The 144,179-nt window shown below is 39.4% G+C and overlaps 1 protein-coding gene and 1 pseudogene across 7 annotated transcripts; both read right to left on the reverse strand.

Moving 5' to 3' along the window:
• Window positions 1-36,484: 36,484 nt before the first annotated feature.
• tbx5a (T-box transcription factor 5a) lies at window positions 36,485-84,558 on the reverse strand. Of its 7 annotated transcripts, none has more exons than XM_043715853.2 (9): window positions 84,428-84,558; window positions 54,329-54,574; window positions 53,916-54,010; window positions 52,460-52,579; window positions 51,760-51,907; window positions 49,232-49,384; window positions 45,456-45,547; window positions 43,891-44,114; window positions 36,485-39,300 (listed from the first exon to the last, which is right to left on the reverse strand). In XM_043715853.2, exons 2-9 carry the CDS (start codon window positions 54,476-54,478, stop codon window positions 38,717-38,719), a joined length of 1,566 nt encoding a protein of 521 aa, XP_043571788.1. In that variant the 5' UTR covers window positions 54,479-54,574; window positions 84,428-84,558; the 3' UTR covers window positions 36,485-38,716. The 7 variants fall into 7 exon arrangements, with proteins under 7 accessions (XP_043571788.1, XP_043571789.1, XP_043571787.1 ...); XM_043715854.2 differs by lacking the exon at window positions 84,428-84,558 and adding an exon at window positions 58,907-59,251; XM_043715852.2 differs by lacking the exon at window positions 84,428-84,558 and adding an exon at window positions 56,987-57,291.
• Window positions 84,559-125,129: 40,571 nt separating this feature from the next.
• On the reverse strand, window positions 125,130-125,771 carry LOC148145399 (uncharacterized; annotated as a pseudogene).
• Window positions 125,772-144,179: the final 18,408 nt, after the last annotated feature.

Below are 144,179 nucleotides of genomic sequence, written 5' to 3' on the forward strand. Positions count from 1 at the left end.
ACTGGGGCTTTCAATTTATATCTCATCAGAAAGGTAGCATCTCCTAAACTATTGCATTCTCTCAGTCCTGCAGGGAAGGTTAGTTCAGATGAAGTATATGCTAAATAAACTGGTGTATTTGGTAAATCACTCCACTTGCTGGGCTAATGTTTCCACTTTGAGGACAATCAACGATTCCGGCACAGATTGCATCCAAAGTTGTATATGTGTTCAAAGACTTCTTTTTAAAGTTAAAATTTATTTGCATTTCATTCATTTTTGGGGAGGTGATGGTCTTGTGGTATTATCATTGCTATTAGTAATCCAGACACCCCAGTAATAATCTGAGGACACGGGTTTGAATCCTGTCATGGCAGATAGAATTTTTTTAAAATTTGGAACTAAGAGTCTAATGATAATCTGTTGCCAAATGTCGGAAAAACCCAGCTAGTTCAATAATAACTTTTAGTAAAGGAAACTGCCTTTCTTACCTGGCCTGGCCTCAATATGACTCCAGACCCACAGCAATGGTTGACTCTTAACTGCTCTCTGGGGCATAATTGCCTCCTTAAGGATGGTAAAATATGAAGGACCTGTGATGCCCACATCCCCTATGAAAAAAATCAAACGAGAAGTTTGTCATGAATCAGCACAATTCGGAAGTGTTTCAATGCGCATGTATATCTGTAATTTTGTAACAATAGCAGATATTTGTGAATGCTAATTTGGTAAAATTTGATTAATACATCTAAAAATGGGTTTATCATAAAAATAAGCAATCAAAATCGCTATCACCAGTGACCAAAGGTATCCAGGGAAGAGGGTGTATTGAGCTAGGCTGCAGATTAGTCATGATCTCACTGAATGGAAAAACAGGGTCGAAGAACTAAATGACCTACTGTCATTCCTATGTTCTTAACCTGATTTTAATTTACTAGAATCGATAAAGTGTGGCACTGGAAAAAGCACAGCAGGTCTGTCAGCATCTGAGGAGCAAGAGAGACAATGATTCAGGCGTAACCCTTCATCAGGACTGGGGAGGAGGTGTTGGGCTGAGAAATAAATAGGAGTAGGGGGCTGTGCAGCTATGGGAAAGTTAGTTTAAATTACTAGAGTGACTTGTTAAAAAAACAGACAAAAAATGGGTGGAATCTTCCCCTTCCAAAAAGTGGCAGGGAATGCTGGTGGAAGTTAAAGAAAAATAATCAGGCAGGTTGACAGGAATCTGCCCCGGCAATAATGGAGACCCCCAAGTAATCAACTAACTACCACTGAAGGATCTCTTGAAGTGACAATCACGACAAATTCTTTTTTGACATGCAACACTACTGACAAACATCCTGACAAGTAACAGCCTATTTGTTGGATCAGCGCAAGAACCCCTCAATCTGCCTCGTTTTGAGGATGATCAGGAACAGGGTTAGGGGATGAGGGCTGACTGTTAAAAGTCAATCCCTGCTCTTGTTTCTGACACCCACTCTCCCATGACCGCTTCCCCCTCCCCAATCCAATGGTCCTGAGTTCCTGTGTCTCATGGTGGGGTTGGCTGCATCTGATCATGCAGAAATCCCACAGGATGATGACTTAACTGCCTAATAGGTGGAAGATTTGGTTATCTTTCCTGTTTGCAATATATGGCATATCCCATTTTTCATCTGCCATGACACTTAGCATGAAAAACAGAAGCTTCCATCCTGTTTTTAAGTTAGTTAGAAGTGCGTACCTTACTAAATTTTTTAACAATATTTCAGAATTGCTTAAGACCAACTTATGAGTTCCTTGATGTCACACCATTTGAGTTCAGTTTTTGAATCTCCAAAGTCTGTAAATGACTGCAATTACTGAAAGCTCCCATTGATGATTAAGTCATTTCCGGCCAAATTTGTGTTTAAGCTGGCGTCCAGCAGAATGTGAAATCTCAAGTCGTGCTGAACACGATTTGTTTTTCATAGTGTACTATTTTCTGCACTATTTATTTACATTGGGCTAGCTGCATTGAAAATAACATCAGAGGAATTAAAAATGTACCAGGTCACTACATCATATCATTGCATCAAAACTATTGTCACTAAGGATGCTTCAATATGAAAATGTCCTTCAAGGTAGTTAAATATCTAGATCGGGAAAAGCAATAGGCCCCTCAGAATAGGGAAAAAGCTGTTCCATTTGGATAGTTGAGATCAAAACAAAACACCTTTCCTGCCAGAGATCCCCTTTTTGAAATAGGGCCTCTGAGACAACTGGGCTACAACAGAGACAGTGCCTTCAAGGAGGTGGACATGTAAAGATGCCACAAAAATGCCCCTAATTAACTATTGAACTGGTCTCCGATCAGAAAGCAAGCAATCTATTTCTCAGGCTATATGTAGTAAATTATTCCTGGTCATTGGAATGTGTGGAGAGCCATCCCAGCGAAGCCTCCCCTATCTTCTTGGTTACCCCTGCTTTCAGTCCTGCCATGAAAGGGCTGGGAGAACTTAACCCAAAAATCAATCGATCAAACCAAAGAGATCTGTAACATTCAAAGCCGCTATTAATGTTTGACCAATTAGGCAGCCTCAGTAAAGAAAGGGTCACTGGAACTTGACGTTCATCCAGCTCATCTCCACAGAACCGTGCAAGCCAATACCTTAACAGATAAACTGGTTCTCCGCAATAAAATTGCAGATTGCTTATCTGCACTACTAAAGGTATGAAGTGTCCTTCTGCACACTTGAGTCCTTAAAGCAGAGTTTTCTCAAATTGTCCCTTGATTGTCTGTCTTAGGCAAATGGCTGCATCCTTATTGATTTGATTTGATTATTTTGACATGTACCCAGATTCAGTGAAAGGTATTTCTTTGAGTGCTATTCAGGAAAATCATACCATGCATGAGTATATAAGGGTAATAGAACAGAATGCAAAATATAGTGTACAGTTACAGAGAAGGTGCAGAGAAAGATCAACTTTAATATGTGAGAGGTTCATTCAAATGTTTGAGAGCAGCGGGAAAGAAGTTGTTGTTGAATCTGTTGGTACATGTATTCAAACTTTTGTGTCTTCTGCCTCTTGGAAGTGAGTATAACCAGGGTGGGAAAGCTCTTTGATAATGGTGTCTACTTTCCCATGTGTTAAGACGGACCCGCGGGGTCCCGTCTTTGCGTGTTCTTTCAGAAGGAGAGACTCACACTGGCAACTATGGTTAGACGCAGACAGCAGTTTATTCACAGAATCTTAACTGGTACAACGAATCTACAAGCATGCATTCGTTGGAGAAGGCGTTCTGTCTTCTCGTTCAAACTTGACACAATTATACTTCGCGCTGCCTGGAGTCCCCGGTCAGTTCGCCTTCCCCATTGGTCCATTCATCTGCGCACGCTGGGGATCCGTCCTCCTATTGGCCGCATCGAAGTGCCTGTCCAGCTCCTGCTGTGCTTGACAATGGCTCAGCCATCCCCGGGAGCGGTTCCGATCCCGTATTCAATAGTTCATTGTTTCAAGGAATTACTATGCGTCTGACAGGCTAGCCATTTTCAATAGTTTCAGTTTAACTAAATTGTCAATTACACTTATCAACTTTAGACTTAAATAGAGCCATTCACACTCAACAGTTACAGGTTCCGATAGAGCAATTCACACTTGTCTAACAGTTACAGATTCCGATCGGTTTCTTTATTAATCCCGAGCTTCGATGGGGCAATTGATACTGGCTGGTATTTACAGGCTCCAAGATTTAATTAACATTATGCATATCCCTTACAAGCTCCAGCTAGGTAGTCATGCAGTCGCCAGCAGCAGCTCGCTTGGCTGTTGTTAACCATTTCAGGGCTAAAAGTGTCTGTTGCAGAACTAGTGTCACCCTCCCTAGCCCTACATTAAACACCCCAGTGAAATCTCCCCAACACATGGCAGCAGGATGTATAGATGGAGCCAATGAATGGAAGGCAGGTTTGTAGAATGGATTGAGCTATATTCACAACTCTAATTATTAGGAGAGAATGTACATTCTGTAACAGGCAAAAAGGAATTCCACCTGTGATTTCTGCATAACTTGGTCAGAATATTGAGGTGTGGCTCCAGCATGTTTCAGTTACTTGTTAAAAATAAAGTAATGATACTTTTCCAGAAATGTCTGCACTCTCAAGTGTTTAATTTGGACTTGGTATTTTATCATATTTTGAATTGTCACTTTATTTCCTGAAATAAAAATCACCATTTCATTACTTTTAAATGATTCATCAAATTGTCATGACCTCATTCTTTTGTAAAGACAGAATCATGCCCATAAGTTATGCTGTGGCAATCAATATGCATTCCAGAAATGCAACATACAAGTTTGCAAAAGGGTGCTTTGTTAGTTATATAAAGTTATACAGAGAATGGCAACAGAATTGACCAAGCACATTAATTGAATAATTTGAGGTTGTTGATAGAATCCCAGAGGTCACATTACAGCACTAAAGGGTCAGTTGATTAATATTATCCTAAATATCATCTGAAAGTTGGGCCAAAACTACAGCAATGAACTTCATCTATGGTTATTTATTAATTTAGTAATTCACTAAATGTGGATAAAGAACTGGATAAAGGTCAGCATTTTTTTTGTCCATTCCTAGCTATCCAAAACATAATCAATCACATTGCTGTAGATCTGGCATCACAGGTAGCTCAGATCAACCGAGGGAAACAGATATTTTCCTTAAAGAACATTAGTGAACCAGATGGATTTTAACAATATTTGATAGTTTTATGATTGCCATTACTGAAACTAGCTTTATTGTCTATATTTCATCAAATGCATTTAAATTCCATCAACAGCTGTGGTTGAATTTAAACCCAATACCCCAGAAGATTAGTCTGGCCCTCTCATCTCTCAGGCCAATGTTATTACCACTACACCATAATTTTCTTTTTCAGGTGAGGAGTAGAAAGTAAGGAAATTGTGAGAGAAACTTATTTCAGTTAAAGAGATTTTTCAGGTCAATTTGAATAATGTCTGGTTAATACAAAAACAGAAATTGCTGGAGAAACTCAGTCTCGCAGCATCTGTGGGCAGAGTTAATATTTCTAGAAGTTCTGAAAAGTTCAAAAAAGTGGTAACAGGATTTAAAATATTAACTCCGCTTTCTCTCCATAGATGCTGCCAGACTTGCTGAGTGTCTCCAGTAATTGTGTTTTTGTTTTATACTTTCAACTTCTGTAGTTCTTTGTTTTAATATCTGGTTCATGGCAGAACATTCATAATTATCCATCAGAACAACTTATGAAAATGTTACACCTATCTTCACATTGTAAAATCATGAACTAATGATTAATTCCCCACTTATTCAGTGTCATAACTGAAATGTTTGCTGTACTGTGTTGCTAAGCACCTAGAAATACAATTCTACAACTTCATGCCATTCATAAAAGAAGTCAACAATCAAGTGGACAATTTGTCATACAGTTGGTTTGACCAAGATGTCCTTTATCTACATCCAACTTTGAACTCTTTGGTGGCAACTGATGTTAGAAAAATTGATAATTTCGTTATAGATTGTAGTTGATTACAAGGTTGACCTGAAGATCTTGTTCACTGGTTTCTGTGTACCGATTGAGGGTAAACAACATCAAACAAAGGTAAAAACTGGAAGTGCTGTTGATGTGACTCATTTTCATTCATAAATGTAGAAACACAGTTTACTTGAAGCTGGTTTGTATCTGACTCATTCCACGTTCATGACATTGATGAATCTATGGAAAACGGAGTTAATATTTCAAATCCTATTACTACTTTTTTGAACTTTTCAAAACTTCTTGAAGTATTAACTCTGCTTGCTGCCCACAGATGCTGGGTACAGGATAGAATATTTTAGTCTATATCACAGTGGTTCAGTGGTTGGCACTGCTGCCTCACAGTGCCAGGAATGCGGGTTCAATTCCTGCCTCGAGCAACTGTCTGTGTGGAGTTTGCACATTCTCCCCATGTCTGCGTGGGTTTCCTCCGGGTGCTCCAGTTTCCTCCCACAGTCCAAAGATGTGCAGGTTAGGTGAATTGGCCATGCTAAATTGCCTGTACTGTTTGGTGCATTCATCGGGGTAAATGTAGGGGAATGGGTCTGGGTGTGTTGCTCTTCGGAGGGTTGGTGTGGACTTGTTGGGCTGAAGGGCCTGTTTGCACACTGTAGAGAATCTAATCTAATTTGGAACTCTCTAGTTGCTGCTAATTGCCATGATTCTAATTTTACATTTGGGAAATTAATTGAAAATCTACCCAATATGTCTTTTCCTGAAGAGGCTTAAGGATGACACCTGCATTCCTTGGTAGTCAAATATCAAATCAAATAAGCATCCTTGCATATGTTTCAATTTAATATCTAAAAAAGGAGTAAACTTTCCACTTTGAGCATTAATTGAGAAGGATTTCTTTTATCTGGTGTATAGTAAAACCATAATTTTCAAACATGTTGTACAATTTAATTACACATAGTGCAAAGAGAAAATCTTCTCCATGCCATTTTGTTTTGCACAATCATGCATGTTTCTTACTGAACACTCCTTTTAATTTAGAAGTAATCTAGAACCTGAGTATTTAAGGCTAAATCACTTCTTTACTTTGAGTCAACTGAATAGACCTTTCTCTTTGTCTCACTGTTTGGTATCTAAAATGTATAGCTGACTATAATAATTCCAAATTTGTTGAAAAAATAAGCAGTCACAGCAATTCATAGTGTGCAAAAGATAATCTTCAATTTTTAACAGCAGTTACGATTGTTCATTTAATAGATTAGCATGCATTATAATGGAAAACATCCCTTAATATGCATTTAACGAGACATGCTCCACAGTAAATCATGCAGATAGTCAGACTAACGTATTCCATCCTTTCTAAAGTTACTTGGTGCATTGACAATATCATTCAACTCTTGAAGGAAAACTTAGGGTTATCTTATCTTATGTAGATTTTCCTAAAGCATTGCATCATTTATTGATGTGTTAAACAATCAAACAAAATAAGAATAACAATTAAAAGCAAAGGTACAGTGAGTCTTTAAAGGACAATGTAAAGTTTGAGTCAGAATCATTGGAAATTCCAACAGTAAGATCTTAATTGGACCTTTGCTCAATTTGTTGTGGTGGGTGAGTGAGGGGAATTCCACAGTGATGTATTATGAAATTCTCTCTTTGGCTGATTCAATTTCTTCAGATTAAGAGAATCAATAGCATCACAACATGGGAGTGTTACATTTGAAGAAGCAACTTTGATCTTTTCATTGTTTGGGTTTCCTTTATTCCTTGGTTCTGAAGCTGTGAGCTGAGATGCTTTGATAAAACACCAATTTTTCAGATCATTTATAATCAAAATAATTATTTCTTAAATCACTAAATCCACTCAAATGTTTACTACTTTGAAGACTCTAATGCAAACCTTTCATATTTGGACCGCAAATCATATATAATAGTTTATAGTTCACAGGACTTGTGCTGAGAACGTTGCACTGTGACATTTATTTATCCCATTATCACCCATGTAATTATCAGTTATTGAGAAAATATTCCCTGTCAAAGCATCTTACTGACTAACATCAACTTAAGTAATATTTCCCAATTTCTTACAAAAATAATGTAAAATTGATCGTTATGTATGTGACATATGAATAGGCTTTGACACGAGTGAAAATATACTTGACTGTTTTTCAGGACATCCAAAGTTTCCACATTTATCTTTTTCTAGCTTTTGTGTTATCTTGTGTAACATTCCAACAATAAAATGGATTGTAGAATTTTTTGAAAGTGAAGTGCATCATTCGTCAAAAAGAGAAATTCTTTGATGACCTTGTCAAACAACTCTTGATTCTTCAGAACACTTAACATTTATTTGTTGACCTTAGGACTGTTTATATGCACACATCACATGTATAGAACAAGAGAATATGTCCGTGTTATCATTAAGCTGGCTGTAGCCCAGAGACTGCTTCTTTCATTCTCTGTTTTCCATTCTATGTTGCTATACTGCTTGAGTAGGATATGTAGTTATTGATAGGGATATGGGAGAAATTCAGAGGGCTGCAAAGGTAAGGTTGATTAGACAACTGCAGCTTTGGATAGGGATGATGGATAAATATTCAGCAATTTTATGGAAAAGAAAATTTTCAATAGAAATTGTCGTGGAGGGAGATTGCGTACAGAATAGAGGAGGTGACAGATGGAATAAGTAATCTGACATAATTCTCATGTTTTCTTTGCATTCTTTTAATAAGAGCTTGATGACTGCTTTTAGAATAATTCTCATAATTACAAATAAATTCCTGAGTTTCGCATATACTAGCAGAATTTTATGCCTGTGCTTAAGGTCTCACTCATGGCTGGAGAACTGACAGGAGCCTCAGTTTACCTCCAGTGGTAAAGGCCCAGTTGTATGAAGTTCCCACTAGGCTGTTCCTGCCCTGAATCTAATCAGGCAGAAGGAAGCTCTATTCACAAACCACTTGTCTTTTATAGCTTTGGACTTTTCCATCTTTTTTGAAACAAATATCCAACCAACACCTTGTTTTTGGGCAACACGGATCTATCTACAGCACTGAAAAGTTGGAAATACCAAAAATAGGATGCACGTGGTCCTGTCAATAACAGAAACTGATATCATCTGAGCTTATTTACAGCAAACCAATAAATCTAGACGAGGTTGTCATTTTCTTGGGCGATTTGCATCAATTTTTTTAACTATCCCCATGTTTTGCACAGTGCCATAACAGTGGTCAAAGTAACTTGACATTAAATTAAAGCCAAATAAAATTTTATTTGAGCTGACTCAGAAATTCAGCTTAGAACTTCACTCAAATTGTGCACGTAGTGTGGTCCATCCAGTTTTGTACAAAGCTCTTGTGGAGCTTCACTCTTACTGAACACTTCTTCAAAATCATATTCTACTCCATCTTTAAATCCTCACAATTTTAAAATGAACTTGTTCTACAACAATAGCTTAAAAGGTATCACCATCCAATTTCACACTTACCATAACCATTCCCTGACATTTAATTTGTTCTTTCCTCTACTTCCTGAGGAAGTAGTGGGTGCAGGTAGAGTTGCAACATTTGAAAAACACTCAAATAAGTACAAAACTAGGATTGGAGGGATATGGATCAGAGCGGGCAGGTGGGACTAGCTTAGTTTGGGATTATATTCAGCATGGACTGGTTGCACCGAAGGCTCTGTTTCCATGCTGTATGACTCTATGACTTTATTATACCGTACATGTACGATGATGCATTTGCCAGCTTCTATCTATTTTTAATTCCAGCAGTGCCTGTGATTAGTAATGGATGCAGCAGATCTGCAAGGGTGTGATCAAATTGCATTAATGCCATTTAAACACAAGATTTAGGTACACAACATTTAAAAGCAATTGAGAAGAGTAATTAAGAATACTGCCATGCCCTGGCAAAATACATATTGGTGGCAAAACTAGTTGATATGTTATTTGTTAAGCTGCTCATTGATTGAATAAATAATTGGAGAAAAACATAGGGAAAGAATAGGTTGAAGAAAATTGTAGGCCTAATTGGATATATTTTGGAAAGGCCAGGCATAGACGCGATGGACTGAATAACCTCTTCTTGTGCAGCGCAATTCTATTCTTTTGGATTTCCAGATAGAAATAGCGATTTCCAACATTCACAGGTTTAGCTTTGTAAGCAGCCTTGCAATATAAGTACCATACAATTCAACACATGCTGTCTTCCTACCATTGCTTTGTCAGCATTGCTCATATTTTACAGTTTCTGCTCTGGAAAAAGCAATTAAGACAATGTCTTCTCTGAAGGTCCACTACTGCATTTTGATTTGATATAAAAGGAATTCTTCAAATAAACACTGTCCAAAGAGAAAATGTTATCAATATTGAGAAGATGTAGTCTAAAAGCAAAAATGTGCAAGCAATCTTCTGTAAATTGCACTGTATATTTATGTAGCAAAGCAGATTGGTAACTCTGTTTCAATCAATATGATTTATGAGCTTAGTGATTTGTTGAATGCTCTAATTGAACCAGAAGATATGCTGTCTGACAAAAAAATGCTTAATTTAATATCTTACTTGACTGTCCTTCTACATCTCATTTCATTCATGCGTAGCCAGCAGGCTGCTTTTAGTTAGGCTAATTGACATTACGGCTTTAATTGCCACGTGCTCAATTGGATTATCCAATGATATCTGTAATTATAATCAAAAAGTCAGTCAAAGCTATTTATCTTATCATAAATATTTGTATTTTGAACAAGCATTGAAACAAACAATTGCTGTAATTCTACTCAATTCTCTCTTGAGGAGTTAACAATTTATGATATTCATTCTCAATGTTAAAGAATGCAATATCCTGTGCCGAGATGATATGAAATATGTTAAAATAAGATTAGTTATATACATACAAGAAAAATTGTTATTATGAGAAACAAAGAGAGAAGGTGGAAAATAAAGACTTAATGGAAAAGCATATTGGTCCTGAAATTATATTGTATTTATTTGTCTGAAATTTATTTTGCCACTTTTATATTAGAAATATTAGCCTTTATATATCAAAACAGATTATTTCCCCTGCAGAAAAATACCTCAACAGCAACAATTTGTGTTAATGCATTATGTCTAAAAAAAATTAAAACTTTCTTCATATGGGCATTATCAAGTCAGATATAATGTGGTTGATGACTAAAATCTTGATATTTGAGGACAACAGAGATTTCAGAAGACTGTAGTATTCAAGGAGATTACAGAAATAGAGACAGTTCTGGCTATGGAAAGATTTGAAAATAAGAGGAGAATTTTAAAATCAACGTTTACCAAATTTTGAATTTTAGAAATGTGGTATCCCATTCTTTAAAATAGCAGAAATATAGTGGCCTATACAACTTAAATAAAAGATCCAGTGCTGAACACGATAAATAGAATAATGAGAATGATTTAGTGCTCTTTCTAATTAATCTTTTCTAGTGTGGACATAAGTGAGGTATATTCCTGAAGAAGGGCTTATGCCCAAAACGTCGATTCTCCTGCTCCTTGGATGCTGCCTGACCTGCTGCGCTTTTCCAGCAACACATTTTTCAAGTGAGGTATATTTCTAATTTTCTTCTTGGAATATTCATATTTGTGTGTTTATTGTATTGGAATATTTATATTTGGTTGGTGCAACAAAGGCACTCACTCAGTCAAAGATCATCCTACTGACTTCGACCTAACAAAGAGTGGGACAGGCTTTGAGGAATCAAGAGGTGAGATGCTTCTGCAGAATTTCCTATCTCTGCACAGTTAATACAGCCACTTAAAAACTTCAGTTATTCTCAGATAAATAGACCATGTTCTGAGCTGAAGTCATAATTAGCTTTTGAATCCAGCCAAGCATTCATAATGTTTACAACAGTTCTAGCAAATAAAATCAGCCACATGGCCTTCGACTGATGGAACCAAATGGTGTCCCATTTTCATTCCAAAGTTTACTCAATAAATGAAAGCAGGAACTGAGATTTTATTTCAGTTTTCAAAAGCACCATTTTATTTGACAGTTGGAACTGTCAGTCAACTTAAATCACAGAACAAAGTATGACAGCAGAGGCTGATAGGATATTCTTTTATACATTTTCCTGCATTGTGGCACTGTGACAATTAGAATATACTGCAACACCATGCTGGTCAGTGTAAGGCTCAGACTAAGTTTGAAGAACTGATCCGTGTTATGAATTATTCAATTAAAAACACATCTGCATTACAGTACAATATTTATTAGTAACAGTTAAAGGTGTGAAGGCATTTCGCACCTACTTTTAAGAATGTTCTAAACTCCTCTGTCAGCCTCCCCTCAAGGTCTTAGAGTCTCAAAAGAAGTGTATTTTTTAGGATTTACACACCAGAATGTCTAAATAGTGTGCTAAAAGATATACAATTTTTATGATTTTTTTCGCAACCTTGGCAGAGTTTGCATTTTGTGTTGAAAGTCTTTGTGACTAAGCCAAAGGCCACACAAAATTGTGTGGGGTTGGAAAACCGAAGGAAAATTGTTTCCCCAGCAAGAAAAATTATATTTGATGCTCACATTTTCACTCGGAGTTCAAAATCTGGCCCATGAAGTACATGTGTTTGTGTTAAGATGTTTTCTACCAGACTAGTTCATGCAGCTAAAACAGTGTTATTGTTGTTAAAACTTCAGCCAATCATTGACTGCTCAAAACAAAACTGCTGAAAAGAGAAGCTACCAATTGTAGTTATAGGGCTGGATTTACAGATTTTGACCAAGTGATAATGAGGATGTGGTGATATATTTCCAAGTCACGATGGTATCTTATTTGGAAGGAATCTTGTAGATGGTGGTACTTCTATGCCCCCACTATCTTCCAGGTTCTATGTTCTTCTAGGTAGTTTTAGCTTAAACATAATACTTAATTATTAATGTGAATAGTATACTCATTGGATGAACACATTGCTCAATACTTAAATCTATAGCAATTCAAAACTTACAAATTGAAATTCAATATTTAAGCCTTTCAACTGAGAATTAACATTTAATATTGGTCCAAATTTCCTCTGATCGCTTTTGAAAAACCCTATGTATGTATTCACCATATAATTGCATTAAAAATCTAAAAATTAAAGTTGGAATTATAATATTGTTGGATTCTGATAAAGAAAACACTATTAGCTCAATAGTATCCTTTTAGATGGTAAAACATAAAAATAATGAATTTTAGATTTGAGATATTTGACGACCAGATATAAGTCAATGATGGATGAACAGGTTGGTGCAGGAAGGGCACTAGACTTGGAATTAGTGAATAAAACAAAGAACTACAGATGCTGAAGATCTGAAACAAAAGCAGAAATTGCTCAAGTAACTCAGCAGGTCTGGCAACATCTGTGGCCATGATGAGTTTTTCCAGCAATTTCAGTTTTAGAATAAGTGAAGGTTTCTATGTAGGGTAGAGGAAAGTTAGTTGACTGAGCAAGCATGGCAATAGTGAATTCTGATGGTAATAATGACATGGATGAGAATTTCGGGATCAGATGAGCTGAGGCAAAAGCTGATTAAGTTTCGGTGGTAAGAAATTTAATGCTCATCTACAGTTAGCATCTGACAACAGACAGGCTATGTTTAGGTTTCAATTTAAGGATGATTTTTTTTCATAATTAATCTTTTATGAATCATGGTTCACTGAGGAAAATTGTAGGTGAGCTAGTTGGAGTCTTAGACAAGACTCCTGGTGGTCATCAGGAATGAACAGTTGGACACTTCTGATCTATATGACTTTGTTCCTCACATGAATTTAACTACTGATGACAAGGGGCAGTTTGCCAGATTTAGGTTTATTTAAATGATATTTTTATACATATAAATATTTATTGATCAGCATCATGGCAGGATTGTTATTTCACTGACAATATATGTAAAACTATTTCTGTTATCTGTTATCCATTATGATGTTACTATCCTCTAGAAACTGATGGTATTAAAAAAGAGATTTGAATTCTTAATGGTTAACTCAAAGTTTTAAGATTTTTGCCTTAACAAACTGATGAAAATCAACATAATTTGGCAGGAAACTAAAACTCCAAACTAGAGAATATATATCACCTTCTAACTTGCTTGCACAACTGAAAATCCAATGCCATGTTTAAATGTAATCTACACATTACAGAATTGAAGTCTTTACAGGAACCAGTCCAAAATTACTTCCAACTTCCAATGGGCTGGATGAGTGTAGCATCAAGTGATCATTGAAAGTTGTTTCCCTCACTCTTCTGAAAATCCATGAACTAACTTCCAGCATTCAAGGACACTTCAGCAATTTCTTCTTCCAGCCACAACAGGACAAATCCTCAAGTATCCTTAAATATCAGCTGGCCTCATCTTATCAAACAATGAATGAGATCCAACCAACATTCTGGCTGTTAGCTAACAGAAAATCTTTTTCTTTGCTGTTCCCTACAGCTTCTGCTTTTCCTGTCTCTTTCTCTTTCTCTTTCTGGAGCTCAGTCTCACATTCTATCCGGGGTCTCTGAGTCAGCAGATTTGCAAACAGTAAAATCTACTGTTCCTTTTTTTTTGTGTCCAGATGTAAAAACTGGCACTTGAGTTTCAATAAAATTTGACCTGAGCCCCCATAGCAAGTGAGTCATGTTGTCTTATCATCAGAAATTAGGATATTACTTGCCATATTCCACTCCTGCATTTTACCTTGAATTAAATGAGACAGTTTAAAGCATTTACCACATCATAAAACTGATGTTACAACAATGACTCATTGCTTTACAGATAATCATTCTCAGCAATACACACTACTTCAAGATCTTCCATAAAATTACTCCTTTTAATTAAGTATTTGGTCACATTGTTTAGTTTGATTCAATTTTTGTTTGATAAAGCTCCGGTGATGTGCCCTGACAGGTCAAATTATGTTAAAGATACTAGATATATTAGCATTGTTGTTGCTGATAGCAATATGCTCTGTTATGAATTATCTCACACATTTAAGGATCTAAACTGGCTATTTTCATACTGCAGAAGAACTTCAGGATATGTTTATGAGTTTACAGGCAAGCAATTTCTGTTATGTTGTGCAGCACTGCCAAGTGGCAGTGCTTGGAAGCTACATAGACTGAGATTATGGTCATTCTGTCAGTCCCTTTTCCTTCTGCTTTTCCAAGTACATTTGTAGGCCTCAGCTACTTTGACATGATTTTCTCATAGGTAAAAACAATTGCAGATGCTGGAAACCAGATTCTGGATTAGTGGTGCTGGAAGAGCACAGCAGTTCAGGCAGCATCCGAGGAGCAGTAAAATCGATGTTTCGGGCAAAAGCCCTTGCTCAACTTAAGAACAACTAACGGCACTCTTAACACAACTCAATTATGAGATACTTTTAAAGGTACATTCAATGCAATACAATTGATTAAAATTACCAATGTAATTAGCCAAGATAAGAATGTGAAACTCACTATCACAAAAATGAGCTAGGGCAAGTAGATGTATTTAAGGAGTTGCTAAATAAAGACATGAGTATGGACAGAATGAAAAAATATGCAGATAGAGTTAAATGAAGAGAGAAGCTTCTGTGGAGAGTGAATATTGGCATAATGGCCTGCTTCATGCTGTAAGCTTATGGTAATTTTGTGTAATTATCATTACAAGTCCTTCTAATATGTTAGTACTGTAATATTTGAACATTCTGCAATGAATGCATTTCAGCGAGTATTCAGTCTAACAATTGAGAATTTGCACTAATTAATTTGCAGTTTAGAATTGTTTGGTAAATTAAAGCAAATTGATACCTGCTCATAATTTCTAAGATTTTTTTTGTAAGGGTAAAAAGTGAAAACAATTCGTAGGAATTATGGTGTATTTTAGCAATTCAACTCTCATGTAGCTAGCATGGGGTGAATAGAAAGATCAAAGACACTACCAAAGCCACAGATATTTCTCTGGAAAGTCAGCCATCATCATTACAGACAGCTATTCTAGAAAGAAGACATGAGACAGCCAAAAACATTTGTTTAAGAAAAGGCCCCTGTGTGAGGGCCTCATGTCTATACCTTGATTAAAAACTTGACTAAAATATGTGACCTGGGCAGAAAAAAGTTTGAAGAGAATTACCATTTCACCTCTGACAGTCTGATGGATATGTACCAAAGAGTGCAGCCTAGTGCTTATGTTATTAATAAAATGTAATTTGGCCATTTGAGTTGGAATAATGTGTCTGTTTTTTGATGTTGTAATTATGGAATTGTAGTTTAGTTTAGAACTGCTGAAATATTTTGCATTGTGATTATTTTGTAAGTAACATTAGCTCCTAAGATACATCCAAATTTTGGTAAGTGAACAAAAGTTGAACAAGATGAGCAATGACTAAAGAACAAAACACTATAAAATGTATATTATATTTGCCAGTATTTTACATTCACGTTTGAATAGTTAAAATAAGTCTGTGTTTAATGCTTTTCTTTTGATCATTAAATCATTGATAAGACATTTCCTTTTGTTGGACGAATAGACTGGACTTAATGGTTATCTGAAACCATACCTGCACAACATCACTTTGACCAGACTTTCAACGTGTTTCAGTGTTAACACCATTATACGAAGATAGTGAAAATTAACATTTACTTCTAAATGGGATTTCAAACAAGCATTGCTAAAATTTGAGATTTCCATGTAACAGAAAACTGAAAGTTTATTGTTTTGAATTGTTCAGAGATAGACTATAACAGCTATATTTAATTATATTATTTTCTAAAATACATAAATAAAATGTTATGTTTTGGTATGCTGAGCCACATATTTAATTTGCAATTACACAGTTGGGAGTTTTCTCTTATAGTACTGGTAGATTTTTATTCTGTATTGTTTCTGATGGATTAAATCTTGAACCAGAGCTTTTCCACATTAAGTTAGTCATTGTTGTTATGATTACAGCATTGGCTGAGTTTGGAGCGTTAAAAAACTTGCATATCTGAATTACAATATTTCTATCCCAGACTGTTTCAAAGTTTGTGCTCTTCAGATTAACCATTTGTTAACTTTATTGTTTGTGAGTTCCTCAAGGTTTCTCTAAAGAGAAAACATTGCAGTTTTCTGGTATCTATCTTGACCACAAAGAGTCCGAGAAACTTCACGGCCACTGAAGTACCTTTGAAGGTTATATGCAGGAAATGCAGCCAACAATTTATACACAAAATTCCGCATACCACAATGTGACTTTAACAATAAACCTGTTATTCTTCAATATTAATTGAGGACTAATTATGGTCAGGACATCAGGAAAGTCCCATCTTCTCCCCTTCAGAATGGTACCATGAACTCTTTCATGTTCATCTTGGAGGGGAAAAGGAGCATCAATTTAACATCTTATCCAAAACATATCTCTTCTGATAGCATAGCACTCTTTGATTGTTGTACTCAACAGACAAGCTTGATTTTATGCTGAATTTATGAAGTGAGATTTACATTCACAATCTTCTGAATCATTGGAGAGAAAACTCCCAACTGATTCACAGCTGATATAAAAAGTGGTGCATCACTTAAATCACCTAAATAAGTTTTGAAAGAAATATATTATCTTGTAATCAAACTGTGCCTTTGTGGGGTCTTGATCCATCAGCTGGAAGTGTGCATTTAAAGGCTTCCTTACTAGCTAAGCCACTTGGGACATGATGGAGGAGAAAGTGGGGTCTGCAGATGCTGGAGATCAGAGCTGAAAATGTGTTGCTGGAAAAGCGCAGCAGGTCAGGCAGCATCCAGGGAACAGGAGAATCGACGTTTCGGGCATAAGCCCTTCTTCAGGAATGATGGCAGAATAAATGATATGCATTATTAAATGTAACAGCGTCAGAGGTCCAGATGAAGTTCATTTAATCAGAATTATGCTTATGCATTAGAAATGTTGATCTTAGTAGGCATTAATTAGATACAGTTTCTAACTTTGCATTCTGATCAAACATGGCCTCCAGAATTCAAATGGAATCCATTGTGACTTTTTGATCATTCCTTTAGTAGTCACATCGTAAAACCTATTCCCAACAGGAAGGCTAGCCACCAGTAGGGCAGTTGGAAAATTACTTCAGTGCTGTCTCTTCTTCTAGTGCATTTAAAGAAAGATTCAGCATTCTCCTTTTGCACCAGTGCTCAAGATTGCAATGTGTTGGATTTTCCATGCTGTGCCAATGGATTGCCGCTCCATTCCATTATTATGTTAAGACAGTTCTCCACATTTCTTTCAGGAGAAAGGTGCCTTCAGGAATGTGGAATTGTACTTTATATCTGATAGGTCCCTCTTAGTAAAGAATAGTCAGGAAAAAGGCACACCATGCACACAGTCATAAAATCCTACCATGTGGAAGCAGGCCATTCGGCCAATCGAGTCCACACCGAACCTCACAAGAATATCCCATTCAGACCCACCCCCCCCCCCTACCATATCCTACTCTATTCCATCAAGTTTCAATACAGAACTCTTATCTAGGCTGGTGCAATTATCTGACTATCAGAAAATCCAGACCTCTTTTTTTTAAGTCAGATGTCATAATGACTGAAATAAATATTTTTCGTTGAGCAAGGCAGTATCCACATCTGTACATTCTGCAGAGTAAACTAAGATAGATTCAAAGATAAAGGCTGATACAAATTTCTCAACTCCAATCCAAATGTAACTTCCTTGAATCTGTTGAACATTCTCTTATGCTGTGTTTATAATAGGATGAAAGTAAAAGACATATAAAAACAGAATCTGCCTCTCAACGTCTCTTATTAGTTCAAAATATTTACAATTCCAAAGATATGAGACTACTTATTAGAACATAAATTTTTGACTAAACATGGCTAGACCAAAAAAAATCATAAGGTTAAACTATCCAAACAAATAGATATTAATAATAAAAAATCAAAATACAATTGATGCTAAAAATAATGCTGGAAATACTCAGCAGTTCAGGCAATATTTGTGGAAATACGAAAATGGAGTTAATATTTCAGAGTTCTGATCAAAGGTCTGCAAATTTAATTGTTAACTTTATACTCTTCTCCACAGATGCAGCATGACCTGCAGTTGAAAATCTCCAGACTTTGGTAATAGCTTAATTAGTACCCCAAATTGGCTGCGCTGGATTGTCCAAACCCTTACATTTTCCTTGCTGAGTATTGTTCAACATTTGCAGCATTTTTTAAATTTACCTTTTCCATTAGTATTCACTACTTGCATGCAACAACTGTTCCGGACTGTGCATTTCATTAACTAGCTCATTTGAGGAACGTGGGATTGGACTTTTTCCTGAGAATGAACAATTCAAACACAGATCAGGAATTTATTGTGGATTCATAGTTGTTGGATAATTGGCAATCCAAAACCTGGCAAAATCCAAAATATGGAATGGCTTGGTGCCAAGCGTGCTGAATTTGGGTCAATATACCTGTAGAACTGCGTGAGTAATTGCCTTTGCATGTATAAATGATCAATGCCTTATTAACCACTGACAGCAGTGTTTATCATCCTCAGAAACAGCAGACTAAAGTAAGCATCTCCCATGAGCAATGTTGAGCAGTATCTAAGCCCGCTCCTGAAGAGCCAACTATAATGGATGGACCATTGTGTTTTGATGCCCAAACATTGCCTCCTTCAACAGGTTCTCTTCATCCAGTTCTGCTAGGTCAATGCTCAAAGGGCAGCCAAAGGAAAAGGCATGAGGATATTTTCAAGGTTGCCCTAAAGCATGGAAGCATTGATACCCCTCACTGGGAGGAGCACACTGCTGACCACTCAGCACGGCACCTCCTGATCTAACAAGATGTAAACCACATCAAGGCTCAGTGTCTTGACTTTGAGGTGGAATGGTGACAGCAGAAGAATCCGACACAGGTTTATGAATTCCATTTGCCGAAGCAACAATTTGCCCCACTGCAGAAAAGCTTATGAATCCAAAATTGGGCTTCTCACTCATCTGAGAATTGATCCACCAGATGAATGGTTTCCTCGGTTCTGCAGGACCAGACCTGTCAATTATCTGCAAGATGCACAGCAACAACTCACCACGTTTTCTTCAACAGCAACTTGAAAATCCACCACTTTTTACCACTTAGAAGCACAGGGATGCAAGGAAGACCACAACCTGCAAGATCCTCCCCAAGGAGAAAGTGAGGACTGCAGATGCTGGGGATCAGCACTTAAAAATGTGTTGCTGGAAAAGCGAGCAGGTCAGGCAGCATCAAAGGAGAAGGAGAATCGACCTTCTTCAGAAATGAGGAGGGTGTGCCAAGCAGGCTAAGATAAAAGGTAGGGAGGAGGGACTTGGGGGAGGGGTGTTGGGAATGCGATAGGTGGAAGGAGGTTAAGGTGAGGGTGATAGGCCTGAGAGGGGGTGGGGGCGGAGAGGTCGGGAAGAAGATTGCAGGTCAAGAAGGCGGTGCTGAGTCTGAGGGTTGGGACTGAGAAAAGGTGGGGGGAGGGGAAATGAGGAAGCTGGAGAAATCTGTATTCATCCCTTGTGGTTGGAGGGTTCCTAGGCGGAAGATGAATCGCTCTTCCTCCAGGCGTCATGTTGCCATGGTCTGGCGATGGAGGAGGCCAAGGACCTGCATGTCCTTGGTGGAGTGGGTGGGGGAATTAAAGTGTTCAGCCACGGGGCGGTTCCACCTATCGCATTCCCAACGCCCCTCCCTGAAGATCCTCCCCAAGCCACACACAATCCTGATCTGGAATCATATCACCATTCCGTCAATGTCACTGGCCAAAAACTCAGAACTCCCTTTCCCAACATCACTGTATCCACCACCCCTCACCAACCCCTTCCCCTACCCTGACCACTGCCACTATGGATAGCAGCAGCCCAAGACCTCCTCAAGGCACTTAGACATGGCAGTAGGTATTGGCTCAGCTAGTGCCACCTGCATTCTGTGAACAAATAAAAGAAAAATAAATGCATAATTACAATGAATGTTTCAGTAGCCAAAATACACTAATTATATATGAAAAAAATTAAAGTAATTTACTACAGTAAATCTGTAATTCAGCAATGTGCTATTAGTCTGATCTGAGCCTGTTGTTCTCAAAACATAAAGTTTAGAGAGTTACATGATTGCAAACATCAATTGTACTGTCTTTGTTATTTTAAATGGGTGGTATCATAATATTGAGAGCGGCTGCTTGAAACTTCAAGACAGGGTTAAATTAGAGAAAAGGTTAAACACAGTAGCTATCCCACTAATTTAACCTGGGATATTGGAAAAAAAAAGTCTTGCATTTATAGCTCACTCAGGAAAAGATATTTATTACTTGCCAAGTTTTCTTTATAATTCTGCAACTGCTTGTTCTTTATTTCAAATACTTTGACCTAATAGTATGCAGCAGAGCTTCATCCTTAGGAGTCTGGAATGCCTGCCTTTTCACTGCACTATGGCATAGCTATGTGTGCTATGCTTAGAACATTATACAGAAGTGCATGTAACAGGGTCGAATCACCCCCTGCCAGTGGGTGAGAGTTCGCGAAATGTGTTACTCCTGATGAATTGCATTTGTGTGTCATGAACAGCTCTAGTACGCTTCCAGGTATGACAAACAAATTGAGGATCAGTATGTTACTATATTACCTTACAATTGAAAGCACAGAGAGTACAGCTATCAGTGTCAGACTAGCACTATATCAAAAATTATGTAAACAAAAGGTGTTCACTGACTCCTCAGTGAAGTTTTGATTTTAAAATTCATGTCCTGTTTTCCAAACCTTCAGGTGGCCTCAATCACAACCCTCTATCATTCCGATGCTTCTCTAATTCTGGCCCCTTTAGCATCCCCAGTTTTAATTCCTCCCCACTAATGGTTGTTCCTTCAGTTGCCAAGGCCCCAAGCTCTGAAATTTTCTCTTTAAAGTCTACACTTCTTCACCGACATTTCTTCATTAAGACTTCTGAAATATTTTTTCTTTGTCCAAACTTTTGGCAGCTGTCCTTTGCTTCTGTGTAGTGCCTTAGGTATTTGTATCCCACTAAAGGTGTTACCTAAAGTTGCTATTGTAATCTGAAGATCTTTGAAAGAAGTATGGCACAACTCTCCTTGACCTGACTATGGAATGTCATTCAAACAGATGTGTAGAATGTTATTTCCTGGTTCCAAATCACTAGCAATTTTTTAGAACTGGATAGGATCACAAAACAGTCAACGCGTTGCAGCTAAAATTATGGGATTTCTTAAAATTGATTCTTGATTAATAAGATCAGTTGGAAATGCATAATGGTGCTATCTATATTGTCGCCAGGGAAGAAAATGCACAGGTAACTCAAGACATTCCCATTTCCACTAATGCCAGTGGCTTCTTGAAGGACTCCTGCAGTTGGCATAACAGAAGTCTCACTGTGGGGTGGATACTGTCTTGAATAATTTAAGTGAAAAGTCAACATTCATTTTAAACCCTATCACAAAATACAGAGAAAAAAATACAATTTAATAAGCTGCAAGCTGAGCCGAACACACAAATGTTAAAAAGCACATGCTTTATTTCAGGAAGTGTAGGCTGAAGGAGGTAAGAGATCCGATATTCTGATCTCTTGGAAACAGTGATCTCATTCACACTGTAAAATTATACTTCAAAAATAAATTCCTGTGTGAAAAGATTTGGCTCCAGCATTTTAGTGATGTGCTGTTCAACATTCCAGACATTTAGCTGAGTTACATGACAGGGTTAACTTAAGTTGATGTTCATTATTAACAAAGGTTACTAGTTATAAAAAGCTGCCACGTGCCCGAGAAGGCTGCCAACTGTGTTTTTTAAAAAGCCTTTTTATAAATATATCAATCTTATAAACCAGTAATCCCGTGGGATGAATATCTAATGTCACAGTTAGGCACATTCCTTCAGTTGCATAAGAAAAAATAAAAATAGAACTGTACAAAAGTTTGAAGTTATAAATGTTGACAGCACAATTTTGGTGTTGCAATTCTAAGGTGAGTCCAGGAGTGCATTTCCTTAAAAAAATAGGCTGGATTTTTGCATTTCAGTCTTTCAATATACAATCTGTCTAATATTGAGCACACTGTGTTCAACTAAATAGATCAGCTCCTACCATGCAGTTATCCCAAGAGCACTCTCCCATTCCAAGCCCTCACCCCAAAAAAACTCTTCAGGCTGGTTCTGTCAGCCACTCCTTTCCCTACATGTTCTTTTTCCATGACCCTCACTGATTTTATAAAGACAATATATCCTATTGAATTCCCCACATTTTAACAAAGACTCAGACTTGTATTCCCTTTATTGGTCATGTTCTGGTTGGACATGTGATAGACTGCTGTTTTGGTTGCTGGAAAGATCACTCAGTAATCTCATGCTTTTTTCATGGATTTGTAATCTATTAAAGAATCAGGATTGTCTACTATTGCTACATCTGTGCATCATTAAGCATTTGTAATTATAACAGGGGAAAATGAAATGTATTGTTGAGGACCCTTGTGGCTCTATGGTAGTGTCCATATCTCTGAGCTGTGGAGACCTGGGTTCAAGTCCCATCTAATCCAGGTGTATAATAACACCTCTGCATGGGCTGACTGGAAAATATCAGTGAAAAAGCTATTATATAAAAACATTGTTAAAATCTTACAACCTTCACTCCTTTTAGCAGCTTAAAAGATCAGGTCAATCATTTCACTAAACCTAGCTAAGAAGATAAGATTCCTCGATGGTCAATGCTATAGTGTATGATCTGAAGGCAGCAACCACAAAGGCAGAAGTCATCTGATGGGATTTGCATCTTACCTGGTTCCCAGCATCATTCATTTCCAACCACCACCTTGACTTCACTGTTGCTCTCAATTATATTATGGCATACTGCAGAGAACGTTAATAATTATCAGAGGTAACTGATTTTGGGTGCTTCTCTGTATTCTATATTTGTATGGCAGCATCTAAAACAATTTTTAGTATTTGCCTGTTTTTCTTTACCCTCACTGTTTGACGCTCAATGCTGTTCTACAGTTCAATTGCCTATACGGTCAGGTTCTCTTGCTATAACATTATGTTCTGAACAGAATTGAGGAAAAAGAGCTTTTATATATGTGAGAGCTAGGTGATAATTGTAAGTCAAGTAGTTTGTATGCAAATCAGTTACATTAGCAACTGGTCACATCCTGAGAACATTACAAAATGCTTCAAAGCCACTGATGACATTTACCATGCAATCACTGTTGGCAATACAAGCAAACACTGCAGTTAATTTGCTCACGAAAAAATTCCACAAACAATAAATGAATGAATTACTAGAGGAACTGTCTTTGGTAGTGTTGCCGAGTGAAAGAGTGACAACCAGAGTACCAAGAAGAATTGGGCAACCATTGTGCAAAGCCCCACATTCAGTCCATAAGCATGACTCTGGATTTTTAGTAGTCTGTCAGTTTAATTGTCCACCCAAGTCCTACACTGATCACTCAATTTTCTATGGAACATGACTTCATCTTCCATTTAGACATTTTACAGTCTTCCTGACTCAACACTGTGTGCAACAATTTCAGATAATAACATTGACCTTCAATTTTTGTACAGTCAGTGATATGATTCTACCATTCTCATTTATATCTCCGCCAGACTCATCTTGGATTTTTTATTTATTTGTCCCATCACCATCTCTTTTATTCTTGGGCCAACATGCCTTTTGTCATTTATTCCCTCCTGCCTTCCACCCCATACAGACTTCTCCTTTCGTCCATCTCCCAACTGGCATCTTTTTACATCTGTGGCCTTTTATGTCACTAAGTTTCTCCAGTGGTCATGGGAGTTCATCAATTTGAAATATTAGCCCTATTTTTCAGTCCAGAGAGGCAGCCTAACCTGCCAAGTACTTACAACATTTTGTGTTTTTAGTTTAACAAAGATTCCTTCCACTCTTTGAGTATAACTCATGCTGATCAGCTGCTAATTTGTGAGCAGACAGTTAATAGTGCTTAATATCTGCATGAAAGAGTGACTTTGTAATATCGTTCTCACAGTCACACAATTTCCAAACTTTTCAAACATGGTTAAAGTGATTACATTGCACAGGCTGTAATATTGTCAAGTGAGTAACTTCTAATGGCACTCAGGTCTCACTGTAATACTGTCAAGTGAGTAACTTCTAATGGCACTCAGGTCTCACTGTAATATCTCTTTAGATCATGTGTACATGTTGATTTGTTTATTGATATGATATGAAATGTGTTTGAAGGAAAATAATTGGTAATTTTGAGTCCGGAATTTAAACTTGAGTTTAACAGCACACTTTTCATATAGGACTAAGTCTCTCCTGTTGGTTCATGTTGCTGACTTCTACCTCAAACCCAAGAATGGCCACTGTGGTACGACACTCAATCATCCCAGAAGCAGCCAGTTAAGAAGCTGATCCCAGACAAAGCAGTGAAATGAGGATCTCACTGAGGGGAGGGCATCCCTTCCTTGGGAGACATCCAGCTGTCAACACCTAAATGGAGAGGTGACCCTGCTGAGACGGATGGGGACCATGAAGCTTCCTTGGATTGGTGGCACTCTCTCCAGGATTGTGAAAAGTTATAAATTCCTTATGGCCAGAGATGTACGGCCAATATTCTGGTGACAGCTCCTCTCTTGAAATAACAGCTGTGTTCATCACATTCTAATCTGACTGCACTGGAGCGATGGAGGGAAGGCATAAAATATCAGCACGCCAACCCCTGCATGCCAGCAAGTTACCTCCACTTACATGATAAACTCCGGCCTCACTGAATGGCCTGGCCATTGTCACAATGATCCTAGTAGTGTCAGCATCTCTTCCCCTCCCTCCTCCCCGCCCCCCCCCCCACCCCGCCCCCAACACTGCCCCAATAATACGTATAACTGGCTATCGTTTGCTGTCAGGTAAGTATCCTCTGCTTCCCTTCCACTTCTGTCAATGTTGCTCAGAGGCAGGAACATGAAGGGTCAGCTACCTGACACAATCTGCTCACAGTCCTTCCACTAAACTCTGTCATTCCATAATGCTACCTGGAATCATTGTCAATGTATGGTGTATTTTGTAGATAAACCTAGAAATTACTGTGCATTATATTGTTATATAGTTGCTTAACATATTGGCATTACATCTGCTTTGTAGTCAACAGCAGTGTTCACTGATATTAAGAATTTTGGATTTTGATCAAAGAAATTTTATAATGTAATTCCATTGCCTAATTTGCAGGCCTTGTGTGTTAGTCTAATTGGATTCAGGACAAAGAAACAAGGTTAATTCCAATCAAAAAGAACAACTTTGCACATAACTTGCACATGTAATGTTTCCTTCAATACAGCAGAAGCGCAAGAGGTACACTTAAGATGTTAACAATTAATGCAAATAATCTAATTTTGATTTAAATGCCTCATGACTGAGACACGTTGTCAGCCCACTGGTGGGAGAAACTACTCTGACAGTTTTTGTTTTTACTAGAAACTTCCACTATGAAAGTTCAATCTGCCAGACTTCTTAAAGGCTTCTGTTTGAGATCAAAGCAACACTCTTCTTGAGAAGACCCGTGAGAAACTGTCTGCATTTCAGGCAGGTACTCAACTTGAAGGAAGCTGATCATATACCGATAACACAAACAGAAAGCATCTGCAGCGGTTTTAGCCACCATCTAAATAAAGGCCTGCACTTCACTCACTAGCTTTATTGTTTATTGAACAGTCTGCACCATCCATATCACCGTGAACAATGTCTGCCAATCCGTCACGTGCAGAGTTGACCTATAGCCCACTGGGAATTAAATGTACAAAATAATACATAAGTGAAGTTCGGGAGCATACAAGTTACCAGGGCTGCCAAGTAAACTCATAGAAAGTAAGAGCACATGAAGCTGCCTTACGTAATGCTCACTCATTGTAATAGTGTACAATAATTACTGCATCAATGTTTTGTCAGTAAACACTCCCATTTGAACATTAGGGAAACCAGATTTAATGTGCCTCTTTAAGTCCATTCAGAATACACTGAACCATATGAGAGATTTATGATGTAGCAGAGATTTAGAATAAGTACCCACTTAACAAAACACTGTTCACAAGTAAAATGCGCTAATGAGTAACATTCTAAAATACGTAGACTCTGTGATGGAAGAATTATTTCCTTGTGTTTAAAACTCAAGCAAAGGATGTGATTCAAGGGTTCGCCAAGGAAACGCCTTGCACAATGGTAAATGAGCAAAGCTAATTCTTGAGAGACTTTAGATATAAGAGGTATATTTCACTTCTTTGTGATTATTTCCTAAGTTGCGTTGAGTCCATCAGCTTTAAAAATCTGATTAAATAAACAGTGCAGAAGCACACTGCTTTAGTCTACAGCTCTGAGTGAGTATATAAAGAGCTGCAATCATCAAGAGAGTTCAGCTATTAATATTGCCATGCTGCAATTATTTTTCCACCTATTTTCATTTAATTCACATGTTAAAATTCAAATGCAAAGTCTGCCCATTAACTAAACCATAGTTTTAATCCTCTGGGTTTTGGACAATGATGTAAAAGTGGCATTGTCAGTTCAGCCCATTGAAGCCAAACAAAATGAAAATCAGGGGAAATTATATAATGGACAGTTGATCCAATATTATCTACTTGTTGCTCACCCAAAAAGACAATTTTTTTCTGACTGAAGTTTAAACCTTATCAGTTTAGATTGTACTGGGTTGATATTCACATGAAGTTGAGGTTATTATTATGCAAGACTGATAAAAACCAGTTATGTTTAATACTATATGGAAATAATTGTATATTTGTGAAGCAGGGAAGTTGTCACACATTGCAGATCTCCCAGGTTGGGATAGGAGTTGCAGGAGCACACTGAGAAGGTCGGTTGGAGGAACTTATTGAGAAAAGCTGCATGTGTAATACTCATGAGGCACAGTGCTAGCAGAATAATTGCTCCTCAAATGTACTTTTTATTTTAATACATTTATGGTGCTGCAGAATGGCAACTTTGTACACTTTTCACTGTACTCCTGTATTCCTGCACTTGAGTACAAGTGACAATAAATTCTCATTCAAATTCTAAAAATGAAACCATGTGTATGTAAAATACAATGCAGGAAGCTTTTTTCATGAGTTTAACAACTGGAGACAAGTTCACTTGTTACTTTCTTAACAAAAATAGAATGTTTTAATCAGATATACTTACTGCTGGTAGATATCTTCCACCTTACGAACATGTTAATTCATGAAGATTTTTCTAAACGCCTTCCAAAAATATTAAGTACATTTGGAGAAAAATGAACAAATCTTGTGATATTCATTGATTTTGAAAGATGCAATTTTGTCCTCTATTATAGAAAGTACAACTTACAGATCAAATACTAACCATTCCTCAAATTGGTGTTTGGGCTAATGGTAGTAAACACTGAAGCTATGTTGTACAATGATGTAATACTATAATTGCTTTATAACTGATTCTTAAATGTTATATGGTAAACCCCAAGTGTCTGCATTAAAGTGTTTACACCTATGGGATCTTGTATCATAATTATGTATCAGCTCTGTGGAACTATGGAAGACAACAGAAATTACACCTCTCAAAGGAAGTTGATGCATAAGGTTCCAAAGAACCAAGCTGTGTTGGTTTGCTGCATCTGTTTTATTTGAAAATAAAATGTATCAGTCTTCTCCAATGTTTTATAAATGTGTTGTCTTCTTTCTCCCAGATGTTCAAAGTAGACATACTTCATGACTCAAAAAACTGGAGATTTATTGAGCACATTTCTGACAGCTCTCCATGTGGCTGATGGAGTGATACATTATTACTCAGCACCTGTCTACAATGCAGCAGCATATGGTACCTCGGATTTGCCAATTAGTTCCTATAAAACAAAATCATCTGGCTCATGAATGTTCTGGAGGGAATGAAATCTGCCAAACCTACCTGGTGTGGCATACACATGACTCCAGACCCACAGCAACGCAGCTAATTCTTAATTCTTAAAAGTATTCTGAAAATGGCCCAGCAAGCATTACATTGTATCAATACCATGAGAAAGTCTCAAAGGAGTGAAACCAAGTAGACAACTCAGCATCACCCTTGGCATTGGAAATGACAAAGGCAAATGCAGCTCAGTCAAGCCTGCAAAGTACTTTTCCCCAATATCTGTAACCTACTGCCAAAACTGAGGGAGCTGATTCATAGAGTAATCAACCAACAGCCTGACATAATCATACTCATGAAATCCTACCTTACAGATGATGTTCCAGGCAAACCATCACATCCTGGATATGTATTGTCCCACTAGCAGGACAGACTTAGCAGAGGTAGCAGCATTCCCAGGGAATTACTCTGGGAATCCTCAACATTGACTCAGGAAAATCTCATAGCATCAGTTAAACATAGAGAAAGAAATATTTAGATACAAAATGCAACTAATCTGCATGAATGTTTTATCCTTAGTCCTGTCAGATCTTCAAAGACTGGTGAAGAGTTTTATTGACATGAATGTCATTGTTAATTAGCAACTCATCATGCTACTGCAAATAATAAGTAAATAATATGCATCATCCTTTAAAATTAGATGTTCTAATTGCATGATTAATGGATATTTTCTGTTCAATGTTTTGATTAAAAAGACTTGAATATAACACATTTCATAACATAGGGCATTCTAAAATGGTTTATAGCCAATGAATTACTTTAAAATTGTAGTCACTGATGTAATGTAAAAAATATTGCACATAGCAAGTTTCTCCAAATAACAATTCATCAAGCAACCAAATCTGGACATTAATTGAGGGATGAATATTTGGTGCATTCTCCTCAGAGAGCAAACAATATAACACTTTAAACTACATGAGGCAGATATTCTTTATACCACCACCATAAAGTGGCAGCACGGTGGCACAGAGGGCGGCACGGTGGCACAGTGGTTAGCACTGCTGCCTCACAGCGCCAGAGACCCGGGTTCAATTCCTGCCTCAGGCGACTGACTGTGTGGAGTTTGCACGTTCACCCCGTGTCTGCGTGGGTTTCCTCCGGGTGCTCCGGTTTTCTCCCACAGTCCAAAGATGTGCAGGGTCAGGTGAATTGGCCAGACTAAATTGCCCGTAGTGTTAGGTAAGGGGTAAATGTAGGGGTATGGGTGGGTTTCGCTTCGGCGGGTCGGTGTGGACTTGTTGGGCCGAAGGGCCTGTTTCCACACTGTAATCTAATCTAATCTAAAAAAAAAAGTCCATAAACGTGAAGGGAAATTGATTTTAAACTAGGAAACACAGAATTATTGCATAGAATTAAATCTGTGGTTCGCATATTGTCTGGCTCTTCCACTCTCCACAATGCCTCTTTCTGACAAAGACACACTTTAATTCGGAAAGTGTCTGCTTGACTACTTCAGCTCCCCTGTTCAGTGCCAGTCTTCACCATTACCACCTGCTGCTGGAGGTCTCCTTACAGTATCATATATGCTTCCATCTCATTTGTGGTCACATATACATATTTTTCTTTTCTCATTGAAACCTGTGGTTGATGAATAGTTTTAACTTAATACTTGCTGAAGCTAACATGCTTCCTTTATTTAATGGCTTCATCACTCCTAACATGTCTGTTTGATTGGCTTCCAGAATCATAGAGGAATACAGCGCAGAAACAGACCCTTAGGTGCCACTTGTCTGTGCCAACTGGGTATCCTAAACTGATCATTCCATTTGCCAGCACTTGGCCCATATCCCTGTAAACCCTTCCTATTCATGTACCCGTCCGGATGCCTTTCAAATGTTGTAATTGTAGCTGCCCCCACCCTCTTCTGGTAGCACATTACATACACTTACCACTTTCTGCATGAAGAAGTTGTCCCTCAGATCCCTTGTAAATCTTTCTCCTTTCCACTTAAACATATGCCCTCGAGTTTTGGATTCTCTTACTTCAGGAAAAGGCTATTCACCTTATTCATACCCCTCATGATTTTATAAACCTCTATAAGGTCAGCCCTCAGCCCTCAATGCTTCAGGGAAAATGACCCGGTCCATTCAACCTTTCCTTTTAGCTCAAATTCTCCAATACATCCTTATCAATCTTTTCTGAGCCCTTTCAAGTTTAAAACAGCTTTCCTATAGTGACATGCAGCAGCATATCATAACCTCATTTCTTATCAAAATTTTCAATCTACATTTCATCTAATGTGCTTCTGTGGCTACATTTACACCATTAAAGCTTTTGAAGCCAATTTTTATTTATGTTGAAATATTCATGTGGGAAATTGAGTTATATACCATCAAGCTTTTCTTAATATTTCAAAAAATAAATATGGGATATTTGTGTTAAATGTGCTTAGATAAGAAAGACTTTATTTGATCACATAAAGGAACATAGGAACAGGAATAGGCCATTCAATGAAATTATGGTGATCTGTGGCCTAACTCCATATACTTGCCTTTGGCCCATACCCCTTAATACCTAATTTATCGATCTCAGATTTGAAATTAAAAACTGACCCAGCATCGCTGCTGTTTGTGGAAGAAAAGTTTCAAATCTCTGCCACCCTTTGTGTATAGAAGGCTTCCCAATATCTCTTCTAAATGATCTGGCCCTAATTCTCAGACTACTTCTGAGTTCTAGAATCCCTATCCAGTGGAAATAGTTTATCATTATCTACCCTGTCTTCTCCTGTTAGTACTTTTCACACCCTCAGGATATTTCATAGTTATTTGCAACAAATGAAGAGCATACAAATGTAGGAAATAGGAGCTGAGTAAGCAAATTGGCCCTTCAAACCTACTCTACCATCAATATGATTATGGATGATCTTCTATCTGAATTTACTTAACTAATATGGCTTTAAGAGATTTATGAATAAAGGTTGAAATAGAGGTGAAAGCAGTCTCCTCAAAGCCAATAAAGTAAACAGCTTGTGAGAACTTGGGTTATTCATGATTATTCATGAATCGTGTTCTCTTAAGAGGCTAAACTTGGGTTATTTATGATCTTGGGTTATTCAAAAATTGAAACAATAGCAGCAGCCTGAATGAGTGGGATCAAGCTCCCACAAAACCAGGATTTTTAGTTTAGGCTTTCTGCAGGTGCTGGGTTCTTGAAGCTGGATGTGGAAGCTCTTATTCCTTTCTCTATTACAGTTAAAAGCTGGGGTTGTCTTCCTGCTGCTAGAATTGCATGTGAGATAATCTATTTTCCTGGATTTACCTCTGCCAAGAGTGTGTTACTATATTTGAACAGTTAATTAGTAGTTAATATTTTATTGTTTTGCTAAGTATCTCAATAAAGTTACTTATAAGCCAATTCTTTTATTTTTATTTTGTCTGTATTTTGACTGTCATGTAAAAATATAGTTTGTTTTGCTTGAAGTTGAGTGGTTTGACCAATCAAATTGCATCTGGAATGCAACACCTTATACATACCTTTAAAATAAGAAAAAGTTAAGGTCAAGACTATCTTCTTTATATCTATAACACTGTTCTTTATCCATATCACTCGACTACATAAGACATGAAAAATCTGTAAATTTCTAGCATGAATACATTCAGCAATGAGGCTCACAACTCTCTGGGCAGTCAACTCCAAAGTTCCATTTCAGTCCTGAATGGGTGACACCTAATGCTAAGGTTGTGACAATCTGTTCTATATTCCCTGGCCTCAAGAATTAATAGATTCAACCTCATTTATCCTTTTCAGAACCTTATCCATTTCAATCGGCCATCTTTTGGTCTTCTAAATTCCCATAGACCAACTTGAAAATGTTCTTCTTTCCCCTAATCTGCTATCTATTCAGTTTCTACAAACTTTCACAACCTAGCAATTTGATCAAGATAAAAAATTATTCTGATGCTAGAGTAAAGCTATTCTCCTGGATGGAAAACCTTATCCTTCTGCGAGAATAAGTTTCCAACTTAATTCTTCTAAACTACTAGTATCCACCTGACTGCTTGTTTTTGTTCATGCTGTGAACTCAGCATTGTAAATACTTCATCAATTAAATCACATGTATCTGGCAAATTACTAACTTACTATGCTTTGTTGGAAATAATATATATAAAGACAACTTTTCCATTTTCTATTGAAATGATCCCCAGATTTCTTCTTTTGACCATTGTCCTAATGACATCTGACAGTAGTAAGCATTGAGTACAGATATGGGATCAAACTTGGCTGTGATGTTTCAACGATGAAATCAAAGTTGAGTAGAGTGCTGAACCCGTGCATTTCGTGACTAAATAAGTTAATTTTAAGCATTAGTCTCTTTCATAAAATCTAGTATCACTTGCTTGCAATTAATATTTAATTTAAATTGGCCATTTTAAGTCTCTCCCAGTTTTGGGCAGGGACAAACAAATTTCTGTCAATGAACACCATAGATTAATCATTTAACTATCTGGCCTAAACTGGTTCTCTAGCTGCCAGATAGTAAGCTCATTAGAAGTTCAGTGGCATAAATAAGAGAGGTTGAATACATTGACGCAGAGCACAGTGGAACAGAGTGTAAATCTGAGAGTGAATAAGTTGAATAAGGGAATTTGTTGAGGAAAGAAGGAAGATGCTCCTTTGTTTTCCATTTTCTACCTGTGTCAGCCTTGAAGAGAACACAATTTGAAAAGCTTTATGAACTGGAGTAAATGCTAGATTTGAGGTGAATCCACTTCATCCCTTTGTAGAAAGAATGCTTTAGTTTCTTAAAGCAGCATGTTCTGGAACAAAAAGTAACAGGTTATATTCAACTTGATATTATGTAATGATGCAGGTTAATTAATGACTTCAAAATAAAGGGGCATTTAGACAGAAGTGGACACAATATGATTGAATTTTACATTTAATTTGAAAGGAAGAATATTGACATATGACTATATTTTTAAATTTAAATAACTTTAAAACACATTTGAAATGCTGTAACATTCGAGGATATGGACCAAGTGCAGGAAAGTGGGATTAGTATAGATAGGTTGACAGTCTCAATTGGCCAAATGGCCTCTTCTGTACTGAGTGACTCCATGATTCAATGCACAACTATGTGGGCATGAAAGCTGAGTTAATTCAAGTGAACCTGGAAATTGACTAGAAGTAGTGGCAGATGTTTATGGAAGTATTTCAGAATACTCAGAACAGTTAATTTCCTATTGTAAAGAAACATTCCAAGGAGAGGACCCAACTGTGGTTAACTAAAGAAGTAAAAGCAAGTAGCAAAAGTAAAGAGGAAAATAATTATATATTTCTGCAGAGCTAAGTGGCATGTCAGATGATTGGTCAAAATATAAAGGATGATTAAGATTGACTAAAAGAGTAAGCAGGAGAAAAGACAATAGTGTATGAGAGGAAGGTAGCTGTAAAGGTTAAAGTGAATAGTAGATTTTCTCCAGGTATCTGAAAAGGAAATGAATAAATGAAGTAAGTTTTGGTCTTCTTGGAAGTGAGAATGGGCAGTTAAGAGTTGATAAAGGGGTCCATTGATATATTATACTTGGATTTCCAAAAAACATTCGACAAGGTGCCACATGAAAGGTTATTGTGATTGATAGAAGCTCGTGGTGTTGAGGTAACATACTAGCATGAATAGAAGATTGACAGGCTGGCATAAAACATAGTTTGCATAAATGGGTCATTTTCTGATTAATAGAATGTGACAAGTAGGATCTCACAAAGGTCTGTACTGTGGTCTCAATTTATTACAATTTGTATCAAAATCATAGTGATGGGAGCAGTCTATGGTAGTTAAATTTACAGATGACGCAGAAGAATATGAAGGTCTGTTATGAAAAGGACGTAATGAGGTTGCAATCAATATAGAAATGTTACATAAAGTGGGCAAAAATCTGGAGTTTGAGTATGATGTGCAAATTGTGAAGTCGATCACTTTGACAAGAGGAATTAAAAATCAGGTTATTACTTAAATGAAGAACTACTACAATGGGTTTATGTATTCCGATACATAAATCACAAAATGTTAGTTGTCGGTACAGCAAGCAGTTAAGAAAATTAATTGAATGCTGTGTTTTATTATGAGAACAATTGTGTATTAAAATAAAGATGTTAAACTTCAGCTATACAGAGTGTAGTGGAGATCACACCTTGAATACTGTGCGCAACTTTGGTCTCCTTCTTTAAGGGACTTTGTACACACATTGGAAATGGTTTACAGGAGGTTTATGAGGTTGATTCCTGAAATGAGTGAGTTGCTTTATAATGAAAGATTGCATTGGATCTGCTTGTTTTCACTGGAGTTTGGAAGAATGAATGGTAGCTTGCTTGAAGTGTATAAGATCTTGAAAAGTCTTTACTAGGGATATCTGGAAAGGATGTTTTCTATTGTGGGTGAGTCCAGAACCATGAGACACTGTTTCAAAATTAGGCATCACTCTTTTAGGACAGAGATGAGAAAAATCTTTTTTCTGACAATGTTCTGTGACTTTGGAACTCTTTGCCTTACAAGGTAGGTAAAGGCAGGGGTCATTAAATATTTTCAGTCAATGATAGATCGATTCTCTTGCCAAACAAGACTCTTCACGCAGTCTCAAATATGTCCACACATTCCCGATGTGAAGCTTGGAAATGCAACATTGTATGATCTGTGCATCCCACTGCTGGAAGAAGGAGATTTACATCTTCAGAGAATTTTTGAATCATTTTCGTGGGCCCCCCTTTTCTGTTTACCAATGGTCCTCTGCACAATTTTGGATAAATGACTTTCATCTTTCTGGACAATATGACCAACTCAATGCTGTTAGCTTTTCAGCAATAAAACACTAGTAGTTTTGAGGACTTCAGTGTTTGTGATGCAGTCCTCCCAGCAGATCATGAGGATGCTACAGAGGCACCATTGTTGGAACCCGAGGGCATACCAAACAGTGGTATATGATTCATGACTCCATGCCATACAGAAGGCCAATGAGAAGTGCAATTTTGTACATTTTGAGTTTGAGTCCAAGATTATGGTTGAATAACCTGCTACAAACTAAATAATTGTTACTTGGTAAGGAACTGGAGGCCATCCATGATTTTTGGCAGAGGGGGATAAATTGTAACATCATGACGTACACAACTGGGGATTAATTTAAGTAAATTTTCATGAGGAGTGTTTAGTCAAGTGTTATACTTTATCCAACATTTGGTTAAAAAGCCCTTTCATACATTTCTACCACTTGCTTGGAAAAATGCAGACTTTTCAGAAATGTAGATTTTCAATACAGGGGTTGCATCAATGTTTTGTTTGAAACACTATGCTCAAATATTTTGTGTGCAGCAGAGATTTCTTTGCTGCCACATAACAAGGAGTACACATTTTCTTCAATCATTTATTTTATAAAATATTGAATGAGTATCCAGTTCTTTATTAATGTCTTTCATGGCAAAACATACTGATGTTTATATTCTGTCACTTTAGGTATAGGGCCTTACAGGGGTCAGAAGGACACTGAGTGTGCTGGCTACATCTACCATTTTAAATCCAGATAAATGCATATTACAGAAAAAGTGCAATTTTTTTTTAAAAGTGTATTTTTGCTAATATTACATTTTTAAAATCAATTTTAGATCTCTAACTTATGTTTAGTGAATGATTAAATCTTAAAATGTTGATCTATGCAAGATCAAAACCTAAACACAGTGATTAAAAATATCTTGAATCTTTATCGCAGAGGACTGAGGATATTTTAATTATAAAGATTAAATTGTTACTTTTGTGCAGATCTGAAATGCTTTATGAAGATTGCATAGGCATGTCTACAACTTCAGTTGTGGATTTGAGCTCTGCCAGCAACTAGAAATGTAATTCACACCCAACATTATTTACATAATACCGGCAGTCAAAGTTAGTGGAATGGCTGACAACTAGTGCAATATCTATCATACAAAGTAACTAATCTATTTGGCACAACAGTTAATTACTAATTTCAATCAAGCACAGTAATGCTATTTCATATCATAATAAAGTAGCGCATGAAAATAGAATTTTGACTGTTAGCTATGCATTTAAGATAGCAGAATTTTATGTATTGTATTAATTGGATATCTGTTTAGAAGGACCACTTTTGTATTTATTTTAACCAAGGCTTATTTATTATCAGTGTGGTATTTCCCATTGGTGTGTTTTTCATAGCACAGTACAGTTCAAAACTGATTACAGCCTAAAAAAGATTATCTACATAATTGCCCTTCACTGAGAACAGTCACATTATATAAGTAGCCACAGAAGGCAATAGCACACAATGAACGTATTAATGTAAGTAGATCATTGCTGGGTCTCTGGTGTTCAATTTTGAAGCAGGTTTAGTGCATCATGATATAAAGTTTTAGTGATAAATGTGCTTATAAGATTTACTGAGAACCTTAAATACAGAGACATTTGCAAACAATGTAATTATTGTCCTTTTATCTTTAAAAGTCACTATTAATTAATGTAGCATGATTCAACCTGAACCCACAGGCACAAAGGCAAATATTTATATTTGCATGTTAACAACATTTAATGAAATGGAAGTGATTTCACTATATTTTCTATACATGTTTGAAATTATGAGATTTGATTTTTACAATATATTACAGGCACGAGTGTTTGACTTAGTTAACCCACTTGTGACAAATCCCTATTTTAATGGACAGATTTAGAACATGGCGTCTGAGAACAGTTAAGTCACTCAAAGACAGTGTGTGAAGTTATCTCTTGTCAGTATATACACTTGTGTTTTATTTACAATGAAACTTAATTGATTCATCTCTTTTATACACCAAAGGACTTTCAACCACACTTCTATAACAACTTTTCTCTAACAATAAATCATTCTTAATACTTCAAAAACAAGGACTTTTAGGTTGTCCAACAATAAATACTATTGACCAGAAAAACACTGATAATTAATACAAGCAATTTCTGCATTTTGTTTATGTTGAATAAACAATTACTTATTGCTTGATACATAATTTAAAATATTATCCTTTGCTTTATGATGTAAACACCTGTGTTGCTCAAATGTGGAACAAACGTTTGATGCCACACACCACATGATCAAAATATAACACATATAGCTAAAATTGAGTATCTGTATAAAACATTTACTGTATGTGAAACAAAGAATGTCTATGAGCGCTCCATTATATACATCCATTGATTTTGCATGTACCTATGTTGAGTTGTTACATTGTTTTATACATCTGGAAATAGGGTTATCAGTTAATGTAGTGCACTTTCTCCTATGCTCTCGAACCATTTCAATGAACAAAGCAAGTACCACAACCTTAAATTTCTTCTGAAATACAAGTTACATGCCTCTACACTGAAATATTAGGGTGTCCTCAACATCATTCAGTTTTTGGGACCAGAACAATATATTTTTGGATTCAGAAATTTATTCCAATTCTCAACCATTGGTTGATGAATGAGGAAGGGTGGGTGAGGTAAATGGCGGATCTTCCATATTACTGAAATTAAATGTTTTTTTTTTAGATAAGTTGCATTCCTGCTTTGGTGCTTGATATTACTTTATATAAAAAAAAATTTAATCAAATATTAGTCATACAATATTCCGACTTATGCTTTTAATCACTCAGTATTGCTAAGTGTTAATTCGATGATACAGGAGACATTGACTTACTTCCCTTCAACACTGTTGTTGTGTGCATAAGACCTCTTCAGGATTGTTTTGTCTGGCATCTATCTTGGAAATATTAAAGCTCTCAATGTAGCAAAAAGTTACTATACTTAACAAAGTGTAATGTTCTAATCAGTAGTCCCACAAACATTTTATTTGATGTACCTCACCATAAATCTTATTAGCAACACTTCAAAATAGTTATTAAAGAAATATCATGGTAACTACCCAGAAGAACTGAGGAAACCAATTTCTTTCATTCGGGGATAGCTGTAAGAATGCAGGTGTCAGCATGAAGAAATCCTTCAATGCTCATTACTCCACATTCATACCTCTTCACGTTTACAGTATGAATTTATGGTAAGAACAAAATGGAAAGAGAAAATTGGCACAACATGGGGAAATTTATGATGAACTGTATACATATTACTGATTATTCTGTTTGTCCAACAAAAAGCTTGCAACTTTCTGAAGAATATGGACCACATAACGCAGAGAAACATCCACCAGATGGAACTCTTCACATTTGTTTAACGCTAATAACCAATTTCAATTTCATTCAGATAAATAGTGGGTGGAGTGGGCAATGAAGAATAAATCAAATATATGTCATTATATAAAGTTTTATCATTAAAATGTACAGTCAGGTTTGGTATTTTTAAATATTGCTTGAAACAATGTCCAACTTCAACAAATACAAACATTCATGTATGTCAGATCAATGGAGAATTCTTTGAATTAGCTGTTTTCAGTCCATTCAGGCACTATGCCCACTCCAGGTACTGAATGGTATTGATGTGGTGAGAGGGTTCTTGACATACCATGTGGATACAAGTAGTCAGCAGGTTGAAGGTTGCTTGCAGACTGGATCCCAGCTTGAGGGGCACATGGCCGAACTATGGGCTGATGCGAGCTCTGATGTTGAAACATGTTGTGAGTGTCCCCTATCTGTGGAGACGTATGGTTGGCAACTCCAGAGATGCGAGGCATTAATGGACCTGAGGTGAAATGCGCTGAAAAGTGTTGGTATGGCAGTCTGTCCATGGGTTGCATTGTCGTAACTGTGCAGCTGCTGTATGAGGGAACAGTAGCCCAAGCATTACAATGAATGTCTTCAAGGCTGGAGCCGGGGTCTGTGTCTGCTGTTGAGCCAGCATACATGCATGCTTGTCGCTGTGCTGAGTCAGTCCTATAAGAGGGAGCAAGGCTTTGCTGTTGGGAATAACTTGAGGACCTGTAGAATGGGTCATCCTCTGGAGGAGAGGTTTCGATATATGACTTCTTGTATGGGTGTTCTGTCGAGTTGCAATCTTCATCCACTGCTTTCAAAAATAAGTCAGTACAGAATAAGATTTCAATTAATGAGCAATCATCGTATAAAACAGCATGAATATTATTTACTTATGAGAAACATTGCCTTTGTTCAATCAATGAATTTGTAAAAGTATATGAATTAGGAGCAGGAGTAGGCCACTTAGCCCCTTGAGCTGGCTCCACCATTCAGTAAAACTATGGATGATCTGATTCTCCACATTCAACCTCTTGCTTATCAAGAATCAATGGACTGTTCCCTTAAAAATATCTGAGGACTTCCATTGCCTTTTGAGGAAGAGAGATTCAAAGATTCACAACCTTCTGACAAAATAATTCTCCTTATCTCTGTCTTTAAAAAGGAGCCTTTATTTTTAGCAGTGACCCCTAGCTATAGATTCTTCCACAAGAGCAGACATCTCTCTCACAGCCACCCTGTCAAGATTCCACAGGATCTTATATGTTTCAATCAAGTCACCAGTTATTGTTGTAAACTGCAGTAGCCTAGCCTGTCCCACACTTTCGCCATAAAACCGTGCACCCATTCCAGACATTAGTTTAGTAAATCTTCTTTGAACTACTTTTAATGCATTGACATCCTTCCTTAACGAAAGAGACCAAAATATACATTGTACTTCAGAAATTGTCTCACAATGTATTTTATAACTAAAGCACAATTTCCTTGCTTTTGTATTAAATTTCCCTTGTGATTAATAATTACATTCTATTAAATCTTCCTCATTAATTACTATACCTGCATGTTAACCTTTAGTAGTCGATGCAAGTGTCCTTATAAACTGTTTAACAGTAATGTTATGGGTGGACATTGCAAGGTCACATAAGACTTAATGACCCATTTCCCTTTAGGCATTTCTGAGTTAGAAGATAATGGGTTCAAGTCCACTCCACAGATCTGATCATAAACTACAGTATCTTTGCAGGACAGGGTAAAACAATTTGAAGCAAATGGAGTCAACAGCAAACTAAATGACTTTCTTCTGCTCTATACACATATAAATGAATAGCCACAAAAAATTATTCTAGTCCTTCCTCCTTAAAGGATATGTTACATGTTTAAAATTCAATGCAATTTATTTTTCATTTATTCATAAATCTAATGTACACACTGGTTTGCTTTAGCTAAGAAGATAGCTAATTTCTTGACTCAAAAATTCAGAACTTGAGAAAGGACTTTAACTCATCTTGACCCAAAACTGAAAAACTTTCTTTCACCAGGACTGATTTTATCATTGATCTAAAACTGAATTTTCTCCTCTCTCAGGCATAACTGGTTGACTCTGAGTCGAATCAGAATTTGTTTCAGGTACAACTTGTTTAAGAGTTACTTATTCAAATACAAATGCAGCAAGACCAGAACAATATCCAGGCTTGAGCTGACAAGTGGCAAAGAATATTCATATCATACAAGTGCCTGACAAGAACCATCTCCACAAGAGATGATATAACCATCATTCTTATATTTAATGACATTATTGTCACTGTCAAAATCCTATGGGTTACTATTAACCTGAAATTAACTGGTCTAGCCATAAAAGTACTGTGTATAAAAGAACAGGTCAGAACCTTGGAATCTTGCAGGATGTAATTCACCTCCTGACCTATAAGGCACAACTCAGGAGTTTGAAGGAATCCTCCTAATTACCTGGATGAGTGCAGCTCCAACAACACCCAAGAAACTTGAAACCACCTTGGATAAAGCAACCTGCTGGATTAGCACCACGTCAGCACTATTTGTTCCATTCACCACGAACACTCAGTAGCAGCAGTGTGCACCATCTACAGATTACACCAAGAACCTTTAGACAGCACCTTCCAAACCCACAACCACTGCAATCTAGAGGAACAAAAGAAGCAGATATATTGGAACACCATGATCTGCCAGTTTCCCTGCAAGCCAATCACCAGCCTTTGATGCGTATTGCCATTCTTCAGTGTTACGAGGTCAAAATCCTTGAACACCCTCCCTATTGCCATTGTGAGTTTACCCTACATCAAACTGCAACAATTCAATGGCAGCTTATCATCACCTTCTCAAGGGCAACAAGAGATGGGAAATAAATGCTGACCCAGCCAGCTATGCCCAGTTTAAAAAGTAAGAATTGGTAGTCATGTTCTGACTATCCAATCCATCAGTCTCAATTTATTCTTCCCAGTTCCCTTCATCATGAATCTCTTTAGGTAAAACTTAATCTACATGTAGAAACTAAACCAAGAATTTTGGTCTTTTTTTAAAAACCAAGTATATACCAGAATAAAATAGTTCACTGTTCACTCTCATTGTGCTGCATATTGTTTTAGTCTGTCCTGTAAAGATATTATAAAAGTCTACACTGACAGTCCCGCATAATATGGAGTTTGTGCTGCACTCACATTTCCCACAATCTTTAAAAATGAGCTGTTAAACCATCAGGTGGATAGAATGGATACCACAGCACTTTTCAAAGAAAGGCTGGGAGGTTCATCCCAATGAAAACAGATAGGGCTAGATACACTCAACAGGTCTGGCAGTATCTGTGGAGAGAGAGTTGACACTTTGAATCTGACTCTTGAACAATGAAAGTTCTGAAGAAGAGTCATATCAGATTTGAAATATTAATTATTTCTTTCTTCACAAATGCCATCCGACCAGTTGAGTTTCCCAAGGATTTTCTGTTTTTGTTTCAGATTTCCATTTTTATTTGACTTCTCTCCAGTGCCTAAAAGAATGTTTACCCCTCAACACTAATATCATTGAAAAAATAAAATGAACATGAGAATAAGAGTAGGCCATTCAGCCGTCGAGCCTCTTCCACTATTCATTGAGATCATAGCTAATCTGTGGCCTAACTCCATATACCTGCTTTTGGCCCATATCCCTTAATAGTTCTGCTCATTAAAACTTTATCTGTCTCAGATTTAAAATTACCAACTGACCCAGCATCCACTGCTGTGACATGACTCCAGAATAGTCTGACCCAAATTCTCAGTCTATGCCCCTAGTTCTAGAATCCCCAACCAGTGGAAATAATATCTTTGTCTACCCTGTCTGGTGAATATTACCACTGCTTTATTAGTTCCTGCATTTTCTATCATCTAGCTGTGACTAAAGGTTTAAAATTTCTTCATCATTTGCAAGATATTTTGAAGCATCCTGAAGTTCTGAAGTGTGCCATCTAAAGACACATGTTCCTTTTACTGATGTAAATAGGATCATCTATGATCCTATTGAATGTCAGACCAGACTTGAGGGATCAAACAGCCTTCTCCTGTTCCTACTTCTTATGAGATGTAAATGTGTTGCTGGAAAAGCGCAGCAGGTCAGGCAGCATCTAGGGAACAGGAGAATCAACGTTTCGGGCATTAGCCCTTCTTCAGGAATCCTTCATTCCTGAAGAAGGGCTAATGCCCGAAACGTTGATTCTCCTGTTCCCTAGATGCTGCCTGACCTGCTGCGCTTTTCCAGCAACACATTTACATCTCTGATCTCCAGCATCTGCAGACCTCACTTTCTCCTACTTCTTATGGTCTAGCCTATTGCTTCCACCTCACCCTGCTCCCCTGACACCTATCTCTACCACATGTGCTGGTACTGATATTTCATCAGCTCCAGATTAGCAATCAATGTAGCTCTCCAATTTTTTTTACCATTTTGAATGTGCATTTGTTTTACCAACCTTGTACAGTTGGCAAATACACCACATGTGCAGAATGGCTTTGTATCTTTGTTAGGGAATTCTGGGTCTTTTCCTGAAACCTACTCCTACCACAGAATCCCTACAGTGTGGAACCTGGCCATTTAGCCTAGCACGTCCACACCGACGCTCCAAAGAGCATCCCACCCAACCCATCTCCCTACCCTTTCCCTGTAACCCTGCATTTCCCATGGCTAAAGCACCTAATCTACACATCCCTGAATACTATGGGATGCCCCGTAGGGCACTATGGGAACACAATTTAGCATGGCCAATCCACCTAACCTGCACATTTTTGGACTGTGGGAGGAAACCTGAGCACCCGAAGGAAGCCCATGTAGACACTGGGAGAATGTGTAAACAGTTGCCCGAGGATGGAATCGAACTGTGTCCCTGGAGCTGTGAGGCAGCAGTGCTAACCCTGTGCCGCCCCAGTAGACGTCACAGAAACTTCCAGCCTCCATGCAATGAATTATCACTAAAATGCACCTCAGAGGTAAAACGAAACATTGACAAGGCCAGCCTGTGTGAGGTGAAACTAGAGCTGGGAAGATCACATGCCTTTCTCACGTCACAGCATTCCAACTTGCCAGTGAACCCCCGAGAATTGTTTATTTGTTTGACACGCGAGAGGATCAGATAACTGGTTACTGAGAGAAACCACCCACAGAAGAGACGGTTTAGATCTCCCAGTGGGAAGTCTTGAGGCAGAAGACAACCTGTCAGTTTATTCTTTAAATCTGTTGTTTCCTCCTGTAATGAGATGTTGGTGCTTATTACGGTCACCAGAACCAGAAAGTCGTTTCTGATGCTCTTGATGATGCAACATTTGTGGGTGACACGGAGAGGAAATTGACATTGAAAGTAACAGAAAGTTTGAAGGAAGTTCCGCACAATACAGTATCTCACCTTTCCTCTTGGTGCAGTGGTAAAGAGGGCCCTGCTCCTGGCAGACTGAGTACGGGTTGGGAGGCAACAGCTCCTGTGTCGAACTGGAAACCCCGTTCTCGCATTGATATTGTGAGTTCAGGCTGTTGGACACAGGCAGCACACGCACTTCTCCACTGAAGTGATTCGCTGTCGAGCCCACGCGTTGTCTGACCGTGCTCCTGGGAACCACAGGGTATTCTTTACTGTAACCAGATTACAAAATATAAAGACGTTGAAAACCAAGTGGAAAGAAACATAATACGTCTGCTGGTACTTCCTAAGCATTGCATACGCTGCTTCGAAAGATTCTCTGAAAAATCACAATGAATCTTTGGGATTTTTTTTGTTTAAATAATTCTGCCTGTTCTAAATTAGAGAAAAAATAATTTTGAATATTTTATGTCACATGAAAATAAAATACTTTTTGTCGGAAAGCGAGTACATCCTCCGTACGTTCCCAAGTATTATAGGAAAAAAAGGAGAGGGTGTGGAATCAATTGGAAAACTCATTCACGGAACTAGAACTTGTATAATCGGCCGAATGGACTCCTCTGCGTTCCAGGATTCTTACAATTTCAAATAAAGATCCTGTCGTTTTCAGCGCATGCAATAAACTGCATCTAAACTCTATTTGGGCAAGGGCTCACATACAAAGACATCGGACGTCCGATCTGTATATTTGAATGACAGTAGACAGGACTTGGGTCGGGACTCGGCTTCCGAGAGCGTGGCCTCCATAGTGCAGACGGAAGGCCAAGTTTGGCTACCGTTAATTGTCTGCAATAGTATTTTCACGCATTGGAAAGAGCATTTGACCTTCCAAGATTTTGACTTGACTGTTAATTTCTAACAGGATACGATTAAAAGGTCGGTGAGCGGTTCAAAGGAAATCACATCTTAATCTTTACTTAAATCGCCACATTGCAATAGTGACCACTTTTCATTGTTTGAAGTTAAAAATCACACAACACCAGGTTATAGTCCAACAGGTTTAATTGGAAGCACACTAGCTTTCAGAGCGACGCTCCTTCATCGTTTGTAGTAAAGCGTTTCGGGATATTTAGAGCTCGTAAAAGGTGCTACATAAATGCAAGTCTCTATTTTTCATTCCTTGCAAGGTTAGCGCCTATCTAATCACATTTACACAGTCGCAATGTGACAATGAACCTTATCCTGCATCTAATTGATCCAACAATTGCACCTCCCCCCCCCCCCCCCCCCCGCCCCCATTTATCTTTCCACCCTGGAGGCTCCCTGCCTCCATTCCTGATGAAGGGCTTTTGCCTGAAACATCGATTTTCCTGCTCCTCGGATGCTGCCTGACCTGCTGTGCTTTTCCAGCACCACTCTAATCTAAATTGTGTCTGTGTCTGTATACAAAACGCCAATCCTCACAGCGCCTAATGCAGCAAGTGTGTGCAGCATTGTCATGAAAGTGATGGGATTAACGAAATTGATGCAAATTCGTTTATATCTCATCCCAGGCAAAATGGTTTCAGCTCGACTTCTCTCCATCGCTTCACTCGTGTTTATGTGTGTCTCACCTTTGCATGCGGGACATTCTGTGCAGCTCCATGTCATCACTTCCTCGAAATCCCTTTGCAAAAGGGTTATTCTCGATTTTGAGCTGCGTAATCTAAATTAGAGAAAAAATAATTTTGAATATTTTATGCCACATGAAAAGAAAATACTTTTTGTCGGAAAGCGAGTACATCCTCCGTACGTTCTTAATATTGAACCAGATGCCAGCTGAAACAGGATTTCAAAGTGCAGTCAGCCTCGTCTGATTCGGTTTAAAGAGGTGTAAAAACCGACAGAACTGCGAATGCTGGAAATCAGAAACACTAACAGAAATTGCTGAAAAAGCTCAACAGGTTTGGCAGCATCTGTGGAGAGAAATCAGAGTTAATGTTTCCGGTCCAGTGACCCTTTCTCAGAAAATGAAGAGCTGTGTAAGGCAAGAGTGGAATCCAAGCCTTGTAACCGTGTTTGTGCACGTAGGATGTGGTTTGCTGTGTGCTCCGATGGAGCTAGGAGAGCGTGGCTTCGCTAGGTCTGACTTCAGCAAGGCAGAGAAGCCAGATTACCAATAGGAAATTGGAGCTCGACTTTTGAGCAATATTGTTATCAGCTTAGCTCAAAGATCTATTACAAAGCTGGATAGAACGAATGATTTGGAGATGCCGGTGTTGGACTGGGGTGGACAAAGTTAAAAATCACACAACACCAGGTTATAGTCCAAGAGGTTTAATTGCAAGCACTAGCTTTCGGAGCACTGCTCCTTCATCAGGTGGTTGTGGATAGAACGAACACATACACACAAACCTATATATATTAAAATCAGTGTCGGAGAAGCTCGTCAGATCTGATAGCATCTGTGGAGAGGAAACCAGTTAACGTTTCCAGTCCGTTATGTTTTTTCTTGCTTGAACAAGTCCCATACTGGACTCGAAATGGTAACTATGTTCCTCTTTCCACTAAAACTGCCAAAGCTGCTGAGTTTCTGGAGCACTATCTGTTCTTATTTTCGATCTCCAACTTCCGCAGTATTTGCTTTTAGATATACTTTATATTTGCTTCTCCCACGTGCTCTACAAGCTGAAGTGCTCAAAGGTCCTTTGTTTGAATTGTTTGAAAGTTGGCCTGAATAAGCAGCATTGGCTCTATCAAGTGATGGGGTCAAACACCAAAAACACGTTTGAATGAGGTATTGCTAATATAACTTCCGCCCTAGTCAGTACTTAACTCAATTCTCATTCCTGATGAAAGGCTTTTGCCCAAAATGTCAACTCTCCTGCTCCTCGGATGCTGCCTGACCTGCTGTGCTTTTCCAGCACCACACTCTCGACTCTAATCTCCAGCATCTGCAGGCCTCACTTTCGCCTACTTAACTCAATTAATCCTTTCCCATTGAAATTTAATATAGAACCTGATTTGGAGATGCCGGTGTTGGACTCGTGTGTACAAAGTTAAAAATCACACAACACCATGTTATAGTCCAACAGGTTTAACAGGAAGCACTAGCTTCCGGAGCGCTGCTCCTTCATCAGGTTGTGACAACCACCTATGAAGGAGCAGCACTCCGAAAGCTAGTGCTTCCAATTAAACCTGTTGGACTATAACCTGGTGCTGTGTGATTTTTAACAATATAGAACCTGGCGTTTAGCACCCTGTACAAGTAGCATATCTATGGCAAATTAATAAAACCGCAACGACGCAAGGTGTAATGCTTGTGGATAGTCATTATTTAAGTTGACAAACTGCTAGGTAAAGTCTAAAGGCAGTATTTCACGCAACTGAAATGCACGGAATGAGTGAATTGACACGCCTGATGAAGACGCGCATGTTTAATTCTACCATTAAATCTTCCCTTATTTAAAGCATACACCACATGCAAATTTCGTGGAGGTTTCTACAACGTCGGCTGTTTTATTCGTTTCTAACCGGATCGAATGTTGGCTAACATTTTCCGTATCAACAGATTCTCCATATGCAATATGCATTTTCGTCCTCCCTACTTCCAAACCTCTAAACTTTCTGCTTGAAGTGAATTTAAATTAACAAGAAATTAACTAGACACACCTCGAGGACTCGGCGTTTAGAGAAATGTGGTCAACTGAAGGAAATTCAACTGAGATGACATTATGATCCTAAAAGCCATCCTACATTGCGTTAAAAAAAGACAATACGTTCCAAACTTATAGTTAATAGTGAGCGATCAGTTCGGATTTCATGTTCTAAATAAAATACGCTATTTGTGTTTTAAAAAATTGTATGTTGGAAAAGGCGCCGTCTGGAACAACATGAATAAAATATTTATCATGGCTGTTTTCTTGCTAATTTCACCGACCGGCTTTTATTCAACACTTCAAAGTATTAAAGAAACACAACTGGAGCCAAAACTTAACGTTATACATTTGAAACATGAATAGTTTATAATTTTAACATGGTTAACAAATTACAAATGTAATATGCTCAATGTTTGAACATTTTCGAAACAATTGTAAGGGTGAGCGATGAGTTGCAATGTTTGGGGCCGACAGTGTCACATAAAGACGAAGGTTTATTGGTTCAGTTTGACTCATTTTCTCGGGAAACTGGGCGAACAGGAATCCATGAAAGATTAAAACTGATTTGGGTTACAAACGGTTTGCTTTTGAGAGCTTCTTTGTTAAAGTTAATTCCGTTCTGTAATTATCCTAACATTCCCCGGGGCGCTAGAGTTTCTATCTCGTTTCCAGATCGTTGTGAGCGTGTACTTGAAGAAACGAATACAGTTAATCTGCAATAGTACTTCACCCAAAACTTTGGGACTTCAGAATCGCATAATTTATGTTATTTTTCTCATTAAGTTTGTACTTCGTAGTTCCGTTTCACCTTTGAGTTCGACTGTTAAGGGAAACAGTCTTTACCTTAACCGGTACCGAGCCTCTGGCCGATTTCTTTTACCGGAGGAAGCGCTTGCTTCGCTTTCTAACCACCGACAGATTCTTACTTGCAATTGAACAGGGGTCTTTGACGGAAACGGCTAGGATCCCTCAAATGACATAAACCTTAAGTGATGGTTGATCAAGGAAACTGTAACTCTCAGCTAATTCTGACGTTATTACAATGGAGGCGGAAATTAACATTTCGGCTGGACATTTCACATAAGAGGAATGATAAACGTATCCCCTTAAAGCGCCCCATTCCAAACACAAGGAGGGGCGTGAAATATATAGATAGACCAAATAAAGAGCAAAGGCTGAACGTTGTGAAACAAAAACATACGTAACAGAGCCACTGGCATCAGAGAAGAGGCGAGACTGTTGAACTTATGGGACTAGTTAATTATGAGGCTGAACCCTTTTTTTTTGTTCTTTGCAGGCTTTCTATCCCGGTGTCAGTCTATTTTATTTTTTCCAGATGCTGCCGGCTATATTGCTTTATACTGTGCAGTAAAATGCAAACGTGATCTTTAAACCATCGACTAGGTGGATGATCCCGAGTCAAATTAACGGTTCAAGTTCAGTGCTGAAGCTACACGTTAAAGTTTACATTGAGGCCCAAATATACCTGCAGGTTGCTCATGAGAGGCAGCCACTGTCATTATTTTAAACGAAGTCCCTGATAGCCCTGTTCTTAGCAAGGACAGCATCTCAAACAGCAGAGCTGTGACTGGGCCAGTGCAGGTCGAGCTGGCTCTGTAAAAGTGTAAACCAAAAGAGAAAATGCTGGAAAATCTCAGCAGGTCTGGCAGCATCTGTAAGGCGAGAAAAGAGCTGACGTTTCGAGTCGAACTGACCCTTTGTCAAAGCTGCTTTTATCTGTAAAAGCTTACCTTGTGGTTCTGGTAGGACGTGACCGCAATAAAGGAGGTTTCCGGGAAAGCGTGCGTACAGAAAGCGGTGTTCTTGGAACCGAACCCGTTATTTTCGTCAGCTTTTACAATGTGCAGCCTGGGCTGGTATTTGTGCATCGAGTTTAGAATAATCTACGAACGAAAGTGGAAACAAATGCAGTCTGTTTTAAAAAAAAATCAGCCACCGCATCAAACTGGCTCACATTGGTGTTAGTGGTTTAGCCAACACTATAATGGGGGATGGGGGGGGGGGGGGGGGGGGGGGGAGTATTCGCTGGAACGGTGTTTCAAAGCTCATTGAGAGCGAGGAGGAGGGGGTCATGCACAGGCTTGAAGAAAGGACATGAGGTCTTTACAATGGCCCAACCGATACTCCACTTGAAAGCCAAAAAGATATTGAACAGGTGCCTTCTCTGTCACTCCCTCCCCTGCCCCATGCTGTTCTTCAACTGAACGGTAACAAATCTCTGTCACCATCGACAGATCTTGATAGCAGGTATCTCCCTGGTGTTCTAGTGGTTAGAATTCGGCGCTCTCGCCGCCGCAGCCCGGGTTCGATTCCCAGTCAGCAAAGTAATTTTACAACATTTAAAAGGATGGTGTTTATGAATAGAAAGGTTTTGGAGGGATATGGGCGGGTGCTGGCAGGTGGGACTAGATCGGGTTGGGATATCTGGTCGGCATGGACGGGTTGGACCGAAGGGTCTGTTTCCATGCTGTACATCTCTAGGACTCTATGCTTACAGATTTCTTCAAGGTGTCGGTGACGTGTTTATTTTAGTACTCGGTGGGAGAACTGAGGGGGAGGGTGTACAATTCTAGTTGCAAGATTGTGATGATATCAAAGTGGTGTTCTGAAGACTTTCTTCCTCCAATTATTCCAAGATCGTACAGATTGTTGGTGAAGGGAGGTAGGGGGGCGGTTAGAATTTGGGAGGGAATCTGGCGACACAAAGACGCTGCCTGTCCCGCCATTGCAGACCCTGCAAGTCATCTCCACTCGGAGTCGCTCTCATCCCCCAGGCTTAGTTAAATTGCTCTGACAGCCCCATAAGCCCTAGACATCAGTGGTGAACGATCTAATGATTTTTAATTTCATTACATCCCGCTTAATTGAGAGGCTACCAGTGCTGGTTTCATCTCGCAATTTGTTGAATGAATTTCTCATTGTTTCCCCCTCCATCCATTTGTTTAGAGATTTTTGAGTGTGTGTTCGCCGCCTTTTCACAGTGGGAAAGGCTGGCCTTCACAGAGCTTCCATTTTTGCAAGGCAGTTTCCAAGGCTACCGTTGTCAAACGCAGTGCATCGTGTCTCGCACGGCTCCCTATTATGAACGTTAACTCGTCAACGTCGACCTGAATCCTACTGGCGCAATGCTTCGGATTTAGAACCGCACTCTTAGCTCTAAATAACCTAGGCAGTTTATACCCTCCCGTCGCCTTTGCTGGCCCAGCTAACAATATGTGCTCTACCTTGGTTTTGCAGTTAGGTGGTTCAGTGGTTAGCACTGCTACCTCACAGTGCCAGGGACCCGAGTTCGGTTCCACCCAAGGGCGACTGTCTGTGTGGAGTTTGCGCATTCTCCCTTTATCTGCTTCGGTTTCCTCCCAGGGTCCAAAGATGTGGAGGTGAGGTAGACTGGCCATGCTAAGCTGCCCATTGTGTCCAGGGATGTGCATGCTAAGTGCGTTAGCTGTGGGAATTGCAGGTGTGGGCCTAGGTGGGATGCTCTGCAGAGGATCGTGGTGGACTCGATGGGCCGAATGGCCTACTTCCACACAGTAGGGTCAAATGGAGGAATTGAGCGCATTTTTGTAACACCAAAGTACTGGAATTCTGTCAGATTTCAGTCAGCTGCCAAGATTGAAAATGCAGAAGAGTGCTTGGGTGTCTGTAATGCAATGATACTCGCACAGTATGTTGTGCAGCATCCCAAGACTAGCTAAACCAATCGACCTTGTCCAATAACGCTCTTATTGTTTAGGTGATGGCAATCCTCCACATCCCACAGTGCACAGCATCACATTGAGGCAGGAAGCCGTCAATTTCAGGTGTGGAGAAAGAGTCGATTCTCAGAAGCGATTTGCAAACCCTCGTTTGCGTGAAAGGGTCTCGGACCCCCTCCCCCACCCCCGACCTTTCACCGCTGCAACTGAAATCGAACCTCCGCCAATGTCCATTCTTTCCAAGTGACCCAACATCAACCACTATTCACGTTAGGCTACAGCGTTCATGCAAAGCATAACGACCTGTTCACACCATCTCTCTAATGAACCCTTAGTAGACCATCACGCCAGTTACATTAATCACTGGAAAAAGCAGACGCAGTAGTTCATTTCAAATAACTAGGGATGTTTTTAAATTTAGGACCAGCAAGTTTCAATCCTACTTTGTATCATTATGTTTTCCTAAGACAGCCTGATTTAAACGCTCTGCAGGCTACTGAAGGTTTTAGACATTTGATGGAAAGAAAGAGAATTTAAAACACAAGTAATGACACACTTACGTGCCCGAAGGGGTCGAGGTGGTTATTGGTAAGCTTGAGTTTTTGGAAGGAGACTAATTGTCTCATCCAGTGGGCTCCGGTAGCGGGTGAATCTGGGTGAACGTACAATCTGCCTGGCATTGCAGGCTCTGCTTTCCCAGTCACAGACCTTGGGGGAAAAAAAAGTAATGGAAACGATTCAGATTTCTCAAAGTAACACTTTGGCCATCACTCTACAACACAGATTCAGAGCTGCCTTCGAGAATCAGTTTAATAAATTGCAATACCATTGACAGAACAGGTCTTTCTGCACTTTACGCAAACTGAAATCAAACTCGGAATCTATTTTATACAATACTCGCTATAAATGGAATGCTTCAGATATTTCACATAGCATAATTAACTGCGTTAAAAAAAAGCTTGGCGTACTATAAAACTTCAGTTTTCATCTCTCTTGGAAACAAACTTTTGTACAACATAGTATTGAAAAATACAATCAACGCATGCTGTGTAGGAGCGGCCATTCACTGTGCAACACAAAGTCCCTTTTACACATCCAGAACATCCACCTCCATATTTCACCGATTAAGCATCCAAATCGCAGCAAAGGCTGAAAGCCTAATACTATGACAATTTGAACCAATTCAGGCCAACTGCCATGCACTGTTTCCTATTTGTCCTGAAAGTGACGAACCAGACGCAAATAAGGCAGACCGCCTACCATTTGTTATCAGCGAACTTGTAACGGTGGTCGTCTGCTGGCACAATGTCCATTAGCAGGATGTATTTTGTCTTCGGATTTAACCCGGTCACCTTCACTTTGTAACTAGGAAACATGCGCCTGAAGAGAGAGAGGGGGAGACTAATCCAGTTTTGTGTACATGAATAACAAGTTGGCAAAATGTTCATTCTGAAAAGTATCAATATCGCGCACTTGCAAAAGACAATGGTTCCAGAGAAAAGCTGACTCGCTGTACATGGTATGGTTTTGTTTTAAATACACCCGGTAACGTTGGGAAGACAAATTAAGTAACAGGAATTATTCAATCAGAAGGAGACATAAGACGACCTGAAATGCATTTGTAGAGTAAACACGAATTGTAACAGGCGGCGTTAATGCATCGAGGTAACACACAAACATGGCTTCGATCATGGCCTAATTTGTAACATGCGTACAAAACCTAATGTTTCGCCTCCTCGCATCTACAATTGACTAGTGGTTCCAAATGCTAGACGTGTTTACAAAATATTTAAGGCAAATAGTCTGAATGCGATTTAAATCGGTGAGAAGTCGCACTAGGAGTGAACTAAAGAGCTTTTTAAATGGAAACGCTGTACTTATTGTCTCGTTGAATTATCAAAGAACAGCTTGAATATATGTAGATCTTTATAAATATTTATCACCCGTTCAGCGTAAATGGGATGAAAATGAAAGCCCACGAGGGAACATATCTGCTTGCGAAACTAAATCTTATAACATAGAATGAAAGTAGATAGAAGTCTCATAAGAAATGTCACAATGTAGTCATTTCAATCAATAAGTAAAGACCTGTTTGAATATTAAATGCTCTTAAATAGTATAAACACAAATAATAGGACATTTGTCATATTTATGATATCGAATTAAATACAGACATAATGGCTATGTGCAGATGGTTTCATGTAAATAATATATTTTCTTATTTCAAGAATCTGTGTACATTAAAGACATGTTTGTGCAATGTTGTAAACTGTTTCCTGATAACCCTTTGCATCATCGTTACCACAATGTAAAGAGTCACTGTTAGGTCAAAATTTGCGTTTTCGATGCAATTTCTGGAAGCTGCTATTTACATTTAGTAAAGTGCCTGGCTATTCCATCATGGCTGACAGCCTTTGCTCTTACCAGTCACTTTAAATATTTCTTATTAAAAATTGATCACTCTGAATCTGTTTAATGTTGAACAGCCCTGTTATTATCTATTATTTTCCCCTCTTTAGAAACACTTAGAAATTTCCCTTTGGGACTAGGCAATTTTTGAATGGACTAAGGTAGTTATATCCGATGAGGTCTAGACAGAGCAAAATTTATAAGTCGGTTTTAGACCAAGGTTGTGCGGTGAAAGCGATCGCGATCATTGTAAACAGTACCGACTATGACGAGATCCTCGCGTTCTGATATATTGATAGGCCCTTACCTTCCTGCTTTAGTAATTATCATTTCGGTTCCGACTTCGTGAAATTTCAACCATAACTCGCGTTCATGCAAATACACCTTGATTCCTTCCATGCCCTATAATAAGTGGAGATATCAGTTAATATGTAACTATTGTTAAGTCATACATTACTGCCAAATAATGCAATCTAATGTGCTGAAGCAAGATTTGTAATGGTCCATGTATGTGCCCAGAGATATCGGAAATAATAGGCCATAATTCTGCAACAAGCAACAACATCAACTAATCAGATCCCTGCGTACACCAGCAGTAATAAAGGTGTCGGAGATACATTCCTAGACATTTATATGGAACATCTAGTTGTTATTCATGTTAAGCAATAACATGCACTTAGTGTGCTCTACTGCATATGCAAAGGGGTGTCTAAGACCAACCTGTTGAGTATATGTAGCTTGTTGTGAGGGGGGAGATTTGCTGGCGGCTCCAAGTTGGCTGTCCTGCTTACTTTCAGATGAATGCTCATTGGGCTCAGACTCGCTATGAGGTGCTGCTGGCAGTCCGAAGCCTTCCTCCGTCTCCGCCATATCGCCACACAATCCTTGCAATAGAGGCACCGCAACCCAAGCACTGTGAGCTAAATTTGTCAACGTATAGCGAGCATCACACAGCAGAGCTCCCTCCTGACAAATAGAAAAAATAAAACTCTCTTAGAGAACTCCAGAAGAAAAGAGAGGGCTGAAACGCTCTCTGCAAGAACACGTTTCCCAACCACAACTACTAATCGAGAATGCAGGCCTTTTATATTAAGTTATGGAAAATTGAAGGAGGATAAAAAGAGATAGTGTCAATCTTAGCTGACTCCAAAAGATAAATGAGGTATTCACGAAATTCGTCTGGACTTCTGGAAAGAGTAATAAAGATAAGATTCCAGGCAGCTTTTGAGCAACCGTTTGATTGGAGTGTAAGCAGCAATTACATTTCCTCTACCATATAGACTCGTGTTTTGTGCGGTATACCAATTTCTTCCATTAGTTTTATTGCCTTGTTAAAGTGTCGGTAGTTTCGACATTAGCCCGAGCTTGAGGCCGTGCTATTACAATGCTTGTTGTTTCCTTGGCAAGGCTGAGTACGTTGAACCATTCACGGTGCATACACTCAGGGTGAGCAAACAACCGAGTGTGTGACTGTCCTCATAAAACAAGCAGTTTGCAGAAGCGTGGCTGATCCACTGAAAATCAAAATACTCAAGAGTGTGCTTTTCGAAATAGCATGCAGTTTTAAGAATAGCCAAACGTAGCTCAATTTAACGACACCACCAAATGTAAAGTTGCACCAATATTTTCTTTTTCCACCTTAATTTAATCCTTGCTCTGGTGTGCAATTTAGATTCAATTCTTGTATGAGTTAAACACTGTCAGCTACTTTAATTTGGGGCTTTTAACTGATTTGCTCTTTCTCAGCACCTCTTTGTCCCATTTGCTTTAGTCAAAAGATTAATCACTATAACAATAATACAATAGTACAACAATAATAATTGGGTAATAGCACAAATGAAACGCAACACAGACAATTTGATCTCGTTTATTTCCTCAAAGTTGCTATAAAGGTGTTCCAATAAACTATCAGTTACACGAAACAATTTAGATATACACTAACGTGTAATGCTCACAGATCAGCGCCAAATAAACTAGGCCTCGGTGAAAATACATGCGAATAATCAGTGATGTGGAGGATTGTAATGTGAAGTTATATGGGTCGGATTTACCCTGGATATGATAAATCTATTGTGTTCAGAACAGTGGAGTTAATTAAAATTATATGCCAATGGCTCATAGCGGCTATTTAATGAATAATTGTTTAGATAGAGATTAAGTATCTGAAACATATTGAACGTAGACTCGTTTTACACAACTCTAAGTGTTTTGAACGTTCCTTAGTTGATAAATTATAAATGACGCCTCATTTTGAATGTTAAACTTTTGTTTTATGTTTAAATAAGAAGGGCCATAATGCTGAGGAGTCTTCAAACTGAGCACTTAGTCATGCATGTGAAGCATTGGAAATACTGTTATAAATAATTCACAGTAATCATGAAACAAGGCGTGCGTATCTCTAATCGACAGCATTAACTTGTAAAATGTAACCATACTGAAAGGGAAGTGCTATTGATGCATGGCATGTTTGAAAAAAAAAACAATGCAATAGGTATTTGAGAATGTACGTATTTCTTTTTTTAAAGTTGAACTTTCTTTTGGTAAATTTCCTTTCTAATTAAGCTTATAATTTAGTCTGTGTATCTTAAAGTGCTTTTTAAAACAAATACAAAAAACAATGATAAGCGACACTGCTCTGTAGGAAAGATGACACTGAGCTGTCACACGATTCTGTAGTTTCGCTAAGTTAAATTTATGGTTGAGAAGATATTATAAATTGTCCCGATATCTAATGAACACTAATCACTAGTCAATGCTTTAGTTCGCGTTCCAGAAGAATCAGTTACTGAATCCGGGAAATAATAGGTTACAAAGTCTCTCAGCTGGAAGGGGGAAGTATTTCTGAAAATATTAATCTGACATTTAAATACGAAAGTAATTAGGAATTTTCAGTGCCGATTACAGGTTTACTCGAAAAGGTTGAAATTTCATGTTTAACGTTCACAATGTTATTTGCATTAGTAACACTGAATTCAGGGATAAAACAGAGATACAATCTCAGCAATGAGCTTTCTGTGTGAATCAGTATCTCTCTGTATAGATAGGCCGCAACACCGTGTTTGTAAATATACACTGCTCGCTGGTCAGTGCCCAGCGTTAGCATTCGAGTTTATTTTTCTGCACATGCTGAACTTTCTTGCGATAAATCAATAAATGACAAGCTCTTTACATTTCGAGAAGTCTCGCCTACTGTCATTTGCAGCAACGCGAAATGCGCCCTTTTGTTTTCTTTTCCACGTAGGCCCCGTTATTCGCTGATCAACACCGATCAGCCCTGCCTCGCAGACAACATAGAATTGAATCACACGCACGAAAACAAAACACAAATGCAAAACGCAAAGGACCTAAGCTTAACCGGAATAGAGAGTAGCAATATACCTTCCGGTCTCTCCACAGTGCAAAAGGGGATTTACAGAGCCCTTCCTAATCGTTGTTTTCTCTGGTTAGACACAGAACACATCGCAGGCTGAACAATCCATAGTTCTCCAAATGCAGCCCGCTTCTCCAAACACTTCCAGGTTGCCAGACGCGCAAGAGAGATCCTGAGAAAAAAAGATAAGGCCTTATCGCGCTGTTTGGGGGCATTTATAGCCTCGGGGAAAAAAAACCCAGAACTTGCCGTTCAGAGTGCTAGTGAGGAAGGAGTTCCCTCCCTCGGAAGGTGGATTTGGTGGGTGCTGAGTGTGTGGATTATAGGAAAGGCGTGCACTTCCACAGAAGCGCGCTGACTTGCAGTGACGTGCTGGGGAGCCTCTCGTGCTCTCGAAGTGCTGAGCGCTTGTCCAACCAGCGCTCATCCTCAACAGAGTGCCTCATCCGAGACCCCCCAGCAGCTCAAACACAGCACAAAGACACTGTGAGACTCAGCAGCACCCCACCATCCATCTTGGCCCAATCTGCTAACCAAAAGGTGACCCCACCCCCACCCGCAACCACTATTCAAACCCCTCAACAACGAGGAAAAATAACCTTGCAGAACAGGAGATCACTTCAAATAAAACTTCACGGACACCAGTGCAATACTAATACGATTCCCCTTTCAGGCTACAGATAAGTTTAGCATGGCATTATCCAGATGGGGAAGACAGAAATCAACAAAGTAGCAAGGCTGAGTGAAGGAGCGAGTATTGAGATACAGTACCGACTGCTTGTGTGCGTTCGCGGGTGTGTGTTTGTATTTGTCAGGGGAAGAATTGTATACAGTAAAGAGGTTATTTCTTGCGATTTGAATATCAAGAGACAATGCTCGATGTTAGCGGATTCTGGACGAGATTACCCGCGGCGCTCCGATTGAAATACTTGCACACGACTTTGATTAAAACAAGCCAACGCCACTCGAGTCTGCACTATTATTTTCGCTTTATTTTTAAAAGATCATGTTTAGAGTGTCGTCGAGAGTCTGCTAAACGGCGCGCTGTCGAATTCTGCACTCTGAAGCGAACCAGATTAGGCATTGCATTTTGATAAGGCACACTGTCCTTTCAGTGAAGGCTGATCATTCCCAATCCCTACCAAATCGATTTCACTTCTAAATATCTTACACAGACCTCGGTGGCATTTGGAAATACATTTGTTTTGAGTCGTAGTCATTCATATCTCTGTAAAATGTACGGAATGATGCACTTTTAATTTCTAAACCTTAATCCTGATCAGTGATCCTCATCAGTAATCCTCATCAGATCAAAACACACATCACTCTAGGACAGAATCATTGTTGTATGCATTACACATTATGTCATATTGCTGTGAAGTTGATAGCAGTTGACTACCAGTAAAAATGCCGAACATCCCCTCTAATAATTAAAACTCGCCTCTTTGAATGCAAGCAGAGCAAATGGAAACTACCCCACGTTTTGTTCAGGCAGACTTGGTATAAGTAAAATATGCATAAATAATGATCAATAATTGTCATTATTCAAACAGTGCTATTTAAGTTGCCTTTTCTTATCCCGAGTGTTTATCTCATTAGTACCTTTAATGTTGAGGCAATCAAGATATTATTCTAGCCGAAGGCAGAAATTCTGCCTATTCACCAAACATTGTATGGTTTAGGGTAGTTATGGTTCAAATATATCAGTATAGGATAGGTATGATATCCAATTTCAGCAGGTCTAACTAAATGCCAATGCTTCTTTTTTTACAGTGAAAACAAGTAGGTATTCATAGCAGATGGATTTTAAACTGGACCTGAAAATCCTGGAGTATAACAAATGAAAACCCATGTTTAAAATTCGTTAAACCGATTTTAAAATTCCTGATTACATCAGTAACGAAGTAATTAAGATCTGTTGTACCTACCGACAAGGTGCAGGGTTTCTGAATGGTATGAAATAAAGCAACCGAATTTCCTCCTGTTGGACTCAAGCTTGTAGATCTCTTTTTTAAAAGGGTTAATTTAATTTCGAGGAAATCTCGGCCCAGTTGTACCGACGACGCCAAGTAACTCTCCTATTGAACCGGTTCAACGTCTTCAACGAACCCACAGACAGAGTTGATGACTGGTCACACGCCAAGACCGCAGATAAAGAATACCGCGAGAATATCCGCGTTATCCATCAGCTATTCACCTATAGTACTCGCCAACGTCACCGTCACGCAACTCGGCTCCTTGGGTTGACCGCAACCGAAGTGGAAGATGAACCTGAATCCAGTTCATTCCTGCTAATGTGAATGAAATACCTACAAAACTGCTGGGGTTCAACCGTTGTATTTTAGAGCAAGTTTTCCAATCCCAGAATGCTTAGAGTGCCTCCAGAATTGTAACAATTCAAGGTTAGCCACAGTTAAAGTGACCAATCTGCATTTTGTATTTAATCGCCTGTTAGATTTCTGCTCTTAGTCGAAATCTTGTCAAATGAATGTCCAGACACTTCGGTGACAAGCATTAGTTATACTTTAGGAATTGATAACCTTTTGGTTCACTGGCATCAAACGGTAAAGGCGAGGGACCAATTATTGCGAGTGATAACAACAATCTAATCCTCTCCAACACAACCCAATTCTTGAGTCAAATTGTTTTTAAAAAAGTTAAGACGTTTTCTAATGACGTCGTGCTCCTGGCACATATAACAATAATACTATAATACAAACGCAAAGCAAGTGTGTAGATTACAGAGAGGGTGATAAAGAGCATGAGAGGCCTAAAGGTTCCACATTTAAGGAAATAATATTGTCGTGTTTGGCAAGTATTTGAGGTGAGTGAAGCCGAACTGGTGTGTAATGCTTATGTTTCCAAACAAAATGTAGTTACTTCTTGTTAACGTAAACCTCATAATAGTGCCTTTTTGAGAAGACTTATTTTTGGTATTGTTCCACAATTAGTTAATTACATTTAAAAGCCACAACGATTTAGAGAGTGAGAGAAAGATATGCGTGCCAGGATTGTGTGAATATGAATAAGAATCGGTCTCTGTAACTGAGGTAAAATAGTGTTTTATTATTCAAATTACATGATTGCATCTGCGGCTAAATTAATATTTGCCACATGATATCTGTTAAACACGTCCAGACGTCGGATAAACTTAACAATTCTGAAAGTGGAAATTAAGTATAATTTACATTCACGAGCTATGCAAAATAGCGTGAGACTGCAGGTTTTTTTTTCATCTCATGCCAATAATTTTTCAGAAACAGGCGGAGTTATAGTTTACTAGCGTGTTGTTTTGACTACAAATAGCACCACGGGATGCCGATCCGGTTATTATTGACAACAACGCGCAGTCACCCATTTCAATCCAATACAGGTAGAGTTTGTGTCGCTAGTCATGTCTCTGTGTATGTTTTAAAGACAAGGCTGAATCGTGTAAAAACGGGAGTACATGAGTATTTATTCTTCAATAATTTTGTACGTTTCCCCGGCCCCTTTAACTTGGATGTTCCTTTAATAAAATTGTTTGTTCTGACACATTTGTTATCGAAATAACATTCGGAAACTGGAACAAAACAGAACGAATTTGAAAGATCTCTCATTTCATATCAAATGCAGTTTCAATAACGACTTCATGAAGTGCAATAAACTCAAAGTACTGTTACATTATTGTACAGTCAAGTGGTTTTATTCTTTAAGAGCATCACACGATGAATAATGCAAAACTATCAATTGTACTTTTGCATCAATGCCTCTTGGAACACTTGTCACTGTAATGCAGGTTATAGCAGGTCAATGTGAGGTGGAGTGAAAATCTAAAAACCATCATTCACACGATTTTAATAGCAGTGGGGAAATAGGTAAAATTTCTGGGGTTCAAAAGCTCCATAAATTGTATTGTAATCCGGGCATCCTAGTTCACAATAAAACTAACAAGAAACTCTCAGAAATCAGCCAATTCAGTTGATTATTACTTTTATGTAGGATTTCTCGACTGTTTAGAAATGCATAAGTTTACACAAACTGTTTAGAAGTGCATCTGTAAATGACCAAATGCAATGTTATCACCCCTTGCTATAAATGAGCGTTTCTTAAATATTCACCAGGTATTTTATTATCAGCCTGGCTACCGACATGATTAAAATTGCAACATACAAGTATCAAAATTAACATTGTTTTATCTTCTAAGTAGCTTATTATTTGAAGGGATACTCGTGTAGATAAACCTGGAACTTTGCTTATGTTACATTAAGTTGAACACGTTTTTATAAGAATAGTTCAATCTCTGCCGTCACACCAAGTCTATAATGGACATTGCATGATGAGCCGTGTATGGTGACATAAATGTGAAATGAATTTGACGATATTTTAATTTTGACTGTTAAAGTATTTTACTGCGACTTTCGGAAGGGAAATTGCTGATTGCATCAATACGCTATTTACTTATTATATTGAGCTTTCCGTAAATATTAATGCAGTATGTTATTTGAGTCTTTATTCAATGTCTAATTGATACGGTACAATAGATGTTAACGAGTCAACTGTTGACATCAGTAGTAAAGTGGATGCTATGTCATTAAATGGCAATGCGCTTTACAAAGCAAAAAAAACCATAATACGTTACATTAATTCATTCATCGCTCCCAAAGATGCTTGTGGCCAATTTAAATGAATCTGCGTAGACATGAACATTTCAGAGATTTTGTTTGTAGATTGGTGGCAACACTGCAAATAAGAAATAATCCTTGATATACGACGAATAACATCTCAGACCTTACAAATATAACTATCACAGCAAGTTGGGCCAGGAATCTGGAAGGCAGTGTACTTATGCTCAAAGTTTAAGTGAATGGCTGCACCATTTCTCAGCACAGGGCCAAGACAACGCGATTGAAAAGCATTGAACGCCATTTATTTGGATGCAGTTGTTCAATTATAACACTCCCACTTCAGGATTACGTAGACATAAACACGCTTCCAGCGGATTAGGTTGGCAGACTGGGGTTATTTAAATAAAATTAATATTATATAGTCAATACGACCACCTAACAGAGAAACAAATAAGAAGCATTTATAGATAGAGAGGGAACCAATTATAAATCATTTGCGTGGAGAACACCGTGGAATCAATGAAGTAGAAAATCCTTGTTTAATATCGTTTACCGCAGAAAATACTGAGGTTTAATAACTTCGAACTTCTAAAATTAGAAATAACCTCAAGTTATTAGTCCCTCAATAACCGGAAAAATCACGTTTCTGTAAATGTATCTTTCTATTGTTTGAAACGTATTCGGAATTTTTGCATAGAAAATAACCAAAGACCCAAACAAATATCCTGCTAAAACCTTCCTTTTGTTTTATAGATCACTTGTACAGCAGGTATACATGTGTAACCCCAGGCAGGTTAATCAGTTCCCTATCAATCAAAGGTTTACGAGTTAACAGGAAACGCTGCAAAGATGAAAAGTACTGCAAAACTGTTGGAGACATCAGGCGAAGGAACATTTCGCTTAGCCTTTGCGATCTCTGTTCTCTCTCAATAGAGGATTAAAGGCATGTATCTTTAACACGGCCTGTTGTTGGCGCCAAGTGGTGTGTTATTAATCATGACTTTTAGCTCCATTTTACGGAACGGCTATGTCGCTACAATTCTTCAGCCCCGAGTTAAGACAGAGAAGCAAACACATGTTTTACCCATTCTATCCAGTTCTGCATCTTAACGCTGGCCGCTCGCTAAAGTCAGAGGTCGTTCTAATAACGTGCAACTCTAAGTCTGCAATTTGAATGACGAAGTGATTATATCGGTGAAAAAGATGCAAGTACTCTCTGGGAAAGTTAATCTGTTCCTGTTGAACACAAATATATTATACACACTTGCAAATCCGAACTCAAAGGAGGCAATATAATCTATGGGGAATCTGCGGTGGTATTTTTAAAAATGAATTAATATAACCTTGTAACCTAATATTATCTTGCTTTAGTACTACATTGATCAAATGCAACATACAATTGCAACATACAAGTGGTGATTTTGCCAAACTGTTGAGAGGTACATTTTCAATACGTACTACCCAATCGATGCATTTGGCATCGCGGTGAAAATTGAAGATTAGTGGTCAAACTTAACAACATTCAATGATTCCTAACAATATAACAAATTACGGATTTAGCTGGTGGCAGAAATGGTTTAAATATTTTGTTAGCAGCGCATGTATGCACCAAAAATGCGAATAATCTGAAGCATTCGCAGAATATAGAACTTTTGCAAAGAAGGGATGAAACACTTTCCAAATGTCTGCTAAGATTCTCAAATAGAACTGAATACATTGCGCTCATTTGCTTTCAGTGTATTCTTCGCCCCCGTGAATGTTGGTGCAAATACATTTACTAGCGTATCACAGAGTTACAGACCAACTGTAAGGGTCTGAACTGACCAATGTACAAACGAAAGCAGCCCTTTTCTCTTTTAAATTTATTCAGTTTAATCACATTCTTTCATCTTCGTGAAAAAAAATCAGAAGAAAATTTGCTGCGTTCCGTGTTCCATCAAGTGGTGGTTTCGACCGAAATACGTTCTTTTATTAAATTGGGAAAGATCTTTGATTAATTCGCGACCACTTAACAAATTTTGAAGTTATAGTATTGGCCATTGAGTGGTAAATAAGAATATTCACAACTTTCTCGATTCGAAATAGCAAGGCCTAATTGCAGAATTTCTGCAATTCTGTGAAAGTGTATATTTCAAGAATGAACATCTCAACTATAGTTAAAGGATGGAAAGCTAGAGACCTGCCAATACTCGGTTCAGGTTTGAAACGTCAATTCTTAATGATAAGTATGTGTGTGTGTGTTTGAGAGAGAGGACTGCATCATTATTGTTCTCAGCAAATACTATAAGTGGAGCTGATTCGTGATGTTAATAAGCAATGGATTTATAAACGAAAATGAATTAAAATTAACAACATTTTCTGCTTTGTGATTGATGGCTTTGACTATTGTTTCAGTGATGTATCTCAACATTAGTCGGTAGAGTGTACAACTAAGTTTTTTTTAGATACTGAGAATTCATTGCGTCTCTGGTGCTTAGTTCTCTTTAAAGTTTGAAAGAAAGCATTCGTAAGATTCTTTTTTCATTGTGAATGGAAACACTACCTGTCACTGGCATTGCAGCAATATAAAATCAACCATCAATGTAACATTTTGAGCTGCATCAATTAAACTCCTTCTCTTTCCAAATGGGACCTTTCCTTCTACAAGTGGCAATTCAACAAGTTGGTGTTGCAATGACAATTACAAACCGAAAGAGATGTAGTTAAATTTCTACAAACAATTCGGTAAATCTATATCATTGTAAGGATGTCTGACTCATACAATACTGCTTTTCGATGGGACCTTGTGCAGTAATTACATTTCGGAAGTACTTCATTGACCGTAGAAATGTGCTGGGACGTCCTGAGATCGTGATGGGAGCTATTTCAATGATTGTTTATAAACCGCGGGACTGAGATTTTAATGAGGTAAGGTCACCATAAGGTGAACGTTAATATTTTGGATATTAGATTTGCTCTGGATGTATTGTGACCCTGACTGGACCGCATTGGATATTTACTGGAGATTAATTTCACTGCACATCCTGACTTGCTTTCTTTTCTACGAATCCACAATTATTATCGAAAAAAAAACAGATTGAATCACATGGGTAATTTGAGTCAATGTAGCTTTGGGGAACTGGGCAAACGCCAACATACTAACCTGCACGGCAAACAAATAATTTAGCGCGGAATTTGACATGTTTCACTTGTGTTGTTCGAGACAAGTTAGCCATATCGGTCGAGTCTTGGTCTTACATTCTGACGTTGTCCAAATATTTATTTGTGAAAGCAATTATAACCAACCCAGCTATCGATTCTATAACCGCACAATGCAAAATTAATTGAACGATGTATTTCGACAAATCGCCTTCACAATCGCCCAATTTATCGACACTGGGAGTTCGGAGCAATCTGTTTCCCCGTTTTTTTGTGTGTGAAAACGAGAGTTTGCAGTCATAAAATTGCTTAAGATTGTATTTCGTGCCAGTTTTATGAATTGCGAATTATAGTAATCGTGGGCACCATTTGATTTAGAAATGACAAATGGTATACCTTTTTGGCAGTTAGCGCATAAAATTATGCACAGAACAACACTTCCCAAAGATTATTGATCAATATCTCCTGTTGGAGGGGTCAGTGCCAATTATGCTGCTAATCCTATGTCGAAGCCTTGCAATCGCGGGCAGCGATTTGTGGTTCATTCTACGGAAAGGAATAGATGTTGTCTCCGTCAGAACAAAGCTGTGTGAAAGGCTTCTACGACATTAAAACAACTTCTGCTGATTCTCTGCAAAACTATTAAGGTCCCATTCCTGTGTTTAGCTAATATGGGCGGTAGTCAATGTGGGTATCTATCTATGAGGTGAAAGTGCAGATGCTGGAGATTAGAGTCAAGATTAGAGTGGTGCTCGAGAAGCACAGCAGGTCAGGCAGCATCAGAGGAGCAGGAAAATCGACCTTTCGGGCAAAAGCCCTTCATTAGAAATATCTATCTATGAGACTATCTATGCGGCCATCCTTCCGCTGCTCAAACACTTGAAGCCAGAATCACGTCACCGCAACAAGGTTCCCGGTTCAACAAACATTTCTCATTAAACTACTTAAATAAAGTCGAGCATCTCCGTACAAACCAAAGGACAAAACCGGCCGATTACTTAATAGATGAAAATTTCGAGACAATTTTGTGCAGACATTTAAATTACGTCACTGGTCTCGTCACCTCTACATCCACCCCATCCCTCTCTAAACACCTGGAAATTGAGCAACACTGCCCGCTCTGAAGAAAGTCATGCAAGATCCACAGATGCTGTCAGACCCGCTGAGTTTCTCGAGCGCTTTCTGCTTTTGTTTCAGACCTGGTTCATTTGAAATCACGCTGCTTTTAACAAACCAGTTTTCACGTTACTGGCGTCAGTTGTTTGGATCTGTTCCCTGGAATAACACGAGAAACAGCGGTAAATTCACAGGTGATTCCAGGTCAACAGGAAACCTGTTCAAAGCATTCCTGCGCCCAAAGATTTGAAATTCCAATCTCTGCAGATTCAGGGGTAGCAAACTCTGTCGGGCAAAATAATACAATTGTACAGGAAGTTTTAATTTCGCTATAGTAGCGATCTGGGAAATTCAATGGGCAAAAAAAAAGACAATGGGAAGGAGGCCGAAAGCAAATAAAAATGCTGCAGATCACTGCGGGTCAGCCAGCATCCACGGAGAGAACATGATTGTTTTCAGTACAGATTGCAGCAGCTGCAGCAATTGTCCCTAAAGGGGAAGGAGACGGTTTGCCAGCTCAACAGCAAAGATTCCATGAAGACCGACTTAAGTTCGTTTTCTTTTTGCTGTCGGTGACTTCACAAACAGCAAAAGAAAGCGATTACTACCCACCTTGTGCCCTTTCCAAATCCAGCTTTGAAAAAAAAAAGATTCAAATGCGACAGAGTGGATCAAAAGTTGCTTCTGACAAATAAAACGTTCTCACTTGGGGGTTTAACACCTTTCCATCAGCCGAGCCTCTTCCTGGAAGTTTATCAAATCAAATGTGCCCGAATGAAAAGACGCACCATTAACATGTATCAGGGGCTGGTAAAGAGATGGACAGAAGTGTGCAATCTGCTTTCCCATGAGACACAGAAAGATATTCATAACTGTAGTTCGCCATAAACATGCTGTTGCCATTTGTAAGAAGGTCAGTTTTGTTCTTACTTCTTATTTGCCAAGGCTCAGACGTTAGCTCCGTTTCTTACATCCCTCTCCGCTCTTCCCCAATCCCCTCTCCTCTATACACCCACAGACACACCCCCAGCTTTTACCTCGCAAAAATAATTCAACTGGCAAGGTATGAAATTCCTACATTCATAGATGACTGATGAACAGTAAATAATTGGTCATTGTCACGGTACACCAGTAGAGAGACACACCACATGGCTCGGGGTGCATTACTCAATAACAACAGGGCAAGAGGAGGCGACTGGCTCCCATGAACTACCGCAGCAATGGCAGAACTTGCGCCATTGGCATCATCCTGCTCCCCACTCCCGCTATTTCATGCCCACCTCCATGATTATAGACTCAACTAAACCGGTTCTTGTGAAAGAAATGTTAGCTGAGTTCAAAGTTTCATGTAAATGGTATAGATGGAGCAGCGTAACATTAAGGTTACAATAATATCCTTACATTTTGTTGTACTTACAGCACAGAAATTGTCGATTCGACCCACTTAACAATGCCCTTCATGATGTGCACAGTGGCCGCTTTCTGCTTAACTTCACGTTGCCTCAGCCAACATATCTATACTTCATTTTATGTAAAGATTAATTCCATTGTATTTTGCAAATCATGGAACACTATTTACTGGATGACACAATGGGTTACATACTTAGCCTGTTTGTGCTGAGAGCTGCGTTTGAATCCCCAGTTCAAAACATAAACATCCCATTGTTCCACACAACTAGTGCTACTTTACTAATCTCACTCAGAGAAGCTTTGTGAACTAAAAAAAAGTCACCTTAGATTTTGCATATCTGACTAGACTATATACTTCTTCAGAGACATTATTTACCTTCTAGAAATGCCTTGATAAACTAATCCAATGTGTTTCATTCGTATTTCAATTCAATTAGCCCTTTAAAATTGGTCATTTTATATAAAAGCTTATTGGTTATTATAGTCTCTCCTAAGAAACTGTGCATCACATAAATTTCCGTGTACAAGTAACCTCAGGCAAAAGAGTGATTCAGCACAACCAATCTGTATTGCTGTTTCTTTGTGAATAGCTCGCTTTCATTTGTAATTCCCAACAAATTCTGGTGCTGCTTCAACTTCATCAAACTATGCAGTCTAATCAGGAATATTGAAATTGATTCTGCAATGCCTGTGAATCCTTTAAATGAATTCATGTGTTTAATGTTCTGCCCAACATATTCCCACTTCATTTATAGAAATAAACTGTACATTGTGCATTTTTTATGGTATTGGTATATGTATATTTTCTCAGTGTCATGTTCAGATCAGCTACACATAACACAGGAGCAAATTATTGGAAACCAGTCAGATTGCTTATTAACAGCAAGAAAATCCAAACTGAGAATGCAAATTTGCCAACCAATCAAAATTTCCTGATATGAATGACCTCACAGCAATTCTCAAACTATAATTATAATCATCATTCATCCTATGGAGCTGCCCCAGGAGCATGCAACATGTCTGATGACATACATGAATGGGGCAAATAAATAGCTCATGTGTTTTAATGTGCTTTAAATTTAAAACATTGACTGTTGGAAGAAAATTGGATGCAATATTTCAAACATTTAGCAGAAACAGCTAAATCTGAAGTGAGAAAAATTCTAGAGGCTGCACGTAAACATAATACGTGATATGTCATTTAGAGAGAAGCAAGAGTTAAAAACGGAGTGCCAAACTACGTACCTAAGTCAGCAAGACACATATCAGAAGGCTCCATCTTGAAAACATAGATTTTCAGGGTCATGTATTGATTACTCATGTGTTGGATTGACATTGAGGATGTTACAGAAAATAAAACCTTCATGTCACTGGTCTGAACTGGGAGGACAGACTGGAAAAATACTTTTTTTCCATCTTCAAAACAAGATGTAATGATAGTGTGCAGGACAGGAAAGATAAATCTGGAAGACTATTCCAACTAAACGGTAACATTTGGCGAAATAAAAGAGCACAGGTTCAACCAAGAGATACGTACATTTAGCATTGACATGAAGTTCTTCACACAAATGGTTATCAATACAACAAGACACTGGAGGCAATTAGTTGAAAAATGAAATAAAACAGAGAACTGTAGGTGCTGGAAATATGAAACAAATACAGAATTTGCTGGAGAAACTCAGCAGGTCTGGCAGCATCAATTGAGAGAAAACAGAGTTACACTTTGAATCCAGTGACTCTTCTTCAGAACTGATAGCATCGAGCAGAAAGAAATATTTATGCTGATGACAGTGGGTGGGATAGGAAAAGAGTGAGTGGATAGATGGACAGGAAGCCCAGATTTGGAGAGCCGGTGTTAGACTCAGGGGGTACAAAGTTAAAAATCACACAACACCAGGTTATAGTCCAACAGGTTTATTTGGAAGCACTAGCTTTCGGAGCGCTGCTCCTTTATCAGGTGGTTCCTGATGAAGAAGCAGCACTCCGAAATCTAGGACTTCCAAATAAACCTGTTGGACTATAACCTGGTGTTGTGTGATTTTTAACTAGGAAGCCCAGAGACAGAGAGAGAAAAAAGGTTAGACGAAGTTGTCTGCCTAGCCTGTTTCTGTCTCTGGAATAATTTAGATGCTCAAGACAGGTTTGCACTTGGCAAAGTTACAAAGGTGAAAAATGGCAGCATTAGAGAGGTGGGTGCGTGGTTTAAAGTTCATCTCAGTGTAAAAGACAATACCAAGATTATGAATAGTCTGACTCAGCTTCAGACAGTTCCCGTTGATGGAAACAGTGGCCAGGGGATGGAGATTGCAGCATGAACTGAAGGCAATGTCTTCAGTCTTCGCAGTTATTAAGTATTTCTCCTCATCCTGTATTAGAGGTCAAGATTAGTAAAGTGTCAAATCAGATATGAGAGAAAAATCTAGCGAGGCCATTTTAAGTACACAGTATTGTTCGTGTAGAACTTTGTGCATTTTTGGATGATGTTATTGAAGTGCAGCGTGCAAATGAGAAATTGAACAATCTAAGGATTGTTCTTTTGGAGATGCAATGCTGTGGGAGTAATAAAATAAGTGCTCCCACTCCACCCCGCCTCCCCCCCCCCACCCCACCTCTCCGCACCCCCGAATTTTGATTGAACAACTAAATTGGGAATCAGACATTGGGTATTGCCTGGATAATGGAGGATAGGTTTTGAAGAAGGATAATGAGGTCAGGTGGATTAAAGTCTGTACATAGACTGAGAAGGACAAGGAAAAATAGTTTATTAAGGTCAATAATTTTAAATGCCATTTGTGACATTTTCAAAAACGTCATGTCTGTATTGTAGCATAAGTGCAAATGTAATGGAGAGTTTATAATGAGGAATTTGAAGAAAGTGAGCTCCAATTTGGAAGACTACAGTGTATTCAAGGACTGTGAAGTATGTATGGAGGGTGTAGCCGGAACAGCAGTTTACAAGAGCACAGCAGTCAGATACCCTTTCTTTGAGAAGGATAACTATGGAGAATTTGAAAAGGAGAGGGTAAAAGTCTAGTGAGGATGCATCATTTATAATATAGCTGGCATGGGCCAATGACAGTAACCTGGGTGACCAACAGCTTGGACAGAATAGGTTTGAAGAAGCAGGAAGCAGATCTTGTGGTGAAGTGGTAGCACCTTTATCAATAAGTTAGAAGTTTCAGGCTTGAGTTCCAGTCCAGAATTTGACAGGCATGGAAGTTGCATTCACAACATAGTCAAACAGATTATCCACAACAATACCTTTCAATGTCTGTATGGCTTAAAAATGTGTTGCTGGAAAAACGCAGCAGGTCAGGCAGCATCAAAGGAACAGGAAAATCAACGTTTCGGGCATAAGCCCTTCTTCAGGAACATCGATTCTCCTGTTCCTTTGATGCTGCTTGACCTGCTGTGCTTTTCTAGCAACACATTTTAAGCTCTGATCTCCAGCATCTGCAGTCGTCACTTTCTCCCAAAGTCTGTATGGCAGCTGGTAGTGACAGGAAAATCACTCGCTCAACCAGAAACATGTGCAATAGCCTTCTTATGTAAAAAGACTCCATGTTGTTTGCCATAGGGTGCATTCCATGCTTCAAGTGACTACCAGGTAGGAGCATAAAGACCTCATAAACAATGTTAACTCAGAAAGAGCAAGGTATAGAATCAGATCAAATCTGGAACAAAGTAGTGTTATGTATTAAGAACATTTGGCTGGGTGGATATTGTACATTGGAATATAGGAGCGGGCAAAGGCCATTCAGCTCATCACATTATTCGTAGCTTTGAAAAGAGCTGTTTCTGTAAAGTGGCAGGGATGCAAAGCTAAATGGAGGGTTTTAAATATAGAATTGCATGAAAAAAGAATATTCAAGTGGTACATGGGAATACAAGAGAAGGTAAAGGCCATTCAGCTCATCATGTAATTTATAACTTTGAAAATAGATGTTTCTGGACAGTGGAAATTGTGCAATCCTAAATGCAGGGTTTTAAATATAAAATTGCATGGAAAAAGAATTCAAACATTCAAGTGGATCACGGCTGACCATCTCCTTCAACAGTACTTTCCAATGTTATAGATATCATTAATATCCAGAAATATATCGATTTCCAACTTGAACATTCCCATCAATTGGGCTTCTATGATTGTTTCAAGTAGAGAATTCCAAAGAAACTCCACCTTCTGCATGAAGAAATTCCTTCTCATGTCAGTTTTAATTAGCTTACCATTTATTCTGAGACTGTTCCATTTTGCAAGTGAGGACGTTGTCTCATGAGGTCAGCTAATTCTGTACACAGGAGCACAGAGCACAGCATATTTTCTCCTGAATGTCACAGCTCTTACTGGAATACAGATTTCTTGACTCAAAACAGATCACTCAGGTATTCTAGTGGACCTATACATGCAACATCAGTCCAGTTCAAACAGCAATAGTTTAGACTGTTCCAGATTCACCATTTAGGAAAATAATCCTATCTATGACCATCATGTCACACTTGTAACAATTTTCATCAATTCTCATTCTTCAAAACTGAGAAGAACTAAGGTCTAGTTTTCTCAGTGTCTCCTCATAAGACAAGCCTGCCATCCCAGGGTCTAAACTGAACACACTTTGTTGCACTCCTTATATGACAAATGTATCTCTCTTAGATAAGGAAGCCAAAACTATCCACAATACTCAGGCTGCCACCTCACCAAGGTTGCATCACTCAACTTTACCTCTGTATCCAAAATCCCCTCACAACGAAGGCCAACATATCATTTGCCTTCCTAATTTCTTGCTAAACCTGCATACTAGCTATAGTATGCTAGCTAGTATGAACAAGGAAACTCAAGTCACTTTGGATATCAACTCATCTCATCCTTTCAACCATATTTGTCTCTTTTTTCTGCAAAGTGGATAATTTCACACTTATTCACATTATGTTCCTTTATTATGTTTTTGCCCATGCACTTTGTCCATCCAAGTCCCCTGAAGCTTCCTTGCATCCTCTTCACAATTTATATTCCCACCACATTTAGTGTCATTAGCAAATTTGGAAATATTACATTTGATCTCCACTTCCAAATCATTTGTCAACAACTGTGGCCCCAGCATTTATCCTTGCAATGCCCCACTAGTAATAGCTTGCCATTCTGAGAAACATTATGACACAAAAGTACATGACCTCCTTCTATTAATTGTTGGGTATAAGGATGAAAGTTGTTTACTCAGTTGATTTGTGATGAAAAAAAGCAAGGGGTTACCTCTGTATGCCAGGATGATCCTTTATAGTTAGCAGTCCTCATAATGGAAAACAGCAGGTGATATTATTTAACTAGTCAGGCCAGATCTGTGATGAATAGTTAACTAGTTGTCTGCTATTGCTTTTCAAATCTGTATCACTTGGATTAGCCAGGCAGTAACTAGAATGAAAGAAAATAGTTACTGAGGTCAGGGGCACTAAATAGGGAAAATAGGGTGTGATTTAGCATAATTTACTAGCACCAGAAATGTTAAATTGATTTGTGAGCCAAAGGTAAATTGGTTGGGAATTTTGCAGTGCAGTGACAAATGACTTGAAGCTTAATCTTCTTTATTGGTGGATGCAGAAGAAATAAAGCTGGGGATGAAAAGAAATGTAGGAATAAAAGAACAGCAAGCTACATAATCACCATTTTTCTGTACATTTCTATTATCTTATGGAGCAATTAAATACCATAATTAACTTACAGTAACTTGTTGATGATAAAGATCAATGTTTATTATTGTAAAACAGCCTACTTGTACTATAATATTAAATATCATGTAATGTCTAAATTGGGAAGCCACTTTAGACATCTACACAATTTAGAAATCATAAAGCATAACAATATTATATCATCATCTGTAACAGGTAACTTACATTCAGACACCAGTCTTAATTTGCAAATCTTCCAACCTGACACTTTGACAAATCTCCTCTATCAAAAGGCAGTGTGTGCACACTGTCTCTCATTAGCCATTCAGAATTGCATCAGGGTGCTATGTAGTACAGGACACACAGTTACTTCTTGCAAATAGGATCCTGTCTGAAAGAGGTGCCAGATAAACGTCCCAGCCATGGAGGTGATGACTGGCAATGGATATTGAAGCGGGATGTATATATAGATACAAAGTTTTAAAATATGATTTAGGGCTAAATTCAATTGTTAAATGTTACATTGGCATATTGAATAGTTCCATGAGGCCTCATACAGAGATGGAGACAATGAAAATATCCAGAGGAAGACCCATGCTAAATAGAGAAAACACCCAATGTCTTAAGTCTGACATCCATCAACATTTGTCTCCCAATGAACTTATTACATAGTGGCATAGTCATAATGCCACTGGACCAGAAATCCAGAGAATCAAATCAATGTTCTCGGGCTTAGATTTAAATTCCATCAGGGCAGATGGTGAAATTTAAACTTTAAAAAACCTGGAATCAAAAGCTAGAATAGGAGCAACTATGCAATCATTTTTGATTGTTCTCAATATCCATCTAGTTCTTTAATACCTTTAAGGAAAGCAAATCTGTTGTCTTTATTTGATCTGGCCGACATGTGAGTCCAGATGCATAGCATTGTGGCTGACTCTTAACTGTCCCTCTGAAATGTGCCGAGAAAGCCTGTCTGTTAAAGGGCAATTAGGGATGAAGAATAAATTCTGGCCTAGCCATTAATTAAAAAAATACAGAATACAGAAATAATCTGAACAACACCAGTCCTCAATATTTAAGATATGAAAATTAGTAACAATTCCTAACATTTGCTTGACTGGTCATTTTATTTCACCTTTCAAGTAAATGTGAATACAAACACTGGAAAGAAGATGAGACTGTCACTGATTTAAAACTCTCTGGACATGGGAAAGGTTCCAATGGATTGGAAGAAATGCTAACATAATTTTCTTTTTCAAAAAGGGTGGGAGGCAATGTGTGGGAAATTACAGACCAGTTAGTTTAACATCTGTTGTTGGGAAATTGTTAGAATCAATTATCAAGGAAGCAATATCAGGACATTTGGAAATTCAAAATGCTATCCATCAAAGTCAGCATGGTTTTATGAAGAGCAAATCATGCTTGATTACTTTGTGAGAGTTCTTTGAGAATGTAACAAGCAAAATGGGTAATGGGGATGCTGTAAATGTAACTTATCTGGACTTCTGGAAGGTGTTTGATAAGGTGATACACAAAAGGTTAATTCACATGGTACCAAGAATAATTTATTAGCTTGGATAGGTGACTAACTGATGGACAGAAGACAGACAGTGGGGATAAATGGGTATTTTTCTAATGGCAAGAAGTAACTAGTGGGGTATCACAAGCTTTGGTCCTTGGACCCCAACTATTTACAATCTACATTAATGACTTGAATACAGGGATAAAGTCTCTACAGCCAAATTTATGGATGACACAAAAATAGGACAGGAGGAAATAAGAACCTTACAAATGGATAGGTTAGGAGAGTGGGCCAAAATGTGGCAGATGGAGTTTAATGTGGATAAGTGTGAGATCATGCATTTTGGTTAAAAAAATGGGAAGGCCACCTATTATCTAAATGGGAGAGACTTCAGAGTGCTCCAGCAGAGGGATCTTGGTGTACTTGATCATGAGTCACAGAAAATGAGCATGCAGGCACAGCAGATAGTAAAGAAAGTGTTGGCTTTTATAGTTAAAGAAATAGAATATAAAGGTAAGGACGTATTGTTGCAACTATACAAGGTATTGGTGAGACCGCACCTGGAGTATTGTACACAGTTTTGGTCCCCTTATTTGAGGAAAGGTGAAGTGGCATTGGAGGCAGTTCAGAAGAGGTTCACGAGACTGATCCCAGAGATAAGGGGTTTGTCATACGAAGAGAGATTGAACAGTTTAGGCCTATACTTTCTGGAATTTAGAAGAATGAGGGGAAATCAGGTTAAGGTATTCAAGACGATAAAAGGTATGGATAGATTGGTCATGCAGTGGACACCTCCTCTTGTGGGGCAATCTAGGATGAGAGGTCGAGTCTTAGGATAAGGGGTAGCAAATTTAAAACAGAGTTGAGGAGAAACTACTTTTCCCAAAGGGTTGTGGATCTGTGGAATTCACTGCCGCAAAGTGCAATGGATGCTGGGACAGTGAGTAAATTTAAGGAGGATTTAATTGAGAATGGGTTGAAGGGTTGAAGGATTATGGGGAAAAGGCAGGAAAAGGGGGGGGGGGGGGTGAGGAGCATATCAGCCACGATTGAATGGCAGAGCAGACTCAATGGGGCTGAATGGCCTAATTCTGGTCCTATATCTTGTAACATTATGAACTTATGAAATGATATCACTGGCACTAATTTTCAAATCTCATCCTTACATATATATGTGAACTGTCATGTCTATCAAGCTGCTTTCCTAGCAGTTTAGTGTTCTCGTTACATACACTCATTGAAGTCCCTTTGTTGAGGAATAGTTCTATTTGTCCTGGTCATCCAACAGAATTTAGTACAATAACCATTTCCATGCATTTTCTGAATGGTAAGATAATAGTCATGGCAGGAATAATAACTGCATTGAGACAGGGCATATCTAGGCTCAATCTATTCCCACCTGATATCCAGGCTTATATATCTCCAAAATGCATCTTAGATGCCATTCAGGAGTAAAAAGCTGGTTCATTTCACTGCATTGACCCACAGATCCTAAAATCACTCTGCATGTCTCTCAAGTTGTTTCAGTAAAGCTACAACAGTGGGCATTTACTTGACAATATGGAAAATTGTCCAGGTATGTCATGTATTCAAGACTAATATAAATCCAACCCAGTAATTACTGCCCCATTAGTCTTTCCTCATTCCTGAAGAAGGGCTCATGCCGAAAAGTCGATTCTCCTGCTCCTGGGATGCTGCCTGACCTGCTGCGCTTTTCCAGCAACACATTTTCAGCGCGAATATGGAAAATTGCCCAGGTATGTCATGTATTCAAGACTAATATAAATCCAACCCAGTAATTACTGCCCCATTAGTCTACTTTCAACCATCAGTAAAGTGTTGAAATGTGTCAGCAATGCAGCTGTAAAGCAACGTTGGCTTAGCAAAAACCTTCTCATGGATGCTCAGTTTGGATTCCACCAGGACCAAACATTTTCTACAGTCTGGGTGAAACAAAACAAAGCTGAACTCTTCAGATGAGGTGACCAAGAATGGCATCAAGGTATCCGAGCAAGACTTGAGTCAATAGGAATCATGGGAAATCATGAGTTATACCTAACCTAATGGTAAATGGTTGTGATTATTGAAGGTCAGTCATCTCAGCTCCAGAGTTCCTTATGTGTGCTAGGCCCAAACATGATTTGGAGAGGCCGGTGTTGGACTGGGGATTACAAAGTTAAAAATCACGCAACACCAGATTATAGTCCAACAGCACTAGCTTTCGGAGCGCTGCGCCTTCATCAGGTGATTATGGAGTAGAAGATTGTAAAACACAGATATTTATAACAAAAGTTTACGGTGTGACATAACTGATATTATGTATTGAAAAAGACCTGGATTGTTTGTAAGTCTCTCATCTTTTAGAATGACCATGTTGGTTTCAGTTCTTTCATATGTAAATCGCAAACCTTTTTTTAAAGTTGCATTCTCAAGTGAACTTTAACAATTGGTGTCAAGTTGGCCCAGATAATGCATTGAGGGTGTGAGGTGCCCTGTGTGAGGCTATCTGTGCCACAATGATCAGACTGATTCTAATCTAAGAAATGGATTTACAGAATCTTAGATGGATTTATGCAGTTCTTGAGCAAAATAAAATGTAATTCTGCCAATACAAATTCACCCCACAAACTTATATGTGTATGTGTGCATGTGTATGTGTATATGTGTGTTTTTGAGACCAAGCAGAGGCTATGGCAATGGATGAATGGACACTGCATGGCAATCAACAGACAAGAGTGTTCCCTCCCAGTCGGAGGACACTTCAACGGTCCTGGACATTCGACCTCGGACCTTCGGGTGACCATCTTCCAAGGCGACAGGCAACAACAAAATTGGCTGAGCAGAGGCTGATGGCCATGTTTGGTACCCTTGAGGATGGCCTCAATTGGGACCTTGGGTTCGTGTCACACTACAGGTGACCGATTGCACTACACACACACACACACCTATAAGTTTGTGGGATGAATTTGAATTTGTAGATGCAGAATTACATTTACTTTTTTCATAAGCTGCATGAATCCATGTAAGATTCTGTAAATTTTTTAGATTAGAATCAGTCTGATCATTGTGGCACAGACAGTCTCACACAGGGCAGCTTACACCTTAAATGCGTTATCTGGGCTGACATGACACTAATTGTTAAACTTCACTTGAGAATGTAACTTTTAAAAAAGGTTTGTGATTTACATGTGAAAGAACTGAAACAACATGGTCATTTTAAAAAGTGAGAGACCTAACAAACAATTCAGGTCTTTTTCAATATATAATATCAGTTACATCACCCTGTAAACTTTTGCTATAAATTCTGTGTCTTATGATCTTCTACTCCACAACCACCTGATGAAGGAGCAGTGCTCCGAAAGCTAGTGCTTCCAAATAAACCTGTTGGACAATAACCTGGTGTTGTGTGATTTTTAACTTTGTAGGCCCAAACATCTTCAGCTGATTTATCTATGACCTCCCTTACATAATAAGTTCAGAATGTTTGATAATGATTGCTCACAACTCTCAGATACTGAAGCAATCCATTTTCAAATTCAGCAAAATCTGGACCATATCCAGATTTAAGCTGACAAGTGGCAAGGAACATTTGCACCACACAGGTGTCATACAATGACTATCTTCAGCAAGAGAGAATCTAATCACTACCCCTTGAAGTTCAATGGCATTAGTAATGCTGAATTAGCATTGCTCCACTATTAATATCTTGGTGTTATCATTGACCAGAAACTGAGCTGAATCACCTTATGTCATGGCTACATGTGGAAATCAGATACTAGGCATCTGGCAGTGACTAATTCACCTATTGTCTCACCAAAGCCAGTCCACCACGTACAAGGTAAAAGTCAGGATGCAATACTCTCCATTTGCCTGGATGAATGTAACAGTAACGGTATTGTGCATTTACATATACCAAATGGACTGCAGCAGTTCAAGAAGTCAACTTACTCATATTTTCTCAAGGGCAACTAGGGAAGGGCAATTAAAGCTACATAACCAGCAATGAATACATGCACTGAGTGAATAAAATACATTTTAAAAGATTTATTAAATTATAGGATTTGGCCAGCCCTGGCTGGGCCATCGGTTATGCTGATTCCTAAGTTGCTCTTGAGAGTGTGGTAGCACGTTGCCTTCTTGAGCCATTGCTTTGGTAAGTAGCTGGATAAGGTGGATGAGGTAAACCTAGGAAGCTGTTACAGTAGGAGTTCCAGGACTTTTACCCAGCAACATTGTAGAAATAGTAACATATTTCCAAGATATCAATACACTAATTTTAATTAATTCATTTGTCAAAGGCGAGACAACAAATCGAAGAGCTCCTGATTTATCTGATTGAACTATTCTCTGGACAAGATAAATTAACCATAAAGCATGCCAGCAAACACAACTTCAATGAAAGTGAATCTAAAATGAGTGGTCTTATTTCAATTTACAGATTTACTTTTCATTTATTTCAATTGACCTAAATTTCTGTGGAAACTGAGCAAGCTCCAACCAGGAAAAGCATATAATGGTATATCCCATTGATCAGTTAAAATGTATTCCCTTAACAGTTATAAAACTGGGCAAAGATAAGTACTGATCATCAAAATGTTTTAAGTACGGCACGGTGGCACAGTGGCACAGTGGTTAGCACTGCTGCCTCACAGCGCCAGAGACCCGGGTTCAATTCCCGCCTCAGGTGACTGTGTGGAGTTTACACATTCTCCCCGTGTCTGCGTGGGTTTCCTCCGGGTGCTCCGGTTTCCTCCCACAGTCCAAAGATGTGCAGGTCAGGTGAATTGGCCATGCTAAATTGTCCGTAGTGTTAGGTAAGGGGTAAATGTAGGATAATGGGTGGGTTGCGCTTCGGCAGGTCCGTGTGGACTTGTTGGGCCGAAGGGCCTGTTTCCACACTGTAATCTAATCTAATCTACAGAAGCCAATGAAAAGCCTTGGTAGACAAGCAGGAGGCTGTAAGAACACAACAAGGCAGGCAGCTTTTAGGGGTGGAGAAGTCAACGTTTTAGGTATAACTCTTCTTCCTGATGCTGCCTGGCTTGCTGTGTTCTTCCAGCTTCCTGCTTGTCTCCCTTGGATTCCAGCAGCTGCAGCTTTGTTTTAAATCTCCAATGAAAAGGCTTGGGCATTTGTATTTCATGTTATGATTTAAAAATTTGTTGTTACAATCTCTTTTGAGATTGATAACTTTTAAAAATAGATATTATTTTCCAGTGACCAATTCAAAGGATCACAGTAAGTTTTAATGTTTTAGGAATTTTACTGTACCAAACGCAGTGCAATCAGCACTGACTAAAAATTATTTAGTAGCGATCTAATACACTATAATAGAGACATTCTCTAGTAGTTTAGGTCTCAAATTCTCAGCAGAAATGTTGTCTTGTTTTAAGGTTCAAGTTCCTTTTCCCCATTTCACCTTGGTTTTGATATATTCTTATCTTTCTGCTCCACAAAGGTGAATTTTCTAGTGTCCTTTGGTAAGTAGTTCCTTCACTTATAATTGAATTGAATGGACTTCCATTACTGAGATGTGGAGGTGCTGGTGTTGGTGGAGAAATCACACTATACCAGGTTATAGTCCAACAGGTTTATTTGGAAGTGCTAGCTTTCAGAATGCTGCCCCTTCATCAGGTAGCTGTGGAGCAGGATCCTAAGACACAGAATTGTTCCATTACCAATGTATCCTTTGGAGATTTTTAAATCTTCAGAAGCTTCATTTTGTTGAACTGGGAATTCATCCTCACTTACATTTTGCTTGGTGTTTAACGTGAAAAACGTATTCATTCCCCGTTGGGCTCAGCAGGCCTGTTTGAGGGCCTTGTTCCCAAAAGTCCTTTGGTCTGACTGGCTGTGAGTACTTAAATTCAGGAAGCAGCGAGCCTCTTTTGTATTAAGGTGTACAAACGTGTACCTTGCTTTGAATAAGTATTCACCTAAGTTCCTGTCTCAAAACAGGCAGGTCACATGATTTGTCCCGAGGAAGATTTTGCATTAAGTCACATGAGCTTGTCTCTGTGTGGATTTTCTCAGAGATCACATCTCTCTCGTGACAACAGGACAGAAGGAGTACAAAAGTAAGGAGAAAGGCAGGAAATCTAAAATAAATAAGTGAAGGCCTGGAATTTTCAATATTAGAAAATTGGATATGGGGAAACTATAAGCTGAATTCATGATACCAGGAAATTAAATAATATAGAAATGACAAAGCGTACAAGTCAGGCAAGTCATTTCTTCCATTTTAATTCATCCAGTCAGATAAATAAAATTCCGCAGTTCCCATCTTCTCACAGCATCAAAATGGCTCTCGAATGACTCAAGAAAATGTTCCCTCTACTCAGTTGATGGTTGACGTGTTCATTACACTGACCAAAAAAACAAAATTCCTGCCCTTTGTCTTAATTCATCTTTCACCAGTTTACTATTTTTGACATTTGCCATAATTTATCTGCAAGTACAGCTCTCGATTTACCTTTCTCAAACGTTAATATCATGCATATCTAAAAATATTTAAAGCTGCTTAAACCAAATTTCTTCCGTTTTTGCCTCAAGGCGGAATTGTCTGTCTTTCAGGAACAGCCCTCTTGGCTTTCTCTGTATAGTAGCTACACAATCTAACACTAGTTGGTTGCTACGTATAAAATACAACTTAGTGAAAGCTCAACTCTAATCGTTCAATTACATCTCTGTATACAGGTTCCCTTAAACCAATAGGGCAAAAATCAGAATTATGAACGAGTCATCCAAACAAGCAGATAGACAGCAGAATTCTGATATCCTCTCCAAAGCAATCCAGGACTCTTGCTTCAACCTTGTGCTCAACGAGGGAGAACAGGAACAGCATTGGGCAGGAGTCCCGACTTGGAACAAAGGTGACCCCAAATGCTTCCCTTATTTGATCACGTGAGTTAAAGAACGGATTTGTATCGCTTCTAGTTTTCTGTCGGCATGGAGGGCAACTTGCATTAGCTTTAGCAAATTCTTTGATTTTAAATCAGAGGCAATTTAACGTTCATACGATGGTGTAGTATTTGCCTTTAAGTCAACTTCTGAATCTCAACAGCATCTGTCCTGAGTACATTCAGTGCCCTCATTTACGAATCCCTATGTGCGCGTCAACTCCTGCAGGACACTGCAAGATTCATTCTTCCTGGGACGTGAAATCCCAAATATTCCAAGGTGGCCTCCTCTCATTTTCTTCTCTACTGGAATCTTTCCATTTGCAAACTAGAATATTATCCCGGAGGGAGAAACTAATTCCATAAACCGGACGGTAGGCGTCGTGGTAATTTTGAGACTTGACAAATAAGAGTTTTATCTAAACTCAACATCACCCTCAATAGCTGAATTTCCGCAAAGATTCTGTCTATTGTCTGTCAGAAATCTCTGGGAGAGATTACAGCGCAGAAAGTAAAAGATATAAATTAATTGAGCCGAGATGCGCACAGCAACGTGATTATCCAGAGGACGATACATGTTTTGCTAAACCTCTGTCCACGATCGTCAAACAAAAACTGACACACTGATAGCAAGGGCCAAGGCGCCCGTCAGTCTAAAGGTTACTCTGTATCACTGGCATACAAGCAGGCTCGGGCTGCTTTAGGAGAAAATACATAATCGAAATATCACCAGCGAACACGAACTGAACACCAAACTACATAAGTTCCGAAGAAGAATCATACTGGACTCGAACCATTAACTTTGATTCTCTCTCCACTGATGCTGATAGAGATAATGAGTTTCTCCAGCTCTTTCTGTTTTTACAACTGCTCTTGACCAAATGGAGATACAAAGCGCACGCCAACCAAAGTAGAGAAGCTACATTCCGGAATGTAGTCATTTGTGATTACTTATCTGTGCCTAAATACTCTACCATTAAGTTCTCAATATCTCAGAGATGCCCCATACTTTAGATATGCACATTTAACCTCATTGCAGGTCCATTGCGATTTCATTTTCTCCTTTATGTCCACTTCTAATTAAATGTGGGCATCCGTTCATAACCAACAGGTTCTACCTCAGATGTCAGCGACTATTTAATGAGGGAACAGTCCCTGGCATTTAAATACTGCTGCGATTCACAAATCAGGCAAACACTGGCAAATGTATTCTCCCCCATTTCATCTTTTTTTAACGAAGAAAAGTATATTTTGAAAGTCTCTCGGTATGCAGTGGAATGTCTCTCCCTATTGTCAATGGGCATGCTCAAATTGACCTGATGGTCAAATACAGTTGGTTTGTTGTCTGGTACTAATATTGGATTCGACTGAGCGGAATCCAGATTTCTGGAGATTTAACAATATCTTCGAACCACGTTTTGGGAACGTGCTCTAACGGGAGTTTTATGCTGAGTCTATTTAAAGGTGCAGATGCTACAGCAAGTCACTGTGATACTCCAGCTCGTCACTGGTAGGAGCGAAAATATTTCCAGAAAGGTACCTCTACAAATAACGAGCCAGTCAATGGTTTCACTCGGCCCCCGGTTAGAGGTCGAGGGCAGTTGTATTATTCACTCTCTAGGTATTATAGGAGTAACTTTGGTTCCCCACTCTGACCCTGAGTGGCATCCGAGCAACTCCAGACTATTTGAGGAACAATAAGCAAATACAGTTGTGCCAAGACGACTGCCCTTTTCCCGCGAAGTTGAAAGAAATGTGCAAAGGTCGCGCCGAATGGTTTCATTTTTTAAAAAAACAGTATAACACCGAGCATGGGGTCTAAATTCGCCCAAATGAGGTATCAGGAAACAGATTCCCAGAAACACAAAGGGGGGCATGCGGACAGGTGAACAACACTGCAACAAGAAAGCGTTCTGAGTTTCCCAAATGCATCGCTTTGCTTCTAAATGACCGCTCGATCCTTATGTTCCAAGCAGCCACGCATTTATTACAGAGGGCGCGGAACATCTGGTGAAAATAGTTGGTCAAAAACTGGGGGACTAGGACCATAATCAACTCAGTTTCTCCAATGGTGAGGTATACAGAGTTCTTGGGAATGTTCACTTACATCAACGCACTTGTAGAGAAATTACCTTCAAAAAGGGTTCAAGGGAGGGATTGTACTGATGAAAGCGTTAGACAAAGGGGAGGAAGGAGCATTGGGGGCACTGAGGCAGCTCGTAGCCTCTGTGCTGCCCAGAATCTCGCAGCATTATTCAACTAATAGTACGACAACAAATTCCAAAGGCAATAAATGCAAAACCCCGAAGCCTCAGTGAAGTCCCATTGCTCATGCATTAGGTTTACGAGGGCTTTTGCTGTGTTCACTTTATGTCCAGACGTGGGAGCACCGTGGCTCCGCCGGTTTTCTGACCGTCCCCGCCGACTCAGCGACTATTTAATGACGGAACAGTCCCTGGCATTTAAGTACTGCTGCGATTCACAAATCAGGCAAACACTGGCAAATGTATTCTCCCCCATTTCATCTTTTTTTAACGAAGAAAAGTATATTTTGAAAGTCTCTCGGTATGCAGTGGAATGTCTCTCCCTATTGTCAATGGGCATGCTCAAATTGACCTGATGGTCAAATACAGTTGGTTTGTTGTCTGGTACTAATATTGGATTCGACTGAGCGGAATCCAGATTTCTGGAGATTTAACAATATCTTCGAACCAAGCAGCCTTCATTCGCCCCACAAGGTGAGGGCGGTAATGACTGCAACAGGATCACAGAAGCACAGATTTTCTAAAGCAGGTCGTCGCAGTCATTTGCAAAACAGCAACCAAGTTTCAAGGGAAGAATTAGACTACAGGATAGACTGGGGGGAACAGGCATTTCCAATGAAATTGTAAAAGTTACTGTGTTTTAGTCACTGTATGCAATAGTCATGTCAATTTGACAGTGTGTCACAGGCAAACATTTTCGATTTAAATACGGGCCAGTGTTAGATCTACCTGCATTCTATACGACCACTTGTCTCCGCTGCTCAACGAGAAAACTAAACTCATTCTTAGTGTTTTAACCTCGCACTCACGGGCTGGAACGAGGTGAAGATACCTTATTTTAGCGGACGTTTGACAGAAGGAGGTCCTGGGAGGTAGCGGCTCAAGTCCGGCGGTCTGGGGCAGCCCCACCCGGGTCCGTTCCCACATCGAGCACGGGGCTCGTAGCTTCACTCTCCGAACGAGACAGGCTCTCCCTCAACATCAGCCAGCGCTCTGCCGTCAACTCCGGGAGAGAAGAGACCACCCCCCCCCCCCCGCTCCCCTCCCCGAGACGCAATGACAACTGTTCGCCCTGAAGCTAACCGGGCAGTTTGGGAGAGGCGGCTGGTCAGGAATGGCCTCACCAGTGCTCTTTGCAGCAATCTGCGTTGGTTGCAGTCACACCTCGGCAGTTTGGACGGGTGTCAAGTGTGGTGGAATTTCGTATGGTTAAAAAAAAACAACTCAAGTCAGATGCCAGTCTCACAGCAAGTAATAGGCGTGTCAAGATGTCCGATTACAATGTTTAAGAGTTTTGCTGCAAAACTCTACAGTCAAATAAAATTGTGGCAAAATCAACCTCTCGGACTCCACCATCTTGACTTTAAACATACCCCTGATGAATTAGGAAGCATTACAAAGTTCAAAGGTCGCTCTTACCGCTTTCAGTCAGGGACAACGGAAGATGAAGGGAGAGAGAAAGCCTCTTAGTCCCTGGGGCCTGTTCAAACATTCAATTCAATTGTAAATGATTTGCAATTAAGCTGGTATATCACCAGAAAGAGTCGGTGGGCTCTTTTAATTCGGATGCACATTTCTCAAACTTCGTTTTACCAGGGTTGCTTTTGGATTATTTGTTTTATAAAGGCATCCTGCTTTGTAAATAGAAGTGTGTTGTTGGGAGAAGTGCAATTCAAAAAAGTGAGTTCTCTAAGGTACAAGTCCATTCCGTTGCAGGCTCGAAGAAATGCACCGTATCGGGGGAGATGAAGCTACACACTAGATTTACTATTTTTGATTTGTATTTTACACTCTATATATGATCGTGAGAAATAAAGGAATGTTTCTAACTGGAAAGGAGCGCCATTTGTTCTCTGTAGATGTGAACATGGAAGAAGCAAGTCAAGTAAACTCAGACTCTAACTCCCATAAAGTGGTTAGACCTCTTTCTGCATATCGTGAGATCGCACCCACCCAACTATTGCTTCTTGGTTAAATAAGGACAGACTTGGAGCTCATTGATCGCCACTTCCCCCTCTCAATTTCCGCCATCTGGCTTACAGAAACTTCGCAGTAACTATTAGGGATTCGTAAAATTTATTACAGCGCTCCCCTTCTGAATTTAAAAGAACCACTACGATTTATCCTAACCTGGCAGGGACCTGGCACTACTGTGAAACACATATTCCGAGCAGTAAAAATTAATTAAGTGTAGCATGATTCTAGTCAAAGCTCCATTTACAATTGTCAGTAAATCATTCCAATTTAACTGCAAATAAAATCAAATTGTTGCGCATTCTGGAAATCTGAAACAAACACGGAGAATGCTAGAGAAACCCAGAAGGTCTGGCAGCATCTGTGGAGAGAGCAGCAGAGTTAGCATTTTGAGTATTTTGTGTGACTCTTCCACATTCTTCGATCTTCTGTGAAGTCATAGCGAACTCTAAATGTTAACTCTGTTTCGCTCTCCAGCAAGTCTGTCAGATCTGTTAAGTGTCTTTGTGTTTGTTTCGAATTAATATCCAGCTCTGACTTTATCTTTTTACATTTTCAATCTATGGCTCCTTGCTCGGCATCTTTGATGGTTTATAGATGTGTGGTAAGATCAGCGAATCGTCAACAGCTAGTTTGAAGCGTATTTTCATGGCTTGAATAAATTATGCTGTGAAAAATATTAAAATGATTACATTTTACTAATTAGACTGCAAAATTACTTAGGGAATTGACAATACTGCTAATTATGCTTTTTTTTTGCTGTAGTTATTAATATAAATTACTCCTTGGGGATTTTATGCTCTCACTTTACCTGATCACAGGTTTCAACCTCTCCTCTAACGTGTAATAATTCAAAACATTTGTTTAATCGCTGCAGTTTATGCACATCGCTTTCTTGAGGTTTCACCTCCGATTCCGGTAAATGAACCGTTTATTCAACAAGCAGCCAGTTTGGAGCTTGCGTATCTATGATGATTTGTTTGGCATTTCCCATGTGTGGTTTGAGGCGGTGGGAGGGGAGGGGCAGTAGAAGGAGGAGCAAAATCCTCTCAACGCCACCAACTTTCAGACAACCAATGTCTTCTGGAGATTCCTGTCCCGAGGATTGGCGGCACCACATTACTTGTACAAATAATGCCTAATCGGAAACCAAATCTTAAATAAAACAAAATCAATAGCTCAATTCCTAAACCCTCTCCAGATGTTAAATTCATACAAATGGTCAATCGATGTCACAATACAATGGCTGATTGCTTAGCAGCCACTCAATTGCTGACGATATTAGTAGTGGATCTAACCACAGCGCGGTAGATTTGTAAACCTGTATAAGGTCCATTTTTTTTAGAAACGTCTGTGTGTGTGGACGGAGGATTTCTGCATGCCACTTTTGCAGCTTGATCATTATTTCCACAGATATAATGGGCCTCGGTGCATTTGAATGTGTAATTTTCTTTCGATAAAAAAGAAGCTTAAAATGTTATTTTATGTTATTCGTGGAATTCAATAACTAGAAGCAAATGTTCACATAGTTCTTGTGAGAGATTTATGGTAGAAGGTAAAACTGATATTGAGCCAATTGAAGCTTGAAACTGCCTCCAAACAGACATTAAATTTCACAGCAATCCATTTATGGAATGATCAGTTTTATTGCACTGAGACTAGCTGCCGGAGTTCTGAGTGTTTGTTCGATTGGTAATCCAAAACGCCTCTTACGAACCGGTTTAAATTCAAAAACGCGAAGTACTGTGGGATCTGGAAATGTGAAATAAACAGAAAATCCTGGAGAGACTCAATGTCTGTTTCTCCAAAATGTTGTTTATTTCAGGCTGATCGAATACACTCAGAGCCTAGGCTGGTAGCCAGCAATGTGGAATTTCTGTAAATTTAGTGGACATTTTAAATTTCTTAAGAATCCAGAAGTCAGACAATAAAGGAATGATGCGGGATACTGTCCTACTTAAAACAGAATGCTATCCAAACAACGTGCATACTTGCAACAACATGGAATGAAATGTTAACACGATTGGAGCAATGTAAACCCAAGATATTAACTACTGAGAGTACACTTTGAAAGCTTTGTGTTTTATTCTGAATTTCAGCATATGAAGAATTTCAGAAGATAATATATCGCGAAGATATTCATGTCTGTACTAATAGAGCCACTGTTACAATTGCCAGTGAACAGATTCATGGTTAATGGTTGATTTTTTCTAAGACTGAAGGAATGTTTATAGTTAAGTTTGCTTGGAGTTGGTGTTAGGATGCTTGTTTCCTAACAAGCTGTGCAGGGCTTATTTTCAGAATGCGTGAATAATACAAAATGTGGAAGCATTGTGAGCTATGACAAGGAAAGCACAGTGGTTCTGAAGGCTATTGACTGGATGATGAAATGAGGGAACAATTGACAGATGAAATGTAATATAGTTTTGTGAAGTGACTCATTTTGCTAGAAAGCACAGAGGGAGGCAATATAAATCAAAGTATATAATTCTAGCAAGAGCATGGAGCAGGGAGACTTGAATGTACTGTATATGGATACACAAATTATTAAAGGTGGCAGCACCGACTGAGAGTGTGGTTAATAAAGTACTCAATATCCAATACCGTGTCAATGGCAGCATAAAATGCAAAAGCAAAGGTGGTTATATGAACCACTGAGACTCCAATCTCAATTAGAATATTTAGTCTCACACTGGCACCATACTTCTGAAAAAAATGTGCAGACATTAAAGAGGGTGCAGATAAATTTCACAATGTTGTGAGGATGGGGAATTTCAGTTGTGGTCAAGAGGTTGGAGAAATTGGAACTGTGTTTCTCAGAGAAGAGAAGGCTGACTAGGCAAGGTATTATACATCTTGAGGAATGTAGATAGAGTAGATTGGGAGAAACTGTTCTTAATGATTGCAAAATCAAAAACCTAAGGGTATGGCAAAAGAAGCAATGCTAACATGGCTAAAGTCAAAAAGTGTGCCACTGGAAAAGCACAGGAAGTATCTGAGGAGCAGCAGAATGGATGTTTTCAGCATCAGCCCTTCATCAAGAATGTGGAGGGAGGGGAAGGGGGCTGAAAAATAAGTGGAGGGTGGGGGTGGGGCTGGGGGACAAGGTAGGTGGATGATATTAGGTGGATGCAGGTAGGAGATGATTGTGATAGGTTGGTGGGAAGGGTGGAGTCGATAGGTGGGAAGGAAGATGGACAGGTAGGACAGGTCAAGAGGGCTGTGCTGAGTTGGAGGGTTGGATCTGGGATGGGGGGAGGGGAGATATGGAAACTGGTGAAGTTGATGTTGATGCTGTGTGGCTGTCAGGTCCTGCGGCGGACAATGAGGCGTTCTTCCTCCAGTTGGCGGGTGGCTTTGACTTGGTGGCGGTGGAGGCCCAGTATTTGTATGTCCTTGGGAGAGTGTTTTGGGGGGGGGGGGGGGAGTTGAAGTGGTTGGCCACAGGCTGGTGGGGCTTGGCATGTGTGTCCCAGAGATGTTCTCTGAACTGGTCCACAAGTTGACGCTTGGCCTCCCCGATGTAGAGGAGAAAAGCTTTGCTTTATGGGGGAACTGCTTCCAGTAAGATGGTGGTGGTGTAGGACGTCTGATCCCAGATCTCATCTGCTCTGCCTGCTTTTCTTTTAGTTTATTTTCTTTATTTTCTCTCTCACTTTTTTTCTTGTTTTCTTTTTTCTTAATTTCTCTTTTCTTGTTACCTATCTCTTGCTGAAGTGCTCAGTCTCAGCAATGGCATTGGCAACAGCGAGTGGTCTCACCAGTGTGGACTCATGGCAATGGCATATTTGGATTCCTGGAGGTTTCTGCATTGATGAAGTGGTCCCAGCACCAACTCATGGAGGCAGCGATGGAGGCAAGTTTGGGTCCAGTAAGAGGACTGCTGGCATGAGCAATGGCTGCAATCGATGAGGTGGGCCTGAAGCGGACTCATGGCAACAGCAGGATCAAGTTTGGGCCAGTGCAATACCTGGTGTTATCAGTGGCATCTGCATTGGCATAGTCATCAAGGATACATAGTGGCAACAGTATCGATGGTGGTGCTGAAGAATGGTGACTTTCATTCTAGTGGCAAGGCGCAGTGAAGGGGTCTTGTGCCTGGCCACCAGGTCCATGGCCATTGCAGACCACTCAACAAGAAGGATTGTAAAGTTGAACATGTTTTCTTTATTTCTTCATTTTTATGCCTTTATAGTTTATCTTTTGGTTTATTTTTCTGTGTTTAAGATGGAGCCGGAGAGTGACAACATGAAATGGTACCTTTCACATGTATTTTATAACAAAATACATGTGACAATAAACCAAACCAAATCAAATCAAATCTAGCTTGTTTAATATTATAACTGCTTTCGATCTGAAGTATGCTGTCTGGAAGTGTGGTGGAACAAGTTCAGTCAAGACATTCAGGAGGAAATTAGATTGTTATCTAAAATGGAAGGGTAAGCAAGGCCATGGGATGAGAAGATGGAGTAATGGCACATGGTAAATTGCTCTTTCAGCTTGACAGCACAAAATGATGAGCTAATATCCTTAATAGCTTTCTTTTGTATTGAAATTACTCGATGATTCTAGGTATGCAATGGTGCTAAATTGATAGTATCACTTGAACAGCCCCAAATTTGAAATCCATAAAAGAAAAGGAATTATTAACTATGATGAACCCCATTATGATGTATGCTGTAATCCCACAGGCAATACTTGCATAAAATAATCAAGACTGTACAATGTGAAGAAAGGTGCAATTTATTTACAACAGCACTGTGACCACATGCACTACAGTGGTTCAAATTCACCACCACTTTCTCAAGAGCAACATTAAATGCTGACATTGTCACCAATACTGACATTCTATAAATGCATTAGATTAAAAGAAGCAACTTATGATGCTGAAAATATTAATCACAAACTGTAATTTGCCTTAGATTGGTTTCAAAGTATGCCAAACCATATGTTTGCCTTCATGTGTTGGCTGTAGTGCTTTCTCTAGAATGATGCTCTACAATGAGAAAGTTTGCAAAGCTCTCTTTTAGAATGCACTGATCATCTTAACGTTGGTTTCCCTGAGATACTTCCTACCAAAGGTCTGCATGGGGGTTCATTTGTACAGAAGTCATCTTGCACTTCTAAGTGGAGTTTTCTGGAGAGTGATCTCTGTGCTGTTGAGCCCAGAATGATAAAGGATACCACTAAGCATTTCTAAGTATTCAAAAGGGGAGTAACCAATGCAAACATTGGCCCCTTTTAAGGCAAAGACAGGGGAAATTTTCATTGGAAATGTGGAAATGGAAGAGTCTTTGGAAACATATTTTGTGTCTGTAATCACAGTAGAACGTGAGTTACATACCATGAATAGCGATTAAACTAGGCTGTGTTAAGATAAAGGGACATAAGGTAAGTAATATTAGCAGCAAAACAGTAATGGGGAAACTTAAAGAACTGGATTCCAACAAATCATGATAATGTGATGGCTGAAATCCCAGGGTTCTAAAAAGTAACTAAAGATAATGAATGTATTGCTAATGATTTTTCAAAATGGCAACGAAAATCTTTTTTTTTAGATCTGTTTTTCTTTGAAAATATGGAGACAATTAAAAAATTCCATGGGTTTCCCAGATATAATGGCTATAGAGGAAGGTTGGCAGAAATGTCAGAGAAATAGTGCCATCAATACAGCTTTTTTAGGAATTCCACAAATATCTGTAAGTGTCACAAAAGACTCTGGGATTCGAACCTCTGTTCATGTGGAATATAGATAGCATCATTGACTGATTGGAATGTTTATGTGTTGTTGTTTAAAATGTTTTTATTTATTACCATTAAATTAATTTTACTGTATTTGTCATTACTCCTGGTCAGTTGCTGAAGAAAATGCTGATTTATATATAAAATTGTGATCTGTTTGGGAGAGAGAGATAGCGGTCTATATTTTTAACTCGTGGATGGTAAGTATTGTCCTTTTGTGGTTGTCAAAGCTGACATCCAGATATTCCAGACATATTTTGTCTATGACTGTCTTCCATATTCACTCACCTGGTATCCACAATGGACAGACGTTAGGATGTCTGTGAAATGGACATTAAGACTAAAGCCCTTACAATTATTTAAAGCTGTCAGTCACATACACTTCATACTAAAAAAAATTGTCGTTCATAAAAAACCCCTCAAAAGCAATTAAATCCCTTCAAGTGATCACTCAGCTGTAATAACAAAAAAGAACAATTACTCATTTACTATATTACAGGCAGAAAATCCTTTAATAATCTCTTAAAACTGATAACCAATGTGCAGACATAGTCCCCCTTGCAGAGATATTTGGTTCACAGTTTTTGAAACTTAGTCGTGCAGTCATCATCAGCTCGGCTGTAATAACAAACCCTGATAAACAGAGCTAAAAAACAAATAAACTTTATTTTTTCTGAGCCATGCCAGATAGCTTGACAATGAAAGCGTTCCATAAGCAGGTATGTTCTGTTTCTTGCTCTCTAATGTGGAAGTTGCTGAAGGTGCTCTTTCAATTTAAATGAATCCTGAGCATTTAAATCACTTCAAATTATTACACTTGAGATCACAAACTGTATTTTCTTCGGTTTTGAATGCATTACAACATGCATTCACTCGAATACATCTCAACACTTAAACAGTGCTAGTCAAATGTAATTATCAACTTTCATTTTCAGCAAAGAACTACATAATGAATCACTTCAGTTAAAACATATCTGCATTACAAACAAAACATAATAGTGAATTGAAATGTGTCAGAATATTTAAAACTTACTTGTCAGAATGTTCCCAACCCATCAACAGGCTTCCTCCAGTTTGTATGAACTCTTCAAAGATGCAGATTGATTAATGGTTTCCAACATTTGTACTTCCACTTGAAAATAGGGGAGGGTGGGAAGTGTGAAAAATAGCATTACGCCAGGAAGATGCTGCCAATGTGAAATTTGTGCAAATAATTCAGTGCTGACTCCATTCCCACGTACATTATTAGACAAAAATCTGACTGAATTTTGTACATCCGGGCTAATTAGTGATCAGACGCTACAATTCATTTGAAAAAAAAATTGAATGAAAGATATTGATCGAAATTTGCAGTGGCAAAAAGTGACATAAAATGAATTATGAAACATTATGCCAACAGGTAATAATGCTGTGCATGTGAAGTGCACATCAGTTGCAAAATCTTCAATATCATGTTAACATTTTTTGCAGAATGAAGCTTCTAGCACTATTTAAACTATGAGAAAGTATTAACAAATATGTGATAGATTTTACTGCAACATAAAATGAATTTTCTATGGTAAAGGAAGCAAATTAGATTTATTTCAGTTCTGGTTGAGAAATTAGAGGCTTTAGCTGCATTGCCTGAATCTAAATAAGTCTACTGGAGTGCTGCATTTTTAAATATTTCAAGCCATATTCTGATGGTTCAGGCTACTGCTTGCTAACTTATTACCCACTAACTGAGAAGAAAAAGGAGTTCAACAGGTGTGCCCCGCAACATTTTACCTTATACCGTTGCAGCAAAGTAAGTAGGATTTAAAGGTATGCTTGTGGGAAGAAAATGCCTACAAAAGTCACCATTCTTAAAAAATCAATTAACTATAAAGATACCCGAATATGCTTAATTCAATTATGATTAGCAACGTTGTTTTATTAACACAAAACATTTCAACTTCTTGGTACTACCAGTACAGTGGTGACCTCACTTAGAACCTGAAATCCATTTCAAAGTGCAATAGAGATCCGTGTGCTCAATTAAAACAAATTAAAACAGAATTTCTTACCTCAATGTTTGCAGTAGCTGTGTTATCCACACAACAGAATTTTCATTGTGTTTATGGTGTTGAAATGAAGGAAAGCATTGCCTGTCTTTACCCCAGAAAGGCAGCATTATGTCCTAAATTGTGCTTGCAATGTTACAATTCATTTTAAAATTGAATATAGGAAGCATAAAACAGACATAACATTCAACTAAGAGCTATAATTGCCACATTAAAGTGCTTACAAAAATTCCCATGAGTGCTATTTCAGCAAGTTTGTTAATTAGTTTAAAATTAAGTATTGTGTTAAAATAGCACTCTGTGGGCTTTAAATCCCTGTGGTTTGTTATGAGTTTCATTATGAGGCAATAACTGTGGATATTTTCATTCAAGGACACATTACAATAATTACAGGTTTCCAAAGCAATTTGTTATGATGATTAGCATAAAATATTACAGATATGTGTTAGTATTTTAACACTTAGTTGTGTGGTCCAAACACTATTGGCTGTTCAAGATGCATTTAGTTTATTTGTGTCCTTCAGGAAATGGACCTTGGCAGCTGTATTCATTCTGACCAATACATGACTTCAGTCCTAACCAACACAGTCCTTTTATAATCTCTTCTGAAGAGGCCTAGCAAACTACTCAGTTGTATATACATACTTCAAGATTAAAGCCTACAATCTCAGAGATAAGAAATAAGTGAAAATGGGTGGCACGGTGGTTAGCACTGCTGCCTCACAGCACCAGGCACCCGGGTTTGATTCCAGTCTCGGATGATTGCCGATGTGGATTTTTTCACATTTTCCACGAGTCTACATGAGTTTCCTCCCACAGTCCAAAATATGCAGGTTAGGTGGATTGACCATGCTAAATGGCCCCGTAGTGTTCAGGAATGTGTAGGTTAGCTGCATAAGTCAGGCTAAATATGGGATGGGTGTGTGAGTCTGGGTGGGTTGCTCTTCAGAGGATTGTTGGGCCAAAGAGCCTGTTTCCACACCGTGGGAATTCTTTGAGAAAGCCTGCTGCTATTATTCACATCTGAATAATTAATAATGAAAATGGAATAGAAAGCATTTATTTTTATACAAATAAGTTTTGGACTGGAAATAAAGGAAAGAAAATTCTGAAGAGCATCAAAACTCAAAATACGTTCACCTTGGTAATGTGACATTAATTTCTGCTGAAAATGTGTTGCTGGAAAAGCACAGCAGGTCAGGCAGCATCCAGGGAACAGGAGAATCGACGTTTCGGGCATAAGCCCTTCATTCCTGAAGAAGGGCTTATGCCCGAAACGTCGATTCTCCTGTTCCCTGGATGCTGCCTGACCTGCTGTGCTTTTCCAGCAACACATTTTCAGCAGAAATTAATGTCACATTACCAAGGTGAACGTATTTTGAGTTTTGATGCTCTTCAGAATTTTCTTTCCTTTATTTCCAGTCCAAAACTGATTTGTATAAAAATAAATGCTTTCTATTCCATTTTCATTATTAATTATTCAGATGTGAATAATAGCAGCAGGAAGAAGGGCTTATACCCGAAACGTCGATTCTCCTGTTCCCTGGATGCTGCCTGACCTGCTGTGCTTTTCCAGCAACACATTTTCAGCTCTGATCTCCAGCATCTGCAGACCTCACTTTCTCCTCAATGACATTAATTTCTGCCTTGTCTATGGGGATTGAGTAAGCACATATCTCTCTATATCCACAGAAGTTTTATTAGAACATGGATGTTGATTTCAAAATTCATAAGGGAACTAAACTTTTGCTCCTTCCAATATGAACTATATATCAAAGTATCTAAACAAGTAATTCTCAGAACAAAATGGTAGAATTCCTCTGAGAAACTGGGGAACTTCCATAGCATTTTTTGCTGAATGAGAAATATTGTTGCTTTTCTGTTTTGTGTTTTGTGTTCTGAAGGGCAATATTTGTTGTTACTGAGCTTAACTCAGAGGATATCTAAAAAGCTGTTGATTCATGCACCCTCTTCCATCATAGGTGCCTGTGCCTTCAACTGACCAGTTCCTCTTGGAATTTCCTCACTAAATCTGAGGAAAAGCGGAAACGGGTGGCACAGTGGCTCAGTGGTTAGCACTGCTGCCTCACAGCACCAGGGTCCCAGGTTTGATTCCAGCCTCGGGTTACTGTCTGTGTGGAGTTTGCACATTCTCCCCGTGTCTGCGTGGGTTTCCTCTGGGTATTCTGGTTTCCTCCTAAAGATGTGCAGGTCAGGTGAATTGGCCATTCTAAATTGCCCATAGTGCTAGGTGCATTAGTCAGACGGGAATGGGTCTGGGTGGGTTACTCTTTGGAGTGTCGGGTGGACTTGTTGGGCCGAAGGGCCTGTTTCCACACTGTAGGGAATCTAATCTTCACTGAACAGTAGAGGTCATGTTTGCTTCAAATCAGCTTTTTTGCTGTTCAGTTTGGAGCCTGCTTATGTTTTGCAAAAGTGGCCAACTTAATTACATTTAAAATCATCATATGAATTTCAAGGAATCAAACTTTTGCGTGGTGACATTAACTTGCTGTTTTTCATTACTGAGAATGGAGTAAATTCAATCCACTAAAGTCACCTTGTTGGTGAAATAATTAGCAACAACAATAACTTGTATTCATACAATGTCTCAACTGTAGAAATAAAAGCTCAAAACATTTCACAGAAGCACATTCAAAAACAGACACTCTGCCAAAAAAAGGAACTATCAGTAGAAGTGAGCAAATGTGTGTTCAAAGATTGGAAGTTTAGGCAGGATGATAAAGGAGGGGAGGGGAAATGAGGAAACTGGAGAAATCTGAGTTCATCCCTTGTGGTTGGAGGGTTCCCAGGCAGAAGATGAGGCGCTCTTCCTCCAACCGTCGTTGGAGGAAGAGCGCCTCATCTTCTGCCTGGGGACCATGGCAACACGACGGTTGGAGGAAGAGCGCCTCATCTTCTGCCTGGGAATCCTCCAACCACAAGGGATGAACTCAGATTTCTCCAGTTTCCTCATTTCCCCTCCCCCCACCTTGTCTCAGTCAAATCCCTCGAACTCAGCACCGCCTTCCTAACCTGCAAACATCTTCCTGACCTCTCCGCCCCCACCCCACTCCGGCCTATCACCCTCACCTTGACCTCCCTCTACCTATTGCATTTCCAAAGCCCCTCCCCCAAGTCCCTTCTCCCTACCTTTTATCTTAGCCTGCCGGACACACTTTCCTCATTCCTGAAGAAAGGCTTATGCCCGAAACGCGATTCTCCTGTTCCTTGGATGCTGCCTGACCTGCTGCGCTTTTCCAGCAACACATTTTCAGCTCTGATCTCCAGCATCTGCAGCCCACACTTTCTCTTCCTAGGAGCAGGATCCACTTCACCCATGTGGAAGATCAAGGAGAAAGGTATGACTCCTGTCACTAGCAACTGCCTCGGACACCAGCTTAAAGAGCAGCATCACATGTAACAAAGAGATTAGGTTACAACTTGAAACCCAGCAGTGACATGGACCGGATATGAGACAGCAGCAACCATGCCAGGCGCAAGGGATACCATGTATGCTACATTGCCAAGGTGCATGATCACACGCTAGTTTTGCTGAGAAGGAATCAGGCAAGGAATTTGACAAGGCAACATTCAGAAGGAGGCTGATGGTTTTGACAAACCAAATTCTTATTTCAATGAACAATCTGCTGAAAATAACCTATTGGTTGTGGCTCGGTGGATGGAGAAGTTCCTCTCCAGCATGGCGCATGGCTTGATGCTAAGCCTGGTTAATCCCATTTTGCAAGCCTGTTAACATATGCATAATAATAAAACAAAGAACTGTTGATGTTGGAAATCTGAAACAAAAACAGAAATTGCGAGCAAAATTCAGGAGGTACGGCAGTGTCTGTGGGAAGAAAGCAGGGTTAACATTTTGAGTCCGGTTACTCCTCAGAGCTCTGATGAACAGCCATCGGACATGAAACATAATGTCGCTTTTTTCACATCGATTTTGCCAGACATGATTAGTTTTGCTAGCAATTCTTTCTTCCTCTGTGCAATTCTGGCCTCCCTCCTATTGGAAGGAGGTTGTGACACTTGAAAGGGTTCAGAAAAGATTTATAAGGAGATTGCCAGAGTTGGAGGGCTTGAGCTACAGGGAGAGGCTGAATAGGCTGGGGCTGTTTTCCCTGGAGCATCGGAGGCTGAGGGGTGACCTCATAAAGGTTTCTAAAATCATGAGGGGCATGGATCGAGTAAATAAACAAGGTCTTTTCCCTGGGGTGGAGGAGCCCAGAACTAGAGAGCATAGGTTTAGGGTAAGAGGGGAAATATTTAAAAGGGATCTAAGGGGCAACATTCTCACACAGAGGGTGGTGTGTGTATAGAATGAGCTACCAGAGGAAGTGGTGGAGGCTGGTAAAACATTTAAAAGGCATCTGGATGGGCTGAATGTCCTGAAGGGTTTAGAGGTATATGGGCCAAGTGCTGGCAAATGGGACTCGATTAATTTATGATATCTGGTCAGCATGGACGAGTTGGACCGAAGGGTCTGTTTCCATGCTGTACATCCCTATGACTCTAACTTGCACATTTTGATGCCTGAAGTTGCAACTTCTCTCCAGCCACAGCAGCTTTCATATTATATCTGCATGGTTCTTCGTGTACACCAAAAGACCAAGGAACTTCCACTGCATTACGAACATCTACTCTGGAATGGCAAAAATCTATGGTTCAAAGGGACTTGCAGAGTGTTTCCATTTTCTCCAGCAGTTCAATAAGCAAAAAGAAGAGATGCCTTGAGGAAGTGAGATGAAATTATGAAGCAGATCTGACCTTTCTCCAGATGCCAGCATTTCTTCCCACTCCTACACCATTACACCCTTGTCCTTGCATTTGTTTGACAGCCTAGATGGTAGAGATGGTATAATCAGAGGCAGGACATCATGGCCTGGAGCTTGTAGGAAGATAGCTAAATGCCATTCTTCAGATTCTTTACAACCATCAACACTACCTGGTGTTGCCAGTCAGGTGCCACTGAATGAGGCAAGAGCATTCATAGAGCAGTCACTAAGGTCACACAGCAGGGTGAACAGTTTAATATCTGTATATGCTATTTTGTCATATTGTCATGGTGTTTGCTCGGGATGGAGTGTAACTGTAGGTAATTAAGCATTGATGGAATTAATAGTTTCTTGTGTTCTTCATGAGAAGGACAGTGGAAGACTTGAGTGCTGATTTTAAATCCTCAGACATGGAAGGTAAAACATGTAACAGTGCAGCGACATTTGAAGGAGAACATCTCTCAAAATAGTTCTTAGATTAGATGATGCAGGGGTCTTTTTCTCTGGTCTCCTCTGGTCCATCTTACCTGCCTCCCACTCTTTCTCTTCCTCTTCCACCTTTTGTGGTTCCTGAATTTGATCTTTTGGCACAACTGATGACGGTGACCATCAATCTCTCATGCTTGACCAGATAGTAGAAATTGCAACAGTCACCATGCATCTGATGTCCTCCTCACTCACTGTCCCTCTATTCTTTCTCTTACAGCAACTAGAGTTGCACTGTCTGATCTCAGCTACTCAACCCATTCTTTCTCCACACCCAAGAGAACCACTAGTTAGTTCCGCTTTCTTCTGCTGAATCCTCTAAGGTGGGATAGCACAACATTCATTCTATATAGCATTCCCATAAGAAATGTTGATGGGGTGTTGGCAAAGTATTGACATTGTGTCCTCGGAAGTCTACACTGTGTATTAAAAATCCTCTTCAAATGCAATACAATCCATTGTTCTCAAGAAGCTACTGAAGAATAAAGATAAATGTGGCTTTGAACAATACTCATAATCTTCACTGATGCACTTTTCTTTGCACCAGTTTCAATGGCCATCCAGAAAACATCATTAATTGTAAAGAGAGTAGTACCATCATTAAAGAGAGTAGTACCATCTCTTTAATAAGCTTTGAAACCACTCTAATTGGTCACTTGAGCCTTCAATCACTTTTGGTCGACAGTGCCTAGTTTGAACTTAAACGCCTTTTACCAAAATGGCAGCTTGCATGAAAAGCAGGCTAATCAGGCATTACAGATTCAGACCAAACTGGACCACCATGGGGATTGGTCAGCACCTAAATGTTTTCAGTGAAAGTGGCTCCCTGTGAGTTGTTCAATGCTTACTTGTACGAACAGAATTTAGAATACTGAAGTTCCTTCACGGCTCAATAGATCATCACACAGTGTGGTCTGTGTGACTTTAAACAACTTAGTACAGTTCTAAGCATGATTCTTGACATATTTATGGTTTAACTTCAGTTAGATGACATGATCGCACAACCGATTTTAATATACTTTACTTAAGGAGGTTAGAACATATCAGCTGGTGTTCTTATTCCTACCAAGTGGGCCATGATGGACATTATGTAAATGAATACAACACCAAGTTCTGCTATGATGGTTGCAACAGATCAGTATCTTCTCAACATCATGTCTCAGTATCTTACATGAGCAGTTATTTAAATATGGACTATGGAGGCCTGTGAAGATGAAACGATGTAGCATCATGATTACTGCTTTAACATAGGAAGTACAAGGAAAATGTAAATTATTAAGCAACCTGCATTCACAAAAGAGCAGACTATAAAAATTGCTTTCTTCAAGACTAAATTTACACATTGTGCATTTAAGAATAGCATAGTATGTTTTGCAATTAATAATATCCATAGAGAGATATTAAACTGCTTTTCTGCCAGCTCTTTACACAGAATCCATATATTACTGAACAGTCAGGTTTTAATTAGGAGATAGCAAAATAAATCATGCCTTATCATTGATAATTTAGCTATATTGAAGCTACTTTACAGCTTATCATTGTGCTATTTATAGAAGTTAAATCAGATTTTGTTCTTAAGAAGATTCTTTCCAGTGGTGGGGACGGGTAGCTCTGCTTGATAATATAGGCACTTTACTATTTAACTTGATCAGATATCGGTATACCATGATGTATGCTCCAATAGTTATCATATGGCAGTGAATTCACACTACATTTCCTCAATTCAGATATTACATTTTAAAATACAGGCAAAATGCTCAGAGTACAGATATCTGCTTTTTACGCCAATGAAGAAACTTATATTGCTCTATATTTCCCTTTGCATTTCTCGATAATTTTAATTTAATCCTAACAAAAATATTATTTCTGAACCAAGTTGTATTCTAATAATTCTTTTCTGTGTGAGATAAATCAGACTGATCACTATTAGCAATGTTAGCAAAGGAAGAGTTAATATCTAAGTTGCAATACGATATTGATTATCAACTAACATGGCTTTACAGCAATCCATTCCACAATTTCTACATTATTGAAATTTGCAGACTCTGTCCATCAATCACTGATAAAGGCCTCCTCCTTGTGACTGTGTTTCCAGATAACAAAAGTTTGATGAGTGAATCCTTTTGTGCTCTGTGGCTGGCTGAGTTGCTGTCACTTCAACAATGTGATTCTCTTTATGACTAACCAGATGGACTCAGATACTCACATTCAAGGGCATTAAGTCCAACGTGAAAGACACTCAGATTACAGTATCAATTCTTTGTGCACTTCTGTTTGATAAATATAGCAATAAACTCTCTTTGTATACATTAGTAACAGGATTGTTTTTGGTCTGTTGCGCCTACCCTTCCAAACAACGTGGTGCTTTCCTTATCATCATTCTGAAATTAATAGTGATGAGTCTTATTATCTAATTAAGGTTTATTTTGTCCCTTTTTTTCTAACCTTTCACAATTTTCTGAACTACCATTCCTGCTATTAATCTGTTTCATCATACTATCACCACCTTCCTAGAATAAGGTTGTCTAAAATTTCTCCTTTTTTGACATTCTGGACTTTAAATTGATCCAATAGCATTATTGTCAATGTAACATATAATTCCAAGTTACCTGCACACTTCATTTTACAGCCAACATCGCCTAAAGCAGATTAACATTCTTAACTCAATTTATTCTTGTTAGTGTTTACGAGACCCTTAGAAAAAATGGGTACTGCTTTGGCCATATAATAAGGTTGACTGCTTTGAGAAATCTTGAGAGATTGGATGAGGTATGATAAAAATACACATCTTGTCATTTTGATTTATATCTCTGGGTGAAAAACAGGTGACAGCAAATCAGCATCTTATTTTACAACTTAAACAATTTGGCTTTTCAACTATTTTTTTGAAATATAACGTAGGTCAAGGTATAAAATTGACATTCAGTTCACTATCGCCTGATTATTATCTGGAGAGAGAGATTAAATATATTTGATGATATTCCTTAAGGTGCGCTGCTAAGCCAGGAGGCTTGGGTTCAAGTCCCACCTGCTTCAGTGCTGTGTAATAACACCTATGAGCAAGGTGATTAGAAAAGATATTTTAGAAATCTTGTCCTCGCATCCTCCTTGAATCTCTTTGAAACCTTGAATATATTCCTTGCACCATCAGGCAATGTTTGTTTTGTTTTGATTACCTTACGTAACCTGTTATGATTGTGTACCCCTCAGGAACAAAAAAGAATACTCTTATGGTGCATTGGCAGTGCCACACCTCTCGGCCAGAGCCAATGATAACGTCTCTGAACAGGTTGATTAGAAATATCTCTCAAAATACTTGATGTGCTGCTGTGTCTGAATTACTTTGCTGTACTGCCATTGGGAATAGTTCTAGCCTTGACAAAATAGTAGCAAACAAATGAGGTATTGCATTGTTTTACACCAAAGGGTGATACATACCTAACTATATATATATCTGCACCAATGGCAGGATAAATGCTGAATTATTGGAGGTAGAGTAGGTTATGTCTTCTTCCATCATCAGCTGGGCATTTACACTATCACTTTGTTCACACTGATACAGATCCTCCCTGTACAATAAGGAAAGTAGGAATTCAACCATTAAAATACAAATAATGCTTTTAAAATGAAGATGCATATGGAATCTCAGCAGGCACTATTGCTTAAATATTGATGCAAAGATGTTGCATCAAGACACTATTCAAAAGGGCCACAACACACTGCAGCACACCAGAACTGCAAAAAGAGGAAGAGGAACACCTGTACAAGGTATTCGCCAAAAACGGATACCCGCGCAATTTCATCAACAGATGCCTAAGAGAAAGACAATGGAACGAGGACATGCCGCAATCCAAAGGACTAGCCACACTACCATACATCAGGAGCATTTCTGAACTGACAGCCAGACTACTGCAACCACTAGGACTTATAACAGCACACAAACCAACAGCCATCCTCAGACAACAACTCACCAGAACGAAGGACCCGATACCCAGCATGAGCAAAACTAATGTAGTGTACAGAATCCCATGCAAGGACTGCACAAAACACTATATAGGACAAACAGGAAGACAGCTAACGATCCGCATCCATGAACATCAACTAGCCAAGAAACGCCACGACCAGCTATCCTTAGTAGCCACACACGCAGACAACAAGCAACATGAATTCGATTGGGACAACACTACCATTATAGGGCAAGCCAAACAAAGAATAGCCAGGGAATTCCTAGAAGCATGGCACTCATCCACAAACTCCATCAACAAACACATCGACCTGGACCCAATATACCGGCCACTACAACGGACAGCTGAAACTGACAACCGGAAGCGGCAGGGACAGGCCACTATAAATGCCGGAGGAAACACCACAGAAGCGCTTCACAGGAGGCTCCCAAGCACTGAGGATGTCACCTAGACAGGGGATGAAACGTTTGCAACAAAAATTTCCAGCTCAGCGAACAGAACCACAACAACGAGCACCCGAGCTACAAATCTTCACCCAAACTTTGATGCAAAGATGTATAAACTGCTGTACAATAAAAAGGGTGCAGATTCTATCACACACAATGTAACATTACATTATAACTTCATTCCCTGAACCTGTTCTACAGTATAAATGCAACATAAAATATGTAGTTCCATATCCTAATTTATATTTAAGTAAATGGACTAATTTCTTAGACAATGCTGTATTTGCCCATTTTGAACTTAATTGTTTGACCAAACTGCAACCTTGTCAATTAGATTTAAAGAATTCAAATTCTCCAAAAATTCAAGGAACAGCAGTTATAATAGGATTGTCAGAAATTTATCAAAGGATTTTTTTATATCTAGGTTATAATATCAGTGCAATGCCAGGATTAGTTTAAGATTGGAAAGAAGGTTACATGGTGTGAAGATGTGGCTGCAGCCCAAATTGCTTGACATTTTGCTAAAGAATGGATTTAGGGGTTTCTTACCTCAATTGACTGGATGGTATGTGATTCAAGATAACAGCAACAGCACAAATTGAATTCCTGTTCCAGCTAAGGAGGAGCTGGGAACTGTTTCATCATGCTACTTGGAATTTTGGAACAGTAACATTGGCAAATCACCACTGCCAAAAATTGCCAAGAATGTAACTCAGGATACAACAACAGCCAACAATGCAAAGCACATACCTTTGGGCAGACCACACATGACATGATAAAGAATGGCATGCCCAAATGCATCTTGCAAATTTCCTTGAATGCAGGCAGTATGAACAGGCCCATCTACATTATGCCAATTGCGTTGAATTTTGGAATGACATTTTCCACACAACTGTCCTGTGTCTTTTTTTCATCAGTTTGCAGTTTATGATGCACAGTGCTCATGGTGCATGATCATTCCTTTTGCATTAAGTCTTGTTGGGTATCCTTTTTGAAATTGTTAAGAAATCAGTTGTGGGATATTGTATAATTGGCCTCAGTGTATCGTACCTGATATTGACATAAAGCCATTTAAACAAGCTGGACAGCAAGAGGCTGGAAGAACACAGCAAGCCTGGCAGCATCAGGAAGTGGTAAAGTCAACATTTTGGGTGTACCTTTCTTCAGGTCCGAACTTCAGTACCAAACTTCGGTACCCATAGGGAGGGCCTCAACCGGGACCTTACGTTCATGTCACATTATAGGTGACCACCATTGCACTACACACACACACAGATATTCTTACACACACATACACTCTCACACACATACACATGGACACACATATACACAGACACGCACACAGACACCCACACACACCCTTACAGACACACAAACTCCCACACTCACACATGCACCCCTCACAGACTTAAGACGCTCTGCACTCACTACACACACACATACACTTTCTCACACTCACAACCCCCAACCGAGACAGACAGACACACACACAAACGCACATGCACACATGCACACATATCTTCTGTGGAGTGAATTGTACTTGCAGGATTACATTGTATTTTGCTCAAAAACTGCAAGCATTCATGTAGAATTCTGAGCTCAAAAACTGCAAGAATTCATGTAAAACTTCGTTATCTCACTTTTTAGATTCGAATTAATCTAAACATCATGGCATAGACAGAGAACACAGGGGGCCAACACCTTCAACATATTGTCTAGCTATCACCATTGTTAACAGCTAACTCGAGAATGCAACTTTTTAAAAAAAGTTTTGTGATTTACACAGGAAAGAAGTGAAACTATCACGGTAGTCTAACAGATGAAAGGCTTAACAGACAATCAATTTTTCAATGTATAACTTCAGTTATATCACACTGTAAATTTTTGCTATAAATTCTGTGTGTTAGGATTGAGCCCTCCACTACCACCTGATGAAGGAGCGATGCTCCAAAAGCTAGTGTGCTTCCAATTAAACCTGTTGGACTATAACCTGGTATTGTGTGATTTTTAACTTTGTACACCCCAGTCCAACACCGGCATCTCCAAATCTTGGAAATGTAAGCATCCTGAGTTAATAGGACTCAAGCTATTTAGATTCAGATTCCCTACAGTGTGGAAACACACCCTTCATCCCAACAAATCCACATGAACCCTCCAAAGCATAACCCACACAGACCCATTCCCCTACCCTATATTTACCCTGACTACTGCACCTAACACTATGGGCAATTTAACATGGCCAATTCACCTGACCTGCGCATTCTTGGAATGTGGGAGGAAACCAGAGCACCTAGAGGAAGCCCACACAAACACAGGGAGAATGTGCAAACACTACACAGGCAGTTGTCTCACAGAGCAAGAATTGAACCTGGGTCCCTGGTGAGGCCGCAGTGCTAACCTAAGCTAGTGGGGGTGTTTGAGTAAATCACTTTATGAATTGTATGCACCCCTGTATGTTGTTGTAGGTGTAATGAACAGCAACTGAATTCAGTAAAGATAATCTTTGCACTGGAGTTCATTCACTAACACTGCGTGGTCTTAATATTGTCTGTATCTCTCCAGTAAGCTCATTGCTGTTGATCAGCACTTGCATAAAGAAATTGAGGAAAGTCTATATATCAATGTTTTTCTCTTCAATAAAAAAATATTGCTTAGAACAGGTAGCTGCAATGAGAAATCATCTCCAAATGCATTAATATAATCAATCTTCTGTGGTTTTATGAATTTTAATAGGATAGAAAGGTTGAATTATATATCCATCTGACTGTCAGACGTTCATTGTTCTCATGTAACCTAATGTTTATGTTAAATAATGGTTCTCAGCATTTTTGTTTTTCTACTGATTTCTGGGCAAGATACGGTATGTATAGAGACTGCATGTTACATAGATCATAGAACTGTACAGCACAGAACAGGCCCTTTGGCCCATGACGTTGTGCCGAGGTTTAATTCTAATGTAAAATATAGTAACAACTGACACACCCCTCAACTCACTGCTATCCATGTGCATGTTTAGCAGTCGCTTAAATGTCCCCAATGACTCTGCTTCCACCACCACAGCTGGCAACACATTCTATACATTCACAACTCTCTGCGTAAAGAACCTACCTCTGACATCTCCTTTATACTTCCTCCTAATATCTTCAAACTATGACTCCTGGTACCAGTCAATCCTGCCCTGGGGAAAAGTCTCTGGCTTTTGATAAAGGGATAGAAATAAGAGACAGGGAAGTATATGGCATCATGGCATTGACACAGCATGATTATCGGACTGTTGCCAATAGTAGATTACTGGGAATTATATAGTTGAATAAACGTATATACCATGTTTAGATTTAAAATTTAATGTAGCTTGGCATCTCGGAGAAAGTGAGGACTGCAGATGCTGGAGATCAGAGTCGAAGAGTGTGGTGCTGGAAAAGCACAGCAGGTCAGGCAGCATCCGAGGAGTGGGAGAATCGATATTTCGAGCATAAGACCTTCATCAGGAATGTGCTCATTCCTGATGAACGGCTTACGCCGGAAACATCGATTCTCCTGCTCCTCGGATGCTGCCTGACTGGTTGTGCTTTTCCAGCACCACACTCTTCGATAGCTCGGTATGTAGTCAGAATTAAAATGTGAATTGCCTACTATAGCTCAGCATACTATTGTTCTCCAATATACTGTTTTAAAGCAACCTTTATCGGAAATTCATTAAGTTAGACCAAAGTTTGAAATTAAACTGTAAAACAAACATCGTGGATCATTTCTGAATGGTGCAAATAAACTTTTGCACAAAACGCTTTTTTTTTAGAACTGTTTGTGTTATTGGCAGCAAATGTGGACGACTTGTATGCTCTTTGATGCTATGTAACATGTTAGCTATTTGTGACCCTATTACATACTCTTCATGGCCGATCAGCTAACGTCTGTTGGAAATGCTTGAGTTGTTTAATCTCCTTTTAAAAACTGTTTTTGGAACCATGTACACACAGAGAGCAGGCCAATGTTAATATACTTTTTTGAATATGGCACTGCCAGCCACACAGGAGTTTGGGCTGATGTACTTTGATACTTCCACAGTATTCCCCATCCCACTCGCTTTTAATGTAAGATAATGTGGCTGCAAGAACCAGAATTCTTACAGCATTGGCAGTATCGAAACACCACTTGATCCCATGACATCCGCACCCGGGGCAACAAGTGCACTCATTACTTCGAAGTTTTCCTTTCAAATCCTGCACTATCTTCATTGGGACACACATTACCCTCATTAAGCCAGGGTACAGAGTTTGCAGTTGTCTACCTAACAGTATTGGGGTGCTATTTTCCTTAACTAGACAGTAACAGTTAAAAAATAGACCCATAACCTTCTTGAAGTAAAGGATGCGTAATAATATCAGCATTAGCACTGTCAACCAGAGCTTGGGAATAAATCAAAACAGCAAGGGTAAACAATTTCCAGAATGCCCAGCCCATTCTGCATATATATCTAAACAGCAACAGATGTGAGCTCAAACCTTGCAGGTCTTCGACTTTTTAATTTTAATGCGCGCTGATCAGATTCCCTCAACATCCTGCTGCTGAAAGATGAGCGACCTGAAATTTGTTTGAACCTTCAGTGATGTGGCAAATCCTTGATTTGTGTGTCCAATTTCACCTGAAATGACTATCAGAATTTGCAAATGAGTTTTTTTATTGGACATTTTGAAACAATACAGTTAGCTATGCTTTCCATATATTTACGAATCTGAAGCAGTATTTCCCCCCAGGTTTTAAAAGCAAACACAAACTCGCATTCAACTACGGCATAGTGAAGCCGTCGAAGGCTCAAGACAACCCTGAAATGAGGTAATCTTTGACATCTAGAACTAATTTGTACAATATTAGAGGAGCGAATACAGTTCAACAATTAAAAGCACAAAACATTGGATTCACGTTTGAATAGCATATGGATGCAAAATGTTACTACTTAGTACCGTAGATTAGCGATATTTACCGTAAATCGTTTCAATTTTAACTTCCTGCAAAGGACCGAGTGAAACCAATGTCAACAACTTGATGGTTTATCTTACATCCCAGTAGATTGTTAGAGCGCTGTTCAAGAAATATTTTTACTGTGGAAATTCCACAGAGGCGCTATATCTGTTCATTCATGCTCTTACTGCGTCACAACCTGCCCCCAACCACCTGTATCACTTTCCCCACATTAAAACGGAATAAGTAATGAATAAAACTCCACACGTATATCATTGAGTTGACTGCGTTCAGCTTCTACCCGACCAGCGGTAGGTAATATCTATGGGGTTTGTTTACTATGGCAGCAGTGATATAAGCTTTCTGCTTGTCATTTGTTGAAGGGCAGTGAACATTGGAATCAGAAAGTTTTGGGCTCCGAACACCCTCTGGCATCATGTTCCACTTGCTCCCCCTCTGTTTGCAGCTGAAAACCCAAGCATTTTCCAGCCCTTTTTAGCTCCGAAAAGGTCTCCAACTTCTGTTTCTTACTCCACAGATGTTTCCAGACATATTGAGTTGCTCCGGCACTGTTTTTATTTTGAATTGGAACTCTTTTCAGTTGCGCTCCATTGGTTGGTGGAAATCAGAAACGTTATCTCACTCACTCCCTACTTCAAAAGTTGCACTGACTTCTATTGATGTAACACGAGACCAATTTAAGTTTAAATATAACTTTAAAAAAAATACATGAGTTCCGTTTTGTACAGAATGCAAGCCATGTTCGTCCCTCAGCCTAATCCATCAGCAAAATAGGGTTTGATTGTTTTGAAACCAAGGTATAATTTCTATCGCCACACTCGGGCACGGTGTTTTGGTTCACTCTTCATTCCTCCCGTTCACATGCCGAAGCGGGACCAAAAGTATGGAGTTTTAAAACATACAGGGCCAGAATTATCCTCTCACCTCCGTGCCACGAAAGAAATTAGACTCATCGGGATCCTGTAACCTGCCAAACTGGGAGAGAACACACAACAACCGAGCAAACACTATTCCAAGGTGACTTCACATATCTCCAGCCTAAAACAAACTTATGCAAGGAGAAAGTCCCGAGGGTTAACCCTTTGTTAGATACGAACAGCAGTCAGACGGTGTAGAAGGTGCAATTTCTTAAAGGTAGAATTTGCCTTCCAAAAATAGGTGGGGGGGGGGGGGGAATAGGAAAAGAAAAAACAAAACTAGGGCCAAAAATATTTTCAATAAAGTTTCTATTGCAACCGGAAGAGCTTGGTACAAACTCTGAATGAAGCGGAATAAACAAATGATGGTTTCCAGTGAAATGCTCATTGTATTCTCAAGGTCAGGTGGACAACATACATTTCAGGCCAATGTGAAGAATGTAGAGACGATTAAACATTTAACTACTGTATTCCGATGCAGTTTGTTACACTCGTCCCGCATTACCTTGTACGGACAATCAATGTACCATTTTCTCTCAATAACTCGTTCGCACAAAAGGTGTTTTTGAAAATTCCCACTTGCAGAGGAAGAGTCCCTTGTCTTTTAATTGGCGGCAAATCCGGAAGAATCAATGAAGAACTTTTGTAATAAATGAAATACCCCCCTCAAGTCAGTGCTGCACTTTTGTTTCATTCGAAGTCGAATTTGGAATTAGTGAGTGTATCGCAGCAATGGCCCCGCCACTTTCCTAAGTGGACAGCAGACTCTGTACCTGGTTTGGCGTTTTGGCACTGCATGGTTTTCCTTTCTTCTGTCTTGAATGACTTGGTGATCCTGCGGAGATTTGCACACCATCGTATGGCGGGAAGGATGCTTCATTGGACAAGTGCAATTTTGAGTTTACGATTAACGTTGTGCATTATTGGCGAACTAAAATATACGTCGATTTTCTGCTAAAATGGCATCTAAACTATCCCTGCTCTGGTCACCTCAATTAACATCCGGGAGATTGGGGAGTTCATTTGGGCAGCTTTTAATAAATGCAGATAAACCCGAGGTGCAACTTTTGAGTGAAGTCGATCTTGAATTTCAGTGGGATTTGCTGTGATGTGAGAGGCCAAGCTGGTTAGTATTTACTGTGTGGGTGCCCCATTTTAGTTCCAACGCAAAGGAGGTAGCCTCAAGTCTCATTAGTCAGAAAACAAATGGACTGACTTCTGAACCTTGAGCTTTCCAGATTTCAAAGTTATCAATTTATTTTCGCGAGTTTAAACAGATTCAGCGGTCAGCACCACCATTTATTTCGCATTTCGTTGTGTGAAGGCTCGTTAAGCAACACGAATGTGCGTAGCTTTACAGAGATACCTCGACATTACGTTTAGATACATATATAAAGGGACGGCTCAAAATACAAATGGTAAGCAGGAAACGTACAAAGCTGTTTTATTCTGGCCAACCACTGTTCACGTCATCTTTACCCCAATCTAGTATCGACCATTAATTATAGATTCATGCAGTAAAGAGATCCTTCCTCCCAACAAAACTACTCCAAATCTACTCGACCCACTTTCCCGCACCAGGCCCAGAGCCTTGAACTTTATCACATTTCAGGTGCTCGCCCAAATACTTTTTAAAGGTTCTGAGATTTCCCGCCTGTACTGTCGACCTAAACCGACACCTCCTCGTTTTCACCTTAAAAGTATGTCTCCTCGTTATTGACCGTTCAACTAAGGGGAACAGCTGCATTCTATTCATCTTGTCCATGCACCACCAACCACCACCACCCCCGCCCCCCCCCCCCCCGCCCTACATACTTCTATCAGATACTGTCTTAGCCTCCTTTGCTCCAAAGAAGACAACCCAAGCTTATCCAGCCTCTCTACAACGCCAAATCTCTCCATGCAACGTCCTGGTCAATCACTCTGAACTGCTCATCAGCTTCAGAGATCTGTGAATAAATACCCCCAAAGGATCATTTGAACCTCCTCGAGTCCTGTCATTCATTGGGTACTCTCTTGTCTTTCTTCAAAAGTGCACCACCGCACTTTTCAAGGTTATCTGAGATCTGCCCATATAATCAACCCATCTATATCTTCCTGAAATCTGTTTAAAGTTAACAAAATCACACAATGCTAGGTTATAGTCCAACAGGTTTAATTGGAAACACTAGCTTTCGGAGCGCTGCTGCTTCATCAGCCGGTTTAACTTTATACCCCAGTCCAACACTGGCATCTCCAAATCATTCTGGTAAACCCAAGACATTCTTCCTCACTGTCAGCAACCGGGCCAATCTTTGTGGCCTTCGCAACATCCCTTCCACATTATCATCTATATAGTTTGCATAACCAAAATCATGGAATAATTATTTACTCCATGCAAGTGGCAAGTGGTAACGTTGCGATCGTAAAATGTAATGTTTCTGATGGATGTACTGATAAAATATATTTTCTGGAGACGGGTATCATTGGCAAGACCGCCGCTTGTTGCTCATCTCTGAACTGAATCGTTTGGTGCACCGCTTGGGAGAGAAGTTAAGGATGGATCACGTCGGTGTGGCCTTGAAGTTAGTTCCGAAGGAGAGTCGTACTGAACTTCAATATGTTTCTGTCTCCACTGCCAGACCTGATGAGTTTCTCCAGCACTTTCTGTCTTTAATTCACACATGGGCTAGCCCGGGGTAGGAATCACAGGTTTCATTCCCTGCAGACGGTGAGAGCCTGTGCTTATTTTATTTTTAAAGCTGAGTTCTGATTCTCAGACTATTATGCTGGAATCTGAAGTCGTATTCGCTGGAGTTAGTAAGATGAGTACTGCAGTGCAGTGCCACTTTATTAAAAAGTTGCACGTTGGCTAAGCAGTACTGGAGACGGACAGGAGCTGTGCGTTCAGTGTGTCGACCGATGGAATAAATGTGCCATGCTTGTGATTGCTCTTGTGAAAATAAACGTGAAAAAATGCAATTGAAAATGTATGTTTTAAAATAGGAAGGGTCGTGATTGTAACCACGTATCAGCACGTTTATTATTTATGGATAAGCTGTCATTCTCTGAATGGAAATATTCCAATACAATCAATGGGCAGAGTAACCCATTGCGAGATGGTAAAGCATTGCATTTGGTGAGGGTGGTGTGTGAAACAGTGAGCCCTGCAGTTACCGTACTCTTGTGGATGAAACTTGCCATGGGATAAGTTAATGGCTCAGGGACACTTCTCATCCAACGCCACAATTTAATTCGCGTTTTCCATCTTCCTACTTCAACTCCATTCGCAGTGATAAAGTATTTCCCCCCTAAAAATATAATAATGTCACTCAATCCGTCAAAGTGAGTTTGTCATCCAATCTGCTTTTATTTAAAAAGATGGGCGTGGTCAGTAATATGTCTTGCCATACAAAGGGCCCTGCCTTAATGAACGGTGGCTACAAGAGCCATCACTCTTTCTGATATCTCTGAACCAGTATCTATTCCTGACGTAGCTGACACGCCATTTCCTTCAGTCGAGCAAGGGCGACTCCTCTTTAAATTAAAGTTGTCTCCAACCTTGAAAACTCGAAATATCCAGAGACAGACAGGAGTTTAGATTCCGTCCAGAGAATGTGCAGACATATTTTGTCCAGTGATATATTATCGAATCGTCTTACATTAACGCAAGCTTGAAACAAAACAACCACTGGAAGAGTATTAACTAATGACATGGGAAGTTCTTCTTTATCTAATCACCGCTAATGTTCCGATAGAAGCGCAACCAAATGATAAGTGGTTTGGCTGGTCGGAGCATTAACCACTTTCCTCAGCCCTTTTATTCTGAACACGCACAAGCTCCATCATCTCTCAAAGCGAACAAACACAAAAACAAAGTAATATTCCAGAATCGTTTCCAGAAAGCTATTGAAAGCAACTTTTTTCGCATAACATTTATTTTAACTTAGATGATCATACTTAGTTAAGTTCGATCAAAAGCTTTTAAAACTATTTTAACAAAATAAATCTTTTTTTAGGACTTAAACGGAGACCGCAACTCTTTTTCAGTTCCGATTGAGAGTCACACTGGACTCGAAACTTTAATTCTATTTCTCTCTCTACAGGTGCTATCAGATCTGTCGAGTTTCTCCAGCATTTTCTGTTTTTATTTAAAGCCCTCTCCTTCCCCGTGCAAAGCATTATGCAGAAACAATATCAACATCCTTTTGGATTGCAAACAGTGACAATTTACGGTAAATAGAAGGCTCTGTCTGATGTGGTACTTAAAATTTTACAGATCATCCCTGAATTGTAGGCTGCTTAATTTCACGAAAAAAGGGAGAAATCAAGCTACCCGAATGCGGGTAAAGATTAAAGAAAGAATCTCCTAGTTTGTATAACCAGAATCAGATCCAGACCCGAGAGCAGCCAATCTGCCTGGTGTGAGACCGCCCCCAGGTGGCAAACCGTCAAATTGAGCACCTCCAAACATCTCGACCTGAGACTGGAGCGGGACACAGTAAATAAATTCGCCTGGAGATTTCCGCAAGGTTATGCCAGAGTTCATGTTGTTCAGTGCTTATGTTGTGCCTATGTTTGTGTTATTTTATGCCTGTATGACTAACACATACTTGGAGCTGTGATTTCCTCCAAGGTTTACAAAGGTGCACATGGCCATTCCCAGGGGATAATCTAATTGAGTGACAGTTCTGAGCTGAACCAGGCTGCCACAAATTTCCGGGCTGCGCATGCGCTTTCCCGAGTGCCCGGTCATTCGGATCGAGCGGTTTCTGGTGAGATCATCTCTGGTGTAATGAAGTCCTACATGTTGCCTGTTCAAGGAGGTAGGGAAAGGCAGTCAATGATAACATCATCCAAAATTGACTCAGAATTGTATTTTCTTTTGAAGTAACATTTTAAGTGCATTTCTAAATGACAATTTTATTTTCCAGCCAATTCAGCAATTCTCAAATTGCCATTTCGCTGAAGCATTGTCTTCAGTTTATGTTGACGTGATGGGTATTCTCTGCAGCTGTCCTCCAAGAGTTGTAATTTTCTGCTGGTTTTGGCTGAATTTATTTTGGATGACAATTTCCTTTTGTTAATACAATAAGACTTGGAGTAGAAATCAAACTGTCAGCCCACCAAGCCTGCCATTCAATGAGATCATAGTTATTTTGATAATCCTCGACTCCAATTTCCTGCCTGATTCCCATAAGCCTCAATTCCCTCACTGATTAAAAATCTGTCAGTCTCAACCTCGAAAAGCAACCCGCAATCAACAGCCCTCTGCAGTAAAAAATTCCACAGATTTGCTTCACCGTAAGAGACAAAAATCATGTTTATTTTCAATAGGTAACCGATTATTCTGAGAACATACCTCTGGTCCTGGACTCTCCAGCAAGGGAAAAAAACTTCTCAGAATTTACCCTGTCAGGAATCTTATACACTTCAATAAGGTCATGACTCATTCTTCTAAGCTCGACTGAATATAAGCTAAGCATGCTTAACATTCTTTTTAACGATTTTGACCATATGGTTTGCTAAGTTTTTTTTAAGTGGTCAAATGATCTTCACAGAAACCTGTAGGCTGGAATTAAGAAGGCCATGAGCAACATGGCCTATGGCTTTGTAATAGTTGCTAATTTAACTATTATAGTCTTCTTGCAGAATGAAGGCAAATAGGAGAAATGTATTCCAATTACAAACTAAAAGACTAGTAAGAAATTATATATTAAAAAAATTAACAACGATGAGAATAAAATATAGATGTAGGGCCTGGTGACGTGTTGTACCTGCATCTTTTGGGTAGGAGTGACCTCTACAAGAAGGACGGATTGCACCTAAATTGGAAAGGGACTAATATACTGGCAGGGAAATTTGCGAGAGCTGCTCGGGAGGATGTAAACTATTAAGGTGGTGGGGGGAACCCAGGGAGATAGTGAGGATAGAGATCAATCTGAGACTGGTACAGATGAGAACAGAAGCAAGTCAGGCAGGCAGGGACAAGGTAGGACTAATAAATTAAACTACATTTATTTCAACGCAAGGTTCCTAACAGGGAAGGCAGATGAACTCAGGGCATGGTTAGGAACATGGGACTGAGATATCATAGCAATTACAGAAACATGGCTCAGGGATGGGCAGGACTGGCAGCTTAATGTTCCAGGATACAAATGCGACAGGAGGGATAGAAAGAGAGGCAAGAGAGGAGGGGGAGTGGCATTTTTGATAAGGAATAGCATTACAGCTGTGCTGAGGGAGGATATTCCCGGAAATACATCCAGGGAAGTTATTTGGGTGGAACTGAGAAATAAGAAAGGGATGATCGCCTTATTGGGATTGTATTATAGACCCCCTAATAGTTAGAGGGAAATTGAGAAATAAACTTGTAAGGAGATCTCAGCTATCTGGAAGAATAATAGGGTGGTTATGGTAGGGGATTTTAACTTTCCAAACATAGACTGGGACTGCCATAGTGTTAATGGTTTAGGTGGAGAGGAATTTGTTAATTGCGTACAAGGCAATTTTCTGATTCAGTATATGGATGTACCTACTAGAGAAGTGCAAAACTTGACCTACTCTTGGGAAATAAGGCAGGGCAGGTGACTGAGGTGTCAGTGGGGGAGCACTTTGGAGCCAGGGACCATAATTCTATTAGATTAAAAATAGTGATGGAAAAGGATAGACCAGATCTAAAAGTTGAAGTTCTAAATTGGAGAAAAGCCAATTTTGACGGTATTAGACAAGAACTTGCAAAAGCTGATTGGGGGCAGATGTTCGCAGGTAAAGGATCGGCTGGAAAATGACAAACCTTCAGAAATGAGATAACAAGACTCCAGAAAATGTATATTCTTGTCAGGGTGAAAGGAAAGGCTGGTAGGTATAGGGAATGTTGTATGACTAAAGAAATTGAGGGTTTGGTTAAGAAAAAGAAGGAAGCATATGTAAGGTATAGTCAGGATCGATCCTTAGAAGAGTATAAAGGAAGTAGGAGTATACTTAAGAGGGAAATCAGGAGTGCAAAAAGAGCACATGAGATAGCTTTGACAAATAGAATTAAGGAGAATCCAAAGGGTTTTTACAAATACATTACGGACAAAAGGGTAACTAGGGAGAGAATAGGGCCCCTCAAAGATCAGCAAGGTGGCCTTTGTGTGGAGCTGCAGAAAATGGGGGAGATACTAAATGAGTATTTTGCATCAGTATTTACTGTGGAAAAAGATATGGAAGATGTATACTGTAGGGAAATAAATGGTGGCATTATGCAAAATGTCCAGATTATACAGAGGAGGAAGTGCTAGATGTCTTGAAACGGGTAAAGGTGGATAAATCCCCAGGACCTGATCAGGTATACCCGAGAACTCTGTGGGAAGCTAGAGAAATGATTGCAGGTCCTCTTGCTGAGATATTTGTATCATCGATAGTCACAGGTGAGGTTCCGGAAGATTGGAGGTTGGCAAATGTGGTGCCACTGTTTAATAAGGGTGTAAGGACAAGCCAGGGAACTATAGACCAGTGAGCCTGACCTCAGTGGTGGGCAAATAGTTGGAGGGAATTCTGAGGGACAGGATGTACATGTATTTGGAAAGTTAAGGACTGATTAGGGATAGTCAACATGGCTCTATGTGTGGGAAATCATGTCTCACAAGCTTGATTGAGTTTTTTGAAGAAGTAACAAAGACGATTGATGAGGGCAGAGAAATAGATGTGATCTATATGGACTTCAGTAAGGCGTTCAACAAGGGAGACTGACTAGCAAGGTTAGATCGCAGATACAGGGAGAACTAGCCATTTGGATACAGAACTGGCTCAAAGGTAGAAGACAGAGGGTGGTGGTGGATGGTGGAGTTGGTGGAGGGTTGTTTTTCGGACTGGTGGCCTGCTGTCCCCTGTGGAGTGCCATAAGGATCGGTGCTGGGTCCTTTACGTTTTGTCATTTACATAAATGAATTGGATGCGAGCATAAGAGGTACAGTTAGTAAGTTTGCAGATGACACCAAAATTGGAGGTGTAGTGGACAGCGAAGTGGGATATCTTAGATTATAACAGGATCTTGACCAGATGGGCCAATGGGCTGAGAAGTGGCAGATGGAGTTTAATTCAGATAAATGTGAGGTGCTGCATTTTGGGAAAGCAAATCTTAGCAGGACTTGTACACTTAATGGTAAGCTCCTAGGGAGTGTTGCTGAACAAAGAGACCTTGGAGTGCAGGATCATAGCTCCTTGAAAGTGGAGTCGCAGGTAGATAGGATAGTGAAGAAGGCGTTTGGTATGCTTTCTTTTATTGGTCAGAGTATTGAGTACAGGAGTTGGGCTGTACAGGACATTTGTTAGGCCACTGTTGGAATATTGAGCGCAATTCTGGTCTCCTTCCTATTGGAAAGATGATGTGAAACTTGAAAGGGTTCAGAAAAGATTTACAAGCATGTTGCCAGGATTGGAGGATTTGAGCTATTGGAGAGGCTGAACAGGCTGGGGCTGTTTTCCCTGGAGCGTCGGAGGCTGAGGGGTGACCTTACAGAGGTTTACAAAATTATGAGTGGCATGGATTGGGTAAATAGACAGAGTCTTTTCCCTGGGGTCGGGGAGTCCAGAACTAGAGGGCATAGGTTTAGGGTGAGGGGGAAAGATATAAAAGAGACCTAAGGGGCAATGTTTTCACACAGAGGGTGGTACGTGTATGGAATGAGCTGCTAGAGTAAGTGGTGGAGGCTGGTACAATTGCAACATTTAAGAGGCATTTGGATGGGGTATATGAATAGGAAGGGTTTGGAGGAATATGGGCTGGATGCTAGCAGGTGGGACTGGATTGGGTTGGGATATCTGGTCGGCATGGACGGGTTGGACCGAAGGGTCTGTGGTCATGCTGTACATCTCTATGACTTTATGACTCTACGGTGGATCCCATTGTAATTCATTGGTTACTTGAGGAACTCTGTCTCAGAGTTGATGAGCTAAAGTCTGAGCTTTGAACATTGTGACACATCATGGAGGAGGCAAGATAACTGTGTTTCAGGAAGCAGTCCCACCCCTTCGATTCACTAATTTAAATGTGGTCCATGGTCAAGAACAGGAAGGTATAACAATAAGCAAGGCAGTAGATGGATTCAGGAGGTAGTGCTGAAGGAGCCTCAGCCTTTGAGCTTGTCTAACAGGTTTGAGGTACTTGCTCCCTGTGTGGACAAGAGCAGGGGCTGAAGGGAGGATAGGCAATCTGACCATAGCATAGTGGGACAGGCAGCCATTCAAGGATGGGGGAGGAGGGGGGGTAGTGAGAAAAGAGAAATGTAGTTGTAATCAGGGATAGTATCATCAGGAGAATAGACACTGTTCTGTGTGGTCAGGATTGAGAGCCCCAAAGGCTGTAATGTCTGCTTGGCACCCAGGTTCAGGATATCTCATCTGGCCTGTAGAGGAACTTGGAGTGGTAGGGGAGAGATTTAGTTATCGTGTTATGAACGATATAGGTAGGAAGAGGAAAGAGGTTCTGCTGAGAGAATATGAGCAGCTTGGACTAAATTTTAAAAAAGAACCAAATCACAAGCTATTTCGCACAGGAACAACAAGGTTAAAGAGGTAAAACAATGGCTCAAAGATTTGAGGGGGAGAACCAGGTTTGAATTCATGGGACATTGGCATCAGTAATGGGGAAGGAGGAAGTCATTCCAATGGGACAGGCTCCTTTTGAATCATGCTAGGAACAGAGTCCTGGTGAATCGCATAACTAGGGCTGAGCATATGGCTTTAAACAAAATAGTGGTACGGGGACGGGGGTGTTCAGTTGCATAGAAAATTTAAAAATCAGAGGTAAAGGAGGAGGTAGGATTGCTGTTTAGTGATGGGGTTGATTGTTGTCAAAAAGGAAGAGACAGAATTTATGAATGCCACATTCTACCAAGGAACCACAAAAATATAGAGGAACTCAATAATAGGACATACTTAAAGACTTTGTATCTTAATGCCCAAAGCATTTAGACTAAGACAGATGAGCTTATGGTGCAAATCAAGATCACAAAGACTTAAAGTTAAAGGGGAGAGAAGCTCAGGAGAGGTTATTAAAGTTTCCAGAAAATGTAATTGGACAAAGATTATGGCAGGGATCTAACTTCAGGCACAACAGATAACAGGACAAAAATGAGAAATGGGAGAGGGGCATGGTCGCCATAGGTCTGAAGGATTTGTACTTAAACGTACACAAATATGAAGCAAGTTAAATGAGCTTGTAGTGCACATTGAAATTGGTGGGTACAAGTTATGGGCATGACAGAGGGGATCAAGGCTGGGAGCTAAATATCCAAAGATATGTGTCCTATTGAAAGTATGGGCAGATGGACAGATGGGGTGGGATTGCCTTGTTAGTTAGAAATGAAATTAAATTGATAGCAAAAAGCTGTGTGGGTAGGGTTGACGAACTGCAAAAGAGAAAAGACCCTGATGGGAATTATGTACAAGCCGAGCAGTAGTCAGGATGTGGGGAAGAAAATAAATCAGGAGATAGAAAAGACTTGTAAGAAGGGCAACAATAATGGGAGACTCAATATGCACATGGACTAGGAAAACAGGTTGGTAGAAGATCCCTGGAAAAGGAATTCATGGAATATCTATGAGACGTATTTTTGAACAACTTGTGGTATAAACTACTCGGGAACAGGCAATTCTTGATTTGGTGATGTGCAATGAGACAGGGAGATTAGGTTAAAGGAACCCCGAGGGAACAGTGACCATAATATGATAGAATTCACCCTGCATTTTGAGAGGAAGAATCTGTAATCAGATGTAACAGTATTCCAATTGAGTAATGGCAACTACAAAGACATTAGGAAGGAGCTGGCCAGAATTGATTGGAAGGGGAGCCTAGCAGGGAAGTTTGTCGAGCAGCAATGTTAGGCATTTCTGGGGGTAATTCAGGAGGCATGACAGAAATTCATCCCAAGGAAGAAGAAACACACCAGTGATATAAAAGAAGAAAGGGTTCAGAAAAGATTTACAAGGATGCTGCCCGGGTTGGAGAATTTGAACTATAGGGAGAGGCTGAATAGGCTGGGGCTGTTTTCCCTGGAGCATCAGAGGCAAAGGGGTGACCTTATAGAGGTTTATAAAACCATGAGGGGCTTGGTTAGATAAATAGACAAAGTCTTTTCCCTGGGGTGGAGGAGTCCAGAGCTAGAGGGCACAGGTTTAGGATGAGAGGTAAAGATATAAAAGAGACCTAAGGGGCAACTTTTTTCACACAGAGTGTGGTGCATATATGGAATGAGCTGCCAGAGGAAGTGGTGGAGGCTGGTACAATTATAGTATTTAAAAGGCATCTGGATGGGTATATGAATAGGAAAGGTTTAGAGGGTTATGGACCAGGTGCTGGCAAATGGGACTAGATTAGGTAGAATATCTGGTCACAATGGATGAATTGGACTGAAGGGTCTGTTTCCATGCTGTCCATCTCTACAACTCTATGACTCTAAGTTTGCAAGAGTTTTTTAGATATATAAAATGTAAGACAGGGCAAAAGTGGACCTTGGGCCACTGGAAACGGAGGCTGGAGTAATAGTAAAGGGGAAGAAATAAATAATGAAGGAACTGAATAGGTACATTGCATCAGTTTTCATGGTGGAAGACACCAGTACCATACCAAAACTTTAAGAAAATCAGGTTTAGTGACCACACAAAGGAGAAGCTGCTGCAGAAGCTGAAAGGTCTGAATGTCGATAAATCACCTGGACCATAAGGACCACACCCCACTCTGAAGGAGATAGCTGAGGGGATTGTGGAGGCATTGGGTGGTGCTCTTTCTGGAATCACTGGAGTCAGAGGAGATCCCAGAGGACTGGAAAAATGGCTAATGCAGCACCCTTGCTTGAGAAGGGAGGGAGGCAAAAGATGGAAAATTATACGCTGGTCAGCCTGACCTCAGTTGTTGACAGGATTTTGGTGTCCATTATTAAGGATGAGATTGTGGAGTCATGGAAGTGCATGGTGAAATAGGGCTGCACATGTCCTGGTGAATCAGCATGGCATTGTTAAGGGGAAGTCATGCCTGACAATCTGTTAGAATTCTTTGAGGAGGTAATGAGTTAGACAAAGGAGGGCCAGTGGATGCAATGTATTTGGATTTTCAAAATGCCTTTGACAAGGTGCCACATAGGAGGTTGCTAGATAGGAGAAGAATCCATTATGTTATTTGGGAAGGTACAGGCATGGATGGAGGATTGGCTGATTGGCAGAAGGCAGAGAGCAGGGTTAAATGGGTCTTTTTCAGGATGGTAGCCAATGACTAGTGAAGTTCCACAGGGGTTAGTGATGAGACCAGAACTATTCATGTTATAAATTAACGATCTAGATGGAGGAACTAAGGGCATTGTTGCTAAGTTTGCAGGTGACACACATAGGTGGAGGAACAGCTGTTGATTCAGCAGAGAGGCTGCAGAAGGACTTGGACAGGAAGGTGTGGAATTTTTAATTTTGGTAGGAAGAATAGAGGCAGAGACTATTTTCTAAATTGGGAAAGGCTTTGGAAATCTGAGGCACAAGGGGACTAAGGAGTCTCATTCATGATTTTCTTAATGTTAATACGCAGGTTATTATGGGCTAGGCCAGACCACTCAAAACATTCTTAAGCAGGCACCCCATACCGTAACTTTGCAATTTGTTTCATTAAGTGTGCAGTGAAAATTACCATGGTAAGTCAGCTGGGTTGACTGCCAGGTTTTAAAACAGACGAAAATGTATTCACAAAATTATGGAATGAAACACAAAGAACTGAATAAAGAATTTCTACAGATCTCAGTCTATCCAAACTCGACTTAATTATGCTGTTCCAAATATGCACAACAGTCCCAATAAACAAACCCCTTAAACACAATAAAAATGAAACAAAGGCTTACAAAGCAGAAGGAGAGAGAATTTAACAGCCTTTTTCCACACAGCTCCACTGCTGAACTGACTCAATCAAAACTTCAATTTCTAGGACTGACCACTCCCCTTTTATTATACAGGTCACTTCTAAAACATAAGCTTTGACCTAAAGTCTGACCTGTTACATAGAAACAAAAAAGCCTTTCCTTTCTGTACAAAACCAGTCAATTCGGAGCCTGAAAAAAAATCAAGGACACAGTAACCTTGAGAAAAGGAACAGCTTTTAGAAAAAAGGAGCACTCTGTGACAAAGTTCAGTTTGCAGTTAGGAAGACAAATGCAATTTTAGCATTCATTTTGAGAGGGCTAAATTACTGGAACAGAGATATCCTGTATAAAGCTGTGGTCAGACTGCATTTGGAATATTGTGAGCAGTTTTGGGCCCTGTGTCTAAAGTAGAATGTGCTGGCCTTGGTGGTGGGGGTGGTCCAAAGGATGGTCACATGAGTGATCCTGGGATGAAGGGCTTGTCGTATGAGGAACAGTTGAGGATTCTGGGTCTATACTTGATGGAAGTTAGGAAAATGAGGGGAGTTGTAATTGAAACTTATAGAATACTCCGAGGGTTGAGAGATGTAGAGAAAATGTTTCCACTAGGAGAAGAGACTAGGACCCGAGGGCACAGCCTCAGAGTGAAGGGACAACCTTTAGGACTGAGATGAAGAGGACTTTCTTCAGCTAGATGGTAATGAATCTAGAGAATTCAGCACTGTAGAGGGATGTCAAGGCCAAGTAATTGAGAGATAGATGGGTACTTGATCAGTAAGGGGGTCAATGATTCTGGGCAAAGGCAGAAGAATGGGTTTGAGAAACATATCAGCCCAGATCAGACTGAATGAACCGAATGGTTGAATGCTGCTGCTCTATCTCACGGTCTATTCTCTTCTGGTGAGATGTGCAGCAGAATTAGGTGACAAGTGCAGCAAGGCTCATATCGATGAGGATTATTGCTCCTTAAATATCATGTTAACAGCCTTACCCACCTCCTTAGCTTTCAACTTCCCACGTTACAAAACTCGCCAAACAAGTTCAACATTGGAAAAGAATGACAAGAAAACCAGAGAGAGACCCTGATGGATTCAGCTCGGTGCTTGCTCCAAACCCCTTCCCTGTTAGAATCTTGGTACTAAGATCTCAGTGCACAGTCCATGGCCACAGGCTGCACTCACCCCAAGTCCACAAACATTGGCATCTGACAGGTACTCAGCGATAAGAACCCTCACAGCACATCACCATCTCACTTACAGAATACTTTTTTACTTCAATTGTGTCTTTGCGCTGCACTAGCAACTATCATTGTAATGTTGCAGCAAGGAGACTGTATGTTCAGGGACAGACACCTACCTCAGTAACTGGACCAGGTTGCAGCCCTTGGCTTCTCACTTGCTCTCATAGGGCTCCCTCACTTTGAGCTAACCTGAATGCTCACAAATTCCCTGCCTTGCCATGTGTTTTTTAAGCATTGCCCCTTCAGCCAGAGAAACCAGGCTCATATTACTGTGTTTTGCCATGCCATTAAGTACAGACACAAAGCCAGGAAACCTGACATAGTTGTTAGCAGGCTTCAGTCAAATGAAGGGTGAAAGCCTTTGCTCAGTGTTTCCCTACATAGTGAGTTAAGACTTCCAATACAACTTCCTATATGTTCAAAGCAATTAAGGTCATGATTCTTTCCTCATCAGAAGTGAAGATCTGAACCTCAGGAAGAATACCCCCAGTCTGAACTCTTTCTGCCCTATTGTGGGCTGTTTTCCCTCATAGAACAAAACAGAGGCAGGTATTTATGGGTTATGAAAGTGGGAGGCACAGCTATTTCTGTTGGGGCAGGTGGGGAGGTTTCCCAAGTGAGTAAATAGGCAGTACAGAGCATGCTGGGTTAGTGGTGTTGAGGGTTGTGTGATGGTACTGCTCCTTTAACAAGGTTAGGTTGTCCTCGGTTTGTTTTTCAGAGGGGTCATAAAGGCAGAGGTTCTGTTTTGTCTGCGGAAGAGCTTCAAATGTGAAGGAGCTTTTAAGTTTAAAAAAAAACTTGCACTATGAAAGGGGAGTGACCAGTTCTCTCAGCTCAGTTTTTCTCCAGGTTGTTTTGTATTTAGCAGTCTGGCTGTTCAGAGCTGCCGGTCAGCTGTTAGCTGGGAATCCAGAAGAAACATAGAACATAGAACAATACAATTCCTTAACCTGGTGGCAAACTTAGATCAGGCTTTTTCAATCTGACAGTCATAGCATCTACTCGTGGTTCTAGGGCTGGTGAAAATCCCATGTTATCATTGCGGACCCCCCCACCTCCAAATCCAGCTGGCCTCCAGCACGCTGTCCACAAAGTGGGCATCAATTTCCCCATATCCGTGGAAAATGTGAGGAACTGTACAGGGCAGCTGTTTTCTTAACATTTATTCATTTGTGGAATGTGGGGCCACTGGCTGGCCAGCATTTATTGCCCGTCCCTAGCTGCTCTTAAAAAGGTGGTGATGAACTGCATTCTTGAACTGCTGCAGTCCACCTGCTGTGAGTTGGCCCATAATGTCATCCCGGATGGTATTCCAGGATTTTGACCCAGCAACAGTGAAGGAACGGCAATATATTTCCAAGTCAGGATGGTGAGTGGCTTGGAGGTGTAAATGAAAGTGGTGATGTTCCCATATGTCTACTGCCCTTGTCCTTCTAGATGGAAGTGGTTGTGGGTTTGGAAGATGCCGTCTGAGGATTTTTGGTGAATTTCTACAGTGCATTTTGCAGTTAGGATACACTGCTGCTCCTGAGCATTGATGGTGGAGAGGGTGGATGCTTGAGGAAGTAGTGCCAATCAAGCTAGCTGCTTTATCCAGTGGGGGGAGGGAGGGTGTTATGAGTGTCATTGAGAGTGTGTGTATGTATGTGAGTGTGGGAGTGTAAGGGGGTATAAGTCTGTGAGAGGGTGCCTTTGTGAGTGTGGGAGTGTATGTGTGAGCATATGAGAGAGGATCTGCGTGACTGTATGGGTCTGTAGGAGAGTGTGTATGTCTGTAGAAGTGTTGTGTGTGTGTAAGAAAGTGTGTATGTGTGCGCACATGCGTGTGTGTAGGAGTGTTTGTGTATATATATGATGCAATGGGGTCACCTGTAGTGTGACAGGAAGCCAAGGTCCCGGTTGAGGCCATCTCCATGGGTAACAAACTTGGCTATCAGCCTCTGCTCGGCTACTATTTGTTGTTGCCTGAGCAGAAATCCGCCTTGGAGGATAGTTACCGGAAGGTCCGAGGTCGAATATCCCGAACCGCTGAAGTGTTGTCCAATTGAACGGGAACACTCCTATCTTTTGATTGTTATGCGGTGCCCATTCATCCGTTGCCGTTGCCTCTGCTTGGTCTCACCAAGTACCATGCCTCAGGGCATTCTTGCCTGCAGCGTATGAGGTAGACAACATTGGCTGAGTCACATGAGTACCTGCCATGTACATGGTGGGAGGTGTCCCCACGGGTAATGGTGGTATCCGTGTCAACACTCTGACACATCTTGCAGTGTCTGCCGTGACAAGGTTGGATAGTGTTGATCTGAAAGCTGGGCAGTTTGCTACAAAGAATGATCTGTTTGAGGTTTGGTGATTGTTTAAAGGTGAGAAGTGGAGGTGTGGGGAAGGTCTGGGCGAGGTGTTCATCCTCATTGATAATGTGTTGCAGGTTGCGAAGAATATGGCGCAGTTTTCCAGCTCCTGGGAAGTACTGAACAACGAAGGATATCCTGTTGGTTGCAGTTTGTGTCTGTCTCCTGAGGAGGTCATTACGGTTTGTTGCTGTGGTATGTTGGAACTGGCGGTCAATGAATTGAGCATTGTACCCCATTCTTATGGGGGCATCTTTGAGTACTTCCAGGTGCCCATCATGTTCCTCCTCATTTGAACAGATCCTGTGTATGAGTCAGATTTGTCCATTGGGAATGGCTATTTTAATATGTTTTGGGTGGAAGCTGGAGAAGTATAGCATGGTGAGGTTATCCATGGGTTTGTGGTAGAGTGAGATGCTGAGGTGGCTATCCTTGATGGAGATGCATGCATCCAAGAATGAGACAGATAGTAGAGAGTAGTCCATGGTGAGTTTGATGGTGGGATGAAACTCATTGATATCACTGTGTAGATGTTTCAGTGACTCTTCGCCAAGGGTCCAGAGAAGGAAAATGTCGTCAATGTACCTGGTGTATCATGTTGGTTCATGGTCCTGCGTAGAGAAGAAGTCTTGTTCGAACCTGTGCATGAAAATGTTGGCAAATTGGGGTGCAAATTTGGTCCCCATGGCTGTTCCACGTGTCTGGATGTAGAACTGGTTGTCAAAGGTAAAAATATTGTGGCCGAGGATAAAGCGGATGAGTTTTAGGATGGTGCTTGGAGATTGGCAGTTGTTGGTGTTGAATATTGAGACTGTTGCTGCGATGCCATCATTGTGGAGGATGCTGGTGTACAGTGCTGAAACGTGCATTGTGACAAGGAATGTTCTCGGTTCGATTAGTCTGTGGGTGTTGAGTTTCTGTAAGAAATCTGTAGTGTTGCGACAGAAGCTGGGGGTCCCCTGTACAATGAATTTCAAGATGCCTTCAACATAGCCAGAGAGATTCTCATGCAGGGTCCCTATGCCTGATACGATGGGATGTTCTGGTGTGTTGGCTTTGTGTATCTTCGGAAGGCAGTAGAAGTTGCCTATGTAAGAAGTACATGGGATGAGGGCACGTAGGGAACTCTGAAGGACTGGATCCAAAGTCCTGATCAATGTGTTTAGTTCATGGTACAGTTCCTTGCAGTAATCTGTTCTATTCTGAATGACGATGGCTGCTCCTTTATCTCCTGGTTAGATGACAATGTTGTGGTTGGTTTTGACAGCATGGATGGTGTCATGTTGTGATCGGATGATGTTCTGCTCTACCTTGTGGGTGTGGCTGATGAATCTGGCATTTATATATTTCCTGACGGTTTGAGAATACATGTCAAGCTCAGGGGCTCGGGTTGACTCCTTCTTTGGTCCCTTCTCTACGAATCCCTGTGATGACTGTATTGGTTCCTCGGTGGGCTCACTGGGATCACTGCTGGCATCTTGAACGAATTCCTGGAATCTCATCGTCTGATGAATTCCTCCCTTTCTGCTGTAAGAACCATGGGGTCCATTTTGCTGGTGGAGCAGAAACTGAGAGCCCTGCTAAGAACTTCAATATCTTCCGGTTGAAGGGTGTGGTCCGATAAGTTGACGATCATAATGGTGATCCTGCGGTGATAGCGTTTTCTATTGTGGTGCCAGGGTGGGCGTGGCTTCTGCTGGTGGTGATGCCAAGTTTCTCCAATTTCTTGTTCTTGGTGTGTATGTACGTGGTGTAGTTCTGTCGCATTGCTTGTTTGGCAATGTCCCGTATCTGTACTGCTGTATCGTAAGATACAGAATTTATACCTAAAGTTTACAGTGTGATGCAACACAAATGATGCATTGAAAAAAGACCTGGACTATTTCTTAAGTCTCTCATCGTATTCATTCTAAAAGATGAGACATTTAACAAACAATCCAGGTCTTTTTCAATACATAATTTCAGTTGCATTACACTGCAAACTTTGCTAAAATTCTGTGCTTATGATCTTATATCCTACATCCACCTGATGAAGGAAGCAGCTCTCCGAAAGCTAGCACTTCCAAATAAACTTGTCGGACGAAACCTGGTGTTGTGTGATTTTTAACTGACAACATCAGATATGGAAATAGAAGAGAAAATAAATAATAAATAGAATTGACTGGATGTTGTTGACAAATATGGAATATGTAAGGGCAGCAGAGGACAGAGAGAAATGGGAATGAAACTTCTGGAAAGAAGATGGCATCAATAAATGAGTACTGTTCAAAACAACAGTGGCATCATATTCAATAGGCTTTTTCAAGGGGGAACTAACAACAAAAAACACATTTTCATGAATTCATTGGTTGCTATTACACTGTGGTGGCCCTAATGGAAAAGGTTACATCATTGTCAACAGCTTGTTTTTGATTTTCAAGATTGCATGGGCAGAATTGTTATGAGTTTCAGAGTAGTAATGATGGCATGTTCTGACAGTTTCAAAATACAAGTTGTTGAAGCAGTTCAACTGCAAATCTCATTATTTTTCAGATCAAATCTAAAGAGTGCTATTTATCATCAACTTTCACCAGCCTACGTACAGCTGAACTTTAACAGACTTAATTTGTTTTATTTATTCCCTCTTTGAAGGGAAGTATTCATAGATAAATGATTCAAATAAGTCAATTAACAGCAAAAATCTCTTAGGACAGATCTTATATTAGTCGAGTGAATTTAGGTAATAATTCAAAGACAAGATTATGTCACTTATCTGATCAATTTCTTATCAATGATCATTTCCTCTTCATCATAAATGAACGAATGATGTCAGAGAAGTAGAATGGATCATTAGTTTGTTGCAAATTTGAAACTAGATAATAGGCATAAAGATTCAATCAGAGGGACAGATGATAGAAAAATAGGGTTGCACAAGAATCTGTGCTTGAGTCATAATTTATATTAACAATTTATATTTGGACATTAAAACACAATTACTGAATTTGTGAACCAAACCAACTTGGAATTTTTAATCATCACTGAAGAATGTGCACAAGTTACAAGATGAAATTAATAAACATATGACAGTCATAAAATTGCAAATTAATTTCAACAGAGGTAATTTTATATTGGTAAGAAAAAAATAAGGAAGTCACATATATGTGGTATTGAAGCAGAGATCTGGGAGGACAAATGCAAAAATTATGGTAAATAACTATGTAAGTTATTAAGCTGGTAAAAAGGCTAAACAGCACTGAGAGATAGAACTGAAAAGTTGAACAGTTATGCTAAATTTGTATTGAATCTTTATTTAACCACACTTGGTGTATTCCATACTGTTCTGATCAATGAATAATGGAAAGGATAAAAAGACACAAAAGACACACATGCTGGAACGGATAGAGATTGAGGAAGCTGATGTGCTGAAAGTTTTGACAAACATTAAGATTGACAGGTTGCCAGGGCCAGACCAGATTGGTCCTCGGCTGCTTTGGGAAGCGAAAAATGTGATTGCTGCACCACTTGCAAAGATCTTTGCATCCTTGCTCTCCACCGGAATTGTACCTGAGGACTGGAGGGAGGCAAATGTAATTCTTCTCTTCAAGTAAGGAAATAGGGAAATCCACGGCAATTACAGACCAGTCTATCTCACATCTGTCATCTGCAAGGTGTTAGAAAAGATTCTGAGGGATAGGATTTATGACCATCTAGAAGAGCATGGCTTGACTAAATGCAGTCAGAACGGCTTTGTGAGGGGCAGGTCATGCCTCACAAATCTTACTGAGTTCTTTGAGGATGCTACTAGACAAGTTGATGAGGGTTGAGCAGTGGATGTGGTGTATATGGACCTCAGCAAGGCAGTTGATAAGGTTCCCCATGGTAGGCTCATTCAGAAGGTCAGGAGGAATGGGATACAGGGAAATTTAGCTGTCTGGATACAGAATTGGCTGGTCGACGGAAGACAGTGAGTGGTAGTGGAAGGAAAGTATTCTGCCTGGAAGTCAGTGGTGAGTGGTGTTCCACAGGGCTCTGTTCTTGGGCTTCTACTCTTTGTAATTTTTATTAATGACTTGGATGAGGAGATTGAAGGATGGGTTAGCAAGTTTGCAGATGACACAAAGGTTGGAGGTGTCGTTGACAGTATGGAGGACTGCTGTAGTCTGCAGCGTGACATTGACAGGATGCAGAGATGGGCTGAGAGGTGGCAGAGGAGTTCAACCTGGATAAATGCAAGGTGATGCATTTTGGAAGGTCGAACTTGAAAGTTGAGTACAGGATTAAAGACAGGATTCTTGGCAGTGTGGAGGACCAGAGGGATCTTGGTGCGCAGGTACATAGATCCCTTAAAATTGCCACCCAAGTGGACAGGGTTGTTAAGAAAGCATATGGTGTTTTGGCTGTCATTAACAGGGAGATTGAGTTTAAGAGCCATGAGATCTAGTTGCATAAGGTTCCCCATGGTAGGCTCATTCAGAAGGTCAGGAGGAATGGGATACAGGGAAATTTAGCTGTCTGGATACAGAATTGGCTGGTCGACGGAAGACAGTGAGTGGTAGTGGAAGGAAAGTATTCTGCCTGGAAGTCAGTGGTGAGTGGTGGTAAAATTTTGGTTAGACTGCACTTGGAATACTGTGTCCAGTTCTGGTCGCCCGATTATAGGAAAGATGTGGATGTTTTGGAGAGGGTTCAGAGGAGGTTTACCAGGATGCTGCCTGGAATGGAGGGCTTATCTTACGAAGAGAGGTTGACTGAGCTCGGACATTTTTCATTGGAAAAAAGAAGGAAGAGAGGGTACCTAATTGAGGTGTACAAGATAATGAGAGGCATAGATAGAGTTGATAGCCAGAGACTTTTTCCCAGGGCAGAAATTGTTAACACGAGGGGTCATAGTTTTAAACTGTTTGGCAGAAAGTATACAGGAGATGTCAGAGGTGGGTTCTTTACGCAGAGAGTTGTGAGAGCATGGAATGCGTTGCCTGCAGCAGTTGTGGAAGCGAGATCATTGAGGATATTTAAGAGACTGCTGGACATGCATATGGTCACAGAAATTTGAGGGTTCATACATTAGATTTACCTTACATGAGGACCAATGGTCGGCACAACATCGTGGGCTGAAGGGCCTCTTCTATGCTGTACTGTTCTATGTTCTATGTTCTAAAAGATTTTCATGAATGATAATTATACTTCCAGGAAATCAACAAAAGACAAGCTGCTTTTGTGACTTTTAATTTGCGAAGAGAAAGCTGAAATGGCCGACAGAAGTCTTTGAAATGATGAAAGGATTTGGAAAGTAGACAAACAGAGAATGTTTTGACTTGTTTAGAAGATGAGAATGAGAGGCCATCAGTATAGAGCAATAATCAAGAAATCAAATAAGGCAGTTAGAAGATACATCTTTCCCCAGAGCATGGTAAGAATTTGAATCACATTATTACAGAGTCTGGTTCAGTGGAACAGCAGGGATCTTGAGTTTGCCTTCCTGTGGCATTCACTGTATGAAATTCATCCAGTAATCAGAGGATTACAATTGGAATTTCTGATTGATATCCATGCTAGCCAATTGGTATTAAGATCGATTATAACTTCTGAGATCGTCTCTTTCAACACTAGAGCTCATCCTAATCTGGATTCCTCAGTTAGTCACTGAAGAAACATATTGAATCATTAATGGAACCTTTTTTTATATATGTTAACTGACACAGCATTTAGGTTTCAGAGTCATTACTTTCTTGTGGGAGGTTCTATTTGTTGGTCTTGTCAGGAGCTGGATAAGTTAAAATGAATAAATTGCAGATTTGTTAATTCCGATTTTCAAAGTTTTGCCCACCAAATAATTCCACTGTCAAAATTATTTTTATTAATAAATTCTTATATAGCCTTCACATTGTTACCGTTTAGAAGTTGGAATCATTGCTTTTCTCATAGCCGTACCCCTTGAAAGTTTGGTTACCCAGCCTTCATGTGATGTTCAAAATTAAATATTTTACCAGTGTGTGAAGCAGCAGAATTAATAACTAAAATGGTCTTAAAAGGCAACTCAACTCATGTTTAGTCTTATTGCTAGAAGTTTCACATTCTCTAGATACTTTAAGCTAATGCCAAATATCGCAACAAAAGTCTTTCAATTGCCATTTTTCCTGGCTTTTTCTTTATCTTTCATTAGTTACATTATATTACACTGTTCTAGTACAAATGTATATTCCATTATTCTTTACATATCAAAATTATTTTGCTTGTTCCTTAATTCACTAATAGAGAAACCTCATTCCTCTAATATTTTAGTTTACAAATCATCTGATCACATAACTTTGTGTCATCAGCAAGATTTGTAACATCCAAAAAAAACCTCTATAATATCATTAATATCATTCCTTAGCTATTCATAAATAGCAAAGGAGTTATAGAGTCATAGAGATGTACAGCATGGAAACAGACCCTTCGATCCAACCTGTCCATGCCGACCAGATATCCCAACCCAATCTAGTCCCACCTGGCAGCACCCGGCCCATATCCCTCCAAACCCTTCCTATTCATATACCCATCCAAATGCCTCTTAAATGTTGCAATTGTACCAGCCTCCACCACATCATCTGGCAGCTCATTCCATACACATACCACTCTCTGTGTGAAAAAGTTGCCCCTTACGTCTCTTTTATATCTTTCCCCCTCACCCTAAACCTATGACCTCTAGTTCAAGACTCCCCGACCCCAGAGAAAAGACTTTGTCAATTTATCCTATCCGTGCCCCTCATAATTTTGTAAATCTCTATAAAGTCACCCCTCAGCCTCTGACGCTCCAGGGAAAACAGCCCCAGCCTGTTTAGCCTCTCCCTATAGCTCAAATCCTCTAGAACATAACCTCCCAATTTCTGTACTCAGTACTCTGACCAATAAAGAAAAGCATACCAAACACCTTCTTCACTATCCTATCTACCTGTGACTCTACTTTCAAGGAGGTATGAACCTGCACTCTAAGGTCTCTTTGTTCAGTAACAATCCCTAGGACTTTACCATTAAGTTCTGCTAAGATTTGCTTTCCCAAAATGCAGCACCTCGCATTTATCTGAATTAAACTCCATCTGCCACTTCTCAGCGCATTGGCCCATTTGGTCCAGATCCTGTTGTAATCTGAGGTAACCCTCCTCACTGTCCACTACACCTCCAATTTTGGTGTCATCTGCAAACTTTCTAACTGTACCTCTTATGCTTGCATCCAAATCATTTATGTAAATGACAAAAAGTAGAGAACCCAGCACCGATCCTTGTAGCACTCCACTGGTCACAGGCCTCCAGTCTGAAAAACAACCCTCCACCACCACCCTCTGTCTTCTACCTTTGAGCCAGTTCTGTATCCAAATGGCAAGTTCTCCCTGTATTCCATGAGATCTAACCTTGCTAACCAGTCTCCCATGGGGAACCTTGTCCAAAGACTTACTGAAGTCCATATAGATCACATCTACTGCTCTGCCCTCATCAATCTTCTTTGCTACTTCTTCAAAAAACTCAATCAAGTTTGTGAGACATAATTTCCCATGCACAAAGCCATGTTGACTATCCCTAATCAGTCCTTGCTTTTCCAAATACATGTACATCCTGTGCCCCAGGATTCCCTCCAACAACTTGCCAACCACTGAGGTCAGGCTCACCGGTCTATAGTTCCCTGGCTTGTCTTTACTGCCCTTCTTAAACAGTGGCACCACGTTTGTCAATCTCCAGTCTTCCAGCACTTCACCTATGACTATCAATGATACAAGTATTTCAGCAAGAGGCCCAGCAATCACTTCTCTAACTTCCCACAGAGCTCTCGGGTACACCTAATCAGGTCCTGGGGATTTATCCACCTTTAACCGTTTCAAGACATCCAGCACTTCCTCCTCTATAATGTGGACATTTTGCAAGATGTCATACTTCCAAACTACATTACTCAATTGAGACAACCCACTCTTGATTGTTTCCTATTACCATTCGCTTGTTCCAAGCCAGTTTTCAGATACATAATTTGCCGTTGATGCCATATTTCATAACTTTTCTTTGTATAGAGACTTAAACTGCTCATTTGCATCATGAAAAGTTTATTTTGACAATGTTGCAGAAATTTCAATATAACCACTGCTGAAATAGTGTTAGCTTGGCATCAAATATAAGACCAACAATTAGGAGTAGATTCACACAGCTTTCTGTTTCATCAATTGTAGTATAACTGCACTGGGGGAGAAGACTATTTAACATTCAAAAGAAAATTTTCAGAAGTGCCGAGGTATTTGCTTGGGTTCCTTGAAAGTTCGAACATTGGTAAACAACCACTAAGAGAGTTTGTTCCTTTCTAATTTAAAAAGAAATCGCTAGCATTCAGAGGCTGTCAAAAATACCACAGTACATGTTTGTCAGAATCTCTGTTATAAAGTTCTGTACAAAGACTCTGCAATGTAGAGCTGCTGGCTTGTTCTTCTCTCAAAATCATATGAATATTATCGTATTGTTAGATATAATGGAACAACATTGAGCCATAGTTATAGACATGTGAAAACCTCTTATGAAACATTTTTTGGATATTTAATTAATTGTTATGTGCTACTTTAATTACTTAATCAAAAATTAATGTTGGAATGCAATATCCTTAATTGATTGAAAAATCTGACTACTCCTTATAACCTTTGACAAAAAACTTTTCCATCTTTTAATGCAGCAATTGTAATGATCTGAAGTATTGTGTTACAGATGAAATTTTAATTTGCTCAGTTTGAAAAACATCAAGTAACATTTTTGTCACAGTGGCTCAGTGGTAGCACTGCTGCCTCACAGCACCAGGGTCCCAGGTTCAATTCCAGCCTCAGGTGATTGTCTGTGTAGAGTTTTCACATTCTCCCCGTGTCTGCGTGTGTTTCCTCCGGGTGCTCCAGTTTCCTCCCACAGTCCAAAGATGTGCAGGTCAGGTGAATTGGCCATGCTAAATTGTCCCATAGTGTTAGGTGAGAGGGAAATGGGTCTGGGTGGGTTACTCTTCGGTGGGTCGGTGTGGACTGTTTGGGCCGAAGGGCCTGTTTCTACACTGTAGGGAATCCAATCTATTCAATAAAACACTTGTACAGATATTAAAATGATAATGGTTGATCAAGCAATGTGCTTAAATACTTGCATGACAGAAATTTCAATGATACATTTAAAAAAGAAATTCTGAACACTTTGCTCATAATATTGTAGCTGTAATGCTATTTCTGTAACATTTGAAGTGACCTTCAGAAACCTAGATTTTCAATACATTTTAATAAAAATTTCAAAGTATTGCTTAATCATCAACATTTGAAACATGCCAAGGAACTTCACATGAAATAATAATTGGAATAATGTTTATCATACTTTGAACTGAGATTGATGTAAATCCAAAGCAATATTTTTTTTCTATGATATGCTTTAGTTGGGTGATATGGTGTAAGTCAAAAATAAAACAGCATTTCTGTGAATGTAAATATATCCAATACTCTAAGTTGTTAAAATATGCTGAACCTTACAAATGCCCACAAAATTATAGCATGAAGTTAGCAAATATTGGGAATAATTAGCAGAACCCAAAACACCAGCACCTTCAATTGAAATTGATTGTGTAAGAAACATTTGGTTGAATGATGTAATTTAAATCTGCAATAGACTTAAGTGTGATGTATTTCACAACAATAATGTCATGAGCTACAGTAGTTTACAAATAGGGAAATATTGGAGAAAAATTCTACTAGATTTTCTTTGCAACAAGGCATTTGCTGTTGTTTCTATAGACTCAGATTTTCTCACAGGATTTTCTTAATTTGTTTTTTTTCTAATATTTTCTCCACTTTGATTATTAATTTTGTGTAGTAAAATGCTGGCAGCAAAAGATTACTCAAAGGTTTTAGTAGCTGGCAAGCCCAGAGATTTGCAATCACATCCAGCCTCTCTAAGGCAAAACTTTTTAAATATTATGCAGCATAACAACAGAAACAGAGACGGTGAGGTAAGAAGGCGATGTAAGTAATTGTGTGGTTTTTCTTCGTTTAAGGTATCATCAATCACAGGGGCTGACACAGGAGTTGCCCCAGTGCCTCGGAAAGGTTGACTGGAGCCTCTAATATAAGTTATAGCTGGGCCTGTATAGCCCTGTAAATTAAGAGCAGACACTTCATATTTACACAATTATACAAGTCCAGTTTGGGACATCTTTACACTGTTCAGACTCTTATCAGTTACCTACATTTCTTATCAAGGACAAGCAGTGTATCCAACTCAGTCATGTAGACTCTGTCAAGTAACAGAGCACCATCTTGGCATCTGCACAACGCAGCATTGATCAATCTATCGGGCAGACTACTGCAGCAATCCATTGTATCTTTGTACCCTAAGCTTGACATGAAGGCATCTAAGCTAATTTAGATGTCTTTGATCAGCAGGATCAAAGCAGTCCTATTTGCTTTACAGTAGGTGTTTTTTTTATTGTTTTAGAAAAACAGACTAACTCATAACATTGGGATTCTGTAACCACTTTTGAAAATCTGCTATGTTTACAATTAACCAGTTACAGGAAATCACTCCATTGAGACAAAATATAAATAGAACTCAATCACTCTACCATTTTTGCACATCAGAGATTACTATTATATATATATTTAACATGAGGTCAGTCATATTCTTTTCAAAAGGTCAGATATGAGTAATAACGTTAAAAAACTACAAATTTGTTGTTTTCAGTGGTTTGTTAAAGCATGATTATACTATTGTTTACAATTACACAGAACACATTTAATAAATGTTTACAGCACTTTAAAAAAAAACTACTTTTCACTGTTGTAATCCTTCACATTTTCTGATACCATTACCAATCATTTAAGACAAATTTAACATAGCAAGCAGTAAAATGGGTTCCTCTATCTCCCACTTCAAAACACTGTATAGGCTATAAATTATTGTAATAAGCTATCCTTCCAAAAATGTCAATGCCCTTCAAAGTGAATTAGAGACCCAATGCCACTGTAACAAGTCAATAAGGTATGGCAAACTTCTGTGATATATTTACTCTCATTCCAAGACCTTGGCTGAGGGGTGACTTGATAGAAATCTCCAAAATTGTGAGACGCATAGATAGGGTGGATAGTCAGATGCTTGTTCCTAGGGTGGAAAGGTCAACCACAAGAGGGCACAGGTTCAAGGTGAGAGGGGGAAAGTTTAGGGCAGAAGTGCAGTGAATCTTTTTCACACAGAGGGTGGTGTGTTCCGGGAACACACAGCCAATGGAGGTGGTGGAGGCAGGCACATTAGCAATGTTTAAAGTGTATCTTGATAGATACATGAACAGAGGGATAGAAACCACATATGGACAATAAGTAGTAGGTCCAAATAGGAATTAGGAATTGGTGCAGGCTTGGTGGGCCAAAGAGCTTGTTCCTGTGCTTTATTGCATTGCATATTGTATTAAGATAATTAAGATTGAAGTGAGTTTTGACTCATTAGCTGAATAACCACTGTAGCAAATAGGTCACTAACTCTTTGTTCAAGAGAACTGTGCACTTATACCTTGCCCAAATGAAGCAGACCAAAAGATAGAGCGAGGGGGAGATATTGGTTGCCTGTTGTACTATAGCCCTTTGGTGCAAGGAATAACTGATTGTACACCAATGTCAATTAAAAACCCACTATGTACAAATCATACCAAGAGACTTTAGCATATTTAAAAGAAAGTGAATGTTTAAAAGTTATATTGGCCCTGTAAAGATTTATGAAGATATAGTGTCATAGTCACAGAGTCATAGAGATGTACAGCATGGGAACGGACCCTTTGGTCTATGCTGACCAGCTATCCTAAATTAATCTAATCTCATTTCCTAGCATTATGCCCATATCCCTCTAAACCCTTCCTATTCATGTACCCATCCGGATGCCTTTTAAATGTTGTAATTATACCAGCCTCCAGCACTTCGTCTGGCAGCTCATCCCATACATGCACCACCCTCTGAGTGAAAACGTTGTTCCTTAGATTTCTTTTAAATCTTTCCCCTCTCACCTTAAATCTATGCCCTCCAGTTTTGAACTCCCCTACCATGGGGCAAAGATCTTAGCTATTCACCCTATCAATGCCCCTCATGATTTTATAAACCTTTATAATTGATAACAGTGGTTTTCCCATCATTTCTGCATCTGTCCAGGCCATCTGTTGGCATTCTTTTATTCAGCATCGTGCTCGTACTTTATGGCATCATCTGCAGGCTTCCATTCAGCTATGTCTGTCCTATCAACAATTTAAGCCCCTTCACTGCTCCTGTGCTGTTTTAATGCTCATTTAGTATCCATTCTTGAACAAGCTGTGATTGCATTCATTTCATTCAGCTAGATACTGGAGAGGTCAAACTTGAAGCAGATCATTCATAATTGAACAATTAATCTTAGCTTTCAATTTGACAATTGCTTTAGTTTTAAAAAAAGGCGTCTCTACTATCATCATCCTTCTAAATTCATCATCCATATTTTGTCATTTCTGAACTAGACTATCCCGTGCTGTCCTCTACTGGTCAGGTTTACATCTATAAATCTCAGTCATGAACATTATCCTGCACAAATGGGGAAAGTGAAGGTGATGGCCTAATGGTATTATTGCTAGACTTCTGGAATTGAGAGTCTAATGATGACTGTAAAACTGTGATCACAATGATTATTGTAGAAACCCATCTGATTCACCAATGCCTTTTAGGTCAGGAAATTGTCATCTTTATCTGATCTGACCTATATGTGACTCTCGACCCTAGCAATGTGATTGACTCTTGAATCATTTGGGCAACAAACACCGACTTAGCCATTAATGACCACATCTCACAAACTAAAATAAAACTTTGTTCATTACCCCTACCCAAAATAACCTGGAAGGCCACACTGTGGTCAAAAGTATGGGTATTTGAGCAGGATTTTTAAAATAAAACTGAAAAGGTGTGTTTTGAAATGTAAATAAGAAAATGGTAGCTGTGTCAGTATTTACAATATGTTGGACATGCTAAGCAGACTAATTTTGAATTTGAAATGGGTACTTCCTATAATTAGAAAAATTAAATAATCAGTAATGAAGAAAGTATTAGCACTAAAGTGGGACAAAGACTCATGACCAATTGGTTCTCACCTCAATGTTTTAAAAGCAGTCGCTAAAAATATTGTGAATATTCCAAAACTGGAATTCCAAAGTTCTCTTGATCTAGGAACACTTCCTTTCAATTGGAGAATTGCAGGAAACACTCTTCTGTTTAAAAAATGTGAAATGGGGGGATCCACTAAGTTGTACAGCAATTAGCAAACACAATAGCACCATTTGTGTTCAGTGTGTATCCAGAAACAAATCAAAAGTGATTTATTGATTCCTTCGGGCTAAACATTAATTAAAAATTTTGAGAATCTTATCATATTTTCTGAGTTTTGTTGTGTTTTTACCAACATTACTTTGCATTATTCTTCAAAAAATGAAGAGTTTATTTGAAAATAATTTTCAGAAATCAATACAATTCGTAACACTTTGATTTAATTTTCAATAGTGTCAGTTTTTAAATATTGCTTTGTCTGTAATATTGCTTGAAAACATATTGAGAATCTTTGTATATTAGGTCAGACTTAAATTGGTGAAATATTCCAATTTGTTAAATGAGGAAGGTTGGAAAGTTTGTGTTTTGTGCTGCGTTGGTCTTATGAAACTAGATTTAATTATTTGGCTCTAACATTTGTATCAATTGCTGTTGCACAACAGATAAAGAATTCTTCTTTGATCCTGTTTCTAGAATTTTAACTTGAGAAATTCAGTTATGTATTTTTTGGCAAGATGATACTAATGTTGGAAAAATAAATTAAATCTGAGATTAATTATATTTGAGACTATATCTTTGTTAACAAGGTTTTTAACAAATATGGAATGAAAGCAGGTAAATGAAGTTAGGCTGCAGATCATCCATGATCTCAGGAGGGTTCTTGTGGTGCAGTGGTAGTGTCATTACCTCTGAGCCGGAAGGCCTGTGCTGAAACTCCACCTGTTCTAAATGCGTATTGTAATATATCTGAACAAGTTCATTAAAATTATCTCCATGATCTCAGTGAATAATGCAAAAAGCACAAGGATGTTGCCAGGGTTGGAGGATCTGAGCTACAGGGAGAGGCTGAACAGGCTGGAGCTGTTTTCCATGGAGCGTTGAAGGCTGAGGGGTGACCTTATAGAGGTTTACAAAATTATGAGGGACATGGATAGGATAAATAGACAAAGTCTTTTCCCTGGGGTCGGGGAATCCTGAACTAGAGGGCGTAGGTTTAGGGTGAGAGGGGAAAGATATAAAAGAGACCTAAGGGGCAACTTTTTCACGCAGAGGGTGATACGTGTATGGAATAAGCTGCCAAAGGATGTGGTGAAGGCTGGTACAATTGCAACATTTAAGAGGCATTTGGATGGGTATATGAATAGGAAGGGTTTGGAGGGATATGGGCCAGGTGCTGGCAGGTGGGACTAGATTGGGTTGGGATATCTGGTCGGCATGGACAGGTTGGACCGAAGGGTCTGTTTCCATGCTGTACATCTCTATGATTGTATGACTGTATGACCTACTCCTGTTCCTATCTCACTGGATTTATTGTTTTCTTGATCAACAAGCAGCTGTACATCTGAAATCTGGATTCTCTTGCACGTTCTAGGCTCTCTTGCATAAGCATTTGCCCATTCAATTTGACAGCAAACCAGATAATTTCATTGAAGTTATGAATGAAAAGCAGGAAAACCCCTACAAAGCTTCCATCAATCCCACAGTATGATCATGTTCACATTTTTGGTTATGTCCACAAGTCACAAATCATTGATTCAGCACTTTTTAAATTACTGGTTACATTTATTGCTTGTTCAACATTAGTCCCTACATTTTCTTAAATGAGTTCTAAGTATATAGTTCTTTTAAAAAAATACTAAGTTACCTTATAATTTTTAAAATGGAATCTTGCTCCGCAGCCAATTGTTTATTGATAATGTACAAATGCTTGTTTTGTTAATCATACGTAAGAGATATAAATAAACATTACATAACATTAATAGATCAGTTATATCACCGTGAGATCAAATACCCACAGTTAGGCTTTTCTGCAGAAATATTCAAATTTTTCCATAAAAATGCCTAAATTCCACTAGCTAAGGCAATTGCATGCATGTTGCTTCATATGTTAAGCTACTGCCATGAAAAATAATTTTGGAAACTGTTACAAGTTTGTCATATTGCAAAGTATTAGCCAAGATGCTGTGAAGTTGCTATGCACACGGGAATAAAGAGTGTGACCAACAAAATTGCTACAAAATAGTCAAAAGATGAGGACACAAGATTTAAGATTACTCTACATAGATGGTAATTGCAGATAGACACCTAGCACATTAATCAAACATTCCTCTGTCCCTACATATCAGAGGGTTAGCAACTCATTAAAACAGCAAAACAATGTCACGTGTTGTTATTAAAACAATACATGACTATTTGAACTTTTAAAATGTACAACAATTGTTAATGCATCTATTTGTCTGTGATCCTTCAGATTTAATATCCTACAGCCACTAAGACGTTTTAACTGTGACATCCTTCAGTTTTATTACCAATAAATATTTCATTTATTGTACTGAGGTGTTAGATGTTTTAATTAAAAGATAAAAAATAAAAAAACACCTTGCACATAATATAAGGAATATGTTTGGGCTGGAGTTAAACCATTGACGAAAGAGCTCCTGATTAATTCATACATATGATTTAATTTTTGTACAAATTAATTGAAAATTTTGTACTAACTATCATACTGACCTGGAGTTTCTTATGGTCAAGCAGCATGGAGAGTTGCAGATGGTGACCCCGTGAAATCCCCACAGGAGATCCTATGGAATCCTTGCAGTCTCTGAAGGAGTTGTCCAGAATTTGAAGATTCTGCTGGGAAATTCCTTGTTGCTTGGATCCTTCTGAAAGTTTCCAAATAAATCAGAGATTTCAGAAGGTTCCATTAAAATTAAGTAAAATAGTTACTCAGGAACAGTTACACCATTAAGTATGTAGTCTAACTCCTGAGAAGCTGTTCAACCCACACAATACTTACCTTACAAACCCCAAACGACCCCTCCTCCATAACCAGTACATGCCAGACCTTGACCTCACATCCTTCCCTCTCCTTTGGGACCAAAAAAACCATTCCCCTGCTGTTGGCCCACTGCCACCCCTTGGACACTCCAGGCTTGGCATCTACCCCAACCCCCAAATTCTGCACACTGGACCTGGAGTTCCTCTTTCCCCACTCCAAACCAGCCACCCCCTTCTCCATTACTGGACCCAAAGCGCACCCCCCCCACAACCACCAACCTCAGCATACGACACCTACCTTCCCCTGCCCTCGTCGGACAAAATGCCTGCACCCACTCAAACCTACTCTAGGTCCAGCATCATTTATGTAACAGCCTTGCCACTTTTCACTGGCACTCTGCCACCTATCCAGTTGGTTTGCTACATACCTGGCACCATACAGCCTGGTACCCTACCCCAGTAGTAGTCAATATGACTGACTGTGATTCTGGACCTTTAAATATCCGAAAATGGCAGCTGCTTGCTGTGTAAAGGGTGTATGTTTTGCCTTCCCCTGACAGTTCTGCACCACGAGAACATTGTCAGAATGGAAGGAATACCTGGCATTTCTGCAGAAGCCCTGTCTGGAATCTCCTCTCAGAAGCACCGTAGGGATTCTATGATTCTAGCATAAAATCCAAGTATTTCCCTTGCCCCGCTGGCACGACTCATGTTTGATGGTAGTCTTTCATTTAGACTGACATCCTCTAGATTAAACAAAAGGGGCAAGATGCAGAATATTATAAAATAGATAAAAGGACTTTGAACAAGTAATTTCTGTAATCCAAGCAGAGAAATAATAAATACATTTTATGAAAGAAGTTCATTAGGTAATGCACAGCTCAATGCAATGATGGATAGCTACATGACTAAATATAAACCTATGTTTCAGAACTACACAGTTCTTCAGACAGCCTAAAATGGATAACTACGTTAATATCAACAGCATAACACAATGATTCCATGTACTGGTATAATATGATACATTCTGTACCAGGGTTATTCCTTAATAGCAATAATGGTACTGTTAAAAGTGGTTTTCTTATTTGATTTTTAACATTTGAAGGGGTTTGGTTGATATTAAACTAATCAAAAAGGAAAGAAGTAATTCTCAATAAAGCCATTTAATTTTTGTGTTTTTTGGAGTAATTAAATCTGACAATTACCACACTTTGTAACTTTAAATTGATGATTTTAATCATACTTTGACAGTGGTCTCTATACTGATGCAGTTGAGTACTTAACCTGCTTGGTATTGTACAAGCAGATATTAATAGAATTGATCTGATGTAAAATTGAAAAACAGTGATAGTTTTTATTGATAGTAAACAAGAGAGGTGGTAGAATCAATCATGAACTAGTGTAATATTCAGGATGAGAGTTGGATTTTATTGATGTTCTTGTAACACCAGCGGGGGTAAGCATGTTCTTATGCATGTTTTATGTTCTTAAGACAGGCAGTCAAGAAAAGAGGCACTGAATGACAAAAGGGATAATGGTACAAGACAAAAATGGGATGGTGATGGGGGAAGCAATAAAATGAAAGATGGATCTAGAGACAGTAGAGTACTACCACGCACTGTCCAAAGCAAAATTGGGAGTCAGAAGGTTGTAAATTGCTAAGCTACTGTTCCCTGAGCTTCTGTTGAGTTTACTGAAGTAATACATCAGGTCAACGACACCAAGGTCACATTAGAAGTGTGATGGAGAATTAAGACAAGTGACATCACTTTACTGAACATTTCTGTTCAACCCACAACAAAGACACGACTGGAGTTATTTTGAAAGTCAGATGTTATGATTTTCATACTTTAGGCCACATTCCAACAGAGACATTCATCCAATGAAAGAGATACTTTAAGGATTAAACATTAATTGTTGTATTGCCATCTTATACTGCCCTCAAGTGGTATGCAAAAGTATGTGGGGTTGTTCATTGAAAATCAGATTTAATCAATTTTGCAGGACTTCTCTGAAGTTAAATTCATTGTGTTAAAAATGGGAAAAAATTAGTACAATATGCTTTATTATTTCATTGCAGATAAAGTACTTTGGGAAATTTCTGATAACAGGCTATTGTGAATGCAAATTTTTTTTTTACAACTTTTTTATTCATTCATGGATGAGGCTGTTCCTGCTGGGGCTCTTGAGAAGGTAGTGGTGAGGTGTCTTCTTGAACTGCAGCATTCCATTTGATATAAGTACACCCACAAAACTATTATAACCATGCTTAAAAGTTATTCATTTAGTGAGTACAGTTCATGTTGATTTGGTTAGTGCAATGTAATTTAGGCCACAAAGTCACCTCAGGATATGCAAGAAGGAACTTTCAAGTTGAGCGCAGTAGTTACTAATGTCAAAAGTATAATGCCATTTTACTGTAATGCCAAAAGTTTAATCCTTGTATAAAATTGAATGGTTAAGGACAAATCTGAAAACTGATTTGAATGTTTGAATCTTTCAACCATGTTGTAATTCAAATCAAAAAACGTGTTGGCATCTTTGACAAGCTGGTTAATTATGCAATATTGTTTATTCACAAAAGATCACATTTAAGAGATTAGATAAGCTGCTGAAGAAGAAATGTTTGGTAGAGGCACAGTGAGAAATAAAGGAAATGGGATTCCTAGCTGAAGATAACTTTAAGAGTTTATTGTGTAATTGGGATAAGTTTTAAAGTCCTATCAAGGC

The sequence above is a fragment of the Chiloscyllium plagiosum genome, unplaced genomic scaffold (genome assembly GCF_037043375.1).
Source record: "Chiloscyllium plagiosum isolate Xiang-an unplaced genomic scaffold, Cpla_swu_hap1 HiC_scaffold_24, whole genome shotgun sequence".
NCBI classification, from domain to species: domain Eukaryota; kingdom Metazoa; phylum Chordata; class Chondrichthyes; order Orectolobiformes; family Hemiscylliidae; genus Chiloscyllium; species Chiloscyllium plagiosum.

Excerpts from the sequence above, each read along its gene's own strand:
- tbx5a (XM_043715853.2), bottom strand. The coding sequence starts at position 54,478 with ATGGCGGAGACGGAGGAAGGCTTCGGACTGCCAGCAGCACCTCATAGC. Across the intron at positions 51,908-52,459 it reads AAGTTCGCTGATAACAAATG|GTCTGTGACTGGGAAAGCAG; the intron begins GTAGGCGGTCTG and ends TTTTCCCCCAAG. Across the intron at positions 44,115-45,455 it reads AGAATGTCCCGCATGCAAAG|TAAAGAATACCCTGTGGTTC; the intron begins GTGAGACACACA and ends ATCTGGTTACAG.